General features: G+C 38.9%; 1 protein-coding gene across 2 annotated transcripts; it reads left to right on the top strand.

The window, feature by feature from the left end:
- Window positions 1-8788: 8788 nt before the first annotated feature.
- Window positions 8789-115656, top strand: KCNK2 (potassium two pore domain channel subfamily K member 2). 2 transcript variants are annotated; one of them, XM_066546428.1, is made up of 7 exons: window positions 8789-8868; window positions 40538-40848; window positions 54267-54384; window positions 87952-88112; window positions 90509-90695; window positions 99005-99144; window positions 113274-115656. In XM_066546428.1, exons 1-7 carry the CDS (start codon window positions 8835-8837, stop codon window positions 113589-113591), a joined length of 1269 nt encoding a protein of 422 aa, XP_066402525.1. In that variant the 5' UTR covers window positions 8789-8834; the 3' UTR covers window positions 113592-115656. The 2 variants fall into 2 exon arrangements, with proteins under 2 accessions (XP_066402525.1, XP_066402526.1); XM_066546429.1 differs by lacking the exon at window positions 8789-8868 and adding an exon at window positions 38710-38810.
- Window positions 115657-130209: the final 14553 nt, after the last annotated feature.

Raw genomic sequence — 130209 nt, 5'->3', positions numbered from 1 at the left:
TGGGACAGTTGAAACCACCTTATCTTAGAAAGGATTTGGGAGGAACAAAAGGCGTGAAAGCTTCTGCAGTTTCCCTGTTCCTGTCTTTGACTTGCTTTTCCAAGTTGCTATAGTCCACACAGCAGAGATGGAGTCCTCTCCTGTATTCATCCTAGCCTGTATTTTTTCCCCCATCTAGTATGATTGTTGCTGGCCTTGAAATGTAAATTTATTTGTCACAGGGATGGGAGAACACCTCTGTACCTCTGTAGGATTTTTTCTTGACTGTGGAACTAATGCTACAGGAGGAAGTAGGAACAGGATCCATTTTTGGTATGACTCTTCCCTCACCTGGTGAACAGGCAAAGAGTAAATTCCCTTCCTCAAGCACACCAGTTAGCAGCACGTCCCTGTACTGCTGTAGGAGGAAATGCATGCTTTCAGCTATCTATTTATAGAACCCAAATATCTGTAAGTCCATGGAAGAACAATACAGTTTCTTGTTATGGAGTACAGCAACTTTGGAGTCCCCTGTCCTTTGGAATAGTTTGGGTACAGATTTAAACTGATTCACTTTTTAGCTGTGATTCTCTATACTTTCTATAGAAATGGCTGGAAATGTTTCTATTTACTCCTTTTGCCAGCTGATCAGGAGATTATATTATGTTTCAGATCATGACCTGAAAATATCTAATGCACTTTGTTTCAGTGCAATGGAGAACACTTTGATTTTCATGGATGCTAGTTTGGATTTAGCAGCTCAGTATTTATTCATCTTTCAGACCATTAAATCTGACATATGTACTCCATGGGAAATAGAAATCATTTTGTTCCTCGTGGTTATGAAATCATTAGAAAGGATGAGGTACATCTGTAATGGATGTCCATTAATATAATTATTGTATTTAATAGGCAACCTGCAGGCTTGGATTTTCTTAGCGCTGTTACTGAGAGAATTACTAATACTGACCTTTTCAAAGGACCATGGAGCTTTTGTCATCCTTCAGATGAAGGCAAAGGGAGATGTTCACAGCACCCCCACCATCTGGAATACACTGCCCAGCAGCACTGAAAGAGAAATATAGCTATTAGACAGGCTCTTGGTTCAACCCATTTATGTGTTGATGTTTCTCGGTAAGATTTTTCACCTCTCTACTATAGCAATGTAGATTTGAGACTTATACCAGAAGTTCTGAGTGGGTGGTGGGGATGTGAACAACTTAGGAAGCCAGTCTTGCTCCAGAGATGCTACTTGGATGGCAGTCAGACTCATCAGAAGGGCTCATTACAATTTCCTAATGTCACATTGCCATCATCCAACACAACAGCTTAATTGAATGCAAATGACATGTGTGAAATGTTTGACTGTCTGGCATCACCTATTTTATGTATAAATATTTAAATATTATCTTATGGGGTATTGTTTTTCTAACATGGAGCTCTGTTTTTCTAAGACAGAGCAGCCATCCATCTGCCTCAAATATACAAAAGCACCCATTTTTTCTATAACTGAAATCTACTCTTGTATAATTGAAATAAAGTTTTAGTCAGTTTCTGAAAAGCGACAGTAAATAACTCCATTTTCATGCTAGGGATATGGATTTATGCTGTCTCTTTCGAGTGATACAGTCTCACAGTCTTCAAATTAATCCTGGCTCCACAGATCTGTTGGGCATAGCAAGTTACTGCAGATCTAGCAGCAGACAGCATCCATCTGATTCTGTTCATCCAGCAGGAACAGAATCCAGCTTTCAAAATCCATCCTTGGCTGGGCTGAAATTGGGAGTTCGGGAGCATGTATGAAGAGATCATCTGCCTCAGGAAAGGCTGTTTCTCTCTTCTTTGGAGGAGGATGATCTTACAAGAAAAAAAGAATGCAGTAAATAGTTGAAAGCTGTGCCAGATTAAAACAGGACAGAATTGGATTGTTGGTTACCCAGATTTCTTTTTTTGTACTCCATTTTCTCCTCCAAATTGGCAGCCTTTTCATGAGCACTCATTCCTTCTCCCAACTGTTGGCTGAGGCCATATCTAAGGCTGCTGCAATATCATTCATGATGAGAGTGCTTTTCTTAGAAACAGAAGTTGTCATACTCCTATCCTTCCCCCTAAAAGCCAAATACATTCTCATGCCACACTGTTCTATCTAAAATGGCTGAAATAGTTCATTTTTCCTTCCCAGACTTTAATGGCCAAAGCATAAATATTAATTTACCAGCAATCTGGTGACTGCTATTAACTTACCTCACGGGTACATAAATTTTTTCCATGGAGACATGGGGTGTCTTATTCTTGGGGGGAACTCCAGCTTAGTAAGGTGAGTAGGATGATGTTAATTGTACAGTTTTCCTTATTTTGTTAGATTTCAACCTTTCTGAGTCATCTGTTGTTTCCTTTTTCCCTTGTGGAGTAATGAGTCTGTATTTTCCTTTGTTTTTCACTGAATTTTGAAGTATTAATTGAACCTCCCCTTGGTTGCTTTTTTTTTTTTTCTATCAATCGTTGCTTTTATAACTTAGTTTGCTTCTTAGTTTTTTTGATTCTGTTATTGTATTCGAATGCTATTTCCTCATATTCATTCTTGTGCTTTATTTTTCCATATCCATCTTTTGACCTGTATCTTTCTTACATGTTTTGCATGATTTATAACCTTAAATATTAATACATAGTTAAATTAGGAAAGAGAAATTTTATTAAGATGATATTAATTTCTTCTGCACCTTTCATGACAAGTATGTAATTCTGGATCTACTTCTACATAAAAAATAATCACAAAAATACTTGCAGACATTTGGATCTTTTAAATTATTGTCACACTGAGTGAAAAGAAATTTCTCTTTAGTTTTGGGTTCATCACCTTTTACTTTCACTGCAGCTGTGGTTTTGTGTCAGTATAATGTGTAATATGAAAACACAAAAAATTCCTATTGTTTAATAATACTTTTTTGTGCCAACAGGTGCATATAGATGTCTATGCCTTTAAAAATATGATTTTGCATCTAAAATTCACAATTTGGTTCCTGTGGATCTGTTCCTTATTCCTTAGATGAAAACAAAATCATCATTGCACATAGTTTAATTATACCCAAAATAAATGGTGCTGGTACTACAGTTTTACCTGGGGTGCTACTGAAGGTGCATAGGTTCAAACACTTATCTTCCAACAGTTTCAGTAGATCAGAATTTTGTAGACATTGTATGACTTTTCTGTAATTGCAGTGTAATTGAGGGACTGAAGAATTGTGCAGGAGCAGTTTTTAACCTTAATTCTTCCAGGTCTGGCGCAGTCAAAGTACCTTATTTTGTCCAATGATTTGTATTTCTACAGTAGAATATAATCAATATTGCCTCAGTAAAATGAGATTGTATACAGAAGCATTATTAGAGAACCTGTATATAGAGGACTGGTTATTTAGGGTCCATATGTCTTTGGCAGAGGACAAATTTTTATTTAGAAAATTAATTTACATTTCTAACTCTAAAGAGTTGTATGTGGGAATTTTCTAAAATGCTCTTTGTCATTGATTTCTAAAGGAATTCAATTCATCTGATAAGATTTAATGAGAAAAATACTTGCTTTGAATATTTTATTCATGACATAATAATGTCACTCTTTCACTGGTGCAGTTTATCCCTATAAATGGCTTATTTGGTATGAATATATAAAACAATACACTTTTAGGAAAGTTGTATCTTCACAGGGCTGATGTCTTCATTTAAATAAGGAAAGCATTTGTCATTTCAATGAAGACAGTCACAGATTCAATAAAAGAGTGCACTCCTGGTTTATTTACCCACTCTTATTTAGGGCTTGCTTTCTGAAATGCTAAACTTGCACATTTCAAGGGTTAGCAGGTTTACAGCCTACCTGTGGGACAATTTTCAGGCATTGTGGCTGATGTGAGAAGTAATAGCTAGAAGCTAAGAGGCAGCAAACAACAGCTCACTAAAAGCTGATTACTGTAAGGCAGTATATGAGTCACACAAACAGTGAGTTTGGTTAAAATCAACACCTGCAAGTCCTGAAACTCAGCTGGTTTTGGTCAAGAAGAAAGGACATAACTTCAGGTACCAGAGAGAGAGGAAGATGTTGATGTTTAGGAAGATGTTGAGGTCTGATTATTGGGTTTTCATCCCCTTGACAAGGACTAAATGTGCTTATGGGATGAAACTTTGAGGGAGCAACTTTCCTGTGTGCTCAGGTGTCTCTGTGCACTGGCTTTGATTCTGGGCTATGTTTGGAATTGGCTCATTTTCTCAGATACTAGGTACTGAGGCCGGTTACTCCAGATGATGAAGTGGATATCTTTAGCTTAGTACTTTTAGTTACTGGATGGTGTGAATTCAACATTCAAGTGTTTCCTCTGTCTTTTTTGATAAGTTTTCCATATCTTAGGTGTGAGGAAAGCATCTGAACTTTGCTGAACTTTGTCAGCAGTAAAGTCTTTTACTACCTTCTTCAGAGAAGAGCAATTTGAGCAATTGGTTTTATTTGTTACAATACATCAACAGGTTAATACATCATGGTAGAAGGCAGAAACTTTGAATGCTTTCTGTCTTCTATTAGCTGATACAGCACAGTAAAAATTTCTCTGGAACATCAGAGAAAATGGTTGTGAGGTCAATTCCAAGGTTGGGTGTAGGCACACAGTTTGTGGTCATTGGGAGTGGGACTGCAGCTGAACCTCTTTCCTGATGGGCTACAGCTGTGAGAAGCAGGTGAACAGCATTGAAAGCAATGAGACCGGGAGTGCCCAGATGTGCTGACTAACCACCAAAAGGAACAGAGGGCACACAGGTGTAATGCATGAGCATGAGGGGTGTAAAAGGCTAGGCTAAAGAACAAAGAGAGTGGATGCTTACAGCCTTCTGGTGTGGTATGATTTTGTAGGAAGGTGAAAAATTTTGTAATGTAGGGGTCTGAGGCCCTATATCATGTTGCAAACTATAGGCTGGATAGAACAGTGCAGTGGGGAAGAAGGTAAGGGAGTAGAAGTCTATTTTTAGGCCGATAGGGATTTTGAAGTTTATAATGAATTTTTATTCTCAGAAGGTGAGGCTTTCTGTTCCAGAATGGATGTAGATTGCTATTGGGATTAGGCTGATTAAGAAGGAGGTTGTGACTGTGTTTGTGTTGGGGGTGTTCTTAAGGTTGTTGGATAGAAGTGGAAATAGGATGGAGATGGAGAGGGTTACTAGGGTTAAGAGTATGAATGCGTTTAGGACTAGTGAGAGGTCCATTACTTTCACTTGGACTCTGTATGGGTTGCTGCTTTCTGAAATTGTATGGTGATGCTGTGTGTTATTGCAGCTGCCTTGACTGTGACATACGCTGTGACAGTTAGGTGTACTCTGCTGCTGTGCTCCAAAGCCTAGATTGCTGCATGTATGCACTGTGTGTGGTTGTGGTCCACCAGTCAAAACTGTGTGTTTTCATGTGCTGAAATTCTGCCAAGAGGAACTTAGAATTCATTCATGGAGTTTTTGATGGAAAAAGAGAGATAGGTAAAGTGATTTTTGAGGGGTTAAGAATGTTCTTGAACTCTACTGAAATGCATAATTTGGACTGTAGGGGGAATATATTCACAGCTGCAAATTGCAATTTCCACTGGAAAAAAATATAGATAAATGTACAAAATTACAGAACAAATACCAAAAAAAAGGCAAAAGCTTTTTTATAAAGCAGATAAACTTATGGAACTAATTTTTGTGTGTTTTCTAAACCTAATTTTCTCTGTCTGAGGTGAAAATCTTCTGGACCATCTAAGTGTATTCCACAGATGAGATTAAAGAGATCCTGAAAAGATGTTTTTGGTGACAGGGTTGGAGAGAAAAGAGTAGGGAAAAGAAAGGGAGGAAATAGACTGTAAGGACAAGATTGAAATAGTATAATATATAATAATATGTATAATATATATTATTTTATATATATTAATAATAATATATATAATAATATATATAACTAATATATAGTAATAGGATATATTACTATATATTACTAGCTGTAATATTTTTTTCTGTTTCTAGAAAATGCAAAGTACCAAAATTGAAGATCATGAAGAGACTTGATATCAGTCATGGCTGCATAGTCTTAGACTATGAATGAGATTTGCAATATTTAATCAAAGAAAGGATAATTTCATCTGCCCTAATTCTCAGTGGAAAACACAGCAGAGATCCCATTCCCTTAGGAATTCCAAGGATACTCATCAATTAGTCTCTTATTCATGGACTCTAACTCTTCTCCTACTCTGGATTTACATGTGAAGATTTTCATTAACTGTCTCATATGAAGTGAATGTAATTCATACTTTCCTAATTATTGTCAGTCCCCAAGTGCAGGTACACAAGATTTACAGGGAGTTGAGGCAGTTGCTCACAGAACTGAGATACACAATTTAGCAGAAATGACACCAGGCAATTTGTGTGCTTCTGTAATAACCAAATGATCAAAAATAGCTTCAGTAAAGAGAATCGATCATCTGAAAGCATTTTCATAAGCCTGCACCCCAGACAAATGAGTTTGCCTGTAGAAAAAAAAAGGCAAGCAATCAAAACAGAATCAGAGCAGAAACACATGTTATTTGGAAAATCTCTAATCATCATTTATGCTTTTAGGCTTGCTTTGACTGCCTTTAGTGGTTCTTGCAGTTCTAAGAATTTTGCATTTGTTTTTTTACCCAAAATTCCTTGGACTTGGTTTTCTGTGGTATTGATTTTGGTTGGTTCTTAGGTGGTAGCAGATACAGGTTTATTTTCACAGAGAGACTGAAGGGTGGATCAAAAGATCTGTATCGCTTCAAATTAAATAGGAGCAGAGGAGCATTGTCTATCAGAACAGTTGAGTTACTTACAGAGCAACTGGGACCCTATACTATAAATGCATAAAAGCAGAAAATATTCTCTAATTTAAAGTTCTTACCCTAGTGGTTAGTAACAACACACAGGTAAGTCTTGCTGCAAGGCAGATTTTCCTTGAATTTGCATGTCCACCTCCATAGCTATCTGGCTCTTGGTAAGAACAAAGTTTCAAAGTCAATAAAAAATACCACTGTGTTCCTGTTTTGTTTGGTCTTTGTCAACTACAACTCATACTTCCAACATTTAACTGCAAAAAAGATACAACAAAGAACAACCAAAGATAAAAAACAAAACTCTGGTGGTCTACAATGTTTGCCTGACTTCAGGGCTTTAAGCAAAATATTAGAGCTCCTAATAGGTGGAAAGTTGTAAAATTTAGGTGTGTGAAATGATTGCAGTATCTATCATGGGGACTCACACATGGTGCTTCTCCCCTATTAAGAAGTTCTATGAAAACCTTAAGGAATGACATCATATGACTGTGCATGAGCACAGTGTTTTAATTCTATTGCTTGTAGTTCTGTTTCTGGAGTCTGGGTCCAGATTAGCAACCAGTGGAATTTATGAGAAAAAGTTCATTTTTCATTGAATAGGAGTGGGAATGAGTTCTTTGTGATGCAGCCTTCAGAAACAGGTGCTGTTTTTTTCTAAATGTATTGAGTTCATCTCTTGGGCAAAAAGACTTGGATATTAAAAAGTGGCTTGAAAATGAAGCATGCATAGTTGTTTGGCTGCATTTTAGAATCCCTGAGGTCAAGCTAGACTTTCTTTTGCTGATGAAGATATTCCTTTGCTTGTGCCTGCATATACTTACAAATGGATTATGTGCAATATTTAAGAGAGAGAGGGAAAGGTGATTACAGTCATTTTCTTAATCCCTCATGACATCTTCAAGTATTTAAAATAATGTGTGAGAAGCTTAAGAATAAGGCTATATGAGTGCCGTATTATCATATTACTTAAAATGCTATTATTTGTCTACTTTGTTACGTGACTCTAGTGGCAATTATATTTTCACAAATATTGTGACTAACAGACCAGATTTTCTATGTAAGATTGCTCTGCGATATGATTTTCTAGAATATGGAATAATTGCAACACATTATTTTCTTTTAGGGAATTCAATGAAAATATAAGAAATATGCCTGAAATTAATGACATCTGAACTTGGCAAGTCTGTGGACAACTGAAGGTAAGGGCCTAAATGAATCAGGATCCTTTTTTAAAATGTGTCTCTGACATATTCATAATATTGCAGCGCATGGGAGGGGATGGAGAAGACAAATTTAAAAAAAAAAAAAGAAAACCAAATTCTAAAGATTATTATTCCCTCTTTAAAACCACTAACTCATCATCTGTGTCCTGATCAGTAACTATTGATACAGTTGAGAAAAGATGCTTAACAGCCTATTTCATGACTGCTCCTTAGGAAAATCATAAATAAGAAAAGGAATTGTAGCAATGTCCATCTTCCTTCAATAAACGATGAAACAAATTTTCTACTTGGAGCCACACCTGACATCCTGGGGACCTTTAGCAACAGTTAGACTGAATGCTGCATATGGTTCGTGTGAATGATGTTTAAGAAAGTAAGAATTATTGGGAATGCTAGTTTTCATTTACAAATTTAAAGAAGGTATGTTCTTTCAAACCTTCTGGAACATTTCAGGTACAATTATTCAATTGTTTGAGACCCAAGTAATTTTGGTTCAGGTCTGTAGGCACTTCCATCATCAGTGACCATCTGTAAAGTACTGTGAAAATTTACAACATTATATAAATGCCATGTGTCCTAATTACTAACTTACCACTTTACCTTTATTTGTACATTTACTGTTTTGGACAGGAAATAGAGAGAGAGGAAATAACTGTGCTTCAAAAGAGAATATGTTATGAAGAGATGACTTTTTTAGAAGACTTCTTAAACACAGCAATAAGGAAAATGCTTTATCTTAGAACAAAAGCATGGTGACTCCAGAATATTGCATCACCAAATGAGGAACCCACAAGCAAGACATAACTTTTACTGTAAGTACTGCTACTGAAGACAAATACATTATTTAGTTAGCTTTAACAGTTTTAATCAGTCTCCATTACAGATTTTCTGGACACTTCACCTTCATTTTTTTAATGACCATACATTCTTTTTGGAGTGTTTTTGTTCAACTCTGACCTTGATTTCAAGATTTCATTCTCTTACCTGAAAGGAAGAATTTCCTTTCAGGAAAGGGAATGAAATCCAGCAATTTCAATGAGAAAATGGGGATCAATTAGGCAAGCTTTGGTCCGTATTCCTTCACTTCAAGTCATCCCAGTTTGGGGATTTTCCAGTTTATCTGTCCTATCAGTTTTTTTCTTTTTTTTTTTTTTTTGAAGCTTCAATTCTTCTGTTTAACATCTGTCTTGTTGTTTCCATTCCTTCCCAGATTTTAGGGATTTCTCTTTGAGTGGTTTTGACAAGTTTTGGTCCTTCTCACTTCACCAAATTTAATCTCAGTACCCTTAGTTGTAGTCACACCATTTCAATTTTCAGGGTGTTTCAATTTTATTTTTGAATGACCATATCACTTTTCTGAAGTGCTTATTCAACTCTGTCTTCTGATTTCAAGATTTCATTCCCTGAAAAGGAAACAAAATTCTTCCTTCCAGAAAAGGGAATGAAATCTTGTGATTTCAATGAGGATCAATTGGGCAAGCTTTGGTCCATACTTCTGCCTTTTAGGTCATCCCATTGGCTTTTCCTGTTTTTATGCCCTCTAAGCTTTCATTCTCTTTTTTATTTTCAAGTTTCAATTCTTCTGTTTTCTCTTCTTTCTCTTTATTTCCCTTTCTTCCCAGATTTTAGGGATTTCAATGGGAATAATTTTAGCAAATTTTGGTCTTTCTCACTTCACCACATTTCCTCTCAGTACCATTGGTTGTAGTCACTCCATGTAAAATTTTCAGGATTTTTCAATTTCATTTTTGAATGACCATATCTCTTTTCTGGAGTGTTTGTTCAACCCTGTCTTTTGATTTCAAGATTTCATTCCCTGAAAAGGAAAGGAGAGGAAGAATTTTCTTTCAGGGGAGGGAATGAAATCTTGAAATTTCAATGAGGATCAATTGGGCAAACTTTGGTCCGTATTCCTACACTTCAGGTCTTCCCATTGGCTTTTTCCGTTTATCTGTCTTATCGTTTTTTGCTGTTTTTTTTTTTTTTTAATTTCATTTTTTTTGTTTCACATCTGTCTCTTTGTTTCCCTTTTTTCCCAGAGTTTAGGGATTTCAGCTGGATTAATTTTGGCAAGTTTTGGTCCTCACTTCACCACATTTCATCTCAATACCATTGGAATTTCATTTTTGAATGACCATATCTTCTTTGGGGAGGGTTTGTTCAACTCTGTCTTTTGCTTTCAGGATTTCCTTCCCTTTCCTGGAAGGAAGGATATCCTTTCAGGGGAGGGAATGAAATCTTGAAATTTAAATGAAGATCAATTCGGCAAGCTTTGGTCCATATTCCTGCACTTCAGGTCATCCCATTGGCTTTTGCTGTTTATCTGTCCTACTGTCCTATCATTTTTTGGTTTTTGTGGTTTTTTTTGTTTGTTTGGTTTTTTTTAAATTTCAATTCTTTTGTTTCGCATCTGTCTCTGTTTCCCTTTCTTTCCAGAATTTAGGGATTTCAGTTGGATTAATTTTGGCAAGTTTTGGTCCTTCTCACTGCACCACATTTCATCCTTGAACCATTGGGTGTAGTCACTCAGTTTCAAATTTTCTGTATTTTTCAGTTTCCTTTTTGAATGATGCTATGTCCTTTTTGGAGTGTTTGTTCAACTCTGTCCTCTGATTTCAACGCGGATGAATTGGTCAAGCTTTGGTACATATTCTTGGCCTTCATGTCATCCCTTTGGCTTTTCTTATTTTCATGTCGTTTCTGTTTGATTTTTTAAAATATTTCAGTTCTTCTGTTGCCCTTCTGTCTCTTTCTTTGCTTTTCTTCCCTGATTTTAAGGATTTCAAATGGAAGAATTTTGGCATGTTTTTGGCTATTTCCCTGCACCCAATTTCATCTCAGTAATTGTTGAGTAGGTGTTGAACCATCTTTACATGGTGAGCTAGAATACAGAACTAGATAATTGATTAAGAATTAAATTTTAGGAAATGCTGGAATAACATACATAGCCATTTTAAATAGGTATGTCCTATTTTTGTTGATGTGTTTCCTTCAAAATGTCAATTTTGTGGGAAGGTCTCTTTTGTCACAACCCTTGTGTATTTATTTTATGTTTCCTATATCTGCATGGTATTTTGGAAAAGTAGACCAGTTATCCAGTATATTGTTCTTGAGAATGCTTATTTGGGAAGCTGGAGAGATCTGTAACTTCACCCTGATCACAAATATCACTTTTATACTGTGCATATGTTACATGTAGCAGATTAATTTGAAGCTTGGAAATTAAGAAACTGATGAATAGAGTGATCTTTTTCTAGAAAAATGACACTTTAAACCATGCTTTCATTTAAACGCCTTAACATTGAATAGTTACTATCGCAGTCAGATGTTGGAAGTCTGTGTTTTTATGTAGGAATAATCAGCAGGTATGTAAGTTTGGACTGCAAAGTTTTCTCAGGCCCTGAGGACATCACAGTTGAAATCTTAGAAAGAAAAAATTATTGCTTCAGTGTTTAGACCACATGAAACAGGAAAACCTGTTTGCAGATTTGTCAGATAAGGGACAGTAATTTGTACTGTAGTTTCTGAATTGGAGATGAGTCTTATGAATTACTAGAAGAAGGAGGTGGGTTCAGAGTATTTCCCTTTTCTGAGGATTTTTTTGGTCTTTTTTTTCCTCCCCAGAAATTTAGAAAATGCTTCTTCCACTGTTATGTATGTAGTTTTTGTTTTTAAGCAGGAATTTTCTCCTGCTTGTCTTCAGTCCTCACATAAGGGTAAAGACCATCTTGAGTAACAAATAATCTTGGATTGGGCATGAAGAGCTTAGTACCTTCACAGTGGAACCTTTAGCGCTGTGCAACAGAACTCTATTCTCTGATGCAGTTCTGTTGATTGCAGAGTTTTGTGTCTTCTTTTGCATCACTGTAAAAATTTTTTGCATCACTGCTGTTCAAAATTTCTGCAAGTGAACTAGAATTTTTCTTTCTTTTGGATGTTTAATCATGCTGAAGTGATGCCTTCCAAAATACTTAACCCTCTTAACTGAAGGGTCACTTTTCCTTGAAATAATAGAACTGTAACCTTAGACTAATTTTACTGCGTTAATGTGTGTACCATAGAGATGGATGTTCAGTTTGGAGTTACTGATTAAAAGGTCCCAGCCTGCTGGTGATTTCTCCTTATTATACTTCCTTTCCTCCTCTGTTGTCTCTGAGTTATCAGTGATTATGTACTTTTCTTTAGATTTAGTTTAACCCTGCTTTCTCAAGCAATGTCAGAGGCTTAAGATAACTCGTCAATCATGAACATTAAAGCTGAAGAATGAGCAGTTTTACTTCCTTAGGAAGATAATGCACTCAGTCATTCATTTTTAAATACTGGAAACAGTTGTTTTCTATCAGGTTTTTTTCTATGATCAGTTTTATTTTTTCCCATGGTTCTAGAAAGTATGGAAAACAGCTGAGGTAAGGTATACTAAAGTAATAGATTGCTGTAGCATGCAAGTGTAGCTGTTCCACTGCTTGAGGCACCACTATAAAATCATGACAAATGAAGAATACATTTGCAAAGTCTAAAGGAGACCTCAGGCAGGTTGAATGTAATTATGTAGCTAGAATTCAAGTAAGGCCCCAGGACCACCTGCGAAGGAATGTGTTGCTCACTGTTAGTAGGGTGCCAGGCAGGAATTATGTTTATTTACTAGATAGAGTAACCTACAGTGCAGCCATAATTTAGAATGATAGAGTACTAAAGAGAAAAACATACTGTGTGAGTAATTTTCAACCTATAAAGCATAATGGAATAGAGCCATCATGCTGTATTATGCAATCTGCATTTTATAGAATGTGAGAATATAAATTCACCTATTAGGAGAAATTGCACCAACTTAATGTTCAAAACCAAAAAGTATTTTTCAAAAGTAAAAGGAAGAAAGTAGCACCTCTGTCTTCTCTGAAATGGGAGTTTCATATAGGAGCTTGGATTAGTGGAACATAAGCCTTTTCTTTATCTTATCTTTGGCACTAAATCTATTGGAAAATATTGGAATATATCTCAAAAGAAAGTTGCTGCACCATAGGAATGTGGGGGTAAATACCATAAAACCCTTTAAATATGAAAAAGAAAGCATAATGCAAACAAGCCAACAGAATCAGATAGATTTGAAGGTTGTGTGTAATGAACATTTAATATGTACATCCTTAGGGTTATTGATGCTATTTTAGTATTTACATGATAGTTGTTTCCAGAAAAGACATATTCTAAAATGAGAAAGGTGAACCAAGAATAGAAATAAGGAAAAATCATAAACAGTCTAATAGCACAAAATGCAACTCAACATCTTTCTCTGAGGATGTTGGGGAAGCTGAGGTAAAAGTCTTTTATGAGAATGGAAGGAAAAAATATTTCTGGTACTTCTGAATGCCTTAGAAATAGGTATTATGTTGGAAAGTGAAGGAGAAAGAGTAAAAGACTGCGCCAGAACTGGCAGTCATTCTAATTTTTCACCTTGCAAATATTTTTTAGAACAACCTAGGTCATGCTCCAGCCAAATGAATAATGTTTTATTCCTGTAGCCTCTGTTTCATTGGCCTTCAGCCCTTCTAGTTTTCTAGATTAGTTTAGGAGCTGCATCAATACATACAGCCATGCATTTGTCAGCCACCTACAGCTGTACTTAGTTTTCAAAGATTATTTAAATTTATGTATGCTTACTATGTGTGTTTGATGTTTCTCCTGGACCTTGGTGAGAATTCCACTTGGTCAAGATCTTGAATTTGGAAGTATACCAAGTGTAGGAACAAGGGAAAGTTGAAAAATGTCTGGAAGAAGATAATGTGTCAGAGTTTGGAAAAGATTGAGCAAAAAAACAGATGGAAATTAATTCCCAATACTTGTCAAGGATAAAGTCAAAAAGATCTGCGCTACTGACAAAGCATGTTTGAAGATTTGAGAGGCATCATGTTGAGATTAAGCAGACTTTTCATACTTTTATTTTAATATGATTGATTGACATAGACAAAATAGATGGTAGTTTAACTTTCTTGTTTGTATAACCACTTCCCATCTAAACTAATCTGCAATTAAAAGAGTGGATTTACTTCCTATACCCCTTTTGGAAGAGAAAGGAACCACTCTCTGCTGGCAGGCAAATTGACATAACATTCAACACAGTATAATGCTGAAGTCTTGTATGATGTGGTAAGCCACAAAATAACATGAAGACAAATACCCTTTTAGCTTCCTTCCACTGTTTTATTTATTACATCCTTTATTTTTCACTGGTGGAGAGGAAAAAGAAGTACATGATTTAAAGTAGTTATGATCACTTTTAAGCAGTTTCAAGTTTTGAGACAATACTTTCTACATGTAAATGCATAGAGTTGTCCATCTATAATTTTCTGACTTACTCAAAGAGAGCCTGTCTTTCTAAAGGGAGGTCAGAGTGAGGTGGGAGAGGGATATTTTTATTGCTGCAGTATTTCCTGTAAAGATAAAATGCATGTTCAGGATGCAATATAGTAAACTCCACAGCACAATTTTGCTTGTTTTTTTTTTCTGCTTCCTCTTTCATAGTCTCAAGAGTTTAGGCCAAGAGCTAGAACTTTTCCTAACTGTTGTGTTGGCTCATGTTGGCTAATAAAACCAAAAAGTTTGGGAAGGATCTGTTTCCTGTTGATATAAACAATCCAAAATCTTTGGGCAAAATTGTCCAATGTGATTTTTCAGAATAAGTACTGAGTAAAAATTGCCTGTAACTTTTGAATTTTGACCTTCAAAAGCATTGCTGCATTAGCACTCTCCTAAACCAAAATCAGTGGTAACAGTTGTGGGACACCAGCCTACCTTCAGTGCTCAGCTTCAGATCCAGTGCTTTGGAAGGAGATGGAGTTTGGCTTTATTTGGTCACTGTTTATTGTTTGAAATGGCATGAGCAGGACTGAGTGGACTAAGTGGATGCTCTATTCTCCATAAATGACTGTAACTGAGATAGACAAAGTGCTGCCGTGCAGGTGTGTGAGGATACAGTGAAAAGCAAGGGGTTCTGGTGGTGGGAACAAGGTGTCCCAATGCACCAGCAGTGGCTGTGATGTTCCTTATAAATTCTCATCAGGCTGAACAAAAACATTGGATCACATGTCTGGGAGCTCTTGTATTTTGTTGTGCAGTCGCCATAACTCCAGCACCCTGCCCATGTGTAGACACCAAAGCTGTTGGTTCACTAGCTCTTAAATTCTACAGTAGACTTCCACAAGCCCTTGGATTTTGTACAGTACATTTCAATGAGCTCTCAAGTCCTACAGCAGCCTTCTCGAGGTCCTGGCTCACAAGCCACAACACACTGCCACAATCTCCCTACTCCCACAATGAATTTCAGTTTGGAGCATGGGGTAGATCGTGACAGCCGTGTGTGGCCCAGGCAAACCAAAGGAGGAGAGAAAAAAAGACAGAAAAGGGAGAAAGAACAAAGAATATCAGCAGTGCTTAGCTCTGATGTTGATCCTGCCATGTGAATGGTCCAGAGCTGGGGGTGTGAGGCAGAAGTGAAAGAGAGCAAGGGGGCCTAATCCCCTTTCTTTTGCACACCTCGTATGCAGACCAGATAATTCATGCATTTTATTCACCCGTACAAAGCCAGCCCTTAGAGCCCTCCTCCAGGAAGTGAGTTGAGGGGGTTGGACTGAGCAAGGGTCTCAAGATGAGCAGTCTCAGGGCAGGGCTACACCACCTCTGTGGGACCCCCTCCTCCCATTACATCTTTCCTGCCATAACAGTCAGAAGGTTTGACCCAAAACACACTTATTTCTGGTTCTTTTCACAAGGTGAGTGGCCCAGACCAGCGGTGACAAGGCTGTGACATTTAGTGCTCAGTCTGTATGGTCTGGGGAAAAAGAGAGAAGAATGGAGTACTTATCTAGGCAAACTAATCTGTGTTGTCAAAAAGAGACAGAGCTTTCTGCAGGGAGCTCTTCAACTCCTGCCTCTGTCAAACTACACCAAACTGACATTTGTACAACTCTCTAACTTTTGACACCTGTATACTTTCTGTGCTTAAAGTAAAGCAATCCCACTTCAGTAAAATAGGAGAAAATTCTGGCAGGAAAAGTCTGGATTTTTTACTTTAATATTTTTCTGGAGTTTTACTTTAATCTTTTTTGCTGAAATGCTGATAATTTACAGAGCATTGTTAACAGTAAGCTTTTTTTCTTTATTAAGGTTTAGTGAAACCAGCATTCCAAAAGGAAAACTGTATTTTAATTCTTGAAATAAATCCATTGCATTGCAGGGACACTGCAATCTAAGTAATCAATGGTTTTTATTTTATTTTTTTAAAAAAGACTCGTGTTCTATGTAACACTGAAAGAGGTTTTAATAATTGCAGTCTAAAATATGCTTTAACACACATCCTGCCAGAATCTGGACTCAGAACAATAAAGACAGACTGTTCATACACATAAAAGCAAAATTCCTTTGCCAGTCAATAATGTTTCAAGCAGAAATCCATTTTCATGACTACATTTACTTTAGAAAAAATATGAAATCAAAAAGAGCACTCAAGATGCATGAAACAGAAAAAAACATTAAATTGCCAACTAGTGAGCTAGAAACATCAAATTTTGCAGATTTTAAGTTAAAATAAGTTTTAAAAAATCCCCGATATGTTTTTTAAAAGAAAAAGAACATCACTCCTTAGCTCCACAATGTCTAAAATGCTTTAACTAATGTTAAAGTTAAAAGGAAGATGTTTTTACCCCTACCTAGCATACATAATAAATACCAAGGTACATGGAGAACCTTTTTTTTCTTTGAATTAAAGCTAAGACTGCAGAGCTCCTTTATTTTCCTGAAAGAATAGACCTTTTGTAGCAGACAACTTCATATTTTGTGGCCAGGGGCCACAAAGTTGAATTTCCAGGCAGCTTTCTTGTTTTAAGTATGGAGTCACATCTTCAATTCTGGCTTAGGAAATGGATTTACAAACAAGTGACAATGGCAGAAGTCTGCTTTGAAGTCTGCTTCCAGCAGGCAGGAAACTGTGTTCTGGAAATGTGTTCTCTGTGTAGGGCTGTGCTCTAGAAGTGTATTGTCTGTGTAGGGCTGTGTTCAAACGTGAGGCCACAGGGCTGGTAAATCTCTAGTGCCAGAGAGTGTTAACAGCAAAATGTGTCCATGTAAAGTTGGTTCATATGCTCTGCCTCTTTTCAGTAAAAAATAGGATATTTTAAGTTTTGATTTAAAAAAAAAAATTATTTAATGCATTTATAGACCCACAAACATCACTTTCCAGCTAATGGAAACTCCTTTGAAATGTGTTAAAATTTGTCACAAAGAATCAAAGGTTGGTTTCATTGCTACAGGGAATTTGTTCTTTGAAACAATACCCAAAATAATTCTGATGCCTAGAAATTAGATATATGTTAATAAAATGTTATCAAAACCTGGAGGTTTGGGGTCAAATAAAATTATTATAATCATTTGGAATGTCCTTGATAAAGGGATTTTCTGGGAGATCAGTAGATCCCACACAACTTGTTTAAACATTAACCTGACTCTGTTAGATGAAGAATGCCTATTGCTGGTTACATGTAACAAACCCCCATAATTTCCATTTAATTTTGAGCATGGCAATGAAGCAATTTAAAAGCCCCAAATATATCCTAACATCTCTTTGCATCTTGATTAAGTTTTTGTCCTAATCTTGGAATCTTCACAAGTTAAAACAGTCACTTATTTAAAAGCTTGATGGCTAAACTAGGAAAGTATTTTATTTACTTTGGAATCAGAATTCAGATTAAAATATAATGTTTTTTACTGATGGCATGCGGTGAGAAGAGAAGCCCAGAGAAGAACAACATTTTTTCCACAAAATAAATTGGTAGTTTTAGTTGTTGTTGTTGTACTGGGACAATGTATTGGACACAAATAGATCAACTGCAAAACAATTTAGGGAAGCTCATATGTTAATTTTGTATGTTTATACTAAAAAAAAATGGTATGTGTAGGTTATTAAAGAGAAATATTATTTTGTCTCATTCTCTCCCTCACAGATTTGGAGTAATATATGCTGTATCATATTATAAACTGTCTGTTAATACCGGAAAAAAAATTTTTTTTTTAATCATTTGAATAATGGAGTGTTGCTAGCTAAACTGATCATTTGAAAATTCATTGAGTTGCACAGTAACCATCGAATCTCCAGTTTTATTATCCTTTATGTCACTGAAAAATGCTTGTTGTTGTGTTGTTCTCTTTTCATTTTCATGGTGTTCCAAACCAGAAATGTATCGCTGTCTAAAAGGTTGTTGGAAGGTAATAGAGAAAGGCAAGTGAGAGGTCAAATCTCTTGCAAACTGGTAAAATGAATAACTTAAATTTAAATAGAAACCACATTGCATGACCAGAGGTATAGACTATATGGGTTGTAGTATGATTTATAAAATTAAGAATGTTATCATTAAGGGTTCTTGGAACTATAGCATTCATGAATAAGGCAAAGTTCGCACTGACTTGCCTTTAGATGTGTGCTGGATTCTTGGTTGGTTGAGTTAAGGACGTCTGCTTGGATTTCCTCTGCTCTATCTAATATTTCCTTCATTTGTTCCCACTCTGAACAAAAATACATGCACAAAACAAAAACTCACTGGGAAACGTGCCTAATAAAGATTTTGTCTTGCTAATGTTGCCATTATTCCCTCAAATAGATCTTTCAATTTTCCCACCTCCCATTTGCTTTATATTTGTTCACAAAACAATCATATTGTGAGCACTCAGGTACACGAGGGAAAGTTGGTAGAATGGTGAAGCAAGTGTTGGCACCACATTTTGTTTCCTCAGGCTTGTAACTCTACCTCTAAAGAACTCTCTGGAGGCTGCTGCACGATCCCTTCAAAATCTTGTTCTGTTCCCATTCCTTGGTTGACAAGGATACATTCAGGGAACGTAGAACCACCCCTGAAGTGGCAGGAGGGATGGAGGGGACTGTACCAGAGGTTGTGCAGGTTGATCTTTGTCACACAGAAGACAAGAGCTCAGATCATATCCCCAGCCATAAACACATGGCTTGAGGTTGTGCAGCCTCAATAGCTCTGAGGGTTGAATCTTCACCCCCTTTGGGAGAGCTCTCACGGTGTGAGACAATGAGGCAGTGGCAGCTGCTTGTTGTACCTGTGAACCCATCCACGGGGCAGAACAGATCTGCCTTCGCTCCAGTGTTCCTCTCATGTGAACAAGGCAGAGCCCTGAACTCGTGGTCACATATTTGTATGAGATTATATTTGGTTATTACAACACCACAGCTGCCCAAACTGCCTCTGGCCAGATCTCCAGAAGAAAGGCAGGCAGATCAGCAGGGTCCATCTGTAACATGCATGTTACTGGCTGAACCTTGTGTACGTAGTCTGATCTCTCCCAGAATAAGTATTTGCTTCTGACAAGGTCTAGGCAGGCAGAAATGAAACACTGGAGCTGAGTGCAGTATTTTGAAAATCACAATTAACTTATATTACAAAATTTTTGTAAAGATGTACTTCCACAGTAACTTTGGCTATTGCAAAGAACAAAATAGAATTTGCAGATTTAGAGAGGTGATTCTGGCCTTCTACTATTCTCAGCTGAGACCCCACCTGGAGTGTTACACCCAGCTCTGGGGTCCTCAGCACAGGAAGGACATGGACTTGTTGGAGCAATTCCAGAGGCAGTCACCAAGGTGATAGGAGGGATGGGGCACCTGTCCTGCAAGGAAAGTCTGAGAGAACTTGGTTTTTTCATCCTGGAAAAGGCTTTGGAGTGGCCTGATTACAACCTGCACCTGAAGGGAACCCAAAAGAAAGATGGACAGAGAATTTTTACAGCCGTATGTAGAGACATGGCTTCAAACAGAGAGAATAGGTTTAGATTAGATGATAGGAAGAAATTCTTTACTATGAGGGTGGTGAGGCACTGGAACAGGTTGACCAGAGAAGCTGTGGATGTCCCATCCCAGGAAGTGTTCAAGGCCAGGCTGGATGGAGCTCTCCGCAGCCTGGTCTAGTGGAAGGCGTCCTGCACACGGCAGGGGGGATGGAACTATGTGGTCTTTAAGGTCCCTTCCAATGCAAACCATTCTATGAATCTATGAAGTGATATCTACTACTACTAAACTTTTCCTGAGGCCTTTTGTAGGATGCTCTGGTGCTTCAGATAAGACATTGACTACTTTCAAATGTCACTGTAATATTTTTAAGGAATTTTGAAAACCATCAGTCATGAAGAGTATAAAACCCCCACAACTGCATATGTAATCTGAAGTGCAAAGGTGTACATACAGAAATAATGTGGTGAAAAATGATAAGCATTCTCACACTTTTGCCACAATTGGGTATCTTCAAGGCACATCAGCAAACAAGGGTGAGACACTCAGGACATATCACATGCTACTGCTTCCCTTGTTCTTTGTATGTGCTGCTTGTGGTTGAGTCCTTTTTGAGCCTGTGAAGTTGCTACCTGAAGGGAAAGCTGTGGCTTTACAGTGGTTCTGTGAGTTACTGAGAAAGGGCCACTCTCAGCCTGTGAAAGAAGGGCCACAAAACCAAAGGAGAAAGTGACAATATATATCCTTTTCAAGGTGGGGCAGAATTATTGCCTTTGCCAAAGTGTATGATACAATAGTAAAATTAATTGTAAAACTCAATTGAGATCAGTGCTGAAGCTTAGTGAAACCAGTATTTCCCTGCAGATGTTTAACAAGACAGTCCTGGGCTCTGCACATGAACTGTGCTGCCATTTGCCTGTACAGCAAGTGTTCTGGGAATCTTGCTTACAACTACTGCAAGAGCATCGGTCCTTTTGCTGAATGAATACAGCCTGATATTAAAAATCCAAAAGAATGCGATATATAACCTCTGCCTTTCTGCCAAAGGTAATAAAGGATTAATTTAAGGAAAAAGGAATTTGTAGCAATTGGTATATTTCTGATATTCATCAACAATACATAACATATAAAAAAAATGCATCTGAAAATCCTTTATATGAATAAGAAGAAAAAACTGTTTTAGCATAAGTAAAATCCTCAGTGAGAAGAAACCATTTGTTACCCTCTTTGCAAAATACACATCTTTGGTCTTTTATGTGCTTCATTCCATTAATCTTGCCTTTATGCAGCCTGTAAGGAGGCTGGGATACTTGTATTCAAAAATCTAATTCAGGTTTCTATTCAACTGAGATGAGTATCCAGCTGAAGGGGACAGCCCCATTAAAAGATCACCCAGACTGCTATTGTGTGGTAAAAAGAAGGCACACAGATGAGGAATGAAGTCCTGTATAGAAGTCTTCTATAAGTTACAGATGCCACTGCTTCCATAGAAAGCTGAACCCTTGTGCAAGGATGAGAACATCCTCTTCACAAGTCTAAAGGCATGGAGTAGGGTGGCTTAAAAGATTGTATTTAAAACAGGTGGATGTGAAATGTCTCTCAATAGAGATATAGTGACAGGAAAGGAAAATGCTTCTATATATGGGAAATATTCTTATCAACAAGCTTTGCTAAAGTATTTGGGATTCCTAGTAAAAACTCTCCAGAAATCCTGGGTTGAGGTGTGGGTGGAGAACAGCTTCTCCACAAAAACTCAAGTGTATTCAAAGGTATAGGCAGACAGAACTGTGGATGCCTCCAGCTGTATGACTGGAGAGTGTTGTAAAGCAGCCTCTATGACAGATCTCTAGGCAAAAAATCACGAGCTCTTCAGTAGAGAAGAGCTTAACCTTCCTTGCACAGGTTAAGAATGGGGGAAAAGTCTATTGCTTTCTTTGCTTAACTCTCAAATATTCTTTCAAAATACTACATCTAGGTAGGCTTTTATCTGGAAACCTCTGTTTTGTTTTCTCAAAAATGTATTTACTGATCTATTGGGTACTACTCATCTATTGGGCACTGTGTACTTTTAAGGTAACATTAAAATGGGCATCAGAAATCTGTTTCCTAAAATCTGTGGGAAAAACGATGGGATGGGAACTTTGCTTTTACTGAGCTTATTCAACCTTTCAGAGAGCCTTAGCCATGCACAGTTTCTCTGCATGGATGTAATTATGCACTGTACTTTAGCTATGGATGTCTATTTGCATCTCTGCAGAGAGAGCACCTAGGGATTTAAAACATGCATGGAAGACCAATGCCCTCATCCAGGCTGGTGGCAGACAGAGTAAGGCATCAGGAATGCACATCTGGCAGACTGAGAACTAGGCTCTGCTTCTATTCTTTGCTGCCTTGATTTGGAGATGGTGAGAAGTTTTTTTGAGGTGTATTAAAATATCTTTGATGACAGAAGCCAGTTCTTCAAGGAAACAAACTTTGCTCACAGAAAAGCACTGGTCTAATTGAAGCTTCCCATGGGATCCTACATTTCAGCTCCACCTTGGAGATAATAGGGCAATGACTTGATACTGCCAGGCTAGCTAAGGTGCTGGATCAAGCAGAGTAAAACTGTCTCCTGACTGCTCAATATTCCAAGTGAGGGCCCTGACCTGCAGTAATCCATCTTCTGACTACCTGATTACCTGTGCAGTCAGTACACACACTTCCTTCTTATTTTAGTGCCAGCAGTTGCCTTCCTTTTTTTCCCCTCTTCATCAGCATTGGCCGCTGATGCCCTTTGATGAAAGAAGAAAAGGGTATTATTTATCCAAAGTGAGAAAAATAACTCTTAACAGCCAAGAAAATGGAGATGGAAAAGTCCTGAAAAGAAAATATTTAGATAACCAAGCAACTTGCAGTCAGCCCATACCCACTTTCCTGATTCATTTTCCTTGCTCTGTCCATAAACATCTATTTTGTTCCCTGTGGCTGCCCCAGAAAGGGTTTTCCTTCTATTCCCAATGATTTTTTTTTTCCATTTTCACATAGGACAAAGCACAACCTCTTCTGTAGTTTACAAGCACATACTATAAACAGAAATATATTGTAGCAGAAAGTAACCTTGCTAACATATGCAAATAGCAGAGAAGAATGTGAGGATTAGATTAGAAAGGGTAAAAATTGTTTAGTAATATGAAGAAGTAGCAAAAGCAGAAAAAGGGTGTTCCCACTGCTTTTTAAATCTGTCTTTAAATTATTTACTTGGCACTTTGACAGCTCACAATTTAAATTATTTCATTCATCTTAATATTTAATCACAGTTTTTAATTATACTAGTAACTTGAGGCTACTTTTTAATTCAGCAATAGCTTCATCTTCTATTAATAAATGGCACATACCCTTGGCCTTGACACTTACTTGCTGTGAGTGTTTCAGCTTTGGTAGAACATGCAGTTCAGGACACTGTTATTGCATCTTAAAGCTCAAATCTTCTTAAATTATCAGTACAGCATTTAACCCTGATGATAATAATTTAGCATAAAAATGTTCAGTCTTCACTGTAGTTCTTAATGCTACTGTTGCTAAAATTGCAGAAGATCAGAGAACAAGTACTTATAAGAAAATCTTACTCTGAAAAATATTCTTCCAGATGATTTTTCTTCTCAGTCTGGAGAAGAGACTGTCTGGTACCTGTGAGCTGTGGGCTGGAAGAATGTTACGTGTCTATGTGTGGCTGGCAGGGTTTGGGATGAAGGACTTGGGTTTTTTTTGAGCTGCATGCCAGATGAACTCCCTTGCTGGGGTTGCAGCTCTTGTGTGACACTGGGCTGCATTGGTTTGGAGGCTGCTGGGAAACAGGGGCCATCCAGCCCAAACCCACCAGGGAACACTAAAAGATCTGGGGCTTGCTGAGCTATGTCTCCCCCCACAGCTCTCTGACGTCTGTGTGGTTCTGTGATGACTAGGGAATGTGATTTATGGGTTCAAGAAAGTTGACCATCTTTCCCCCGAGCCTCTGAGACCAAACTCCTGTTTTTGCAGGCAGCACGTCAGATAAATATTTTTCCTATAAATTGGCCACCCTCTATTTTACAATGTTAAATTTTTGTTCTAATCCTCCTTATTGAGAGATTGCTCCAAAAGTTGGCTCTTCTCTTGCTTTTTTGTGATTCCCAGCCAAAATTTATTCACAGAATAAATTCCAGTTTTGTTGCCAACATGGTTCCTTAGCTCAAAAAAGACTCTTTGATTGATCTATGCACAGCAATCAAAGCCTTCTTAGTGTTCATTTTGCCAGACTAACTGAGCTGAGCTCTTCCAGTTTCTTTTGACATGATTCATCTAGAAACCTTTACTGTTCCTCTTTGGATTAATTTTTGTGGATCACAAATGATTAGAATTAAGTGCATTTTCCCTCTGACACTTCACCAGGGTTGGCACACAGAACTCTGATAGCACTTGCTGGCCAAACCTCACCTCCTATGTACTGTTGATACTAACAGAAATAATCAGTATGAGCAAAATGGTGGATTTAACAGAACCTCTAATAAATTTGGTTAAATCAGATGACAAGGGCTGAGATTATTATGTGGCATATCTTTGTATTTATACAGTGACAACATGAGGATCAGGAACCAGGACACAGTGGCCCACATGGGCAGTGCTATTTGTAGGTCATCTGAAAGGATCAGTATCGCAAATGTGTGATGTTTGGTGGCTTTTTGCTCAAGAAGCTGGCCACTTTGGGTTCTATTCACAATGTACTGAGTCTCCCCATCCACTTATTGGAGACTTACTGCGTGTAAAAATATCTTTCCTGTCACATGTGGCCACAAAGATTATCTTAGACTCAGGCTGAAGCAAGAATTTAAGCTCAGCTAGACCCTGAATAGTCTAAGTCAGAAGTGTAACATTCCCTGTGCAATGTGTTGTTTTGAACCAGAACAGATCAACACCAAGAGGAAGAAGAGAAATATCAGCTTCCATTTCTTCCAAGCTTGAGTGTTAAATATCCTGCTAAATATTTGTTGGTTTACCTGTTAACCACTAGAAAGATTCATCAGGGTTATAAGATCCAACCCAGGCACTTGCAGTAATTACCACTAAGAGCACTCTATGGCATCTGAAGAAGAAGCAGGAAAAATAACATACACTTGGTGTCAGAACAGCAAAAGAACAGCAAAAGAAAATGTGAGGGATGAAGGAATTGGAATAGCAGGTAACGACTATAGCTATTGCCTCTGGGTTTCTTATGAAATTGATCAGACAGTGGTTTTTGCCCTTCAAAAAGAAAAGTTTCTAAAGAGTGAGGTGGGAAAAAGCTAGCTACTCTTCTTTTTCCATTAACCTCAGGGCAGAGGCAGTGGATCTAATTTAATAACCTACAATTAAAGAAAAGCAGTCTAATTACCAGTTTGTGATAAAAAAACATGTCAGGAGAATCAGACTCTTTGAAAGAATGAAACTCTGAGAGGATTAATTGCAAGTGAAATACCCCAAAGAGAAATTTATTTAATATTGCAAAAAAAACCCCTGAATTTTGCTGTTTATGGGATCCTAATTTTGAGATCAGATTGTAGTAGAAAGATCAAAATGGAGAGAGAAATATGGAATGAGATTCTGACTCACATTTAGAAGCAGCTGTGTTAGTATGCCAGTCTGGAGAACACTTTTCCATGAGAATGCAAGTTTTGGAAAGAAAACAGGTGATGCTACAGAAGATTGGGCTGACAAATCTTAGTAAAAAAAAAAGGGCTGACAAAATAATTAAAAACCTCTTCAACGATTAACTTCTCATATGGAGCAAATTTCTAAGAAGTAATGTGAAAGTTTCAACTTGTCAGAACAAATGGGAACAAAGCAATGCCCAGCCTTTGATTGAGCTACTATTTTGCAAGAAACAAAGCTATCTATGGGAAGCTGTACCTAAAAGGAAAATAAGTAAAAGTATTCTGCACAGCAAAGAAACTTTTCCCATGGAGATTGCTTAGACTGAGCTCTATATGAGATGACTGAAATGTGCCCTTTAACATGAGTGGTATTGTTGCTTACAAACTGGATATTGATACTCAGATCAATATGAAACTTTAAATCAATTTGGATACAGAGAAAAAAGCCCAGGTTGTACAGTGACAAAGTCAGTTCAATAACAGCTGTATACAAACTAAATGTAATTTTAAGGCTATGAAAACAGAGTTTTACTTATTATTGAGAAAGATAGAAGCTGAAATATGTGTGGTGCTTCTTCTCCTAGGGAGAATTTATAAGCTAGAAAGCCAGAAGAATCTGGAGATAGAAAGAAAAACAGATTAGAAAACTCTAAAATAAATTACGATATAGGCAGCAAAGGAAAAATTAGGAGGGAAATTTCACATACACACACACAAAAAAGGAAATTAAAATTGTCATTATGGTTGCAAAAGAACACTGAGAAAAAATGTAGAATGGAAATTGTAAATATTTAAAGATGTACATGATGAAAGAAATTTTCTATCCATGATCATGATATCCTTTATATATTTTGGAGATATTAGAAACGAATGTCTGTTACAAAGGAAAAAAATGCCTCAGTTCTCTCAGAGAACTGAAATGAGAGAACATTTACCACACAAAGAGATAAACCCCAACCTGTCAAAAGAAATTCCTTATATAGTGTTCTCAAGTCACTGTTTTCTAGATCCCCTTGATAAAAATGGACTTTTTCATCTCAAAAAATTACTGAAACAGAGAGCACTTCATAATGTTTAGCATATATATGCTATTGTAATGAGGCCAGTGCATACATCTTACTACCTAAACTTAGTAGTCTGTACTAGGGAGAAAAGTTATGGTAAGGAATAAATTAATAACTCACTTTGAATAATTGGCATTCTAAGTTAATATGTGACTGTGTTTTGGCTTGATTCATACGCTGATTTTAAATATGAAGGGTAAGTGGTTTCTGTTGTAGTTCTGCTTTATCCAAACTCAAGATGCATACACTTTTTTCAGGCACAGTTTATATTAGTGTTTGCTTTTTGTGCTTTCCAGCAGTGAGTATTTTCTAAGACCTGTGCTCTGCTGAACACCCATGGAAACTTCTTCAGTGGGCAGGATACTCCTGTGCCATGTTGTGTACGAGTGCTTCCCATTTCCTGGTGCTCAAAAGCAGGTGCAGGCAGACTGTACTGGGGCAAGACCCAGGTGTGCACAATCCTTTGTCCCTGAATCCTGCAGACCCAGCTCCCATGGCAAGGGAAGCCCAGGCCCAGCTGGAAGATGAGCCACAGCACGCTGCAGCTGGGCGTTGGTCTGCAGGATCCGTGCAGCAGGACCCTGGGGCGTGCCAAGGCATGCAGGGCAGCGTAAGCACAGACTCTGACACTCAGAATGTGAGAAACCACTGCTCCAAGTTTCCAGGCTTCCTTTGAAGTTGATGGGAACTTGCCTGAGTAAGGTACACATGAAAATGGAATAGAAGTGTATGGTTTTGACCTGTTAGGACATGGGTGTCAATAGAAAATGCTTCATTGCTGAAATCATAAGCAGCTTGCTAAATATCTGGGGCTTAAGAATACTCCACCCAATGGCTTGCTGATTAGAATGTTCACAGGGAGGTAGAAGATGTGAGCGTAGATCTCCTCTCCTGTCTCCTGAGTGGATGTTTCAGCCACTGACTTGCACTAAGTGGTGTCTTTGTTCTCTCCCTTTTTCCTCCATTTCTTTCCATTTTTTACTCTATCCCTGTTAAGCACTTAAAAAAGCCCACCAAAATAACACCTGGAATCTGAAGTGTGGACGCTTCCTTAAATCCCAGAGCCTGACAGGATTTAGTGCATTTCCTTTCCTTGGTGTTGCTCGGTGCCTAGCTGCTAGCAGTTCCTGGAAGACCACTGTGAGTTCCTCTCGTGGGTGACTGACTTTCCCCACACAGGGAACACAGGAACTCAGGAACTTTGGTCTGCATCTGGTGCGTTTAACTAAAACTAAATGCATCAGTGCAGAGCATGGTGACTCTTAAATTACTGTGTTGACTATGCCCGAAGCCCAGAAGAGCTGAAGTGAAATCACAAGAGATAATGACCATAAGAGAGAGATAATGATGGCTGATTTTATTTTAGTGATGTAAATAAAATGTGCTGCATCAATACACAGTAACTGATGAGATGTGAGTCTGGACTGGAAGAAAGACAGGGTCAGTTACCCTTGTCCTCCCTTATTGAAGGCAACTAGACCATGTAATTCCTTTCACAAGCTGGTGACCCTCCAGCCTGGCATTCTACATTCTCTATAAGTAATAACTAGAGCTTATAGCTCGGGTGTAAGTGCAGTTACATGTAGATAAATATGTAGGTAAAAGAGATGTCTTGTATGTGCAAGTGGTATATTGAGCATGCATTGCAGTTAAGACATCAGTAATTGTTACATGCAGCTTCAGTGTTACTTTGAGAGAAACATGGCTGGCTGGGACTCTTGAAGTCTAAATTGTGTTTTTCCATATATAGCTTCCTGTTAAATATTCTACACAGCAGCCACTATGCTTAGGTTCTTCCCTAAGTGGTCATTTTGAATGGCAAGCGGCTCAGCACTTATTGACAGGTTGCTTTCTTGTTTAAAAATAGAAGAATGTGTGGATCCTTGTACACAGCAGGTAGCCAAGCAATAACGAAAGTGATTGATGATAAAAAGCTTGCTTTCTACTCTCCTGTCATTAACAACCTATTGGGATCAAGAGAACACTAGGATAGAAATTAATCTTCCTTGAGTTATTCTAAACAGTCAACTGATAGGAGATTTCTTTGATCTCATTCAATTGAAATTGATTAATTCTGTTAATTACTCTGTTTGAACTGAGTTAGCAGGAATTTTCTGCATGTTGCAGCGTCCTTGATGGTTTGCCTTCTTGCATGCCAAACAAGAAAACTTGGTAAAGACTGTGAAAGCAGATGATGTCAACCTAGTGTTTGCTGACTTAGACTGATAATGACTCGCAGTGATAAATATCTGTAGAAATGATCAGATGTAATTTGTTTCTGTACTTTGATTTTTTTACTGAAACTGTCATTGTTTAAAAAATATAAACAATCCTTGGGGCAGGAACTCATGAATTCTTCTGCCAAGGAAAGGCATAATCACTAAGGTTGGAATATTTTCTCTCTTTCCCCCTCTGTCCATTTCGTACCTCATGAATCTTTAATCCTATAGGAAGAACTAGGATTATATTAGAGTTCTTTAACACCTGCTGGACTATGGGATTGTTGTAAACCTAGGATGTTCCCCCAGGTTTTATGCCGTCTCCTTATTCCTGATACCTGCTGGGAAGATTCAGATAACATTAATAGTGCAGGACTAACCTCCTACCTGGAATATTTTTTTTTTCTGGTTAGCAAACTGAATCTTATGAGCTAGAGGAGATATTTGGAGTGCTTGGAAATGTACAAATAGACTGATATACACTGAAGGATTTGCCACATACCGAGGACACGGCTGCTTCAGGTTTGTCAGCCATCCTGACATCTGTCTTTGCTTTATCTAGCCTTCAGTCAAAAAGAAAACTAATTTATTGTGCTAAAATGTTATTATTAAAAAAATTATCGGTGAGTATTTCTGGAGAGTGGTATGAGAAATGAAACAATAAAATATTTTGTAGGTACATCTTATTCTAGCTAAGCTTCAAAGTGGTTTGTCTTTCCCATGTAGCTAGTAGGGACTTGAGCCAAAATAATTTCCAAAATACTTGCCACAGTTCTCTGGTGCTGGGATCCAGTTCTCTTGCATCCTGCCTGATACAGGTTAGTCTCTGCTCTATAAAGATGCCTTTGGATTGCCTTTCTGTGACACTGTAGCTCAGCTGGAAGTCAGCAGCTATTTGACTCTGAAGAAACCCTTTATAAAATAGGAAGGCAAAACATCCTGACAAGCTCAGTACTTGCTCTGGGGGTAAACAGGTAATTTACCTGTTTTCAGGAAAATTCTTTCTGCTGATTGCAAGGGAGGTGAAACTTGCAAAGCACCCATGTGAGTGTATTGGTATTTATAAAACTCAAGTGTAAAACCTCTTGTGCACAAAAATATAAGTGAGAACAACAAATATAGCTCAGTAATATTTCCTAGAGATCAGATTTTTATCTGATCAGGGCAGTGCCCTGGAGTCCAATAAAGTGCTAGGATCAGTGATCTCTGAGTCTGACTTGCTTGAATTGGACTTACTTGAACACTGGAATGATAGGCTCTGTCCAGGAAGGTTAAAGATGTGGATTTAAATGCCTTTATGCAAAAGAAATAATCAGAGTTCTTTTTGCTTATCCTGAGAAAGTCTTGCAATCACTGCACTATTATGTAAAATCTGGAGACTTTTTTTCTGTTTATGTTTTCAAAGAAAGCAGTAACCATATCTACTGTTTGCATAAAGTTTGTTCTGCTTGCCTTCCAAACAAGCCAAGTGAAGGGCTATTTTCTGGATCAGTTGGGCATAAGAATTGGGCATAATGCTGAGCAGCATGGTGGGAAGTGTGTTTGTGTCCAGAAGCAGAAAGCTTGTTCAAGAACACCAGTGGTGAAAACTGAGCCACACAGAAATCAAAATAAATTGCTTTCTTCGGGGATCGCTATTTTGCTTCTAGACACCTCTGTCCATGTCAGATGTTACATCTTTCACCTGCAAAATGACATAAAACTTCCCAAAGTAGCTGACAAATAGGTAACTCCAGAGCTGGAGGCAACACTTACATGACATGGAAATACCATAATTAAGGGAGCTTTACCATGCTGAGGGGTCAGGGTTCCCAGTTTGAGTGTGCTGCTGGGAAGATCATTCCTGCCCTGCCTTCAGAAGCTGGAAATACTTTTTTTGTTATGCTGCACAATTCTTTCCATGCAGCAACTGCCTCTGAATTCCCACACAGCTCCTTGTGTGGGGTTCTGCTCTGATGTACAGCAGATATATCTGAAATCCATCACTTCTGGATTGTATGTATTTTTGTGGATTTGCTAGCAGGATGAAGGACCCGCTCCCTGTGACCCTGCAAGTTAGGAATAAGGGATGGGTTTTTTTCCCCACAAATCTACTTTACTAGCTATAATATTGTGATCAGAGCTCACTTTTTAAAATATTCTACGCAATTTTTATGAGTTAGTAAAATCACCAGATCTTCTCTCTAAAATAAAGAAATTGCCAATAAGTCCCCTAAAATAAAGAAATTGCCAATAAGACCCCAAGAATCTGGTGCAAATATTCAGCCTGAGGCTTCTTTACTCACTGCCTTTGTTGTATGTCTTTCATTGAGATACTCTTACTGGATAAAGCCTTAGGAAAATTTTTTGAGTCATAATCCCCTTAATATCCGAAGCTGTTATGAGAGAGAACATGAAAAGCTAAGAAAGCAATAATTTCAGAAATTGGTTTCTTTATGGATTTTCTATTAACTTTTTCCTGGCAATCATGCTCATTAATTTGGTATACTCCCCTTTTTAACACACAACACACACAAAATCACAGAAAGTTTACATAAATTGTTATAGGGGGTCACTTACGCTGTGTTTGTTGCCAATATAAATAATTTAGAAAAATAATTATTTTTACTGAAGAGTACCTTTTACACTAACTTAATGATTTTTTACAATTTTACTCACCATTTTTTGTGATGAGGCAATTAATCTTTTTGGGCAAATGATTACAAAAATATTAATCTGCTGAGAATTTTAGAAATAGAATGGCTTTTATGTCCAGGCTGCTAAAATGTAATGGAAATTTCATAATATTAATTTTAGCTGTTTTATGTGAAGGGATCATACAAAATAACTTTCTCACCAGTCACAGCCCTAAGCGCATCTGGTTCTGTTTGGTGCCTGGGGTATTACATCTGGGGTATATTTATATTTGCTGTGCAAAGAGGAAAATACAGGCCAATCTCGCCCTGTATTTTCTACCTATATTTTCCTTGGAGCCGGAGTCCAGCTTTTAATGTTCCCTCTACCAAGAGAAAATAAAACATAAGACTGTACAAGCCCATGGCTCAGTTTCCTTGCATGCTTAACATCAGTGGCAGGACACAACAGAAACACCTTTCTTCCGGCAAAAGTATGTGGATTAGAAGCCACTTCAAAGCTGAAGAGGTGAGCATGAGTAGCCTGTTCTCCTGCCAACACAGTCCATAACTGCCAGTCAAAGATTAAACCACTAAGCCCTCAATTTCAAGATCACACTTTAAAGAAAATAGAAGGAAGTGCCTTCAAGGATGGAAGTGCTGAGCAATGCCAATGCATGATGCATCTGAATGGCAGGAATTTATGTTTCTTACTGCTGAAATACCTTATGAAAACTGGGCTCTGCTCACCCAGCTTTCTGCCTGTATGGTGTTAGTGACATCTTTGTCACAGCAGAAATAAAAGCACTAGAACAATCTACTGAATTAAAAAAAAAAATACTACCAAAGGTTATCTTTCTTTAAAAAACCTGTAGCATCCTTTCCAGACATACCTCTATGTAGCTGAACATAGAGTTTGCCAAAAAATAGTCTCTTGTGCATATTTGAAAATAATTCATTGATTTCATTACACTTCTATGCTTTTAGGGCTAAAGCCAGATAGAGTAGAGTCTGGTGGTTTTAAAACATAGATACCTAATGTTCTCCTTTTTCATCACCTCATTTGTATTCTTTATTTCTGCTAGCAAGTTCTTTCATTAGCCCTGCATGATACTTATTTAGTATTGCCAGGGCTATTTTCTCTTGTTTGCTCTTTTTCTGTTTTGTTTTGTTTCTTCCAAATTTGATTTGTGGATTACTCAAAAAGAAAAGCACTAATGCTATTTTAGGTGATTTCCAGTGTCCCTTGTCTGTATTTTATTTTATTTTCAGATTGCTGTGTCATAGGTCTGTGACACTAATTCCAGAGTTCCCTAAAATGTGGATATAGAACTTTACAAATACAAAAAGTCCTCAGCTCCTCAAGGCATGATTTAAAAGTAAGCTTACTGACTCAAGGAAAATCCCCTTTAGAGTCAGCACAAACTTTGGCAATTCTCATCAGGCCTGAGGTGTGCAGTCATACATGTTTTTTTCTTTCAAAATATTCCCTGCTCTTTTCCAGTCTGCAAAGACAATATGGAGATTAGGTTTCCATCTCATCTCATCCAGTAGCACCATGAAAATCAGTTGCATGGTTGGTACTATTGGGTGTGGACAGACAGATATGAAATCTAGATATTCCCATTGTCAGCCTCCTTATTTGTAGAGACCACAATGGCAAAAATGGAAAACAAATTACAAACCAGCAATTCTGCAGAACATTTTGGTGATTACAGAAAAGCATTTCGTAATCATCCCAAAGCACTACTAGCTGTCCATCAAGGACATCAGTAATTCAAAGCAGTTGTAAGATTTTCTGTGCATAAATAATCCATAATAATGGTGACATACAGCAATTCACATTTATCATTGATGAAAATGGCACTGAAAGTTAGTTATAATCATTGCTTCTGAAGCACTCCAAGCATAATAGATTTGTGGAAACAAATATGAAAAAAACAGTGGCAGAACATGTGATAAATAAATCCCATTAGGTCTGATAATACAACACAGGCAGGGAGGAAACCCACTGGGAGATTTGCAAGTCAGTAAAGAAAAATACACATTCCCAATATTAATTAGAACAGTCAGTGCTTTACAGGTTCTAAAACGACTTCCCTCTTGCCGCAAGTGGATAGATAGATAAGGCTTGCTAGCAATGGAAAGAATTAGAACATAATTAAGACTGACAACTAAGCTGTATAAAAATAGATGAGCACATGTAAGCATTTTTTTCTAGTAATTGATGAGGTGAGAAACAATGGCTTTTCTGCTGAATAAATAATTTTTCACACTGTAGGACAGACGCTCCTGGTAGGTGTAATAACTTGCTAGTGAGGTAGAACTCATTAATATTGCGTGGTGCAGTCGACATGCTGGAGGGAAGGGCTGCCATCCAGAGGGACCCTGACATGCTTGGGAGGTGTCACTCAACATGAGCTGGCAATGTGCACTCACAGCCCAGAAAGTCAACCAAATCCTGGGCTGCATCCAAGGGAACATGGCCAGCAGGTCAAAGGAGGTGATTCTCCTCTGCTCCCCTCTGCTCTGCTCTGCTCTGGCGAGTCCTCACCTGCAGTGCTGCATCCGGATCTGGGGACCCCAACATAAGAAGGACCTGGAACTGTTGGAGCAAGTCCAGAGAGGTAATGAAGTTGATAACAGGACTGGAGAACCTGCCCTGCAAAGACAGGCTGAAAAATTCGGGGCTGTTCAGCTCAGAGAAGTGAAGGCTGAATGGAGAGCTCATAGCAACCTTCCAGTATCTGAAGGGGCCCTACAGGGAAGCAATAGAGAGATTCTGTCAGGAACTGCAGTGATAGGACAAGAGGGAATGGGTATAACTTAGAAAGAGGGGAATTTTAATTTAGATATTAGGAAGAAATCCTTTACTTTGGGGGTGGTGAGGCACTGGAACAGGTGGCCCAGAGAGGTTGTGGATGCCAAACCCTGGCAGTGTCCAAGGCCAGGTTGGATACAGCTTTGAGCAACCTGGTCTAGTAGGAGGTGTCCCTGCTCATGGCAGGTGGGTTGGGACCAGATGGTCTTTAGGGTCGCTGCCAAGCCTTAACATTCTATGATTCTGTGATTCTGCAGTACATTTTCTAGTTGCCCTATGTATGCTTAACTAATTTCAAAATGTGAATTAGATGAGATCACATATTTTTCAATGTGTCTGTTTTAGGGCTTTACCATTTTCAGAGGCAGAGGAGGGCTGAGTACCACTCAGCTGCAAGTGTCTTCTGCCTATTGCCTTCTCCCCAGTGCTGGGAGGGTGTGTTTTCAGCATAGTCACTCAAAGCAGTCTGGCATGCTTGCTGCCTGTGAAGAACACGGTCTGCCTTCTCCTTTGCTCCACAGAGAAGCAGGCTGTGTGCCATTAGTCCCTCATTTAGTTTAAATTCCCATAGTAGGATACAACTCATGGTTTATGGTGAAATACAGTGGCATGGCATGGCCTTAATGTCATAATTATCCATAAAGAACTGACAGAGATCTTTTAATGTCTCCAAAGAAGTCAAGAGACAAGTAATTTGTAAGATATGCTGAATAAGTAAAATGAACCTTAAAATTAACTTCCTATGTAAGTCCAGTAATGTTTCTGCAAAGCTTTCTGGTAATAAAACCTAGCAGTAGCAGAGGTTTATCCTTGACTTTAACTGAGTATACAGTTTGGCCAAATTCTGAAGGGAGGCAGAAGTTTCCTGCTATCATGTGACGAGGAAAAGGGGATGCTGTGTTCAGGAGGTGCCAAAGCCTATAGCAATACACTGTTTGATCAGGCACAGGTTTCCTATGGTCAATCAAACGGGTGCCCACATGAATACGCTGCTGTTGAAGTCAGCCAGACAAATGCCCTCACTGGAACCCTTCTCATAGCAGTCCCTTGGGAGCGTAGAAATTCTCAGCATTGAGAATTAAATAAGATTGAGGAAGGCTGGAACCTCTGGTGCCTCCCATTACACAGCTGCTTAAAGGAGAAGAGCATTTATTGCTCACAGAAGTGGGGGCTTAGCAGAAGCCTCTTGTTCTGGGTACAAAGCAAGTGTTCTTCATGACCTCCCAGGGAGGGGATGGCTCCTGAATTAGGAAGAGGAAAAGAAAGTGTTACTGACAGGTAAGAGTACCTTTTACTTGAGACTTTCAAATTGGTCTTTATAGGGTAATACTTCTCTGGAATAACTATTTCTCTGCAAGTGACCTTGTGTCCTATCAAAGCTATGTTTAGGTCATCTGCAGCTGTTATTTCCATGAATATGGGATTGCTGTGTTTATCATGCAACTTCAACTTCCTCTGCATGCTGCATGCCTGTCTCTCTTGGCTGAGCCTACTTTTAACATTTCAAAGAGTTGAGCAGCTTCCAGCACCCACCGTCTGTGAGTATTGTGGTCATCCCAAACTCATGCCAGTACATTTTTAGACAGCATTTGACAGTCCTGTACGTTGTGAGTTTTTCTCATGTTAGCACGAAATACATAAACCTGCTTATACTTAATCTGAGAAAATTTTTTCCCAGTTTGTTCAGATAAATGTCCTTGGCTCAGCAGCAAATCCATTTGCTTACAAGGCTGGAGCTCTGTGTTTTAGCCTCTTTTATTACTTAATTTTGTCTGTGTTGTTTAGTGGGAAATTTTGTCAGCACTGCATTTAAGTGTGTTTGTTTAGCAAAGCTCAGGCCTGATGCGTCAAGCTGGTCGAATGTCAGTTCCAAATTTGAGGGCAAAGTGGTCACACACAATATTCAAACAATGCGTGGTGTACATTGCAAAAAAAAATATTGGTGGGCACGACTCCATAGAGTAAAGGCTAGTGCTGTAAAAGGCCTCCAGAAAATAGGAGTTGATGTACATAATGGTCTTTATTGTAGACTACAAAAAGAATTACTGGTTTTCTTGCTGAATTTGAAGATCAATGCTGTATGTGGAGTGTTTATATCCCTGCTAGAAATGAGAATGCACAGCTCAAGTCCACACAAAGTAAGTGGTAAGATGAGGATCCAACTGAGGATTGCATCTGGGATCACAATAGGTGGAAAATATCAGCCCACTGAAAGTAGACATTGGAGATGTTTACTAGGTAATTAATGGAAATAACTGCTTCCCCAGAGATAGCCCTTCAGGTCTTAAGGTTAAGGCACCAATGCAGTCATTCCTGAAGCAGATCTCAAAATGGTTTCTTCCCATTGGGTGGAATCACTAAATTTAAGGCCTGCTCCAAACCCTCCTGAAGCTATTGGAAGGCTTCCCATGGATTTCAATTTGTAGGCAATAAATATGAACCTTTTAAAGCTTTTAATAATAACTCCTTCACTCAAAGAAAAACAAAATCTCATTCCAAATATTTAGATTGCTAAAGAAAGGCATGTAGTTTTTCCACAGTATTTTACGGAGACACAGATCAGCATGGAGGAAAATGTTCACGCCTGTTTTTCCATAGGATGTTCAAAGAAATCCTGCGAAATTAATCTTTTCCATGAGATAGGAACAGCCAGTGTTTACATAGGCTAATGATTAAGAAATCTGCGGGAAAGAAAGGAGAAAATATTATATTTTGGGGGGGGGGACAGTATTTTATATTAAAAATATTCAGGTGTGAGAATCTTACATCTTTGAGAATTCCTTGAATGAGGGAGTATCAGCAATCAGAAGCAGACATTTCTCTTGTATTTGAGTATTAGGTCTGTGTTGATGAAGCCAACCCTCTGACCAAAGATCTGCTTGCAAGGGGTTGTTGGACTGGGCCCAGAGGCTCTCAGTACTCGACAAGTGCTCTGCTGGCTCCCAGGGATGGGCAGCAATGAACTACAGCTCACTCTGAAATAGCAGGGGCAGCTTCCTGCCCTGTGCTGCATCTTCTGGAGACTTGTGGACATGCAGGGTGAGAGTGGTGTGATTGATGTTGCTGAAATTGGAGTCCTGAGGAACTCAATATTACACTCATTTGTATTATGTCACACTGATATGGAGAAGCGTTAAAATAAGTGACTTCTAAAGTGTTTGCTGATGGTGCTGCTGATTTAAGTGGGATTATAGCCCATTAAACACCCGATGTATGACTGTCTTTGGCCATTTTACAGATACAGCCTCTGGCTTTAGATGCTTGAGACTTATACCCATTTGTTATGGTGAGTAATTTTTTAGACTTTTTAGAGAGTCGCTGTGGGAGCAGTTTTTGGTTTCTCTTGGTAAATCCTCTTCTAGGATTTGTCTTCATGCTCTTCACCTCAGTGTGAACAACTGACCCATGGATAGTGTCACAGGTGACAGATAACTGGGAAATAGGGGAGTTAGCCCACGGCAAAGATAGCAAGGATAATTTCAGGCTTTTTATTGGCAGAAAGCACAGTTGAAGCAGCATTTCTGATGTATCTATCAGACAGAAATGGAAGAAGGCGGTGCGCAGGCGGCGCGTGCGATAGGAGAGCAGCTAGCATCCCTGCCTCCCAGATCCCACCTAGTTAACTCCTTGCAGCAGCACACCGGGGCTGCCGAGCACCGGGTTAAAATCAGGCCGAGCCGGGAAGGACGGAACCGCCTGGCCCTTCAGCCCCGCGCCGTTCTCCGGCGAGGGCCGAGGTGTCCCCGCTTGTCCCCCCCTCTCCTGCTAATTCGGTGACATTTCGGACAGTTCAAAAGTTCACGGGGAGTCACGGGCGAGGCAACCGTGTTGTGGGGCCGGAGCGGGGACCGCCGGCAGGTCCAGCCTCGCCGGCGGGGTTGGCCGGTGCCTTCTCCTCCTCCCTTTCTCCGTCCTCTCTCCTCGCTTGTTTCCAGGCGAGACCTTGCCCTCCGCAGGTACCGCTCTGCCTCCACCCGGCTCCCCTTCCATCTTCCCCGGGCGCCCCAGCAGCGTCTGCCCAGGCGGGCAGCGGGCGCGGAGGGGCGCGCAGCCCCGGCGGGCCGGGAGCGGCGCGGAGCGGCCGCCCCCCCGCCGGCGGGGGGCGCGGAAGGGGGCGCGGAAGGGCGGGGGGGCGAGCAGCGGTGCGGCTGCTCGCCGCCCCACAAAAGGCACCGCCGGGCTCGGGCTGCTCCGCACGCCCGGCGCACCGGAGCGCGCACGGACACGCACACACACACACACACACACACACACACACACACGGGCGCTCAGGCACACACGGACACACTCGCCCGCACTCACACACGCGGAGCGCCGCGATGTGCGATGCGCGATGCGCGACGTGAGGCACCTCGCACGCCGCGGGGCCGGGGAGAGCCGGCGGGATCCGCGTTGCCAGCCCGCCCGCCCCTGCCGCTCCCTCTCCTCCAGACCCATCCATCAGCCTCTTCCTATCGGTCTGCTCCTGCCTTTCTTTTATTTTCCTTTTTTTTTTTGAATTTTTTTTTTTTTTGAATTTGCTCTAACTGTATCTATCCAAGCATAGAAAAAATGCCTGCCCGTGGAGCGAGGAGAGGGCACCGGGTCGGTAAATAAGAAGTGAGTACGAGCACAATGGCGTGCCTCCCCGCTCCCAGCCCTGCGGATGCTGCATGCGCCCCTGCTTCCCCCGCACCGGACACCGGGATGCTCCCCGCGGCGGCCCGGGGCTCCTTTGTACCTTGCCTGGCTCCTTTCCCCTCCCTTCCCGGCCCCGCTCCCGCCGCGCCCCGGCTCCGCCGCCGGCCGCCTCGCCCCCGCGCCGCTCCCCGCGGCGGAGCATCCCAGCTGGCGGCAGCTCCCCGGGGGCTACCGGGGCTGCACCCCGCGGGGGCGGTGGCGGCCCCCCGCGCATTGCACCGGCCGCGGGGAGGGGGCGGCGGAGCGGCGGTGCCCGGTGCCCGCTCCTTTGTTCGCCGCCGGCGGCCGCGGCGGGTCGGCGCTGCTCCGGGCGGGCTCGGCGGCCCCGGCCGCGCCGAGAGCGCTCCCCGGCACCGGCCCTGGGGGATCGGGAGGGCTCGGGGGCTGCCGCAGGAGAGAAGGCGGCGGCGGGAAAGGGGCTCCCCCGGCAAGGTGCGGGACGGGGGGGCCGTGCCCGAGCCGCCGGTGCCCGTGGGGCGGGGGCCGGAGCTGTGGGAGGCGTGACCACGGCGCGCCTGGAGCGCCCGGCGCCCACCCCGCGGGATGCCAGGGGTGCCCCGGGTCCCCGCCCGGCCCGGCCCGGGGCTGCCACTCTGCCCCCGGCCCCTTCTCCCGGAGCAGCGGTGTGTGCTGGAGCCCGGCGGGTCCCCAGGCGGTGACTCTGCCAAGTACCACCGCCTTCCCTGCAGGGACGAATCCCATCTCCGCCGTCCTGTGGGAGACTTTCCTCTAGATTTAGATCTCAGCTTTTCCCACCAGCGGCTGGAAGACCTGTCGTGGCCATTTAGAACGTACTGGTCATTGAAAACAATTGAAATATAGCTCGTGTGGTTACTGCCGTGACCATCTTCCTGCGGGAGACCTTTATCTGGACTTGATGTGGAGGATTTTTTTTTAGTGCCCATGTAGTTACTGGTAGTCACATGAGTTATCCAAGTACTTGATTAACACACTCAGCCACTCTTTTCCTAACCTGATGGGTTTTTTGAAGCTGTAAATAGAAGTACCTGCTGTAACAAATGCATGACTCTTCCAGTAAGCACACATGTGTTGTGCCACTGTTTTCTGAAAGGTGTAATCAATAAACAATTAGCCCGTTAAGACCAGTATGATGAGCAATGTCTTATTTTTATGATTGTGTCTGGGGAGTTTAGAAATGATCACACGGCCGTTCTCCGAGAGCATTTGTTGGAGCATAGGACAAAATAGCTGAAAGAGATGAGGTTTTGTATTTTCCTGATACTTCTGTAATGCTCAGGTAGAGCACAGCTGGAAGGCTGCTCAGCAGTGCTTGAGAGAACAGCGGGCATAAAAAATCTCTGCAGCAAAATACTACCTTAGAGTAATTTGATGAAATGCAAGGATGTAGGGGAAGTATGCTTTTGGAAATGATTCCATATCATATAGGGACAGACATAGAAAATGTTCCAAATGTGCTTATACATGTAAGATAGACACTACTACTCCGAGCAACAGATCTGAGTAAGATCTGAGTTGTAAGGTGTTATGGGATTAAGAGAAATATTAAACAGCTTAAGAGTTCCATTTAGAAGCAACAGAATTTGTGTAATCTCTTGGCAAGAAGTTTAGTTAGTGAAATCTGAGTGGCACTGTAAACATTAACTTTCTTTTTCTATTTTTGCCAGTGGCGGCACCTGACTTGCTGGATCCCAAATCGGCCACTCAGAACTCCAAACCAAGATTATCATTTTCCACCAAGCCTACCGTGCTCGCTTCACGGGAGGAAAACGATTCAGCCATTAATGTTATGAAATGGAAGACAGTCTCAACAATTTTTCTGGTGGTAGTCGTGTATTTAATAATTGGAGCAACAGTATTTAAAGCCCTGGAGCAGCCTCATGAGACCTCCCAGAGAACCACCATTGTGATTCAGAAGCAGACGTTTGTATCTCAGCATTCCTGTGTGAATGCAACAGAGCTTGATGAACTGATTCAGGTAATCCATACCAAACCTCTCATCGCCTTGTCTTAGAGGAACAAATTATACATGGCAGTACTGCAGTGATAAGGGGCAAAACCTTTATAGGCAGAGCTCTGTGTTGGCCAAGCGATGTAACAAGTGTTAGACCAGAAGCTGATCATTTGCATTTTCATGCAAAGTGTCATGGTTGAAAAGCTATTGCTATTTTTAAGTCCAGTATGCTTGGTAGAGGGCCTTTTCACTGAAGTCTCCCATTATGCTAATTAAATGATTATTCATCAGCAATATATATAATTAATAGTTCACAAAGGAATTGGTATATTGATTGTGCTTTACAAGTTCTGTCAATATTTGAAGTGCCTAATTCTGAGGAAGAAGCTACACCATCCATTGCCTTAAAGGACTCCTAATTTACTGTGATTTTATCAAGCTAGTGTTTCTTCCAGCTGTATGTTTCTTTATATTGATTTTGTTTTAAGTACAGGAAAGCACTGTGGACTTCCTACTTTGATCTTAAATCTCAATTTTCTCTGCTTCTTAAAGGCACATCCACAAATGATGTACATTGCTGTGTTCCTATTAACATGACTTTACCCTTGCAGGTCACCTGTCTCAGAACCATGGGAGATACTTATTTGCAGTAGCACAGAACTAGATCTGGAGCCTTATAAATCCCCTTCCAACTTAACTCCCATGTTCTTATGAATATCCAGTGGCACTGGAGGGAATAGCAGAGGGCTGCCAAATCACATCAGTTCTGGGCATGGGACAATGAAATGGGAGACTCGAGTGAACAGTCAAGAGTTGGCAAGGATTGACTCCTTCCTTAGCAGTGTCCATGGGGCTATCTGAGTCTACAGAGCCCAAGATGGGACAGGGAAAGCAGGAGAGGGTGTTGGGCACCCAGACTATGGCGAGCAGGAACTCTGGAGCATGCCAGATGCATGGGCAGAAAAAATTCTGGAAGTGTTGTTTGTCAGCAGGTATGGCTAGGAGTTTAGAAGCTGGTTTTACCTCTCTAGACCAATCTGCATTGAGCATCAGCATGGACATGTTTTCTTTTTTCAGTTTTAAATATAGAGTTCTGATGTGCTGAGTTATTTTTATGGTACACTACTTCTGAATTTTAAAGGTAAGATGGGAAAATGTCTTGTATTTTGTGATTTCTCCCCTGCTTTTTTGCTAAAATATATTCCAAAACCGCTACCCTTAAAATGCCTGTAAGACAGTTCCTCTCTCCACGAGTCCAGCCAGGCATGCCTGAGGAGATGCTGCTGATAGTGATTTAGATGCTGTGTAATAACTGTGTTCCAGTGGTTTGACCAGCAGAATGTGAGACAATCTTTCAGAGAAATACACAAGCACATTCTGATGAAAAATAACTCTTGTAGCTACTATAAATATCCTCCTATGAAATTTTTAGGTCAGATACTGCACTTGTGAAGATAAAAAAAGAAATTTTGAAGCAATATTATCTTACATCATCTATGAGATGGACCTTAAGGCAAAAACTGTTGAAGTTTGCTCTGGAGTACTTAGATATTTTAGCATTTATGATTCTCTGCCCAGAAGCATAGATTGATAATAAAAAAGCACTTCATCAGCATTCAATGCCCATTTGAAGTTCTGTGTAAAATAAATGAGTTTCGGTACAACCATCAGAGAAGATAACCATATCAGCATCAGCTTCCATCTCCACTAATGATCTTGCCACAACCAGAAAAACACAGGCGTGTGGAGCATGGGCAAGTGACACAGACTCCCACAGCACATGGATGAGAGAGAATTGTGGAAAGAGTTTGCTCTGCTTGCTGTTGGGGTAAATGGAAAACTTAATTTGCCCTTGATCCCCTCTGCTTCTCTGTAAAGAGCACCATGATGTGTAGGTAGGAATGTGCTGGTCCACTCCTTTCACAGGAGCAGAGCTGGGGCACAGGGAGCCTCTTTGGGTGCCTTGCTTTATGCAGAGTAAGTGTTAGTCAATGGCATCAAGTCAGTGACATTAAGGGTTGGGAAATTCTGCTTTCCCAAAGTAAAATGGAAAAACAATGGTAAAAGAGAGTCTCTAATTCATTTTTCCAGATCTAGGCTACTATCTTTCTCACTGGGGTTATATTTCTTCCCTGGTTGCCACTTTGCCACAAAAACTAAATTAGTGAAATACATTTTTTCTCCCTGGGATTATGTCTGACTGCTATTACAATATAATGCAGTGTTTCTCCAGTTTTTGTTAGATGTCTGTAAGAATAAAAATAAATAGTGCGTGCAAGGAAAAAGTAAATGTTATTTAAGAATTCACTGAAAGCTATAAAACCGAAAATTATTATGTACTAGAGTAGAAGGGAGCTGGAATGATTAGTTTGTGTGAAGAAAATTACAGAGCTTACAGACTGTAATGTCTTCTTTAATCAAGTATTTACCTTGAGTCAAACTATAATGAAATTCATTGCAACTTTTCTTTTTGAACTTTGTGTTCTGGGAATCCAGATACTGTTTTGGTTCTTTCATTCTAGTCATTGCTGAAGGTGCTTGTCATACCAGGCTTTTTCAATCTTCACAAACTTCTGCTCTGGAGTTTAATCCCTACTCTGAAGCAGGCTTGACTACCCAAAGACTGCCCACAGGCAGTGCAATATGTGGTAGCTTATTCAGGTGAGCACATCAGAGACACTCATTAGAGACAACAAATTCAGCTAAAAAAAAAAAAAAGCACAAGTGGAATGACAGTCCAGTTTCCAGCACCCAGGAGCTGTGGAGTTTCCAGGACCTTGGCTAAAATCTTCCTTTTGTTACAAAGCTGTTTAAAACAGTGTTGTGTGTTTCTATATATACATACAGGATAGGGATTTTTCCCTTCCTGTTTACCCATCCTTATTTTATCTCACCAATCCCCAGAACCTGTCCTGCTACAACAATATATACTGTTGCCAACTCTTCAGCAGGCACAGGTTTATTCTCTGGGCTTTGAATTCCTGAAACTTTGTATTGTCACATTGATTGTGTGGCTCCTCTGGGTGTACTAGGTGAGAATTATACTTTTACAGACATCATATATTTTATATAGATGTAAAATATGGGGCAACAGAGAGCTGCTATGCAGCCTAGAAAATGTGCAAAGGTATTGGAATAGAGTGCTTTGAGGATGGCAGTGAGGTAAATTCAGCTGCCTCAGAAAAAGGACCTGTGTTTTCCTCATAACTTTTCAACCCCATCCAGCAGCTTTATTCCTGTGCTGACAAAAAAAAAAAAAAAAACAAAACAAAAAAAAACAAAACAAAACAAAAAAACAAACAACTTCCATGGTCCAGCATTGCAAATCTTTCAGTCTAAAGCACTTCAGTTGTTGCCTCACTGTCACGGAAAATACCTGAAATAAACAACAGCAATGCATGACCTTGAGAGGTATATCCAGGTACATAATTTGATATTTTGTGAGCACTTCCATTTAGTACCATATTAAAAATGTGCACAAGTCATGCAGAGCATATCTGTACACCCAAGAGACCAGTTTTTCCAGGCAATTCCAGCTCCTTTGGCTGTAGCCTGAAGCCAGCATTAAGTGGATCACTGGACGCTGTCCACAGTGGTGCTGAGGTGGGCAGTGCACAGCACTCAGTGGTGGTATATCTAAATTTACAACTAGAGAAATACCCCAGGAGGGAGGCCTGTAAAAGTACAAACACTACCTGGGTGAGTAATGAGAATACAACAGAGCACAGAGCAGCAAGCTGTGCATGGTCTGATGTTAAACTCCATTTTTAAAAAGGTTCATTTGGAATGTCTTGCAAGGATCTCATTTGGTAACAGAGGAGAAAACATTGATTTGGTTATTTGTGATATCTAATACATTCTAAAACTGCAGAAAGGAATGTGGCCAGGTTCTTTCCTACTTTTTCTTCTTTTGGAGAAGAGTTCTCTACAATTCATCATAAATGGTGGTTTGGTTTCTCTGCCTTGTGCCTGCTCTCAACTTGGCCCTGCCATGCAATGCAAAGTGACAGGTGACAGAATAAAAGAGTAAATGTAGTTTAGACTGTGTGGATTTAATGAATGTATGACAAAGTATATAAACCCGATCTTCATTTACACTAAGAATTTTTTATGTCTCGTGTCCAACAATTTTTCTCTCTCCACTGGCCTTTTTGTTGATAGAAGCTGATAGAAACCTGGGAGTAATCCAGCTATACACACAAATAACAATAAGCATTAAAGAATGAAATAATTCTCTAGCTGGAGCTCTTGTATCTAATTATTTCAATCTAATTCTAATTTTCTTTTAGTTTGTTGACTGTTTCCTATAGCAAGCTTGCCACTAAGCATTTAAAATGTTAGAGACATCCTCCAAACTCAGATGCACAAAATGTAATGCCAATAACTTTGAAAAAATTCCTGCTATGTTTATGCACCTGTGAATGGTAGCAAATGTAAAGGCACCTTAGGTTACACTGCTGATGTTCTGGTGGCACTCATGTCCTCATGCAGTGCTGTGAAGCCATGAGACCCTTGTATCCTCCTTCATGGCATCTCCTGGGGTTGTCTCTGGGAACAGGTGAGCCTGACTGAATTTGATATTCAGCAATGTCATAAAATTGTCATTACTGTCATTTCATACATCTTGTTCCCTCTAGAGGATCCCAAAGATCCTATGGAGGAAATAAGGTGCATGAAAAAACAGTCAGTTTGCTTTCTCCTTGCCCAGAACTCAAGTTGTTCCTAGGACGTAGGGATGTGGCCAGTATTTTGTGTTGTGGGATGTCTTGGCAACTAGAAGCAACTGTTTGTCCCCATGCCAAAGAAAAAGATTATTAGGAAAAAAAAAAGGAGAAGAACTTTTATGTAAATACCACCTAATTATATATTGCTCAGTAGTTATGTGTTCACATTGACCTTTTTAAACCAAAATGGAAAAAGAAAATCCTTTTAATATCCAAGCAAGTTGTTTAATGCATTATTTGTGCATACAAAAAATAGAAATAAGAAAAATTTTAGTTTTATTATTTTATATATCTAAAATGTCCCAGCAAGCTGGTGTGAATTATTATAATTATTTTAGTGAGTTAATTCTGAAAATTAATAAAGTGTTTTCAAGTAAAGGTACAATGGAACATAAGTTAATAATAGAACATAGTTAATTTCCTGTTCCTTTAGCAGAAAAATCCTTCAAATATATTTATTCTGAAACCCTAACAAGTGGAAAAAAATAGTCGTACACTAAAAAGCACAATCTTTTAACGTGTTCCAAGTGCTATGTATGGTAATTCTTGTCTTATAAAACCTTCATTTTGAAATCTGAACAAGTTTGCAGGATTCTGCACCAAGCTCTCAGCAGTAATACTTTTGTAGAGTTTTAAATCCAGCCCCTTTCAGAGCATGTGGCTTCTTCTGAAAACTGAATGCCCACAAAAATGTGCTTGCATTTAAAATAAACAAACAAACCAAAAGAATTAGTGAGCCACCAGGATTAGCTGAACAAACATGGATCCCACAAGTTGATCTCCTTGGGTTCTGTGCAGGCTTGTGTCTAACATAGGGAGCAGATCTCTGTGCAGGGATTCAGAGTTGTGTGCCATTCCTGTTTTCATCTCACATTTGTGTCAGCTGCATTGCCTCTTTTCTTTCCATTCATGTCTTAGATTATGAATGAGACCAAGATGGGGATTTTTTTTTTAATCTCCCTTGAGGACAAATGCTTTTTTTTTTTTCCCTCTTTATCTCTCTCGAGGGAAGCCTGACATAATTATGAATGACATGGGAGCAGTGTTTCTTTCTTCAAACTGGCATCACCAGAAAGCCATCATGGCTTCTTCTGGGATTAATTTATTGTAAAAATATTTTACTTTAAAGTATGCATTTGCTGTAGTTCCATTTTTATAGTTGAATGTAGGCAACTACATTAAGTTGCATGTCCATCAGTAACTGATTTTGTCTCTTTCACAGGCTTCTTTACAATTTGCAATGTAGCCACAAGAAAATTATATTTGCCTGAAAATTCAGGTATATATTTAATTTCAATTAGATAAGCTATTTGAGCCCTAATTATGTAGAGAACTGTTAAAATACAGTGTAAAGACTTTCTCTCCAAGAGATTATAAGGTATTTGAGTATGCTGTATAATTTTTTAAGATAGGAAAACACAGAGATGCAAAGATCTCGTTTTCAGAAAAAATACTGCATTTATTTAGACAAGATTAAAATTTATTAACTAAACCTATTAAGCTTGAAACAAATTTTATAATTCTTTGAATCACAGCATTTGTAGACGTTTTCAGTCCTGTGAGCTGTAGCTTACAGGTACTCTAAGCAGGAACTCTTTGAGATAATTTGAATGTATCAGTTTAAAACCTAAATATTCTTAGTCTCTCCTTTTGCAGTTCCTTCTAGACTCTCCAAAAGAAAGCAGAAACTATCCCCTGTCATGATCCTAGCCTGGAAGCAGCACTTATGCTCTGTAAAAACTTAAAGCCTTGAAAAGACTGATAGAGCAGCATAGAAGAAATTGAGGCTGCATTCTATTTTATTTATTTATCTGAGGATCCAAAATAAGATTGCATCAGTTTTTTTAATGTGCCATCTGCATTTCAGTTATGAAGCTTATCACAAATTGCAAATACCAGTAGCAGAGCTGCCTGTTGGTGTTTTCAAAGCAATGAAAGAAGAAATGAAGGACTTCCAAAGCAGTTAAAACACGGGCACAGGAGCTGTAGTTTGGGTTGTTGGCCCTGCATGTGTCTGTCCTTGGTAAGATGTCTGCTCATCAGAGCACTTGGGCTTTATGTACTCTGAGTGTCCTGGCAGTCCTAACTTGTACAGTAACATCCCGTGTCTCTTTTTCTCTTGCTGTGTCTGTGTCTCCTTTCTGTTTCACTCTGTCAGAAATAAACGTTCAGATGTAGTTGTCTCCTTCCACAACCCCTCCCCTCCCAGTTCTACCTGAATCCCCAGATCAGAGAAATATTTATTAAAGATTTCTGTGAAAGACCTTTGACTACACCGTTACCCAGACCTGTGCTTCACACAGACACCCACCTGCTGTTGTTGGGTGTGGATGGGTTGCAGCAGCCCCTGGATTGTGTGCAGTCCTTGCTTAGGCTCCTGCTGTTCTCCCTCTTCTGGCTCTGTACTCAGCTCCTGGAAGGATGGATTGTTTTTTTTGCCAAACTTTCTTTTACCTGGGAGCATTTTCTCCAGGGACAGGACAGCTCCCTAAGCCAAAAGGATTTTTTAAGCAGTTTTTATCCTTCACAAGCATTATTTGGGGGGAGAATAACAAATAAATTCTAACTGCCCTTGTCATTTTGTTCATGCAGATTGGTCTCAAACTTTTATTGCTGCTTCCGGTGTTGCGACCCGTAAAGATTACATTTCCTTCAGATGAACAGTTTTATGGACCTAGAACTTAGCTTAGCCTGATTGCATCTGAATGCCAGCTTTTGTCTTAGAAAGGGTGGCAGATATGACTCATTAGTAAGTCAGTTCTGCAGAACAGCTGTTTGCATAATTCTTCCAGTCTGTAATATCTAGGAGCAAAGAAAAGCCTTCTTCCCTGAACGTGCATGTGTATGTACATGTATATATATGTGTATGTACACACAGAGAATTTATACACATAGAAACCCATGGGGTTTGCAATGCATATTTAAAATAGAAATGTTGTTCATTATGTTTCTGCATGTTTTTAGTTTAAGTAGCTGTGAAAGAGGGTGAAAATAATCCTTCAGTTCTTCAGTATGTGGGGTACTAGTCTGCAGTGTAGAACACACTCATATGTTATACAAACTGAAAAGAAAAACAAGGAGTCACAGAATTATAATACAAATATTATTTCAATCTCTTCAACATCAAGGCCCAAACCCATGTGTTTTGAGGCTGAAGAGTTGTTTGTTAAGTGTTAAAAGCATCCTGGTGTGCCTTTGAACTGAGAACTAGGATTTCCATGCCTTGTAAACCAAAGCTGAAATAAAAACACAGGACTTGGGCAGTAGCTGGGCCATATGAGGTGAATCTTTACACTATAAAGGGAGAGTGCCCTTGTCAAAAGGCAGCAGAACTATAGCAGTGGAGGAAGAAATCCAGGCTGAGAAATGGTTTTCAGAAACTTTGAGGCACATCTGACTTTTTTGACACCACTTGTCAAATGACTGCCAGGAAGCACAAGCTAACCCCTGACAAGCTGGGTAACGAAAGAAAGCACACTCTGGATCTTATCAGAAGCATAATTTGAGGTGATTCTATTTTAATCTTAAGTAGGAGAGCTAAGAGTAATGAACTGTTGTGTTACATCATTTCATAGAAGTGAAGTGACTGGAAGATGGTACAAAAACATGTATTCAGAGCCTGGTGTGGAACAAGGAGATGAGCACTGGAGTGACTGGTTTGACACATACTTATTTCTGCCTGATTTCCATGTGAGACAACAGTTGACTACCAGAGGCCAGCCTTCATACTTTATAAACTCTCCCTATTTTCCTGTGTCTCTGCATCCACTTAGTGGATGTGGCTCTCTGGCCAGCAGGCTGCCTTTTCTCAGTCAATGCCATTGACTCCTTGCAGGGTCAGAGCACCAGAAGATGAAATCCCTGACCTAGAATTGTCTTATTTTCTCAGAAAATTACTGTGCTGTTCAAAAGACTGCTTTATCTCCTGTTTTGACAGAAGAAAAGTCACAGTATTCTATGTCTTAATCTGCAAAGTAAAGTTCAGCATGGCCTCTACAGAGAGATGCCTGCATGACCACAGGAATAACACAAAACTGCACAATGTATTTATTAGAAAGTGTTTCTAAATTATATAGGAAATGAAATACTGACATTCAATTAAAATGTGATTTGTGTTCTCATGCTCCTTTTCCCTGAGTTCTGATTTCACGCAAAAAATGTGTGGTGTGAAAGCAATGCTTATGTGCTTTTGGAGCTCTGCTCATGCCTGGCCTGTCCACTCTGGGCTCAATCATCTCTACCTCTTTTCTCTGATACTCTGCTAAAGCTTGTTCCCAAATGTGGCTGCAAAGCCAACTAGCTGGGATGTGTAGGTGTAGTGCAAGTGAGGACTTGATCTCAGACACACTTCATGCCTATCCTAAGATACAGTACAGGGGAAGCCTAAGAATTCACCTAACTCAAAAATAGGAATTTTCTAAAATTTTAAAATATGTCAAAATTTTATCTCAATTCTCTTCATTAACAAAAAAAGGCCTGATTTTTTCACCATTATAAAGATAATTAAAGAAGAAAAGCATATTACTGTATATAATTTTAAAAATCATTGTGCATAGAGGCCTTGATTGGGTGCCATGTGCTGGGTGACCCACCCTCTGCTCAGTCCTCACTCACCTCATATGAAACAAGTACTAGACAAAGACTCTGGAAGAAGGTGAGGCAAGTGAAATAGTCTGCATAATTTAAGAATTTAATCTGTCCACATTCCTGTTCTAATGCTGACCAATTCCATAGTGTTGAAACAAAACTGATTTTTATAACAATTTATTTTGTATATGGAAAAAAAATACTAGAAAAATTGCCACTGAGGAGGTCAGTTAACTTTAATAATGGAAAATAATTTTTAGAAGTCAAGAAGTTCCCATGTTAAAATCACACAAAGTGTTTAAAGGTTGCAGCATATCATGACTGTACAGATTATAGAGTTTCCATGATTCTGCTTTTAGATTCAAAATGCACAGAGTTACTGTCACTAGTGTTTCAGTTAGGAGAAACCAAAGGTCTCAAGAAATTAGGGACAGAGGGAGAGAAAGAAAAGGAAGGCAGGAAGGCAGGAAGGCAGGAAGGAAGGAAGGAAGGAAGGAAGGAAGTCAAATTCATGACAAGTGAAGTTTGCAGTAGTAGTAAGACATCAATCAAAAAATAGGCTGAAAGACCATGAGTTAAGGTGGCAGACAGCTCTGACAGTGAATAACAAGCCTGTTATTTGAAGGCTAAGGCTGAGATCCTGTCCCTTAGTGAAGCTAGTGGAGCCCAGGTTTTCATTCAGGGCTAGAGAAGTGTTAATATCCAGTGCCCCGGGTAAGTTTGTGTGGTGGACATGTCACAAAGATGCTGCCCTGAAATTCTTGCCCTGAAATGCGCATGTGTTAGGAGTTATGCAATATATTACTTTCTTCTTAAATTTTTCTTGGTAATAGTCTTAGATGATGATCTTCTTATGATTGCTGACCAGACTAAGAAAAGTCATCCTCTGATCCAAAGAACTGCAAATGCAGCCATCCTTCCTGAAGAAGCTGCAGGCAACATTCAAGACTTTATGAGACAGCAGTGTTGACCTCAGTACACCAGTAACCTTACCCACCTGTTGCCCCTGTTAGTCAGGAACACTCTCACAGATGACTCTGAAGGCATGAAATGCAGCAGCTTTGTTGGTATCCAGTCTAGCTTCTCCCAAACACGGTCACATCCCAGAAGAAAGCATAACATTGTGTGTTTGGAAACAACAGCCCAGTGATGATGAAGGCATCATCTGGCCCTTTATGACTAAAACTATGCTGAAAACAATCGACAAATTTACAAATGTGAATCAGTAAATGTACAAAGAAAGTCAATGAGAAATACTGGCAGTAAAAAAAAAACTTTTTAAAAAAACTTATATATATTATTTTCTTCTTAAATTATATATGATGTACAACAGGTTTGTTTAAATAGGTGAATATAGTATTTAATAATAAAGAGTTTTCAGTTTTGAAAGAAAGAGGAAGCTGAGTGGTCTGTAAGATCATTAATTTCTTGAAGGAGACAAATCAGAAATGGCTTTTCAAGTGTTCCTCATAACATAAGAACTTAAAAAATTATTTTGAAATACATACAAACTCTCAAAAGGGAAATATGCTTTAAATGATCCACAAGTAATTTGAAGATCTTACTGCCACAGAACGACTTGACTTCCAAAAAACAAGTGAGCTCCAAAAGTAATTAGATAAATAAATGGCAAAGCAATTCACCCAAGCCAATCTGAACACCACGATGCAGATGCAGCCTCCTACTCAGAAAGTCCCTAAAAGTGTGCATAGTCAGAACTTAGGAGGCTGTATGAAAAGGAAGCATCTCTGAAAGCAGCCCTGATTATTTTTCTGATTAGCAGTTGGATAAAATCAGAGACATAATAATAGTGGCTAATTGTCTTTTGTAGCCATCTGTTGTGCCTTGGGCAGTTTTGGGTTAAGCTGTATTTTTTTTTTTCCAGGAAAAATGTAGGTGTGGTAGATGAAGTCAGGAAATGCATAGCTGTAGTGGGCTGTTGAGCAGTTTAGATTGGAACACCTTTCATATAAAAGGCCTTGAGGTACATAGGGCTTCAAAAATGTACAGTGATGGTAAAAGCCCTGAATTTTACAAATCCATTTTATATCTGGATTTGTATAAAACTTGATCTTGCTGGACTGTCTGAACAATCTGAATTTTACAAATCCATTTTATATCTGGATTTGTATAAAACTTGGTCTTGCTGGACTGTCTGAACAGGTGCATTGCTCTGGGAGCACCTTCATCCAGTACAAGAAATTGTAATGAAACAAGAATGGTTCCAAAAATTGCATTGATCCAGTGCTATATCATAGAATGTCCCCACTGGAGTGTGGTCCCATGTGCAGATACCAGGATTTGTGATGGCAGCTCTTAGTGCCCTGAAATGTAACAGCACTTGGTGAGCCCTGTATAACACAGCACGCTGATTCCCACTTCCTTGTAAATTAAAGGAATATCTGTGTTGTGTAAATTATAAAATCAATTCAACTGGTGGTTTTCACATGCCTCTTAGTCTGGTGTGTCCCTTCCTACACAGATGGAAACACCTGTCAGTATCAGTGCTGCTGTATTTGCTCCTGCCAAGATGGACATCATGTATAATGTAGAAGATTTATCCTTCCAGAAGAAAGGAAAATTAAACTCTCATTCCCCTCACTTTCCCCATCCTTACTCCTTCCTCAGTAAGACTGAAAATTCCACTTCTTTGGTGTCTGTCTCTGTGTTATTTAAAAAAGAAAAGTTTAAAAAAATAAGTTAAAAGTTTGTCTAAAGATACCCCAGCTGGTTTTCTTTTGACAACCCTGGATGGTGGAAATGGTTTAGGTTTGGCAGGAAGATCCTGTGGCTGCAGAGGTGCAGCAGTGGGATCAGAATGGTTCCTTTTGTGCATCTGAGCTTTGAAAGTGGCAGACTGGAAATGTTGGATTTAAGCTGGATTTCATGTTGGATTTAAGTTCCATAATAAAAATAGATGTCCTGGTTAATCCCACATTGTTACTTCATAATCTCTGTCCAGACCAAGTGACTTCTGTGGGGACAGTTGAGTAGCAGAAATATTTTAATTTCCAAATAATCAATGTATTTTGGAACTGAAAAAAATTCTTGCTACTGTACAACACTTTTCCTCTGCAACAGACTGCCTAAAGGGAAGATGGCTCTGGTCTTTCCTATCACTGAATATATTTATGTACCTAATTATTGTTGTAAATCTTGCCAAGCAGGAACTACTAGTCGGTTGAAATGCTCATTTTCACTTTGTGGTATTGCTTCCTCTGTTTTTCTTTTGTTAGACACCAATTATCACAAGTATCATAATTAGAAATAAATCCTGTTTTAAAGTTTGAGAATTAAATGAAAACTTATACTTTTAAAAATATTGATCACAAGTTTAAAAATACTTTTTCTTTAACTCAAATACCAGTATATATCTGCAATTGTGATATAACAAAACAGGAATACATTTTGTAATAAGAATTCACAGTAGCTGATACTGCTGAAAGAAGAAAAGTCCAATTTCTTGAGACTATGAAGATGTCACTTGTGGCAAGCTTGTTGATTTTATTTGCTAGGACTGAATTTTTCAAGAACAACATTTCTGAAATATATAGTTGTATAGAGATACATGTTTGATATTTGACTGAATTTTTGCTGCTATAGTGAAAGTTTTATAATTGTATATGTAATTGCTTTAATTATTGAAATGTCTGTTTTATAAGAGTGTTTCGTTCTTTGGAATTAATTTGATACAGAACAATGCATGGGCATTTTTTTCTTGGTGTTTTAAAATGACTGTTTTTAAGAAGTCCATTTGCTTGCCTAACACAACACAGGAACATTGTGGGAAACTCTCATCATAAATTTTGTCTAATGCATGTTTTTCTTCACCAAATAGTTACAGCAGTAAAAATAATTGTGTTTGTCTTCTAACTAAGATATAAATATCACAGATTTTGCATTCTCCCCAATGGTCTGGACTTTACAGCTCTTCTGAATTGCCTGAGGTGGTTGTTGAAGAATAAATTGTAGCCTGACGGAGTGAAAAAAGCTCAAGTAAAGCAACACAGATCCTTTTCTGATTTAGTGCTTGCATCAAATAAATTATTTAATCAATTTATTGTATAATATATGTATACATATGAATACAATTGTTTCATCAATATTGACAAAATCTTTTTAAACTTGCAGCAAGTAGTGGCAGCAATAAATGCAGGAATCATACCTTTAGGAAACACATCTGCTCAGAACAGTCACTGGGACTTGGGAAGTTCCTTCTTCTTTGCTGGCACTGTTATTACCACCATAGGTAGGACATAGCTTTTTATCTTTTTATATTCAATGAGCTGAAACTCTTGATTTCCAGTGTGTGCATGTATCTGTTAATGGTAAATCTTCCAAATCTTCTGTTTTAAGTAGAGAGTTATTTTCTAGCTGCAGGGGCAGAAATAATAGCTGTCTGTAAAGGAGCCCTAGCTGAGTGATTTTTCTGTAGAAAAAAAAAATGTTGCTGTACATTTCTCTCAAATAACTGAGAGAGGTTGTGGAAATATTTTCTGGGGAAAATTTGGTCAACTGTACAGTCACAAGTGTTAAATAGGGCATGATTTAAAGCACATGTGCATTAAACCATGACTGAGATGGATGGAATTAAAAGCCTGTGTTCTCCCATTTGATGTTTTTATTTTATCTAAATTCTGAAAGAGTCACTGTCCCTCTGAGCAGGTGTAAAAAAAACAGTGTTTGGTATCTCAGTTTCTTCCCTTTGATTATTGTTCACATGGTATGGAGTTAAAAAAATTAATGTAGCTCATAGCTCACAAAAGGGTATTCACAAAGGTAGATGGAAATTTGGAGATGAAATAATGAGAAAAAAATCGAGAGTAATATATAAGGAATTGTAGCATCTTCACAATAATTATCACTACATAATATTTATATGCATATTGTGGTGGAAGAGGATGTTCTTTTCAAGTGTTGTCTGGACCTTTTTTCTTTCTTTATTTAGAAGTGCATCAATACCATATTTTTTGTGTGTTTGAGTATAAACATCATGTCTACATTTATTTGTATGAATATTGTGCCTATGTGATATTTTTCCACATCTAGAGTAACTGAAACACAGGTTTAGTGAAACCAGAGAAATTCTTACATCCTTGATTTGCAGCAAATTTACTGATTTTACAGTAGTACCTCCTCATGGTGATAAAAACCATCAAGTACTGAAAAATCTAATTAAAATTAAAGGATGTAACCAAAAAGAATAAGAACTTTAAAAGGATAGGTTTATGATCAGTCTTATGTTATCCTCTTTGGGCACTAAACTTTATGTTTAACTTATGTGAACATCCCTGGTCCTATAGAAAATGCAGAGTAGTTGTTTTACTTCCTAATTAGGATAAAATTTAACATATGAAAGGTGTTCAAGGAATTAAAAGTTCAAAAATGATTTTAAAGCAGTGGAACATTTTGTCTCACCATCTTTTTTTCTAAGTAAAACTAAGGCTTCTCTAAATCAAAATGTTTTCTGATTTAATTTACTGACCTGATTCTACCAAGCCATGTGTAAGTCCAGCTTGGAAGAGAGCAGAGATCTGCAAAGGCATCCAGGCCTGTGATCCACTGTTCCCAAGAGAAAAGATAACCCAATAGGAAATACATTTGAAAATTAATATTTCAGGTCGTTTCTGCAGACCAGAGTTGTCAGAAGCAGGTCAAACTGGGCAACAGTAAATACTTGTTTCAAGTTTTGTGATAGCAGCCTGAGAAAAAAAAATGGGGGGAAAAAGTCTCCCATCAAATATTTTGGCTTTGGAGTGGCTGGGTTTCTTTCATCAGGAACCCTTTCTGGTGGGAAGCTCCCAGCCAGTTGCACTTTTGAGCTTTTCTCGGGATCCAAGGGAAGCAAGATTATATGGAATCTGTAGTGTATTGGTGTTGTCTGAATGCTGTGACCCACCTCACCCTGGCTCACAGGGCTTGTGGCGTGACAGAAGGTGGTGCTTGGGTGAAAAGCGCTTGGACAAGTGAATTACCTGGGAAAAGGGTGGTGAGCAGAGCAGCTGGGTGTGCTTTCCCTTAATCTTTGGATTATTATGTGCCAGCAAGTGATTTTGTGTTCAGAACAGTACCTTTGAGTATGTGAGTAACTTTTTGAAAATGAAGGCATTCCTTCCAGCTAGAGGGCATATGGTAATAGTAACTTGATTTCTCAAGAGAGTCAAAACATGGTTTATGAGCATCTCCAGAGAGCTGCCATAGGTTTCAGATAAACACTACAGATATTCTCTGTGGACAAAGACAGGTCTTTGTAAATTCATAGAATTTACATAGAATAACTTTACAGAAATAATTTGTAAAAGACATTTGATAAATATGAATAAAATGTGTAAATATTACATCCTTTTGTCTGTATACCTTAAGAAGTACTTGCAGATGAGAAAAATGATTACTAGCATTTAGAGACAATGATGGCTTTCCAGCAGGTTCTGTTGCAGCAGATTTTGCAGCTTTCCACACCACGTATTACTATTAATTTTACCATATCACTTAGCCCACACTCTTCCTGGTGATATGTAAGAATGTAAGACATTCAAATGGAACCAGTAGTCTATGAATAGAATTTCTCAAACCTTCCTTTAATGAAAGCAAAGCCTTTTCTTACTGGCAGTAGCACTTGCATCCCACAAATATTTGGTTTCTGAGGAGAGGATAATAAATAAAGCCTTTAGCATCTGCCTAAGCAATAAATAACTGCTTTGCAGTTACTGTTCTTGTTGTATCCCTGTAGTGAACACTGACATGAAAAATATTGGCTATCTGTGGCTGCTGGAGCAGACTAGAACCATCTTCTGGATCTGCTGTATGTTTCTGAAAGGTTCCATTATGTCTCTAGAGTTCCAAAGCCAACTCACACAAACAGAGCAACACTTCAGAAAACGTGGCTTAATATTTATGTAGCATTTTTTGAAATCTATTATAATCCTTCATGTAACTCAATAAATGTTACAGTGCCTAATATAAAATTAGCAAAATCAGGTTGAATAGAATAGGATGTGATACTGCTACTAGATCTCTTCTAAAAAGTGGATTTAGTTAAGAATCATAATCAAACAGTTTCACAAGGCTTTCTTTAGAACAGGTCCTTGGTTTTAGCTTTGCATTTACTGCTGTGATACAGCACAGAACTTGTTTCGGGAAGGGTTGTAGCTTTGGCTGGCTTAGTAAGGTGTTTTTGCTTGTGAATATGTTTCCAGAGCAAATATACCTCATCTCAACAAAGAGATGTGAAATTGCATGATTATTAGTCTGTGCATATGGAATGGTTTCAGACAGTCTCTTAGAGGGAAAAGGGTAACAGAGGTAAATAGGAATATGAAATTATCTATGAAAAATATTGTTGCATTGTTCCCTGGGATACTGTGCATGCTGCAAAGTACAAAAGAACCTCTTTTTGTCTACCTGAAAATGTCATTACCCAGTCAGTCCTTCTCCAAGACCACATGACCAAAGAAAAGAAAAAAGAGGGCTGGGGAGAAAAGCAAGAAAAATGGTAACTTAATCATAAAGCTGGAGATAGTGCTGAGGAGGAAGGGAAAATAACCTGTATGCTTTTTTTTTTTTTTGCCTGTCTTTTCAGTCTGAGTTCATTGCTGGTACTGTGCATGGTTTGTAACCTCTGGTTCATTTCCTTCAATAGGTAGCTGAACTTAGAGATGGGCATACAGACACAAACTGTACACACCCCAATTTCCCCCAGATTTATGTTTTGGTGCCGGGGAAAGTTTTATATTGGTAGCAGGGTAAAAAAGCAGACCTGTCATTTTGAAGCTTGAGACCTGTGTCCAGTACAATGAAAAAACAAAGAAGACATGCCAAGGCCTTGAGCTCAGAAAGTTGTTTTCCCAAATGTCTGGTGTCTCAGCACATGAAAAATGCAGTGTCCTCTGTAATACAAGAAACTACATGGCGAAACCTCTGCTAGCCTGCTATGGATCTTCAACTAAAAGAGCTGCGTTATTTCCACTCTTATTCCAGACAACCTTATTCCAGTCATGATTTTTTCAAGCACTGCAAGGTAGGCATATGGGAAGAGTGTTCATTCAGGCTCCTGGAAGATGGAGTGCCTTGGATGGCAGTTGAGAGCACGGTGGCAGTGCCAGCAGCCTCGCTGGCAGCTGTGGTTTGCCAGAGTGCATCCTTCCAAACAGAGCTCCGTTAGTGCCTTGCTGGAGTGCATCTTTCAAACAGAGCCTTAGCACTCAAGGATGCATCACAGCTCCATGGATGTCCAAATCCAACAGTTGCCAAAAACTGGGTCCAACAAATCCAAAAAGGAAGAACACATCATTTCTTCTTGTCCTTTTCAAATGTCCTGGCAACTTTCGCTGCCACCAGTCCTTGACTTTGAACCCAACATCTCATGTTCACTGAACATGAAAACTGAAGAAACTGAACCTCTTGAGAAGTTTACTAATGACTAATGTCTTTAATTTAGGTTCATGAATTTAGCTATGGGAATATGGGGTTTTGGGGTCCAAAAGTGTAACAACACTTTTGTGTGCGAAAGAATGTGAATACAAAAAAAAACCCCAAAAAGCAAAACCAAAAAAAAACCCAAAAAACCCCCACCAAACCCAAAAACAAACAAACCAAAAGAAACCACAAAAAGAAATAGAAAAAGAAAATAAATTTGTAAATATTTACATTTTAGGGAACCGATGTGAATAGCAAGCAGCTAAGATACTGAAAAATAGATTTATGTTTTTGACTAGAAATTTCAACCTGATTTGTCATTTTTAAAGCTGCAATTAGTTATGTAGCTTCAAATGCAATTTCACTTTAAGGAACCATTCCTTCTGTCATTTTCCCACTGGCTGGACAAAAGATTTGCTTGTGAAGGCAGGGTATTTTAGAAAGTCGTATTACATTGCTTTTTGATTTGAAACAATAATAAAATCCTGCTGCTAAACTGTCCCTTCTGGCACCATTCCACTGCATTTTTGAAATACAAGGTAACAGAATAATGTTCTGACAACTAAAATATACAAAACACTTTTGACGTTACAAAAAGACAAATATTGTTCATAATGAGATGTGTTACCTATTATGTCAGATAATCAGAAAGCTAAAAATGTGCAAATGACATTGAAAAATTTGTTCTCCTAGTTCAGAAAAATAAGAAACATCACATGCTTATCTTAGAACATGTTACTTTTTTTATTTGTTTGTGCCACCAAAGAAGAAACAAGGATTTTGAGGATGAGCATAAAAGCTTCATTTTACAAGATTGCAGCTTATCAGAATGTAAATACTTGAATTTCTGTTAATGTAATTGTAAGGGAAGAGAGAAGAAGCAAGCAAAAGAAAGTGAAGTGCAAATGCTGAGGTAATTGAGGAGGGGGTTGGAGAAAAACTCCTGAAATTAAAAAACATAAATACATTTGCCTGAAAAATATTCCTATATGTGACTTTTCTCCATCTTATCAGCAATTAAATCTGCATTTGTGTCCATTACTTAAATAAACTTAACTCTTGGTGGACATTTGAGTATAGGGCTTCCAAGGCCTGATACTTTCCGGGCTCCTCTACTAGAAATAATCTTCATCAAGGCAAGAGCAAGGATCTCAGCCTCTACTGATAGCCTGGCTGCACAGGTCAAGGCTTCATAGAGCTTCTTGCAGGAGTTTGTGTGTGGCAAGGCTGAGTATAACCAGCTGATAAGACCAACTGCAGAGCAGTGCAGAAAAAAAAGTGGTTAAAATTTATGGTCTGTGAAAATGCAGTAGTAAGAGACATGCTACAGAGGTCACTGGGGAATGAAGTGGAAATGCTCCTTCCCTCTCTTGCTCTGCAGAGGACTCCATTGAAAACTCCTGCTGCTCTCCTGAGAGCCACATTGACTCTCAAAGTGTGTTAAACATGTATATCTCATCTGATAAGATGTCAACAGAAAGAATTTTTAGGTTTAAAAAAATCCCCCTGAGATCTCTTCAGAGCTCATTCTTTCCTCCAGGTTAGTGTTGTGCTTACCTTCCCGTCCCGGTGCTGCTGTCCTTAATAGTTGTTGGAACTAAATTAGGGTTTTAGTCTCTCTTTGCTCCATTCTAATTTATTTCCTTTGCTTCTTTTGTTGCACTTTTGAAGAAGTGTCTGAATTTGACCCAGTTATTGGCTGTTGACAAATAGTGCTTCAATTGTGCTCTGGAGAGACCTGTTAGGATTTGGGAATACAATCCTCCAAATATTTCATCTGAACTGAGCATACTCTCTCCCAGGGCAGTAGTGACTAAACAAGATTTCCTCTGTAATTATTTCTCCCAGGAAGAGTGAGTTGAAAGTGTATTACCACTATGCCCTCAATTTTCTCCTGCATTTGCTCAGGCAGTGGGAAAGAGGGCTTATCTGACTTGAATGCCAAAGAAATAATACGTTGGCTGTACAAGATACAGGAGCAATAATTAGGATAAGACTGCTGAGAGCTAGGGAACCTGGGACAGTGGTGGAGAAAGGATGATGTTGAAGAGCTGAAAGGAAATTATATTAGATGAAGAGCTCAGTTAGAGACATTGAGGGCTTGTATATCAGAAAAATTGAATTAAATTGAATGAGCAAATCACAGAAAACAAATTGAGCCTCACTGACCAAAATGACTGGGACTAAGAAAATACTCAAAATCGCCAAGGGTAGCTCTGAAATTGACAAAGTGCAAGTTTATGGAATGACACACAGCTTTAATTATACAGAGAAGTGATTCCCCCCCCCCCCCCAGCTCTGTTTTGATACATAGGAATCTGATGTGCAGGCATATGGTAAATTGCAAGCACTTGCATGCTCTGTGGGCCATATTCAGGGTCTGATATTTCTGGTGATATTGTTACTTTAAGTTATCAGCTACATTAGAACAGGTTAGGGTGATGTAGCCTTTTAGTTGTGAATGTACAAGGGAGGTTTTTTTATCTGCTAAGTAATGAATTCAGGACAAGAAATTTGGCAATGGATTGTATGAAGGGGTGCTGTCTTTAGGGAAGGTGGTTGCATCAGTGATATTTCATTTATTTGTTGACCTGATCTTTCTCTTTACAAATTTTTATTCCTTCAGAATTTAGATTCAGAGCTCTGCTAACTACTTTCTTTGCTTGTAACACTGAGTTTCTGACTACATTTTTGTTCTGGAATATTTTTTCTGACCACCTGGAATGTTCTTCTACACTGTTGTGACTTCATTAAAATAAGTTTTTCATAAAAAGCCTTTTAAATGTCTTTGATAAGCTTCCTGCTAGGCAGCACTGACAGTTTTGTTTTGGTGTGGTGTCTATTTATTGCTGGATCTTGCCAAGCAAGAAGGCAGACATACCATTTTTGCAGTTTGATGTACTTGCACTTTTTGAGCTTTTATCTTCTTTTTTTTTCCCTCAAAACCTGAAAATACTTGTGTTAAAATAAATTTCCAGGTTTGCAGCTTTCCATCGCTCCATAGCCTTTGGTAATTTCCTAAACAGCAGGCTATGCTTAAAGCAGTTCTGCTTAGAACTTCAAGTTGTGGAGTGAAAATGTCAATTTGTCAGTTGTGACAATCCTCAGTTCACACTGCAAATGAGCAGTGAAGTTTTCACAGCTTGCTCTGTTAATTCCAGTGTGCTAATGAAATTGAATTTTGTTTCCTTTATTCAGATTTCTCATCACTGGCTGATTAGAAAAGGGTTTCTGAGCCTCCTGATCATGTCCATTTCCATTCCCAGGCTACAAAAGCTTGTTGCTATCAATGAAGGAAAGGATGCAAGGAAGATTTGCCAAGTAGGGTTACACTGTGTGCAGAATGCTAGGATGAATGGCATTATTTCCTGCTCCCTTTTTGTTTCTTTTTGTAATTGTATAAGGAGTGGTGCAACTGACCATGAGAATCTCAAATCCTATAAGCAAACAGTGGCACAGGATTTTGGAAAACACTGAAAAAGCCAGAATGTTTTGTGCTTTGACTCTACATCAGGGTCACTGAGTGGGTAAGGTTTAGAGGCCAAAATAAAAGCACCTGTTCACAGTGTGTATCCCCTGCAGGATGGTCTATTGGTAAGTTTTGACCATGTTAAGATGTTTATCTTTATGTGCTGCTTCATTCTCAGCTGTTTCCAGTTTGTGTAGTTGAGCTGCTAAGCAGAAGTGGCTTTTAAAGAGGGAAAGGCAGATGTAATCCATCACAGATTTGTTAGTTTTTTTTTGGTTTGTTGGTTTTTTTGTTGTTGGGGGTTTTTTTTTTTGGGTGGGAAGTCACGATAAAAGACTAGCATGGGGGTATGTAAGTTGTCCTGAAAGCAAAGTTCAGTATCAGCTGGAATTTCTGCCTACTGATCACCATAGAAAGTAGACACTTTTTAGGTACTTCTAGCATGGTTCTGACTGTTGAGCAATTTTTGCAGATGTGGCTGAATTGCATGTGCATTTTATACTGGGTGAGTACCTGCCTAATATAAATCATACTCTGTTTGTCTATTGTGTTAATCTGAGTGTAGGATGAGGTGGTTTATCTCCCTGGGAATTAAGATCTGAAGAAGGTTGCTTGTGTTGTGTTGAGGCTTTGGTTGATGTACACATCACCTGTGCAATTCCCAAGTGCCAGGAATGTGCCTTGGCATTCTGGCTGGTCACAGCAGGGTAGGTACTGGTGCTCATGGGGCATAGCTGGGCCTGGATATTCCAGTGGTGTGCTGAATTGAAGAGCTAAGATGTGCTTAAGGAAGGGCTAGGTAGACCCTTTAACCCATATTCACCCAAATGTTTTCATGCAAACTTGGCTGTACCATTCCCAACAGGTGGTCAGCGTTACCAGCTGATTCTATTTCAATGATTCAGAAAGATAATCTTTTTTCCCCCCCTCCTAAGAATATAGAAAGGATGTAGTACTGATAGTGTAAAAGACCTTAAAGATTTCTTGAACTGCCACTAGTATAAAATCTGCTGCCTTGTGCCAACAGCATTATGGAGTAAAATATCATTCAAGTATCACTACAGCAAATGGGAATATCCATTAGCATTTCATGAAAGTGTTTCCTTTTTATACAATGAGAGCTCTCTATACTTTATAGATTTCTCATTACTGCCAGCAGCTTGATTCCATTAAAAAAACCCCGTGAAAACAAGAAGGGAAGCTGGGCAGAAATACAGGCAAAGGGAAAATTAACAAAACCCATTAACATTTTTTAAGTGATTTTTGTCTGTGTTGAATTCTCTTGTGCTTTGGAGAATCTCCCCCTCTGGTGTGATCTTTTTGCAAGAGCTGTATGAGTTGGTATGACTGCAAGCAAAGTTGTAGTTTGCATCTCAGTGTGTGTTAAAAATCCATATTTTTCAAGAGTAAAAGTTGATTTCTACAGCAACGAGCATTGTATATGTAGATATATCAGAAGATCAAGAGGATAAAAATTGATACATTTTGATTTATCTGATTTGAACTGCTAGTGCAAATATAATTGTTCAGTATAACATTACAGTCTGATGACTCCAATTTTTCATTTGGCAGAAGCAGATGGTTACAGAAGGCATGTTAATTGCAAATTAAAAGTAAGCTAGGTAGCAAGGAAGACTTGAGGGATGCATAATTTAGGTGATGGTGTAGAAAAGTCCTGTATGTGCTTACATACCTTCTGGTCATGCTGAGTTTTACCAATGTATAGATGCTGTTCCAGGTGTGAAAAAATGCGGTGTAAGCTAGAGGGAGGATAATTGTCTACTCCATACCAGCTAAAAGCAAATAAATTGTGTGGTAGTACAGCTATTAGACTGTAAAACATATGATGAGTTATTCTCTTGCTCAAGGTGTTCTTATATTGAGTATTACTGGTTAAAATTTTAGTCTGGGCTTGCACAGCAGGATTGGGGAGAACAACATCTTTGTCCTTCTAGATAATGTACTTTGTGAAAATCATCCTCTTCTAGGTGAGACAGTTTCTGAGGTGTTTTTTAAATTTGTTTTTGTTTGGTTGGGTTTTTTTAAAATGCAGTTAGAAATGCTTTGTAAGAAATTAGTAGCTTAAATGTTTCGATTTTTGGTTCTGTGGGGACAAATCTGCAGATTGTTGCTCCTTCATGGCTTCACTGGAGGTGTGATTTCCTCCCTTTCCTGCGCTTGTGTGGGATTCTGATGAGTTTTGCTGAACCAGTAACCAGAGCAGGGAGAAAGTCAAGTGAATTAAAGACAAAGCACTACTTCATTTGGACATCTTTGCTGTGGTTGCTTCATAGCAACAACACAAACTGTGTAAGTTCAAGTCTCCCTGGACAGAAATTTGTTCATGTTTTCAGTTAGCCTACCTTACCTGCAGGGATCCTTACTCAAAACCATTTGTCTATCTGAAATCAGTAATTAAATATGCTCAGATGCCGTGGGTATGGGAGTATCACTAATATTTAGAGGGATAATAATGAAAGTATTTAGCAGGAAAAAGAACTGCAATCTTGAAAAATTAAATGCTTTACAAAATCCAGCTATGCTGAGGTAAAATTTAATGCTTTGAATGTAAGCATTGTTTCCATTCCACAGACCTTGGTATTCTTTACAAATTGTGTGTTTTAAGTTCTAGTATCCAGTTTTAAACCTGTTATCTGATTAAAGATGATCTGATTGGAAAACACTGGTGGTGTTTTGTACCTGCTAGAATGTTGTGAGGATTTCTGAGGTTGTAACCAAAAAGAATAACTCAATATGTTGGCTCATCTCTTCCTTGGTTCTGATAGCCAGGCTCCAACTGTGACTTCTGAATAATTGCTTCCTTGCTGTCATCCCATGTTGCTGTACAGATTTTACATCTCATTTCCTTCCTCCAGGCTTATAATCTGAATTAAATACCTCTCCAGAATCGATAGACAGCACTTGCTACTTGTGGGCCTAACAAATAAAATCATCTGTCACTGGCATTAGTTGTGGAGTTTATTTTAGTTCAGGAAGGATTTTTCTTTTTGGTAAAGATAGATACTTGAAGGATCATGTTGGTTTTAGTATTTGTTAGCATTTTGTCAACCTGAGAAAACTTCTGCCTGAAGAGGCTGCATAGGAAGGAAATTCTCCTCTTTTCTACTTTTCCAAATTCAGAATATTTTAGTTGTCTTTTTAAACTTCTCAACCACCCTCATTAGCCATAGTTAGGATTATTCATTCACCTGTGAATTTTGCAGACTTTGATTCTGAAATCATGTTATTGGATCATGTGTCAGTGAGGACTTGATCAGGTTAGCTGAATTCTTTGGAGAGTGTGGCACCAAACTCTTCTAGGGAAATCATGGATGGATGGATGACTTTGGCTCGCAGGTCCTTGAGGTTTTCTTGCTGTGTGATGCATGGTGCTTGCCATCTGCTGTGCTGGTCTCTGTGCTGTTGTTTTCTGTCTTGCCTATTTTGATAACAAACTCTTGGAAGCAATTATTTTGGGTCATAAAGGTAACAACAGAGCCAAGCATCCCAAGTGTCTGTATTGCTTAGTTTAACTGATGACATGTTAGAGAGGTATCTTGGATTTTACAGTTACAACTGCTAATTTTTATCTCCTAGCTCTACAAAAAAGTAGTTTGGCATCAAAATTTTCTCAGATCAAGGAGCTATACTACTTTTAATTTACATAATCTATTTTTGTGATATTTGAATACTATTTTAAAAAATCCACAACAAACTAACTTAAAAAGACTGGAAATTTTTTTCTAATGTAGTGGCAAATCTTTCATTCTTACACTATAATCTTTTAGTTAAATAAGATAAAGTAATGTCAGGGGCTATTAAAGCTTCTCATTTCAATTTTCAAGTAGGTAACATCCTCTATAGGCAAGAATTCCATTTATTTTAATTGCTTAAAAAGGTCTTTGATTATACATTTTTGGCACCGACTCTAAAGTTCTGTTGGCAGTCTGAATATAGTCTTAGGTTTGGACATAAATATAGAATCATATAATTATAGAGCAGTTAAGGTTGGAAGAAATGTAGTTCAACTGTTAACCAACTAAACCATGTCCTCAAGTGCCACATTTATGTGTTTTTTAAACACTTCCAGGGACAGTAATTCCCCTGGGTAGCCTGTTCCAGTTCTTGACTGGAATATGCTGAAATCATTCAATGCTGATATCATCAAATGCTTTTAGAAATCTGCCAGCATCATTGCTGGTTTAAACTGTTTCTTCTCTTCAGACTGGCCTGCAGATACCAATTCATGCATTTATTGCACCACAGATTGATAAATTGCCTCTGGTCAGAAAAGCACAGATTACTTGCAAAAAGCCCAGCATTTCAGCTTGTTGAACAGCCATGGTTGCTGCTTGGAGAAATGGGTGCATGAAAATACATCTCCTGGAGTCTGGCATGTGTTAGGCACTAAGAGTTGTGGCAGTGAGCCTTGTGAAGGCCAAGAAACTTTTTTCTCTCTGTCTTGCTCTGGTTTTTCCCTGTTGGAAGAAAAGATGGTAGATATGAAGAACATGTACTGGGGACTGTCAACTTTGCTCCATGCTTTGAACAGCACAATTGGAAAGTGAAATTCAACAGCCTGAGAAAGAACTTCTCTGACCATATATCTGTCTACTGTCTAGTTAAAAACTGGCCAGAAAAAAATGTTCTTACCAGAACAGGAATCCATTATCTGATTCACTGCTCCATTATAGATCATCCAGACTGAGAAATTTTTAATTTTTGTCTCCTTATGGGATTTATTGAGCTTCATCTGAGTCCTGAAGTGATGTTTTCTTAGGCTACATAAAAATGTAATTTAGGTTTGCACTTGCCTAAAATGCCTTATTTTGCTATGAGATGGTTTGTAGATCATCTGTGTGAAGAGCCTTCTATAAATTTGTAATGACTTCTGATGAATATATTTTTCACTTTAGTCAATAGCTTTCAAATCTGTACTTGAGAGCATTTCATGCTCTTGTCTGAACTTTTGACTGCTAATTAGTCATTGTTAAATTGTTCAGAATTTTCACATATACAGACAAATATGAACAGTAGATTTGATTGTTCAGCTAAACCCATAGACCCTTTGTCCACTCTAGGTCAGTGAAGACTTGGAGAGGTTATTATTTGGTACTTTTTGGTCTGTGGTTTTATCTTACAATTTTCAAGCTGTGCTGTAGCTATGACTAGGGTAAGGAGCAGTAGCCAGTGTGGTTCTGCAGCAGTAATTAGAGAAGAAATGAGTCAGTGCTATCAGAAGTGCACACATGTTATAACTGAGCAATTGCTGCAAGTAGAATATTAAGATCAAGATAATTGTCAAATGGGAGGGAAGATACAGAAATGCAAGAATTAAAGATTTTATTGCTAGTGTCTTGTTAAACACATGGATTTGCAGGTAACTCTGAAGTTGCAGAGTGGTTTTGGTAGGTCTCAGGAAAAAAATGCTGGCATCCCTGCTGGTTTTGGGTTAGTGTACAGGGTAAGATATCAACTTTTTCTTCTTTATTTTACTTTTCTTTGAATTATTTTAGGAGGGAGCAATGTTTGCATAGAGTACCCCACTGCTATGGTGAGAAAGCTGAATTGCTTTTATGTCCAAGTGCACACTGTCAGTTTCTCTGGAGCTTGGTGCAGAAGAGGTTTTTTTTTTTTTTGTCTAAAAGATCATCAGTATGCTGCAGAAACCAAGGATTGTGCTCTGTATTTTATGTTGTATTCTGCCACCCTTCAGGTTAACCAGCCCTGGCAGTTGCCCCAGTGGTAGTGAGCTTGATGAACTTGCATGATAATTTAATATGGAGAATATTCAATCCTATACAGAGAGATTTACAGAGATTAAAACACCTTTGGAGATCAATGGCAACAATGTGAAGGAGAGATGGGCAGGAAAGAAATTGGTAATTTAAAACATTAATTTAAAATTAATTTTTTATATTATCTATAAAATTAAAAGACTTCTCAGACGAGTCCAGTGGAGGTAGTTCATAAGTGTGGGAATGGTTGCATGCAGGAGTAGATTGCAGTAGGGTAAGATCACTATTACTCTGTGATGTATTAAGAGTTTGGAAGAATGTGTTTTTTAGGGATTTGTTCTTTTATGAGCAAGTCTTGCTACATACTGATAAAAACCATAGCAAATTATGATTGAGAAAAATGGCTGTAATATGACTTGAATTCACTAACAGGTGATTATTTTGTCAGAAGAGGTATGATTTGTAGAAAAGGACTATCTTTTACTACAGCCACTCAAAACAGCTGGAAGAAAAGTAAGCTTTTTGGGCTTGGCTGAGGAAGGCCTAATTTATACAAAATACTGTTGTTTTTCTAATTGTATCCAATGTTCTACTCAAAGACACTTTGCTCTCCTATCATTTTACCCCACTTATGTTCTTCTACCATCCTGATAATAAGAGGACTCCCTAAGAATTATTTTAACTATCTTGCAGGTATTGAGAGGCTTATGCTTCCACTCTTACAACAAAACATTTTAAAAGATGTATTGTTCTCACTTAATTTTTAAAATCAGATTTCCATAATGACATGCTACTGCATCATCATAAAAATAGCAAGTACAGAACTGACAGTGGAACTGTAAAGACCCATCTGTGCTACTCATTTTTTTCTCCCACCATGTTTATATTTAATATTTAGAGCACCTCAAACTTATATATTAATTGTCTAATACTTCTCTGAATGGTTACTCATGGACACTAATTAAAAGCAATCATCCTTTCTGTAATTTGCTGAAAAGAAGAGACCAGATTAAGAATAAATTAATTTGGAGATATGATGGGTAATGAAGCATTCATAATTACTTGTCAGTCAAGAACATATTTTGTAGTACTTTGGCTTCATTTGAGAGATATCCCCTGTCCAGGCTCCATCTGGCTGAACAAGTCCTGTCTCGTGCTCTGCAGCCTTGAGAGAGCAATAGAGGTGGGAATCAAAGAAATGCAGAGACATTCCCCTAGAACTAGAAATTAGATGTCGATGGCAGGATGAGAGCCATATTCAGCTCTCATTAGCATTGAGAAATTTTGTATCTGACTTTTAGAGAAACCAACCCCTCATGAGTTGGTGGGAGTGGGAGGCTTTACACTGTGGTGCTCTGTAAACCCTACGTTTGACAGACATCCGAATGCATGTGCATGGATATGGATATAAAAAGATATCCACCATGGAAATGGCCTGTCAGTCCCAGGCATGGTGTGCTCCCTGCCAGCAGAGGTGCTTGCAGCAGTGAGCAGCATGTGTCTGCTGAGGACATGTGCTGTGCTGTGTTTCAGAAAAGTGACAAATATGTCGTAGCATCTGTCTCTCACAACTCCTGCAGTTGTAAGATGGTTCATTCACTGGAAGCAAAGATTGAACTGCTTCATTCTCCCCTTCCAGTGAGTTCAAGGTTTTCCAAAAGATAATTTTTTGTGATCTACTTAAAGCACCTGTTTAATGATGGGCCAGAGGAAGGAAGTACTGAAAGCTGTTGGAAGACGTGAAAGATTGCCAGATGCCCACTAGAACAGCGTGTTGCTAAGTAGTCACACAGAGAGATGATGGAAACTTCAACTGCAGCCCTCCCTGAAATGCTCCCACAGAGATCTGCTTATTAACTAACACCAAAAATTCATAACAAGGGAAGCCGAGAAAGCAGCTGGGATGGTGAATGCTTCATTGACAAGGGACCATTGGACACAGAGTAGTGCAAAGTGAGTTCTGTCTCTGGGGGTGCTGTGCCTCTGTCTGGCATACGGCTTCTGGAAAAATTGTAAAGGGGGTACACGTACAAAAGTGGGATGTTCCTCTGAGTTATCTGGAAGCCCAAATGGGTGTTCATCATCCTTTGTTGGCTGCTTATCCCAGCCTCTTTCCTCCTCTTCCCATCTTTTGATAACATCATTTTTGTGTTGGTTCAGCTACACCCACCTTGTCTCCTTTTCCATCTGCCCCCCCTCTGAGCTTACCTGGACAAATGACCACAGAAGTAACAGAACCACCTTACCAGGGAAGGCTGCATCAGCCTACATCTGAATGAGGAGGGAACCTGGAGACAGCAGGGCCACCATCTGGGGATGCTTCATTTTATCACTTTTATCACCTACTTTTTGGGCTGGTCCAGTGGTAAGCGCCTCGTAGTAAATCTGTCACATAATACATTGAATTGGCACTATCATTAAATATAGCTAGATATTAAATCACAAAGAAATTTCTAGAGGAATTTTAATCTAAACATTCCAGAGAGAAGAGCAAATTTAACATCTGACAGTATTGATACCTGCAGCTAGTAAATCTAAACATGAGTCAGATAGAATCATAGCCAACCATGAAAATTTAAAAATAATGCCTGTGTGACATGTGGTGTAGTTAAAATTCTGGGTCCTGAGCCTACAAACATCTGTGTGTATGCCTGGTTTGAGAGGCATGAGGGAGTTCTCTGTGAGTCACAGCCTTGAAGGACTCCTGTGGAAAAGGGATGATTTTGAGGCTAGAAGACAACATATGCATGGAAATATACCTGGATTCAGTATTTATGAGTTCAGTGATGCCTAACCCCAGAGTTTTTCACTCTCCTGTTTTGATCTGTGGTAAAGACATATGCTTCTCAAGGCTTTCTGTAGTCATGACATTTTGTTCTTGCTGTGAGGCACTCTGGGAATATTAATACAAATTAATTCAAATAGGCTGGAAAAAATAGTATCATTTTTTTCCTTCAATCTGGGGAATACCACCAGGGTCGAGAGTAAATGTACTTTTACTGAAACTACTTCTTGGTATCTTGGCTATATATATTCTTAATTTCTTCAAATCAATGCCATTCTAGCTTTCTGTTGTTTATACTTTAGATTTTCATTATTTTATTTTGATGCTGCTAAAGTATTCTCTGACAATCTGTCCTTTCACGTAGAAAGATTTCAAGTCCAATGCAATGTCTCTGAGGGATTTTTCAAATCCAACCAAAAGCTTCCTCAGAGCTAATGAGGAATTGGAACAACTTAAATGGAACAGTGAAAGACCTTCAGAAAATGTCTTTGTATGTAAGAATATGAAGACTTCTGGTATCTGGCTACAATATGGCTCAGTTCTGCCATAGGGAGAACAGTAGGATGCAATCTGTGTACAACAAAATTCTTTATTTCCTGATGGCACAAATAATGTATATTTAAAGGTACAAACATATATTTATACATATGTGTTTGCATTAAGGTATTTTAAATATATGTATATCTTGGCATCTCTCCAAGAAATATATGGCTTTATCTTTTAATGGTCACTTACTGTAGCCACCTCCAGACAAATAAGTGTATGTTAACAGCTTCTGTTCAAACAGAAATTTCTCTTCAAAATGGTTGCTCTCCTGCAAACAGGAGAGAGGCTGAACAGTTGTGAAAAATCAGAGCACTCTTACATGCATTTTGTGCCTAAGATCATGTTCTGGATGACGTTTTATGTGTTAGTTTACATGCACTTGATACACCTTGGTAGTTGCTGTATAAAGTCTCTTGAATGTATTTGTCTCTGGGATGTAAAGACAAAAATTATCCCCTCAGCTGGTGTATATATAAGTAGAGACTGATTTGAAATCCCTGATACCTGAAGTTCCAGTCTGAACTGGGGTGACAGATGATTTCACAGCCAAATGGCTGCACCAATACTGACCTGTTACTTGCAGTGTTGATGTGGTGACATTTTGGTCTTCTCTTTACCCTGCTATTTCCCTGAGTGGTGGGAGGGTGAAAGCACTTCATGCTCTGCAGTTTTGTCTGTAGCTCCTGGCTGACAGGTGAGCTTGAGTTTCTGATTTGTAGTTTGAGTGATAGCACGGTGATCTTGACTGGATGTCATCAGTCCCTTTGAGAACAGTGAAGTGTTATGCAACGTCTCTGAGGGATTTTTCAAGCTTCTTGGGAGGCCTAGCCAGGATCTAGTTTATGCAGGTCTTATCTCTGGTAGAAAAACTAAATATATTCATCTTCTAGAATAGAATGTCTTAGCAACTTTGCTGAGGTGGTCAATGCCTTTGGCTGCCTTGGCTGAGCCCTGGATCCTGGCCTTGGTTTTGGTCAGAGAGGTTTTTTGGAGCTAAATTCTGTGGGGTTCAAGAGTTTGTCAGACTTCTCTGCAGGGGGTGTTATGAAAGAAGTGTGGGAGAAAGGAAAGAAAATTAAATCGGCAACTGTAGGTGAAAAAAAGTTTACTGACTTTTTTTCCTGCTCTTCATGTTCTGAGGTTTCAAGGCTCTTCAGCTGGGACATCTCATGTCACTTCTATAAAAGATGCAATTCCTCATCCATTTTATAGAAGATAACAAGCAGCACAGGGGTAGCTGGTAGCTGATGCCAAAAACAGTTGTGGGGAGTAACATCAGAGGATAGTGAGCGAGCAGATGTAGCCTTTGTACCAGCTGAGAAATGCAGTGGGGCAGAAGGACATCACTCGTGGCTTCCCCGAGAAAGAGAAATCGAGTTAGCAACATGTCTGGCTTACTTTTTGTCACAAAGAACCTGGAGAAATATTGAATAGCTGATTTTGTTCATCAGGGAGCTCTTACAGGAAGAAGTTGTGTTATAATTTATATTCTTAATTTTACATGACAATCCAAAGGCCAGGGTATACATTCAGTTTCAAGGTCTGTATTTTTCATATGCATGACATTAACTTTGCAGGGTGATATTTGTTCATGAATCAGCTTGAGAGTGGTAGGATTTTAAAATGAGTGATAGTAAAAGGAAAACATGAGCTGCCTAAAGAAGTGTGTAGCTTTTAGTTCCATCCTAAAAAATTGATTTGAAGTTCCTTGTCTCTAAAGCTGTTTGAGAGCAAAGTTTCTCCTAGTCTTACACCATTGTTACAGGCAAGCCTGCATCTACGAATATTGATGCCAAGTAAGAAATTAATTTTTTGTTGGCTAAATGCTGCCATGTGCAAAGATTAGATACTGAATAGAGGAAACTTTGGGTTTGGGGATATTTTTATGTGGAAACCTGCATTTCCTAATCTAAATTGTGTGGTAATTTGTAGATTCTCAGTTGACCAAAATGATGGTTAACAATGGGAAGCAGTAGGGAAGACTGGCAGTGCCCTGGATGTTTATTAGGACTCTGTAGTGTGTACCAAGGCTTTATGAGCAGAGGGCTGAGCCATGCAGCTGAGGCACACCATGGAGTTTTCAGCTGAAGAGTGCTCCATGGAAAGCTCAATTCCGGCCTCAGTATTTCTCCACTGCAGACATCACAGCATCACAGTTATGATATATATTTTTTTCCCTCCAGTTGTACTGATATATGAAAATGAGCATCTGGAGGCTATTGTTCAGGATAGAGGAGGTAGCATCAAGTGGCTTAGTCATATCCAGTAGCCTTTTTAAAGATGTGCAGGGAAATAATTTTGGTATATAGAGCCAGTTACTCCCTCTCTAGAATTGCATACACTTATTTTCAGGCCACTGTGTTCTTTGCTTGAATTGGAAGAAGCATTGCCTATTTAGAAAGAAATAAATATATAATTTAATTTTTTTTTCTTTTTTTTTGTCAATACTTACCAGAAAATATATTTAACCTCAAAGGCAGATTACTTTTTTAGAGATATTTGAAAATGGTTATATTATTCTGGTAGCTGATTTACATTTTAATTGGCAAAAGTCTTCTCAAGATAAGGAAGGTGGTTTGTGTTTCATCATCAACATATTGTGATGTCCAAGTTCTGAGGCATCTCATCAGCACAGGCAACCTGAAATTTCACTTTCAGAACAGTGTCCAGTACATGTTAGTGGTTTTTTGAAGGGTTTTATATACCATTGAAGATTCTGATCTTTAAATTTTATTCCTTTTTTTCAGTACAGATAGGAGACTGACTCTTTTTATGAAGACTCATGATTTGGTCTGTTTTCATTATAGTGTGCATGTATTTGTAACCTGTATAAGTGAATACAGAGGGCAAGAGTGCTCAAAGTCTTAGTGTCTTTTTGGAAGGAAATTCTTGTTTGCTTCAATAAATGCAGCAATATGAATTCATAAGAGCTACAGTTACTGTATTTCTGGAACACTTTGATTTAGCTTGAGCTAATTTCTGGAGCAATTTTCTTGACACAAGTAACAAGGAGAGGCACATCTGTTGCACCTAATTAATTTTTGTGTGTGGATGCTACATTAGTATAATTGAAGACATGAAAAGAATATGATACTATTATGTAGAATCTTTTTATGTCCTCTCTGTTTCCTGAGTGTGGTTGTATGCCAGTCCTATGTCTACTTGTTCTCATAATGGATATTTCAATTAGAGGCAGCTTTGGATCATTCAGCTTTACCTGCGTGCCTTCCTCTAGAAGGCATCCTTACCCATTTTATTCTCCCGAAGGATGAATTTGAGAATAGTATTTCTTTTGATAATAGGTTCCATCTGTAGGTATTTCATTAAGAATCTATTTAGGTTCCAAACTTTTTATCTATATTGATCCTTCTAAATCATAGAACTATGTATAAGTTAAAGTAGAATTGTTTAGAAAAAATATTTCTAGTCTGATTGTTCATAATTTTAATGTATGTAGTGCTCTAGGGTTCAGGTATCAAGGAACCCAAATTACCAGCAGTCCCTTCTGGAAGAAATGTTATGGCCATTCATGCATTTATAATTCTTACAGTGTGGGATGTTATCCTCTTTGTTTTCTTTCTTTTGTTATGATCTGAATACAAAAACACTACTTTAGAATGATTTTAGAAACTACAGGTTTTTGGAAAACCTTTAGGTCCCAGGGATTCATCCTTTTGACTGGGGCTAGCATATGTTGGACCACAGATACAGAGGACAGTAGTTTTGCGGTTTTATTTTGGGGAGAAAATTTTGTTAAATTCTTAAATGCTTAAATTATTCTAACTTAAATACCTAGGATGCAGTAGGGGTTTGATTAATGTCTTGGTAGCCAGCTGAGAAGCTCAAGATATTTTGATTTTGGTGTGGCAAAATTTAAAATGTGAGATGATAAACACCATAATGTTTGTACGTGATCACTTAAAGAAAGGAGTCAGAAGATTTACACTGTTGAATCCCACTTTGGAAATATGAATAGACATGTAATTTATAGACTCATAGAATGGCCTGGGTTGGAAAGGACCTTAAAGATCATCTGATTCCTTCTGATACCACCACCATGGGCAGGGACACGTTCCACTATCCCAGGTTGCTCATAGCCCCATCCACCCTGGCCTTGAACATTCCAAGGATGGGTATCCACAGCTTCTCTGGACAACCTGTTCCAGTGCCTCACCACCCTCACAGCAAAAATCATCTTCCTAATATCCAATCTAAACCTGCCCTCTGTTAGCTTAAGCCCATCCTCCCTTGTCCCATTCCTGCAAGCCCTTGTAAAAAGTCCCTCTCAGCTTTCTTGTAGCCCCCTTTAGGTTCCAGAAGGTGCTGTAAGGTCTCCTCAGGCCCTCTCTTCTCCAGGCTGAACACTCCTAGTTCTCTCAGCCTGTTTACATGTTTGAGGTGCTCCAGCCCTCTGATCATGGCCTCCTTAGTCTTGCACCAGCACTTTCACATCCCCCTTTTGGAGACCCCTGAGCTGGATGCAGCACTCTAGGTGAGGTCTCACCAGAGCAGAGTAGAGCAGGAGGATCACTCTGGTGCTGGTCACACTTCTTTTGATGCAGCCCAGGATACGGTTGGCTTTCTGGGCTGCCAGCACATATTGCTTGGTCATTTAGCTTCCATCTGTTGGTGTGTAAGCATAAATAATTCATTTGATGGCTCTTTTCCTGCCAAGAGTCACAGAGCCATACTGAAAAAGCAAAATGGCAACAAACATCCCTCCCACCCCGCCCCGCCCCGTTTTTGTGTTAACAGATTACGCTGCAAGATATACCTAACTAACTGACAAAATGCTTTCTCAAATATTTCTGGTCCCTCAAAAAAGTCCTGGTTAAAGTGAGCTGGAAATTTTTAGGCTTCAGTTTGATATCTTAATTCATCGCTGGAAAATTAATTCTTATAATCTGAGGATTATGGTATTCTCTTGATGAATACTCTCTAGTAGAATCAGACAACTGCAGCATAAACAAATTAATGTAGGCATTGGGTGGGATATTTTTAAAGCAGTAACTCTTTTCCCAGTTATACCAGTTAGGTGCCATTCTGGCTGCTTGAGGAAAATGAGATCCCATAAGCAAAAACAGCTGGAGTCGCAAAATGTTTTGAGTAATATCTTTCCATTTTAATTCTATTTAGGAGTCATATTTAAAATAGGAGACAATTTTGTTCTCGTATTTGGACACTAGATAGTAACTCCAACTTCATTGTTCAAGATGAGTATAAAGCAAGTAATATTGGGGAAGTATATATTGTATTGTTTTCTCTGTTTGCAGTTGTTAAGCAGGCTTCTGCAAAATCAACTGTTGCTATTTGCCAAAAAAAATGAAGAAACTAATTTGCAGCATTTGACTTCTTAGAAACCCTTTAGGATAGATTCTTGCTTACATTGGTTTAATTTTCAGGATCACATATTCCTAAATAATGGGAATATTTAGAGGGAGAAAATGACATCTATTTTTTTTTTCTGGCAAATAGCTTCTGAGGGAAAATACAAATGCATTTAAAGAAAATGAGTGCAGATTTCTTTCTCTATATAGGTCTTTTTCTCTGAAATATATATTGGGAAATGTTAAATTCTATGCATTTTCTTTTCCAAACTGACCCTATATGGAATTCACAGTAGCTAAAATGTTGATTAAGCTTCCCCAATAATTAAGGATGAGCCTGATCTACTATTTGCTTATTCTGGTAGTAATGGAGTAGTAGTGACCTTCAGTGGGTCTAATTGGCAGATGTTATTTTCTGAAACACATATCAGAGTATGATAATAACAATAGAAAAATTAATATCGATATATACTATCTGCTGAAAATGCTATTAATGCTCTTCTTATTAGAATATATATAAATGTTACTGTTCTTACCTCCCTTTTAAAATCCACCTTAAAAGACTGAAAAAGAGCACAGGGTATGCTTTAATTAATGTGTCTTCTCAGTGCAGGGACGATTCTATTTAAAAGTCATTAAGATTTATTGTCCTTAGCTTGAATAATTGCTGTGCTGTCTGTATCTCCATATGTACTTTCATGTTTTAGGGGAAGAGAAACAATATTATTTTATATTCAGGAAAATGTTTAACTTGTTTTTCAGTTCAAAGAGATATTGTGCTTTTGATGAAAAGGGAGCTGTGGCTTTCAGAACATGTACTGACACTTAAGGAGAGACAGAGGAAAAAAGTAAATGGAGGCTTTTGTGATTTCAAATTGGCAGAACTATTTATTCAAAGTAGGAGCTAGATCAAACCCTCATCCATTAAACTTAAAACTTTTATACTGAACGACACCAATATGTACTCCTCAAAGGCCATTCCTTCTCCTTTTCTGCCTTCATTTTACTGACTGGCAGTGGTGCTGCAATCCAGGACTTCATTAGCTTCTGGTGTCTTCCCTGGGTCATCATTTGCTCTCAGGTGTCCTCTCAGACTCTGCACAAAATGCCCTCAAGGAATTTAATTTAGATTTAAATAGGACAGAAGGCTGATAGTGGGATCTAAAGCTGGGGTTGGGGGAATACCTGGGGGTCTTTTGGGAAGACCAGGGAAGAGGTAGCTTGTACCTTGTGCCTCACAGCCATGAGGGTGAGAATCATTAAATATAAGAGCTGGTGATCTGAGGTCAGATGCTCCAGTTGTTTTCCTTTTGATTTTCCCTTTGCTTGATATTTATTTTTATTTTTTTTTACTCTAGGTTGGTGTGATTGGTCTGAGACCATATTCCACACTGGTCTAGAGGAGGGTGAATACATATCCCATAGTCCAAACAAGCCCCAAAGCTGTGTTTGTAGAGGCAGATGGCTCAGTCCACTCTAGCTTAGCTATTTATATTCCAGCTGAGGGCTTTGGAGGGTAGGAAAAGAAGTGGAATGATGCTTGAGAAGTATCTTTACATGTAGACAACTTTTATATATTTTTGTTTTAGTGTTTCTTTCCTTCATAAACTGGAATACAAGATTTTATAAATATGAGATCTTTAGCTGAAAGCCTTCTTCTCTGTCTCATGGAGCATTCTATCCCCATTTGAACTACTTTCATATATGCAGGTGAGGTGATTAGAGACTTCTAAAAGATTCCACTTGCTTTGTAAAAGAAAAATCACAGCCTATATACTTAAAAAAAAGGTATGAAGGTAATAATTGCTCACAATTTTGCTATGTGCTGAAATTCCTGTAAATCTACTGTAAATCATACTGGCTTTTTTCAAAAGCAAGCAGGGAATATAAACAAAATACTTCAGTGTACTAAAAGCAAAAACATTTGGAATTTATTTTGCACTGCCTGACAATAATAATTTAAATGGCTTCACAACATGCACAGAGAAAATTTTATGTTCAATTGCTTCTCTGTTAGGAACTTCTGTTTAGAATCATAAACTTTATTAAGAAACTTCTTTTCTGTAGATCCCTGTCTTTAGACTGCTCTCTTTGCCAAAGAATCAGTGAGAATGTCTAGAGTGGCAGCTCACTAAGTGTCTTGCACGGAGGCATGGAAGAGGCATGGCAAGACCCTTCTCTCAGTGAAAAAGGCAGTGCTAGGTGCTGGTGAGGCACAGAGGGCTCATCCTCCACTGCCTTTTGCAGCACTCTCACTGCAGAGGAAAATCCCACACACCTGCATCGTTTAAAGTCACTGAAAACTGAAAGCTCTGGAAGCAGAAATTAATTCTTGTTCTTTGGAATATTTCTGCAGTCTTGTAATTGCACTTTCTTGAATTGCTTGGATAATGACATTTTATCAAAAATCTTTTGTTACATGGTGTGGAATTCTGTGAAATTAAAGAGCTGGTGACAGTGTGATTTCTATCATGGCAGTGTTGAAAAATCAGTTGAAAACTTGCTAAAAATTTCCTTTGACAAACTATGTGCTTGTTCCTCTTTGCAGATGTATATGCTAAAAGAATGAGTATACTCATGCTCAGTTATTGAACCTCAATAGAGATAAATTTAAATATTTTTAAAGTTAAACATGTTACTTGCTTTGCTGAATTAAGCACATAACACAGAAGTAGTTGGAAGTCAAAGGGGAAATTCAGTGGAAGTTACTTATGCGTGGGGCTTCCACTTTTTTCTGTTTCTAATATTCTGTATTAGTCTTAATTCCAAAGATTTTTGGAGGGAAAAAAGAGAATAACAAGGAATAAGAGGCTACTTCCCATCTTCATGCACCTGGTGAACCTCACTGGCAAAATATTAATTTTCTTTTTAAAGAAAATAATAATATGAATAAAAATCTTCAGAGCCTTTTATTTTAGAAACTTGGTAGTATTCCTTCTTTTTTAACCTTAACCTTTTTTGTTTTATAATATGCTGGTAGGACTGCATGAAGTAATGCACTTATTTACTAGTAGTAATAAAATACTCAGCTATTTGACATTATGCACAAAATAATATGTGTATATTTTCTCTTGAAGACATATTTTCTTTCTTATTATTTATCTTATAAATATTAAGCAATATATTTGCACATATATTAAATATGTGCAAATGAGGAATTTTTCCATCCTGGTATAGCTACCTCTATAGGTATTTCTATCATTGCTGCCTATCTGCCCTGGACTGCTGTTTTTGCTAGGATTTCTCTGGATAAATGGGCTGTATATGTGTAGCTTACAAGGAAGGATAGATACAGGAAGAAAAAAAACTGATGAGGCAAAATAATTGCATTTTTGAACACTGACCTGAGGAAAGGCCTCTTGAAGTGAAACAGGGTGTGTGAAAAGTTTAAAACCAGAAAGAGGATTGTAGTTTACCTAACAGGTCAAGGTACCTGCAGTCATTTTGACCACTTGTATCAGCTTGCCATGGTCTGATCCAAGGCTGCTGAGTGAAGGATTATGGGATTTGCAGTTCTTGTTTTAAACCTGTGACTTCACTGACCCCAAGGCGTGTTTACAGTTTGTTGCTCTATGTCTGGCAAAGCTTAATTTGTGAGTGCTTCTACCACATTTTATTTTTTGTAGGGAAGATAGAAACATGTGCAGGCAGGGTGGTTTTCTGTTCTGCAGGAAAGCATATGGATTGCCTTGTCCCTAGGATGGAGAGGCCAGCAAGAGCCTGTTTTACCCAACACCCACTGAGAATTGATTTATTTGTAAACAAAAATGCAAACTTGTTTCTAGGAAATAAAATGATTGTAAGAAAACCATCAAACACTAGAAAAAAAGTTATTTCAGATTTCCATTAATGTTGTAGCATCAGGTTGTTTTTGTCACTACATGTAAAATTCACTATTTTTAGTTTTTTTGTGGATCACCTGGAACAATGTATTTTATCTGCACATCAGTATATTGCTAATGAATTTTTTTTGCAGAATGAATGTTGCTGTGTCATATTTGATATGTGTTTACACTTGATAAGCATATGTGGCTAGTTAAAGTTCCATGCAAGGGTGGAATATAAACTTTTCACTTTAAAGTGCATCATGTTTTTGCTAGCTGTGTTAGCCTGGCATCTTGCTCCCATGAAGCTATCTCACTCAGAGGAAATAAGCAAGTGGGAATTTCTGGTTTTTGGAGCCAATTCAATTTTGTTAGAATAAGAATTAGAGGTAAAAATTAATGCAAACAATAACAACAACAAAAAGGAAATAATTGAAAAAGGCACAGAAGTTCTACTACTGATGAGATGTAGATACTGTTTACTGGGCAAAGTGACAGCTGAATGAAATGCAGAATCTGTGCTGGGAGGCAGAGCCATCTGAGTTGATGTTTAAGCTTCTAAGAATATTTTAATAATCATTACCCGGTTCCTTTAGAAATTGCCTTAGCAACTCAGTGTGAGCTATTGAATACTGCCAAATCCATACAGAGACCTTTCTTGGAATACTCCTTCACCTCTCCAGTACAGCATTTTGACTTGAAGGAAACTTACTTTCTATGAATATTTATAGCTTGTTCTTTTACAAGAAGTTTTATTGATTTGATTAGTGCTCCCACAGAACACAGATGAAAAGAAACCTCTGAAAGGAGATCAACCTCTGTCTTGTCAGTTCTTGAATACTGCACACTTTATTAACGTCAGTCTAGGCTTTCCTGTTATTATTCCTAGTTATAAGAGAAGTATTGGTAATGTCTTTTTTTCAGACAGATTAAAAATCAGGTTTTTTCTGTATTTTATTTTTAAGACACAACATCAAAACCTTCTAAATAATCTATTTGCAGTTTTGTGACACAGAATTATGAGCTAGTGCTAAAAATCAGAATCTTGTAGTTTAGGATCCAGAGAATACCAAACACTCAATAAACAGCAGGAATTTGTGACAACATGGTTCCCAAATCCCTGACTAAAACTGTGAGAATTGGCTTCTAGAAGCTGGAGTGGGTGAGTGAAGTGGTTGAGTCACCAACCCTGGAGGCATATAAATGATGTGTAGAAGTGGCACCTAGGGACATGGTTTAATGGTGGACTTGGTGGTGTTAGGGTAATGGTTGGACTCAATCTTTAAAGTCTTTCCCACCCTAAACAATTCTATGAAGAAATTACACCAAACTTCTGTAAAGCAAAGATAATTGGTTTCTTAGCAGACCATGGTCTAAAATAGAGAGAACTTCATCTCTGTTATTGCACAGGGCTCTTCCATCAGGAGGATTCATGCAGGAATTTCTTAAATTGAAAAGTTAAATTATTTTCTGTACATGCAATTGATGAATTAACTTGAAGGAGGAGCATATCTGCATATTCATGATGGGATTCCACAGGCAGCAGCTTGTGAGCAAGGGCTGTAGCACACAGTATGTGCATAAGTGAAAAAATTCATGTGTATATATAGCTCAGAAATGTACTTGCGAAGCAAAAGTATTTGTATTCAATTCATTTGAGGTTTAGATTTTAAAGTAATCCTTGTACTTGTTCAGCCTTCAGATTCTCTTGTTCTGTGTTCAGGAATGTATGTGCATGCACATGTGTTGGCCCTGACAGGAGGGGAGCCCAGAGCTTTTAGATATTGGCAGCACCTATCCCTGTGTATCTCTAGCTTGAGCAATCCTGAGGGTCTTTGAGGGCTTCAGATGACAAACTTTCACTAATTAATGGTCAGTATAATGCATAGAACTCAGCCACTTGTTTGGTGTGAGTTATCGACCTAAATGATAGAGAGAATTTTGGACTTTCCTTCCTTCTGTGCTTCAGTTACCTACCTGTAAAAAGGAGAATAGGAATTTTCTACCTACTTTGCAATGTTGGCAGGGAAGTCACACGGAGAACTGGAAAAGCCCTTGTACTTGTAGTATCCAAAGCCATAAAACCTCATGGAATGTGTGTTTATAGATATGCAAATATATAGAACAGGCATACACAAGCATGTCAAACTGGAAGTGTAGGAAAGAGTCAAGAGAAGGAAAGGAAAAGGGATTAGTGTAAAAATGGGGATTGTTTTCCACACAATGAGTACAAGTTTTGCTATTTCTGCAGTGTATGGAGGGATTTCCCCATAGTCAGTATGGGTACAAACATTGCCTTTTTGTTTAATGATTATGTCTAGACCATTATTTATGCTAAAAGGAATATCTTATTCATCTGTGATTAAGTGCATATCTCTGCTTTGACACTGTTGGGCAGGGATATATTTAATCCTAATCTCCTGAGCCCAAGTGCTGATCTAAAGGGAAAAATGCATTTTATCTTCTAGAAATTCAATGAGGTACCTTTTATAAAGATTTTTCCAGATAGCTCCTTAGGGCCTGGAAAAAGCATCCTTTGATCTCTTAAAATCAATTTGACATTCAGTATCAAAACCCACGTGTGCCCTTTGAGAAGGGCAGTCACTGTAATTGAGTGGGGTGGTCAGGGTGGATGTGAACCACGGAAACGCCACTGACAGTGGCACACAGAGTTTGGTGGCTGAGGCCAAGGCCATGGCAGCTGCTTCCCCTGGCTCCAGCCTCCTGCGAGTCCGCAGCCAGGAGCTCTGCCTTTTCTCTGACTCTATGAAATCTCAGTATCAACTTTCTGTAATCCACTTTTGTGTAATTAAGAGTGTGCCTGTTCACCAAACCATTTATCCTCAGTATTGAGCTCTTCCATCAATGGACTGCATATCCAAACCTACTGCTGAGAGTAGTTTCTCATACCTTAAAATATACAGCATTAACTTGAGATAATTTAAACTTTATTTCTTTTTGATATCTCACGAATGATGCCTTGTTTAATCTGAGGTTTGTCATAAACATGGAGAAAACATTTGCTCGTACTTAAATTTACATTTCCTTGTATAGAAAGAAAATGTTTCATAACTTCGCCAGAACTTTCAATTCTACCTGAGGTACTTGAAATAAATGAATCATAGGTGGTAGCACTCTCTTCCAGTCAATTTAGCAAATAAAATCTAGTCTTAGAACTATCAAAAACACCTATAATCTCTCACATGGGAAAATACTTAATTGCAGCTAGGTAGTTTCAGTAGATGCCCTGCTTTGTCTAGGAATTTTATGTAAAAAACATGCTCATTTTGGAGTCTCTATATTTTTAACTCCACTTTGAAAATGTGTATCCACAAGAGTTTTCTGAAGATATTGATTAACTAGAAAGCAAAGGAATTGCTCTCTCTAATTAAAACACAAAAAAAATTTAAATTAGTTTTCAGCCTTCCTTTTTATGAAGGTTTGAATACAAGGATGCTTGCCATCTAAACAAAAGTATCATGTCAATTGTATGAGAATTCATAGCATTTCAAGCTTTTTCATATTTGCAATATAATCTATTGTTTGTCATGGGGGAAGACTCAACTAGAATTTGAAACTTCAAACATTGTTTTGCTCAAAAGCAGTAATATATAGTTATTAAAGTTACTTATATCTGCTTAACAGCGAATCTGCTTCTCATGGGAAAGTTACAGATGCTTTCGTTCTCCCAGAAATTTATCAAAAAGACTATATGAAAGTGAAGAATCCTATAAAATATTTCTTTCTTTGGGGTTTTTTGGTGTTTTTTTGGTTTTTTAAAATCCTTTTCATTTTGCATACCCCTGCTTCCACCTCTATAGCTGACCAAAGGGATACAGATTTCCTTTGAACGTGATTTGAATCTCGGGGACTCCTAGGAGTTTGGAGCTGAAACCCTGGAATATGTTACTTTTTTGAGTGGAGCAATTAGTTACAATCTACTTACAATAGGCTTTTATTCTTAATTCACACAATCAAAGAATCAGAATTCACTCAAGGGTTACTGGAAGCTCCTTGTAAAATGCATTTCTTGTCCACAGTTGCTTGTCAGAGACAAGTCCTTTGTTCATTAAAAGCATACTGAGAATTTAGCAGAACATGAAAGGGATTTGGTGAAATTAGGAGGCAAATCATCCTCCTGGTTATGAAAGCGAAGTGGGGAGGGTGCATTGGGGAAGGACAGTCTGAAATGATGCTGACAGTATTTTGGATGAAACAGATTCCATTTAGCAAGTTAAATTTTGTACTCTGTACTGCTCATGGCAGATAGCATTGATTAAAAGCTTTGAGAGAAGATTTCCGATGAATTTAGTAGTTTAAATCAAGCAACTTGTAAATTTCCACAATCAAACCCAAGTATATTGGGTTGAAGTGGGGAATGGACCAGTTCTAGGAATTTCCCCCTCAGAAACAGGGGAAGGTTTGAGCAGCACAGGACTGAAAATGTGAAGAATAAGCAGGGCACTGAGGCTGCCTGTGCAGTTGCAGTGAGCACATCCTGTCCCCATCCCATCCAAGCAAGGAGCTCTGAGGCAGGGAAGAGCCAGCAGACTGTGTTGTCATGTGGCTGATTCCCCAAGGTTTGTCTGCGAGCAAGGCAGCCTTTATGCTGCCTCTTGAGTGGAAAGGGGAACTCTGAAGTGAAAATATACCAGGGAGCTACTGCATTGCTACTGGGGCCAGATGTTCCTGCCCTCCACATGCAGGAGCTCTGTGGCACACAGGGATATGCAGCAGAATTCCTATGGCCATGTTCTTTTCTCCCAGCCAAAATTAAAGTTTCCTTGGTTTTTACCTAGCAACAGAATTCCTCTTTTTTTGTCTTTATTATAATTATTTAAAGAAAGAAATAATACTTTTCTGACATAAACCTCTTGGGAATTACATCAACCATATGAAATATAAATACATTTTCTCTCCCGTTGTATAAATAATGGATTAGGTTTTCACTGGAGCAGTTGAGAGTAGGATTTAAGGACAACTTGTGTAACTCTCAAAGTAGGCTGTGGTGTACAGCAGCAGACTGTTATAAAACATGACACACAGTAGGAAATGTGATTAATGTGTGATGGAAACCCCTTGGTAGATCAGGTCACTAAAGTATGTACCCTACCCATGGTTTGTGTAATGTTCAGTGAGCATCTGGACAGAAATGAACTGCTACCTGGTGGAGTGCTATTTTATCCAGTAATGTGTGATTGAATCATACAATTATCACAAAGTACCTTTTCTGTGTTTATGGAAGAAAAGCATTTGGCAGTTTTTAGGATAAAAACCAAGAATTTGAGTGCAAAAATGAACTACCACCCTTTCTTCAAGGAAGACATAAGTCTGATTTCGGGAGAACACCCAGAGCTGAATGTGAACTTGGTGTCCTCATACCAATTAGCAGCAGATGAGAAGCATGCTGCAGAGCAACAGCCACTGTAAGAGCTCTGGGATGCTCACAGAGTGCCTGCTTGTGTTATGGGGCCAGCCAAGCAAAACTGCCTGCTTGGCATGTGCTCCACTGGGCTGGTGTTTAGTCACCATTGCAAGACATTGCTTTTGTAGAGAAGTAAATAAAATGTGACTGCCAAATCCCCTAGCATGAGTTTTCTAAATCTGGTGTAGCCAGACCCCTGATTCTGAATTGCATTAAGACCTCCCAGGAATTATAACCTGGAACAATTCAAGCTTCTGTTGATCCATGAACAGGCATGCTTATGAAAACAGAGCAGCTTGGATCTGTTTGTCCCTTTTTATTGGTGATGAGCTAATTTTATTTTAAAACTTTACTCCTTGGTGCACGAAGGGACAGAGTGAACTCAGTGGAGCTGAAATTTCCTGAATTATAATTTTAACCCTGACTCTGGTTTAAGGAAGCATATTGGGTTGGTCTAAAGTTGCTGTGACATTTTCCCAGTTTTCTGATGCAGGCTTTCTTTCATATATTAGTGCAGGGAACATTTACAAGATTGTAGGACTCTGCAACCTGTAATTGGTATTTCCTGTGATTTTGTTCCTTTTCTTTTTTTCTTTTTTCTTCCTTTTTTTTGACAAGGTTTATGAGCCAAGATTTAGGGAAAATTTAAATATCAACTTTCTTTTCTCTGACTGAATTCTATCAATATTGCATTTGTTGTTTACAGAAGTGCAGTCTGAAAACTCATTTCAGAGAGGATTCTCTAGGAGCAAAATATATTCCCATTGTCATTTAATTTTATGGTAACGAATCATAAAATGGCCTGGGTTGGAAGGGATCTTAAAATATCATCTAGTTCTTACTTCCCTGCCATGGAAAAGGACACCTTATGCTAAACCACATTGCTCAGAGCTCCATCCAACCTGGCCTTGAACACTTCCAGGGATGGGGCACCCACAGCTTCTCTGAGCAACCCATTCCAAGTTAAGTGAGGGACAGTTTTGTCTTGTGTGTTCTGAAAGGAAAAAGTAGTTTTAGCCACAGATCTTTGGTGTAGCTTACCTACATGAGAGCAGAACCAGAAATTAAGTAAATAGGTTTCATAAAGAAAATCTACATTTTAAACCTTCATGCTCAGAATCTTTAGATACAAATGCTGATAAATAGCTAAGACATTCATTAAATGGACTCTATATTGCAGGAATTTTGTCAGGTTGTGAAAAAATGTTAAGCTACTTTAAAAATAAAATTTCTTGGATTGTTTCTAGAAAAATAGATTTTCTTTGAGAGATTTGTGTGCATATAATGTTTTTCTTATGAAAAATTTAAGACACTAAGACGAATTTCTCAACTACATGCCAAACCACTTTGCTTTTTATTTGCAAGTTATTTTTCAAACAAGAAGGTAATGTTAAAAGAAGCTTTTGTCTGATTTCTAAAGGTAAGTCTTTTAATGACAAGTTTTCCCTTTTGCCTCCTTTGAAGGGCATGTTGTTCTGCTAAAAAGTGAAATAATGTCAGAAATTCTGGGCTGTTACTGCTACTGCTCCCTCAAAACATGACTGATCCTTTGGAGGAGAAAAATGTTTGAATTAAAACCCAGGACTTAAGCTCATGAAACTTTTTTGTAGGGTTCTGCCTGTGTGACCTTGTCCAAATCATTAAATACTGATCCTGGGAGATGTACTGAGGGCATTCCACGGGTGCTGCACCCTGTGCTCTTTGTATTTCACTTTCTCTGTTCTGAGTGGACCAGCAGCAATTGAGCCATCACAGGAATTTGGGCTGCTCTTTTACACAAGCCTGTGAAGACAAAATGATTTCCACTTTCAAATGGACAGAGCCATGAGCTGTATCTCTAAGCTTGGTTTGAAGGAACCAAGGCCTTTAATAATGAAGAATCTAGGCAGTCCCGTTTATGGTAGAAATCCCTGTTTTGCTCATCCAAGTGGTTTGGGCTTTTTTAAAGCCACTTCAGTTTGAAGCTTGGCCCATGTGAAGGAAAATTGTGTTGCTTACAGGTGCTGTGTTGTGTTTACACCTGTGTAATTTACAGGTGCTGCAGCAGACACTGGCAGTCTAAGGCATAGATCAATCAATTGCTATTAACTACATGTAGCAGATGATAAGAGAGTAGCTCAGAGAGGATTGTACAACCTTCATTTTCATTTAATTTCTCTCAATGTTTGCTGTGTCATATGGTTAACCTGGTTAGCCTGTTTTTAACTGTTCTGTTCCCACAGTTCTTTTAAAACTTATAATGTATTATGTGTAACCTATTAAACATCCCAAGTTGTTTGTAATTTAGGCTTTGGAAACATCTCCCCACGCACACAAGGTGGAAAGATATTCTGTATCATCTATGCCTTATTGGGAATTCCTCTGTTTGGTTTTCTGTTGGCTGGTGTTGGAGATCAACTAGGGACAATCTTTGGAAAAGGAATTGCCAAAGTAGAAGATACCTTTGTTGTGAGTATGCTGACTGCCTCATTTTGTTCTTTTGCTGCTTGTTCTGAATCTCACAAGTGAAATGAAAAGCCCTGAAAAACAGGGTATAGTTCATTGTTGCAATCAGATGTACAGGAAAAGGTAGGAAGGACTTGGCACAGTCTGAACTTGCTAATGAACACCTCTGAGAATTGGGTGAAGACATATTCCCTACTATTTTTATGGCTGGGAAGAGGAATAATTCCCAAATAATTTTGGTTTTGCTCTTTCCTTGTTACTTGTAAGCCTGCTGTGATGCTTACCCTTAAAGGTTTTTATCTAGATTGTGATAGGAAATGTATTCACTGAGGTTTTTGAAGCAATGAATGCTTAGTAACCAACTTTTTAGCTGTTTGCATCAGCACTGCAAGTGTTAGGACTGGTTTTCCACACCAAGCCCTACCCTTGCATGCAGGACACCTTTTCTTTATGGAAAAGGTCTGACATGGCTTTGTTTTTGATGCAAAACAAACTGGGCCTGTGCTAAGTAGTCTTATGTAACAGGCAAACACAAGCTTGAAAGCTTTTTAAGAGAAGTCATTTTTGGCTTTGAAACATCAGTTTGTGTCCAGACAAGGTAATAGTGAAGAACATAGATTTCCATTGAGATTTGTCTGAAAAAGTCAAGAACATTCCATAGGAACACTTTATAATTTCTGGATTTTCATAGCTGATTTTTTTTTCTTAAAGGTATAGAAGTTCTGAGATCAATTTCTGCCTCTCTTTTGCTTGTAGAGATAATGGTTTTCCTTTTTTTAATTCTGGGTGTATCCCTACAAGAAGAATGCCCCAAGATAAAAAACAGTATCATCCCCTCTTTTGACAATATCTGAGTGAAAACATTGATCTTGATGTTGCAGTCTGGAACACTCTCTAATTCCGTTTATTAGCTTGCCTAAAGTATTGGGAGATGCTGATGGGTCAGAGCAGGTGTAACAGCTTGTGTTATTTTGCCATAACACAAGCTATTACTCTGTTTTGGGTTACAAAAGCTTGACCTTGGTCATGCTGACTGTAAACACAGTTCCTACTGAAACTTAAAAACAAGAAAACATCCATTGTGAACAACACAATTTCATTTTCAGTTGATTTCTGAGCAAGTTTCTTGTATAATCCCTTCTTTTAGGTTGAACTGACATGCATTCGATGGATGAAAAATGTCAAATTCGCTGGGCATGCAAAATGGAATTTTGCAGGGGTCTGTTCTAGCTGTAGTGCAGTTTAGAAAAATGTTAATAGCATACACCACAGTTAAATGATGTGGTTCATTAAATCTGCAGATGGTCTCAAGCTGGGGAGACAACTAAAACTTGGAGGATCAAAATGATCTTAAAATTTTTGAAAAGCAGTCTGACTAGATAGGATTCAATTTAAGCAGGACAAATTCAAAGTAATGTATGAAGGAATAATAAAATATGCAGCTGCATGTCAGGAAACAGCTGTCTAGGTGCAATTTTATGGAAATGTTCTGTGGACTCTAAAAGTTTACATGCTAACATGGGTTAATGTCATACTGCCATGGAAAATAGGCAAAGCATAAGAAAGGCTCATTCCATTCCATTTTGTGCTATTTTTTTGATATCTACTTTTGAGTACAGTACTTAATGAAACATGGGCTAGTTTGCTGGTGCCAAGGGATTGCAAGAAAAATAGGAAGGGGAGGAAAAGGAAATAAATAAATTTGGTTTAAAGAACATGTAACTGAAAGAGAACACATGTGAAAGTTTGGTGGAAAGAGAAAATTAACAATTTCTGTATTTGTCTTGGATAAGACCATAAACAGTATACCTAAACAGAAGGAGTTGACATGTAGGTTAAGAATTAGGAAAATTATCAGATTACAAGAGTATGATCACAGGTTGCCTGGCCAATGGCTTAGGTGGGTTTATCTTGTCCTTGGACAGGTTTGGGTCTCTTACATCCTTTCCAGCTCTGCTTTGTAGGATATGGTTTAGCTGATTATTTGATTGCAGAGAACTTGATTAAAATTCACCTTATTTAGTTGATTATTTGTGGATGTACCAAATGAGAGAAATTGCAGATGCATGCACTACTTTTAACTCACTCAAATATCTAGACAGCCCTCAAAACTTTTACATCATCAGCTGTTGGTATTACTGAATGCTACACATCCTGCTCACCCATAAAGAATCCAGCCCTGCTCTGCATTTACTGCTGGCAAATGTTTCCTAGGATAGTCATGCTTGCTTTGAAGCCCTTTTCAGAATAAAATCCTGCTTGAGTTTTCCTGTTTGTTTGAGAATTATAATGCAGTCCTCTAAAGCTATGTAGTGCACACCGGGGGGTGATGGGTGCTGATGTGCATGGGTGCAGTTTTATTATCAATGGGTTTCCTCTCTTTCCCCTTTCCTTTCCAGAAATGGAATGTGAGTCAGACAAAGATTCGCATCATTTCAACAATAATATTCATTCTGTTTGGCTGCGTGCTGTTTGTTGCCCTTCCTGCAGTTATATTCAAGCACATAGAAGGCTGGAACACGTTAGATGCAATTTACTTTGTGGTCATCACTTTAACTACCATTGGATTTGGTGACTATGTTGCAGGTAAGATTTTTTTCATAACTCTGTCTTATAATGTTTTGCACAGTGATATTTATTCTGCATTTTTTTTCTTAGTTTTGGGACAGAAGTATCTCTCTTGTGGTATCCCTCTCCCAGTTTTATCCTTCTTCATTCATGTGATGGGGCCTGTCCTTGTTTTGGTTGATGTGAGAGCATAGAGACAGGAGGTGGGACAGTGAAATTCATGGTGCATTTCTCTGCCTACTGTTTTTTTCTGGTCCTATCCTATTAAAAATTAAGTAGAGTATCATTCAGGTAAGGGTTTTGTTTTATTTTACTTACAGGTTACAAAGTGCAAGCACTAACAGAGCATTTTAATCTGAATACATTTTTCAGCTGGACTTGTTTGAAATTCCTCACCCTGTGAAGTGATATAAGTTTTGTGTGCATCCCTTACTTTCAAAATATTCCAGAGCTCTCTTTCTGCCATTGAAATGTCTGTATTCTGTAGGATCTGCTGCATCCTACTCTGTGACTCTTTGTCAGTACACATTCGCCCATGTGTTTTTTGTAATGTCAGGAGAAGTTTTAGCACAACCCATAGATAACGTGTCCAATTCTTATGGTTCCATTAAGCTGAATTAGTTGTAAATAACTTTGATATACTGAGCTAAAAAAATGTCTGGGCCAGTTCTCTGTGTTAACTTCTTTTTTGAAAAGATGTCAGTGGTGTTAGTTCACCTCTTAGATTTGTGTAAGTGTATGCTGTTTGTGCTGAGAAAGCACATTGAACCAAGTCAGTGATGTGTAGAGGTGAGGATGAGGAACTCGGAGCTTTGTGCTCCAAACCTGCGACTTGCTTTCCTTGGCCTGATCTGATGCTTCTGTTGATACAGAACCATCATTTCTCTCATGAAATGCCTCTCTCCCACCTCTGAACTCAGTGCAAGGCAGAGGTGGCTCACAAGGCCTTTTGTGCTGGTCTGCTCTCAGTGAGAGACTCTGCTGGAGGGAATTGTTTTTAGTAGACTCTCCCAGGCTCTGGGCTCCTCCTGTGTCTTGTGTGAGCCCGTGGCTGTTGTGTGAGTCCAAGTGTGCCAAGCCAAGGTTCTTAGGTTGGGTAACTCCTCTTACAGATGTGCCTGAAGTTTTGCCATGATGGCAGAAAAGGGTCTTGTCACTTGCAGAGGTTTTTCAGATTGGTGAGGTCCAAAAAGGACCTCTAAAGTGTTGGAACTGCTTGACAATATTTTTAAATGATGTGGGAAAAATGGGGGTAAAATTAGTTGTTTTTGTAGATACTAAGCTACTCAGGCAACCATCATTTTTAGACTGCTTGCAAATTTGCCAAAGATTCTTTTAAATTATAGAACTGAACTGTAAAATAGCAAATCAAATTTCTTTTGACTTTTACATAGTTATTTGTGATGTTTCCAAATGTCTTTGTATATGTCTTGACTTCTGCCTTTCCATTTTCTTTCCTGTATTCTTTTTCTTATTTTCATTATGTCTTCACAATTTGTGATTCTGGTCAGATAACAACTAGCATGAAATTAAATAAAAAATTTATGCTGTTTCTAAGTCAAGAATCTGGGTGGTTTAGACTTTCATTCCTAAAGGGTATGTGGATGACAGGGAATAAAAATGATAGTGTATAAAGGCCTGGTTATATTTACTGTAAAGCATTATGTGAAATGGCCCACTTGGCTCTAACTAGAACACTGAGTACATTCATCATTACTCCCATTATAAATTTCCATAGATTTTCTATTTGTAGACCATTTGATATCATAATTTTTTTCCTACATTGTCTGCTTTTTAATTCTACCAGGAAACACTTTCTCTTTCTACAGAATGTCCTTGAATTATATTATTCTATAGCTGATGGCCTTTTATGGTTCACTTGAAAGATGTTCTTTATTTAATTTCAAATCCTACTGTATTCATTATTTCAAAGCATAGAAATGTTGTCTAGTTTCTTTGAGCAACATGCATTGGACTTCTATTTGAACTGCAATATGTTATTGACTTAAAGGGGCAATGGGATTAGTACTTGCAGAGACAATGCTCAAGAGAGCAGGGTTAAGTGGCTGTCTCCATCACAACTGGGAGGTTAACATTCCCATGGGACTATATTCTGACAGGGGTGAAGTCAATAATATCTTTGGGTGAGCTAAAATACTCTGGTTTTGGCCAGTGACTTGATGGATTTTTCAAAAATTTGGTTTTTTTGCAGTACATAATCGGCCAGTTAAATAAAAATTTTGAAAAAGAGGGTAAGGTATTAATTGATTGAGCTTTGCATTGTGGAAGTTTTCAGTCATTGCTGTGTATATAAGTACAAAATTATTTGAAGGAAACTGACATTGCAATTCTCAATAGAGCTGATAGAATTTGTCCTGAGAGCTAGGCTTCCTTATTAATTTTGAAGAAGTATGCAGAATTTTTTATACCCCAACAAATTAGTACCTTTTCTTCATGATTTTTTGGTTTGCTTGTTTCTCTTTTATGTAAGTCATAACTACAGAGTGGAGACTAAGGGCCACTGATATTTTTGTGGTAGGCTTTGTCTGGAGAACTCTCCTTGAAGTTTAGGAAAACTGGGTGTCGCAAACAAGGGAGAAACACAAAGAGTTAAGACCTGTAATTCTGTATAAGGCTGTAAAGGAGGTGGTCATGATAGAATATTGTGGTTCTAGAGTGTGCTGATCTTGGTTCTGGTTTGCCATGGTGAGGCAAAAACCAGCAGACAAAATGATGCTTCAATCTGTTTGATGCCTAGATGCAGCACATTTTGAAAAACTCCTCACAATGGCATTAATTTATTAGTTTTTCTGACTTTTTTTCCTTAAACAATACAGTGAAAATTACCTTCTTCCACTTAGCATTATAGTCAAACTTAAAGCATAATGGTGGCAGTGATGGTCTGCTTGGCAATTATATCAGAGTGTACTTCTTGCAATAAAAGTCAAATTGATAATTCTTTTAGTGCTCTGGAGTCCCACATGATAATCCATATATGTGTGTCAGTTTTAGCCCATAAAATTCCCTCAAAACGCTCAAATTCCTACATATTTGAAAACTTTCAAATCTTCTTCTCTGGGAACTGCCATCTCAGAGAAAAAAATCATAATTTTACAAGCCCCACGTAATCCTGCGGTTGTGTTAACATTTGTGTTGGTGTATGGGGAAAAATTTCTGAAATACCCATAATTTTTCACTAACATGAAACTTTCTGCTTTCTGGTGCCACTGCAAGTAAGAGCTGTAAAAAAGCCCTGAAGAACTTTCAGGAGGTAAAGAACAGAGTGTTACTCAACAGCTGTACCAAGAGGGAACCAAGAGCTGAAGACAGGATTCAGGAATGTAATGGTATCATTGACTGTAGTACAGGCTGTCATATTAGAAATTCTTTTAGTTCTCCAGGATTTTTTTTAGAACTTTCTTTTTTGTCCTGCGGACCATGTACTCTACTTGCAGAAACCAGAATGAGGAAATGTTTCCTTTGTTAGTCAGAGTCTAAGGAGTTATTTGGAGCCTGTGGAAACTTCAGCTGGGGTTTCCATCAGCAAGAAAAGCCTTAAGGAAAACATAATAGACTGATCACTCCTGGTATATGCAAGGAAGGAAGAGATGAAAAGCCCTTGCAATTCATGTTCGAGAAAATATATGAACAATATTCCAAAAAAATTGACTGCTTCTCTGTCTTATGAAATTACTTGGTTTTTCAAATTTTTAGAATTGTTTCATTTTTTTGGAGGGAGAGAAATACTTTTTTTTAGCTGAAGAAATATTATTGTAGCTTTTTGCAAAAAAAGAAGAAAAACTGTACTACAGCCTGCACTGCCTTATGAATATCAGGACATAGTCAAACATCCCTTTTCTGGTTTTCAAGAGAAAACATTGACTTTAACATGACAGAAGAAAACCCAACCAAAATTATTAATATCTTGTGAAAGAGAAAAAGAAATCTTCTCATGTTGAATGTGTCATGATTTCAGTACGATGAAATATATTTCTGGGTACTAAGGTTTGCACTGAGGCACATGAATATATCTGTATAAATGGCAATATATTGTTCACATGCACAGATAAATTCTTTAACTTGCAGTGCAGTTTGGAAAGTATATTCAAATATTTCTAATGGCATTAATCTAACATGTTTCAAATCTAAATGAATTGACATGTCCCAAACTTGGCTAAATTAAGTAGAAGGCAAAAATATAAATAACATCAGTAGTCTGTTTCACAGTGGAGCATAATGATATAAGATTGTCCCACCTGGTTTGGTGAAACAGATCACAGAATTCTGAAAATGTTACTTTAAAAATGTATTCCAACTCTTGTTGCTTTTGTGGGAGTGTTGCTTTGGTTTGTTTTTTTTTTTTCCCCTGGCTTATTTTCCATGTTTAAACCCTGATTTTTAACTTACTGCTTTTTCACTGTTTCATTCTGTAATCAACTCTGCTGTATTTCCACTGTGATGCATACACCTGGCTCTGCACTGTGTTTCTTGGCCTGAGACCCAGTTTGTAGAGAAATGAGATATTTCAGTCTCATTTAATGTCACCGAACTGGGGCACTTGACCCAGTGGTCATAGCAGCCCAGTTGATGTGCGGGCACTGTGTGGTACCACGCAGCAGCAGAGAGCTGGTCGTGCTGAGCCAGGGGTGGGGGTGTCCAGCAGCCTGGAGGAGAGCTCTGTGCCCTCCCAGAGACTCCGAGTCCCTTTTTGGCGTTTGGAGGAGCTCTTTGCCCCCTCGGGATGCTGTGTCTGTAATAGGGGCTCTCTGCTGTGAGCTGTGCTTTAAGGTGAAGATGGAGCACTGACTTCTTGATGTCTGTGCAGGACAGCATGTCAGGAGTGTTTTAGAGCTGTGCTTTGTTTTCTGAAGTAGCTCTCCATTTTCCATTGAGTGGCATCAAGTGGCTTCTCTGGCCCACTTGCATTCCATCTCTGACAGTGCAATACTGTCTTGGCCCCAGCCTTCTGCATTTCCACATTGCCACATGAGCTAGTCTTTCTCTGTCCCCACCTTTTTTTTTGCAGTCCTCAGAGGTAATTCCTTTCAAGCTGCGGGGCTGAACCGCCATGTGTCTTTGGAGTGGTACAAATTGCATTTCTGGATTAAACATGTTTGTCAGGTTTGTCACAACAGGCATGGTAGACAGCTACTTGTTATTCTGCAATTAAAACTGGATTATATAATTTTTCTATATACAGAGTAATTTTTTCTGGTGATGAAAAATTATAGACATTTCTTTGTTTGCAGTGCCAACTTTTGAATAACCCAGAAATTTTTTGCTGATATGGAACTAAGATACTCAATATTGACAGCATTTTCTATTCTCTCCTTCTAATTTTGAAGTAAAAATGCAAAGCCAACCAACTTTATAGAAATAATTACATGTTTCTATTTTGAGCTAGTTACTTTAGAAAGAATGGGAAAAATGAGTAGCAACAATGAAGACAATTATTTACTTTCAAAGGGCTTGTTTTACATAAATAAGTAAAAAATATATACTTATAACCCTGATCTCTTACCTGAGAACCAGAATCTGTTTTAAGGCTTGCCTGGGATATTCACTCTGTTTCTTCACTGAAACAGACTTCTTCACCTTTGTAAGGAATATGTTTGGGCCATAGAACAACTTATGTTTTCCAAAGTGTTGAAAATCCCAAATAAAATTTTTTGGCAGATGTGAGAATGATGGCAGCAGCAATACAGTAGCCTGTGATGCTGATGGGTGGGAAAAGTGGTTTTCTCATGATCTTCCAGCAACTTTAGATAAAATCTTTACCAGAAAACACCTTGGCAGTAAACTCTGGCTGCTCTTGGTAACAGATTATGGCAGTGAGACTGCTAGATTTCTTCTTCATTGTGGTTTTAACCTATTTTGGGTAGAGGCTGAAGAAAGCTGGGAAAAGCTTTGTCCCTCAGCCCACAAAACTGGGTTTGCCAAATAAGCAACAAACTTCATCTTCTGCCTTCTCAGCATTTTGCTTCCTAGAGGGCTGCGTGAACCAATTTGCTTTGCAAAAGAAACATGATAGTGTATCATGTTGATGCTTTTTATGATGTTGCCCATAAAATCATTAGATTATCTCATATACTTCAGTAAAAGTACATTTAGCTATGCATACTCATACCCAAATGCATTCATATCCATTTAAGTGAATTTGGTAGTTAATGAATTCCTGTAGTTTAAATTCAGTACAGTTGAGTTGTGATCACATTTCTCTATGAAATCCTGTTTAATGACATTCCCAGGTAACTTCATTATGGCAGTTTGAGCATCACAAGAGACAGTTATGTCAGGACAACCATCCTCAGGTATGTCTCTCTCTCCCTTAAGATTTGATTAAATTGCAAAATCTTCCAAGGAGTCCTTGAAATTCAGAAGTTCAACAGCTAATAAAGGTTCTAGCTCCAAAGTCTTATCCTAGTGTATTTCTTTGGATACCTGTTGTCCCTTCAACTTCAGGAGAGCTGAGCTTCTTTGGGCATGGCTAGACGGAGCCATCTCCTGGCCAGACAGCACAGAAAACTTGGTTGAACAGGAATTTCTCCTAACTCTTGCCCCAATGATTAACTTTGCTGTAAATAAGATAATTATAAACTGTGAAGGAAGTGCTTCCTGCAGACTGGCAGAGTTAGGTTCCAGTTTCAATTTATAAAAATATGCCAAAAATGAAAAACCAGCCATAGGGGTGCTTTCTATGATACTTTCTTATGCATTGTATGAACAGCTGAAGAAGGGGATGAACCACCAAGAGTGACAAATTACTATAGCAAAGACAGTGGTAATCAACCATTTTTTTTGAATTACAACAAATTTTGGGTGAATCATCTCTAAAATACACTTTTACTAGATTGAATTGAGATGGATGTTGTTAACAAATGATTTGGTGTTTTGTTTGTCTTGTGCTGTGACAAACTCAGCCCCTTTGGTGGCTGAACATCTGTTCTAAGCAGAGCCCTGTCTTCTACCTCTGCTTGGGACTACAAAGGCATCAAAGGATATCTACCTTCACAATGTGGATTCATCTCTTGGATAGCTGAGCAAACCATTGCAGCTCGATGCTTTTTTAATTTTTTTTTATGGAAAGGTATAATTGACATGAAAATAAAATTTCTGTCTGGAAGGGGTCCATGCAAAGCTAGCCATCAGTAAAATTCTTTGTTATTTGCATGTAATCTCAGTCATAATAAAGTTAATAAAACCATTATTCTCTGAGAGTCAATCTCAGTACCATGACAAGGCGCTGGATATTCTGGGGGCAATTTTCCTTTGATTTGCTTCAGTATAGGCTGCAGATACATAAAACAAAGTACTATGTACCTGCACAGGCTACTTTAATGTGCCTGAGAAGGTTTTACTGCAAAGTCTCCTCAATTATGGGGAGATACACACATCAAACTTCTTCCAGCAGCCCAAACTAAAGTCTGGTTTTATTTGTTGTAACACAGCTGAATTACAAGTGTATGGCTTCTGTTTTATTGCATGGGGAGATGTGAAATGTGAGTAATTTGGTGTTGTCAGGAGCCCTGGATGAACATAACTTATTTTTGTGTGGAAATAAGACATCTGTTCCTTATAGCTGTATTATACCTGAAAGCTCTATTACAGACACCTTTGAAATTTATACTTTTTTATACTTTAACACTGAAAAGAAGTGACTGGTGCTAATCCCACTGGCAGTGGGATTCAAAAAACTTGCCTTCAGCAGACTTCTTTTATCCAGCCTTTTTTTTTGGGGGGAAAGGGGGGGCAGGGGTGGTATGATCAGTTCAACTCAAGTCCCTGCACTCTGGTTTCCTTCTGCAGAATAGAGAAGATAAATGTTTGCCTACCCACCAGGGACACTTGTTAATGCAGGTGCTGCTCTTTCTTTACTGAGGCTAAAGGTTTTATATAAGTATTGAGATGTTTTAAAGTTCTTGCAAAAACAGATTTCTCAGGATATGAACACATTGCATTCTTTGGAACAATACTTTAAACTCTGGTACAGCATCATTTTTTGGAGCAGGTGGCAAGTCATTTCATTCAAGCTGTCTTCAGTGACCTCTATCTTCAATGACAGTGTTTCAGAAGTTGAATCAGTTTGTGTTCATTCAATAGTTATTATGAATTGTTAACATTTTTTGTCTAAAATTTGCAAACTCTACATGTTACTGTTAAGAATGAGCTAATTTATATAATTTGTTCAAATTTTTAAAAATATTTTGCATGGGTAAAAATACAGAAGATGTAAGAAACTTAACTTTTTTCTAGGAAAATTAATTTAAAAACATCTTTGCATCTATTGCTATTAAGTGTGAATTAATTTTTACTGTATTGTTTTTCAGGGGGTTCAGATATTGAATACCTAGATTTTTACAAACCAGTGGTGTGGTTCTGGATCCTTGTTGGGCTGGCTTACTTTGCAGCTGTCCTCAGCATGATTGGAGATTGGCTAAGGGTCATATCAAAAAAGACAAAGGAAGAGGTAAGAATATTTTGAAAAGGGAAGAAATATTCCCTTTTAAAAACTTTGAATAGAAGCCAGGTGAGCTTATAGTTGCTTTTGCTCTTAGGGTGCATAAGTCAAAGCTGTTTGTTCATGAACTGTAATGCTGCAGCTCAAACTGCAGGAAACTAGGTAGCAGTCAATTTAAACATAGTGTTTTATTTTCATATGTCTGCATAGAAAATGAGATTAAATGTATTATTAAATTAAATGTATATGATTAGTTGCACTTGATTTATGTGGAAAAAAATCCTAAACTACTGTTCCAGGTAGTAGAATGTAGGCCTTAATTTTTCAGGTAAAAACAATTCTGTTTTGTTTCTATAAGTGATGCAGGTATGTAAAGACAGTACTTAAGTGGTTATATTTGAGATACCATGCTCTATAGTGGTAAGAAAATAAATTTTTCATATCATGCAAGGTATTGGAATGAATTGTTTAACTATCCCTGGGTGTATTTTACCATAATACCTTCCACGTAATTATTCAATATCTGTAGTCAATTATATTACTTTCAATTGAAATATGTTTTCACTTGTAAATTTCACTTGTTTTATCTTGTTTTCATTTGTATTTATAATCCCAATGATACAACTTTTTATGTTAAGTTTTGTCATTTAAGAAAATGTCCTTGTTTTGAAAATGTTTGAGTGTAAATAAAATTTCCTTCAATTGTAGCGTGCATAGTTCAGGTTTTACTGGAAGTCTGAGAAATTAATTTTGTTTGAAGTAACATATTATTTCCCTCTAATTTAGCTTGAGTTCTTTTGCACGCTTCAGTTGATTTATGCTACTCAAACATAAAAACTCTGATTTGTTTTTGATGGAATGAATATGTTGGCTACTGTGCAGTGGCCTGCTACTTACATTGTTCTGAATAGTTTTCTTAGCTGCAGGGCATGGCATCAATGCCTGGATGTATTCCTGGCAATCCTGGAGTTCCCAAAGCCTTTGCTCTGAAGGGTGGCTTTCCCCTACTTGCTTTCACTGGCTGCAGTCCCTCAGGGTGCCTGCCACCTTCTGAGCAGGAGCAGGGCAGCAGGCAGGAGGGTGGGAGCTGGGATCTTGCTTTTGTAAGGAATGTGGGGTGGGGAGCCCTTTTCCATTGCCCTTGCTGTGCTCGTGGTTAGAGACAGCACCTTGACAGGTCTGCTCTAAGTGCACTTTGAGCAGGCAATTCATAACCACTTAGCCCTGATGCAGAGGACAATATTTATTCAAACAGTTTCAGTTCAAGAGTGCCATCTTTTGCCACATGCTGTACATTTGAAAGGGTATTTATAACTTCCCTTCCACAATGAGCTCTGCTATCGCCCTCCACATTTGGGGAGCAGCAGGTATCATCGGAGTGTTCTCAACAGCTGACAGGATCACAGCTCTGTTTTCTAGAAAAGCACTGAGGCTGCCTTTAACAGCCAGCCTTACATGGCTGACTCTGGCTGCAGGGAACCAGTGCATCCCCTCAAATGCCTGTAACCTGCATGGTTGTGTTTGGTTATTTTGAAATTCAGAATTAGGTTGGTCTCGCCCGTTTTCCCCTGAGCAATAGGAAGAAGTAGGAGAACACTGGCACAGGCTCCCCAGGGAAGAGGTCACAGCACCAAGCCTGCCAGAGTTCACAAAGCACTTGGATAATGCTCTCAGGCACACCTTGGAATTTTGTGCAGAACCAAGAGTTGGATTTCAATTATCCTTGTGGGTCCCTTTGAACTCAGGATATTCCATGACTCTAAGAGTGCTGTTTCCTCTGGGCAGTCTCCTGGTGTCTAACTCTTGTCAGCTTGGGGCATTTCCTAAGTTGTCTTTAGTTTCCCTGGGTTACTTGTGCCTGGATGTTTTGGAAAAAATGTGATGTGACTGAGACACTGTGACTTCAGACTATGCAAAAATATTCTCCAGGCTTGTTTTTGCTGTATTTTCTCAGACACTGATGACACATTTTAGTTCTTCACACTACTTCCTGGAATTAATCAGATCTTTAACCTCAGTTTTCTCATATTCTTTTCTGTCATCCAGACAGCATCTTACCCAGAGATCTTAGTATCTTGACTATATAGCTGAATATATAACACAAGGAGGCTTTAATCTTATAATGGTATTAATATATTAAGAATGTTTGAAATTTGTAGCTCTTTGTGAAGCTATTTCAATATAGACTAGTTCTGGAAAGGATTTAAAGACACATAAATTGAAGAAACTCAAGAATACCTCTAACACATCAAAAGCATTCCTATTTTTATCAGGGAAACCTCTTTGCCAGGTTATGCAGTGCAGTGCTGAGCTTTCTTTTCTCAGGCACTGGGAATGTGCAACCTAGTCCATCTTTTCATTCTTTCTCACCTTTATAGCCTAAACAAGCATATTCATTTTGTCTACAGCAAGGAAAGCTTCATTCTTCAGATGTATCAGAGTTCTCTTGGCTGAAGCAGGTATTGGGAATTCTCCTGTATACAAGTCTCATGTGTGTGAGGTTAGATTAAAGACAGACATAACATAATTGGTGCCATTTGTTCAATTAATGATATCTCTGATGGTCAGAAATCTCCCTCCCTACTTCTTAAGCCATTGCCCAGGCATGTGTGAGAATTCATAGCAGGAATAAAATGCTTTAGCAGTTTAAAATTCAATAGTTTTAACAATGGCAGAGGCCAGTTTGAGAATTTAATTATTATATACCTTAAGTTGTGGGGTAGTTAGAAAATACAAAAAAATATTCCATCTTCTATCCTGAAGATACTTTGTAGGAAGAAAGTAATATAAATAAATTGCATTTTGTTATAAGATTGGCTATAAGCATTTTACAAATATTCACTTTTATACAGGTTTCATTTTATGATAAAAACTGCTTAGCCCATTCTTGCTATCTTCCTGGGAAAATCCGAGTGAAGATGCTGAAGGAGTTTAGTGGAAATGCCGTTATCAACTCTCTTCTGTGCCAGCAGAAGCCAGATGAGACTGAATGTCTTGTCTTTTTTCCAGTTAAACCTAAATTTACAGTGGGCTGTTCCAGCTTCTATGGATGCAGATTATAGCACAGGAACCTCTCTAGAGTTCCAATATCCATGTGTGCAGTGAAAAAACCTAGTTCAAAGTATGGAGTGTATTTTTAAACTGTCAGTCCTTGGGGAAATAGCCCCTTATACCTAAAAGTAGCCTTTAAAGTGGGAAACAATGCTATATATTAAAACCTATTGAGATAGAGAGTACATGAAAAAATCTACAGAACTGTGATCAGTGCACTCTGAAAGCTGAAGCATTTTAATATATTTCCTAGGAAATAGGATGCTGAAAACTTTCCTGAAAATTATGGGGATTGTTATGGGTATAAACAAATAAACCAGGTTTTGTATAGGACTTATATTCTCTTTCCTAGAAAACAGTAACATGTTTTAGATACAGGAAGGAGCAGATCATTCAGTAGTGATCAATTGTGCTGGTTTCAGCAGTCTAAGTAGCAAAATCTAGAGAATGTTACCTGAGTCCAGAGTGAGACAGAGAGGTTGCAAGTGTTGTTCTTTACTTCCCCCCAACAACCAAAACTAGGTATCATCAGAGGTATATTTCTTTTGGTAGGCAGACCTAATCTCTTTTTTGCCTTTTCCTTTAGTCTAAAGTAAAAAGTATCAATAAATACCAGCATATTTAGGGCATGACGGGAAGTCCTCCTTATTCCAGAGAGGAACCATGCTGTTAATGGATATCACCTAAAATCTTTAGTTCTAGTCATATATTTTAAGGTAGTGGTGTTGTTATTAGAAGCAGTTTACATAAGACTTTGAGGTAATAATGCATTTCACTGTTTCAACAAAATAAAACATCTATATTCTTTTCAGTACACTAGCAGGAAAGTTTGCCATATGCAAGTGGATCTGACACAAAAAAAAAAAATCTGATCAGAACTGCACTAATGCACAAAACTGCTATATTTTGTTATTAAGATCCAGATATCCAGTATGTCAGTCAGTTGCTCTGGTGGCTTTTGTCTCCTGAAACACTCTGGAGAACTTTGAATGCATCAAATGGGGAGGGAAGTGAAAGACAAGTAGAGACAGAAGTGGGAGTTTTAGAAGGATAGATCTGGAAGCAGCTCATATAGTAAGATAGATGAAATGTCAGAAAGTCACTGGAACATGCAGTGAGCTGTAATCTTAAGTAGGCGATCTGTCTCTGAAGTTCAGCCTCAGCTATACTAGCTTGCCTTAAACTCCCTCCTCTTCATTATTCTCTACACTCTGATTACTCAGAGCACTTTTAAAGTCTTCTGATTTTAGTCTCTTTGAAAGGTAAATTTTCAGCAGGATTTTTTCCTTGTCATATTTTTTCTTTTACTTCTGTATGCCAAGCTTCTGAATTCCAGAATTTTCAGCAAAAAATGCCTACCCAACCAACATTCTTAGGCATTTGGGCTATAGATCCTGGAGGAGCCTGTTCCCTTTACTGTGTATCAGGAGTCCAGGTGACAGACTTATGTTAGATATGAGCTCAGGTTGGACAAATGTTTTTTTCATGCTGCCGATCTGTCTTTAGAATTGAGCAACATTGCTCAATTGAGCAACATTGCAGCCAGCTTTAAAGGCCAAGCCTAAAATTTTATGAGAAGTAGAATATTCACTTCTTCTGGAAATTCAAGAGGCAGCTGCTATATTTGATATTTATAAACAAATTCAACAAATTTGACTCATCTGAATCATCATTCAGTTTAATCTTCTTGGCACCAGTGACAGAGCTGTCACTCAAATATGTCAAAACAGAATTAGACTTGTCATGATGATGCTGTGGAGGTTATTGCACTCCCTGTATTATTTCTTGCCTTTTTATTAGCTTTAGGTTGAAGGTGCTCACCCAGCATAAGGGACCCAGCAGAAAGAGAACTTGAGCTCATTTCTCATACCCCCCAAAGAGAGACCCTAGGTGTAGGCTTGTATGAATAAAAAAATGAAAAAAATTAGTGGACTCAAGTGTGAAACAGTTTTGAAGGGTTTTCACCCTCCAGGCAAACAGACTGTCCTCAGATGATGAGTAGTGAGGGTGTATGACCAAAAAGGAGGAAGAAGTTGTTCAGTTGTTCAATGAACTCTTGACCTGGCTCTCCCTATTTCAAGAAACAAAATCTGTTCACTTAGAAATGAAGATGGTAGAGAATAACTCTTTAGTCTGGTGATCAGAGTCACTTGCTGGTCCATTTTACATTGTTTCAAGTGAGATGACTCAGCTTCTGTTGAAGAAAACAACTATTTAGACTTTTCATATATCCACTCCCCCCAATCAACCAACCCTCCCACCTCCTGGCAAAAGAAAACAGACAAACAATCCAAAACATAAAAGAAAAACAGGCAAAACCATAAAAAAACCTCAAAACAAATTCCAACAAAACAAAAACCTAAAACACTTACCAACCAAAACCGAAAAAACCAAACCAAACTGCAGCAGTTTTGCAAATTTTATATCCACAAGTTCACTGAATTGGTCAGGCTGATGTGATGGAAGTCTGTTCCTAGAAAGCACTGAATTGGAAATATTTATGGGAGACAAATACAGTGTCAAAGCTATGGTGTGCAAAGTTATTTTGCAATGCAGTGATTAATGAGGGTAACAATTCTAAGATGTGGAAGCAGGGATTAATCAAGTTTCTTTAGGAAAGTGGTGGTACTGCTGCAAATATTGTTAAAAGGAATATACTGGAAATGGTATACGCTAATATACTGGAAAACAGCCACTAGATTTGTGGTCTAAACTTCAGGAAGAATGCAGAGAGCTACAAAAACAGCAAAGGAAGCATCTGAAGAGAAATCTGTCTTGCATTAAGAGTTTTTTTTTTTTCCAGTACATCCAAGATGTGCAGAAAAGTCTATTTGGGAAGGAACAGCCATGTTTGAAAAGGTGATTGGTTTTAATGATTTCTATGAGATGGGAAGAAATATAAAAGCTTCCTACAGTCAAAACAACGGCATGTCTCTGGTTGAATTTGACTAGCAACAGGACAAAAAATTCAACCAAAACAAACCCAAAATAAAAGGTCGGAGTACAGTCTCTCTGCAGCCCAGAGTCTCAGGGATGTATAAAGAGTGGTTTTGGTGTAAGGAGGAGGTGGAAATGACTGGCCTGGTTCTGAATGAGATTTGTTCTCTTCCTTTCTATGAGTTTAGGTTATCCTGGTGATGTTCCTGAACCTGCCCTAGCAACAGTCTGTAATACTGAGTTCCTATATTGATCAGTCTTTTAAAAGTCTGCTGTGGCAATGTGTGCAATAATGGATAGGAAAGAACATCTTGTTCTGAGAATTCCAGGAAAACTAAATAGCTGATGGCTTTTGACACTTTTTTGAGATCTTTCCTCATAGTTTTGTGTACTTTGGACATGTGATTCTTGCTTCACTTCAGATTCAGCACACACACAGATAACATCTCCACAGTTTTGCTGTGGTTATGTCTATATTTGTATCATGCCTCTTAGCTGGGCATACCAGGCACTTAGAGACTGCTGTTTTGTTACTGCATATTGAGTACCAAGTCCTGCTGGGGTGCTGATTACAGGAGATGTGCTGCCAAGGACACTTCCATGAGGAGCAGCATGGCCCAGGGCATGGGGACACTGTCAGTGTCTCTCATGGCAGCCCCTGTGCCTGGCCATGCTCTCCCACAGTGTTCAGGGAAGAATTACTACAGTGAAGGCTGCAGGCAGCAAGGAAGTAAAGGCAAGAACTATTGAATTTGCAAAAATAAAACTAGAGCAAGAGACTTATACTTCATAATAAGAGAAATTGATTAAAGAGAGATCAGTTATAACAATGGCATTTTTTGGAGTTAATTACCCATGAAGATTCCCAGAATATATACTATGATGATCTACATTGAGAAATCTTAATTTTTGGAGATAAGATGTAATTGATCCTTTGTTACAGCAAAAAATGTATCTGTGGTTTACTTTATTGTGGTGCTGAAAATATTCCAGATTAAATATCACTGATATCTTCATGATTAATATTCCTGAAAACCTTACTTGTTTTTTTTTTTAGGATAATCTCAGTGCTTGGACATTGTTAGGAAAATACTCCAGAACGTTACTAATGCTGAGTGTATGAATCTGATAGCTGTCTTGAGGATGAGTTCCCAGACAAAGCAAGTTCAGCAGAATGCCCTTGCAAGTAGGTGTGGTGACACTGAGGAAAATGCTCTGCAATTGCAGATAAAAGGGACCAAAAAAGCTAAAGAATACTGCCTTTCACAAGGAATAGGTGCAGTTGTAATACTAGTGTTGAACAGCCAAAGTGGAGCTTTAATATTTCACACAAATATCACTCCAGATATTGACACTAGAGAGTTAAGAAATAAACAGCTCTTTCTGGGACTTGACCAACTAGTTAATATAATCATTCCTTATTACCAAGTAGAAATTAAAAGTCCTTTTTTGTGTTTGTTCTTTTTTAGCATATGTTTATAAGCTAAAAAAAGTCCAGTGAATTTATGAAACAATTGTTGTCTCTTTCCTCTGGGAGAAAGTTTAGGCAGTCTTTCAACTGCCTGTGGCTTGGGTTTCATTATTCTTCTAGTACAGTTCTTAAAATGTTTGCTATTTCTGGCTGCAGCCAAGTCGTTGGCTGTATAGCACAGGCAGAGGAGACACACTGTTCCCCTGCACCACCTCAGGCTCAGCTGGTAGAGCTTTATGCAAACCTAAGTAGTTTCTTGTGGCTAATACAGGTGCATGTCATTCACTCTCACCAGGTTGATAGAGGGGTTGGATGGCTCTCTGAGGCAGCTGAAACCACTAAATAGAACTGATTTTTAAAGGAAAATTTCAACTTTTTTTTTTTTAATCTTTATCATTGGAAGTTAATAATAAAGCAGAACAATAGAGAGTGAGATAATCAGGCCCATAACTTGTCTACACTACTGAGACTACACACATGGAGATCTATAAAAAGACATATCTGATGGGCAATATTCAATAATAGCTTTGAGGAAATACCTAGCATAGTAGTCTTCATATTTATGGAAAAAACAAAAGGTGAAACAAAAGAACTGTGGTGACTCTTACTATATCTGCTTCTGTTTTGTAGGCATGATTTTTTAGGCTGTTTTTATTTTGTTGAATCAAACCGTGATAGAGGAAAAGGCCATTTCTTGCATCTGCCATCTGTTACATCTCCATAAAACATATTCCCCCAGCTGCCACCATAAATGTTCCTCCACAAATAAAATAATCAAAATTCATGGGGTCTCTGCATTCCCATTGGAGAATGTGGTTTATTTCATCCAAGACATCAGATGTGTTCATGGAAGTTATGTGGGTGAAACCAAACAATCATTGCTCACCAGAATGAACTCACAATCATTGCTTATTATGGGACTCAACAATCCAGTTTCTATCAGGAGGGTTTTGTTCCCAAAAATTTCTGACCACCATGGCTACAAAAATACAATTGTCTTTGTAATTGCAGCCTTACCCCAGAAGATGACAATTTCACAAAAGAGAGTCTTTTCCCCTCTGATATTTATCTGAAAAACAGAGGGATATGTATACCAGTGAGTGGAACCAAAAAAGGCATCACTTCCTGCTTCATGTGTGCCATTCATCTTGAAGACCTGGTGAAAGAGAGCTGCCTGCCACAGAACTGAGGTCCTGACAGGATGGAGGCATAGAAGAGGGTGGTTCATCATAGAACCCGGTGGACCTGGGAAAGCTCAGCATAGATATCTCATTAATGCCTGTGGTATTTCTTGCTTTTTGTGGCTGTTTACCTTTAAAGACAAGTAGAGCACACTCTTCTCTAAAAACCTCTCCACAGGTATTTTGGGTATGTACTAATTACACTATAATAGCAGAAATACTGAAAGCCAGATCATGAGGTTGGGAATTTTAGGTGGAATATAAATGAGATTCCCTTCATATGCAGCAAATGCATAGGTTTCACTAAAATTTTTTGTGAAGCTTCTCTTTTTCTCTTCTGCACTCTGGTCTTCTCTAGCCTAAAGAAACTGAGGTGGTGAATAGAAATTTGTGTCAAGCAGCAACTTGCATGGGAAAAGGCAGCATATGCCTGCCCAGAACTGCAGAAAAGAGAGATGGTGGGTAGGAAACCCCTCTGATGCACTCAGGGATAAACCCACCCAGCAGCTGAGTTCTTAAACCTATCACCCCTCTCTGTACCCGCATTTTTTAAAGGAGCTTTGTGAACAATTCCTGCAAACACTGGCTGAATTTCCTGAGAGCTAAGATGAAATGTTATGCTCTGTATTCTGCTGCCTGCATAATTTGACATGTAATGCACTTTCTAGTTTTGTCTGAGTAGCATATCATAGAGAGGTTAATTGGATGTGTTATTTTTACGTTGCAGGATAAAGTACACTGGAGAGGAAAAATGAAGCTATGAAAATTTGGAGAATGCATTAGGGAAAAATATGAGAAATTATATACTGGGCAACATCTAGATCATTAAGAATATCTGTAAGGAAGGGCACCTGTTTTTCACCTTAAAATGTAGTCAAATGGGTACCTCCAGCTCATCTACTTGCTTTTTAAATTCAGTTTTTTGGCTTGCACTAACATGCTCATCATAAAATGTATGAGCCCTGTATGCCAAAGGGAAACAACATAATGCTCAGCTATGACAGAAAAAGCTGCACACATTACTTTGAAATATATGTTTTCATTTTCTTGCATGACATATATATAATGCTATTTTTTTCATATTTTCTACTCAGTGGTATACCTCCTCCAGAGTATATCATAGCTTTCATGTCATATATCTGAGCTCCATCCAAGCAGGATATATTTCTTCCCCCTCTGTAAGCAGAAGTAGATTAACTGATTTTGCTGTGATGTTGGGGTTTTTCAAGAATATCCCTGTGACAGAGGAGGGAGCAGAACTAAGGCAAAGTTAAGTTAGGCAAATGCATTTGTCTTGGCTAATTTAAGGATGTCCTTAATTATGCTTTTGATTGTTTGTTTTCCTGCTAGAGCACAGATGTGGCTTAATTCAAAGTACAGATTACTTGTATATGGCTACATGACTTGTGCTTTCCAGACACTTAATAGGATGAGTGGTTTTCCTGAATGGTGGGAAGTTTTGCATGCATTAAGTATTTGGATAATTTTGTGAGTGTCCAGAAAGATTCTCAAACTCTTGACAAGTATAAGGAATTAGAGCAAATGTACTGAAGCATGAAGTAGGTGCTTCAGTATGTTGAAATGTTTTTTTAGTTTCAACAGTAGCATCCCCTTGGACGTTTTTGCTTTCTGGTTTATGCTGTTGGCCTTTATCCAAGTGCAGAGCTCAGCTGGACAGAAAGCTAAAACACAGTAGGAATGAAACTGCATAGGAACTTTTGACCCTACTAGAGATATTAACTGAGAGCCAGTTCTAGGACATTATTAATTTAGATGGATTTTGGCAGGGGTAGGTGGAGTGGTGGCTTAATGTCCATGTTTTCTAGTTCTGTCAAATTCAGTATCTGTCTTGAAGTTATATTGGTGATTATGCAGCCTGGGAACTGTTTGGTCATTCAGGAAGTTCATGCAGTAGTTCACTGATGTCTGCTTGTTTTTCACTACAAAGCCCCCCCAGAAACCCAGTAATGACTTTAACAAGAATGAGTAGAACACTCTCCACAAATGGTTCAGAGGTAGTTTCTCATTATATCCTGAACGAGTAAATGTGACATCTCCACCACAGGTAGACACATAAATTGGCACAGACATTCGGAGGTGTTACTGGAGATGACCTGTGGTATTTGAGATATCCTCATAGGGTTGTTGGATATGGTGCAGATCATATGGGATACCCTGGCAGTGGTAGCTGGAGGCCAGGTGACCTGGGCTGGGCAAGGAATTGGGTCAACACTGTTCATTTGTTGGAAAAGTTGTGGGTGTCGGTTTTTGGGGGTTGTTTTGGTTTTTTGATGTCTTTTTATTTTTAATTTTGTTTTGTTTTGTGGTGAAGTGTGCTGTGTGGAATACTTAGTTGTGTTACTATATACCATAATTCTCAAGAACTTGTTACTGAGACCTGTCTTCCCTGAAATCATAAGGCAGCAGGGTGCTGCTTCCTGCTTCTTAAATACATAATGCAGTTACTTGCTGTTGATGTTCAGCGTAGCTAGGTTGATACTCCTTGTGAAATATGTCTAACACCTTGCAGTCTAATTTGGATTTTGATGCGGAGAAAGTCAATTCAGGAGCTGGGATAGGGACCATGTCGCCATTACTAGTAGCATTTCTCTTCCCTGAAGGTTAAAGTGAGAAGCATCACCAAATTAGTGCTGCTTCTTGTATGGCTGAGTCAGGTGCTATCACTGTGACATGTTTTTCCTATTGCTTCTGAAATATTCTGTGACATTCAGCCTTATGTTAAGTATGCAGTTGTCAATAATTTCTGTGACTAAGAGGCCTTGTCCTCATGTCACACTGCCCCCAACTATGACAGCTGCAGAGTCTACAGAGCTGAGCTGTAATGAGGCAAGAGATCTGGAGAAAAGTAAATTTTTGATACAGTATGTAGGTATGCCAAGAATTTAATTTCTTTTCAGCAGCACAGGCAACTGGCATTTCAGTTGCTCTGCATGAGACATGTTTTGGTTGTCAGAGCCCAGATGAAGAGGAGCTGTAATGCAGTGTGTTAAAATGTCATAACCTAAGGAAAGAAAGAACCTGAACATATTACAGATATGTCCCTATGGATCAAGGAGGGATCAAATTATATAAGCAAGTTACTAATGTGCACTGGTAGTTAAAATGGCACATTTCTTTTCTTATCATCCTTTTCTTCCAACCCCGCTTGAGTCTGAAAGCTATGGAATTAAGAGTTTTATTTCAAAGAGGTAATATTTTTGAATGCATTTCTGTTCACAGGAAAAGGAGGGGCCAAAAGCCCTCCTTTGAGGCATGCATAGCTCAAATGGCACTGAACTCCTGGTTCCTATTGTGTTCCAATTCTCTCTGTTTTTCTACTAATGCATCTTGATTCCACTTAGCAATAGCATTAATAACAGCATGTTTCAATTTGTGTTTTCCTCCTACAATATTAATATAAACCAACATCACACCTTTGGTGTATGGGCAGGTAGAATTGTGTCCACCATGCTAGTGTTCCACACCACCTTAATTGGAATGAGCCCATGTCCAAAGGCGCATTTATTGATGGTCTTCAGCTGGCTGCATAAACTTGATTCCCCAAAGAAATCTCAGATATCCCAACAACTGCAATTTTAAGATTCTCTTGAAAACCTTGAATGCCCAAGAACAGCTTGCCCTTTGCAAGACAGGCCATCGCCAGGAACATTCTGAGCCTATCCTGGAGTTTATCACATAAACTTGCTTTCTTCAGAAGCAAGGCCAGTTGATTTTCTCTCCCGGACAAATATGAAATTACGTGGGGACTTAAAAAGAAAAAAGAAAAAACCTGAAATATTAATTTTAAATCCTGATAGCATCTCTTGAATGTGACCACATGCAATGCCAGATATGTGTGCCTGAGCAAAATACCTGGTCTGTTAAAGGCCTACACAACTGGTGAGGGGTATATATATTTATATATATACAATAAAAAGGAAACCTGTGTTCTGGCTTTTTGCTCCCCTTGACAGAGCCATTCTCCAGGACTAGGGCAACCTGCATTTAGTAAGGCTTAGAAAAAGGAAAAAAATGCCCCAGGATCTGCACTGATAGTATTTATCATTTTTTTATTACTTGTTTGCTACAAGTAAAATATTGGAGCAGCTAAGATGTTTCAGCATTGCAGATTTCATTATTTTCAGATCTGAAGTTTAATGTGTCTGATCCTAGCTGCACAAATTAAATACTAATAATCATTCAGCTAGGTGAGTCCTCTGTGTATTGCAGATAAATACCCTTGTTTTAGAAAACAGACCTTTGTCCACATTTGTCATCTGTGTAATTCACTGAAGTAGAGATGAATGTAATAAAATGACCCTTGGGTAAAGAGATCATCTTGTTTTGTTTCTGGAGGGGGGAAAGTTTTCCTGAAACTCTGTCACTCCTGGATGAGCTTAATAATTTTTACCTTCATCATATTCCTGTTTTCCACTGCACTGCAAAGCATGAATAACCTTGTGGCTTTTTCTCTAATGGTTTGCCCCCTGTATTTCTCTGCGTAAATTATTTTTTCATTTCTGTGTTCACCAAGTCAAAGTTTGCTTGCCAGTGATTCAAATTCTGGACTGGACAGTACCAATTAGACTATTTATGTGGGTTAAAGTCTCCTGGAATGCTTCACTTTTGGAGTTATGAGTAGTCTATATTCCCTGCGCTGTACCTTCCCAATATTAAACTGTTGAGGGAGAAGAGATTTAAAGAGAAACAATCTATTTCCTTTTGAGTTACAATGAGATAATATCAACAAAGGTGCCTCCCTTAGTTACCTATGTAACTTATTTAATGTAACACTGGTTTGACTGAAATACAAGTGCCAAAATATAAATAATAAATAAATGACAGGCCACAGTTTACCTCAGACTAGATCTGCTTAGTCTACCTTATGCCATATCTGAGGACAAATAAGGATGATTTGGGATTCAGGCCGGGAAGCAGACATGCCACTGAGGTGACTTTTAACTGTTGCTGTGTTGGTGCTATCTTTGAGCAAGTACTGGAAAGAGGATGCAAACAGCCAATGGTTTCCTTTGAAAAAGCTTTTCTGCCTAAATTTAGAAAATTCTTTGCTGAGTCTCCCAAGGATCTTTCCAGAGACAGTGAAAGTGCTCATAAATAACCCCTCACCCTAGTAACAATACATAACACAGCCTGGATTGCTGGGATTTCAGCATCCCCTGACCAGCTGGGTATTGTGCAGCTGTCAAGCCTCTGCAGCTTCCCTGTGTTCCTGACTGCCTATGATAACAATAATAATAAAAAAAAAATCAGCAGAGAAGATTTTTGTGGTTTTGGAACTGTTGTTAACTCTTACTAGTGCAACATTTCTTCTTTAGCTGCTGTCAATAAAAGAGTGAGTCTTTGGCATGAGAAATTTGTGCCAGTGGCAGCGACAGCTCTTTGGCAGCCCTGCACTCTCTCCATGCTCCTGAAGATAAACAGTGTCTGAAGTCCTTGGTGCCATAATGCTTCCTTTCTATTGCTGATTTTTGCTGCAGGTTGGGGAGTTCAGAGCCCATGCTGCAGAGTGGACAGCCAACGTCACCGCCGAGTTCAAGGAGACTCGGAGGCGCCTGAGCGTGGAGATCTACGACAAGTTTCAGCGTGCCACCTCCATCAAAAGGAAGCTCTCTGCAGAACTTGCTGTCAACCACAACCAAGACCTGACCCCCTGCAAGAGAACACTGTCAGTGAACCACCTGACCAGCGAGAAGGACCTCTTGCCAGCTCTGACAAAGACGGACAGCATTTACATGAATGGTTTGACGCCGCACTGTGCAGCAGAAGAGATAGCCGTGATCGAGAACATTAAGTAGCCATGACTTTGGATCCCAGCCCTTGGGAAGCTCTTGGCTTAGACTAGCCATACACCTTTTTTTTCCACCCTGTCGATGACCAGTGCTAGCAGCATTTTATATGTGTGCATGAGTTCCACAGAAAAACTCCAGTCCCGAGCTACCATCGCATCTCTTCAGAGACACATAGATGAATGGCACTGCTGTTTCCGAAAGATGCTGGAACAAGCAATGTTTTCTGCCTTTATCTGCCCAGACTGTTTTTCACTTTTAATGTGCCATATGGCCTCACGAATGAATCTCACTTGTTTATGATAACAATGTAGCTTTGAGGGATCAGTCCTTAAAATTTCAGGGTCTACCTTACTGAGCCTAGGAATGGACAATTTCTGGACTACAACACATTTGTAAATGGCAAGAAATTCTTATGCAGCCTTTTACCTAAGAAATTTTGGTCAGTGCCTTATCTTTTGAAGAACCAGAACCTCTACAGTTCCTGTACGACTTTTGTTTGTTTGGGTTTTTTGCATGAGAAGTGTATTTCATTTAAGCCTTTTGTTCTTCTTGAAATGGTGGTGTTTCAAAGGTGTCTGTTGTGAAGATACCAACCAGCATGAATGAATGCCAAAACTCAACAATCATCAATTGATGTTGTTAGCTCCAAATTTAAAGGCACTGCAGTTTCAGAAGTTGCAAACCTGTCCCCCAGAAGCATTTTGTTTTACTCAGGTCCAGCTGATACTCGTTCATGCTGACTTGTAGGATTTGCAGACCCTTTTCAGGTCTTAGTTTTCCAAGGAGTGTTCAGCAGTTTTTCTCTGCATCAGATGTACCAAAAAATCTGCAGCTTATCTATCACTAAATCACTTAGTAGATGACAAGAGCAAGTAAAAATTACTGTTTTGATGAGAGGCAGGGGGAGGCTTTAAATTGCTGTGTTCTAATAATCACATCCAAAAAAACAATGTAGAAGAATACAGCTATTTTTAATAAACATAAACCTTCTGCCAGATATTTGGTATGAAAAGGATTCTTAATTTCCTTTTTAAGCCAAGTCACCCCAGAGGCTCCATGATATTTTACCCAGGAATCCTGGTGGAGTGCTTTCCTGAATGTCACATGGGCTGCCTGTGCCAGAGCTGTGGCTAACGTGGGAATGCAATTGAAACTGGTATCACTGTGACTTTCTACATTTCAAATAGAAATGGCTCTGAATAGCAATGCAGGCATGAAGAAGAGCTGATAAATAGCACAATCTGAATACTGATGATTGTTCAGACAGGATAGGCTGACAAGAAGCAGCTCTAAACCAGACTGTGGGTTTTCTTTATTTGTTTTAAGAAAACACATTAATTTTGTACCTTCTGTTTTGCTTATAGGTTGTACATAAGATTCAGAAGAAATGCAGGATGGAATGGATAATTTTGCATTTTTTTCCTTATGTTTAGTCTATTGTAATCTGGCTGTACATAAAATGAATAGAACAGGCCTTAAAGAAAAATTTAGGCTCTGTAAATTAAATAAGAATGGGACTTTGCTGATTGGGCATGATTCAAGTGGCAAATCTTACAGCATCTCTGACCATTAGATAACATACAAGATATGAATGTTCATGTTTTTTGGATGCTTAGCTTGTTTTCTAATAAATATAAGTTAATATGTACATTCAGTGTAAATATCAGTCAATTAACATTTACAGAGAGTACGCTTTTAAAACTAAGAAAGTTCCATGACACAGCACCGAGCAATGCTCTTATAACAAAGACCCTTGTCTCCCCAGCACAGTGTTCTGAATGTCCACATGGCAAGGGTTCCTTTTGCCATGTATAAACTGTGAATTGTAATGAAAAAATAAAGTTTTTAATTAAAATAAGTTTTCCTGAATCTCCTGCTTGCTACAACTGGAATGCTAAGGAATAATTTGTGAAACTGATTTTTATGCTTTCATTGGTTACAGAGTATAGCAGTTTGCCACCTGCTTTAATTTAAGCTGGTTTAGCAATAAAGGCTTGACTTACCCAGCACAGAAATTACTATTTTTTTTCCTTGATATTAAAAAATATGCTCTTTGGTTGCCATACCTTAAGTTGTGTTTCTTGCTATTTTGTTTCAACAACTCATCAGGATTCCCTTTCTTCCGTCATGTGCTCCAGAGCTTCTGGCAGTTGCTCCATCCTTGCCCTGGGGAAGGTGCAGGGGCTCTGCCCCTCTGTGCTGCTGGCTCTCCTTTGGCTGCTGGTGCCTTTCTGCAGAGGGTGTGAACAAGCACCTCTAAGGACAGCAACCTTTCAACTGCAGCAGTTTTCTCTACAGTCAATATTTTCCAGGGGCCTCTTTAATTAGGTCTTGGCTAAGGGAATGAGAGCCCACACCAGCCTGGTGGTAAGTGAGGAAGATTGGGGTTTTTGTATTGTTTCAATCTGATGTGTGTGGGGTGTGTTTTAATGCCTTTTGGAACTGATTTTTCAGAAAGGGACAGGCAATGTTCAAAGTTTGTCCTTGATTCCCTGAGATATCTTAGGTTAAAGCCTTGTTTCCTATTACCAACCTCTAACCAGCTTGTTTCCAGTTACCAGCCTATGAAGTGCTGGGCTTTGTAGTTTCTTTCATTTTAAAGGGTCTCAGGACCTGCTGAAAAGACCATATGTTTTGGAGGTCCTGTGGCAATGTTTGAGATACAAGCATGGATACTTAAACCCATTCAGGTTTTATTTGCTTTGACTTTTAAATAGATCTCTGGGAAAGGAATCCCTGTTAATTTATATATATTTATTGTTTCACTTTTGTAACAGATCTAAATTATCCTCCCTTATCAAAATTGATTTACCTGTAGGGAGCAAAGCATAAATAAATAAAATCCTTTATTTGGAAGTTTAATAATTGAAGGAGAGAAGATACCACAGTCCAGATGGTATAGGTAGGTAGAGTTATCATGATCCTAACATGTCCAGTGTCATTAAAGTTATTGGAAAATCTTTTCTCTCCACATACAGTGATAGACCACAAAGTCTGAGGATGGCTCAGTTAATTTATAACACTTGATGAACTCAAAGGTTTTTCTCTTTATTCCCATAAGAGCAGATTTTTGTATTAAAAACTCTTCTTTCTTGCCTCAGGAACTTTTGCAAAGCTCATTTTCCCTTCCAAATATGGAGCTACCTAAGCATGAATTAGGATCCATTTGTACCTTCTTTTCTGTCACCCATACACGGAAACATTTCAGACTGCTAATATGCTTGGTACTTAAGCAAGCTTGTGAAAATGGTAAGGGGCTGTTTTCTTTAATACTGAAAAGAACAAATAAAGGCATTGAAAAATACCTTCTGGACGAGAGACAAATTGTGGCACATATGAATCTATAAAGACATGTGCCACCTAACAGCACAATTTATTTCTCAGTATTACAGTAAACACTTCATTAAAAAAACCAATTTGAAATCTCTTGAAGTGGTAGCTAGAGGTGATCTGTATTGTTTACTCTTGGCTGCGGTAATCTTGTAAGTTTTTTTGTGTTTTTTGGTGTGCTGTACCTGATAAAGTGTCTATGTTGATGAAACCCTCAATTTTTGGGTAGCCCTGCATGAGAGCCAGGGAGATCAAGCTGCAGAGAATTTGTGCCATGCCCCATTCTTGCTTGAGTGCCTGGCAAAAACTTTCTTCAGCATCCCCTCTATGTGCTTTGTAGCCCCAAGCTGCCTCTCCCCCTTTTTCTGATATTGTGGGAGCCTTCAGGTGCCACTGTCAGAGCAGTGAAAAGCATGGAAGGATCAAGCCCAGAAGCTTGCAGAATCTCATGAGCATCCCAGCCATGGCTCCCTCTCTCTCTCTCCACCTCTTCCTGATTCCCTGGAAGGGAAGCTTGAGGGTAACAGAAATCCACAGAAAAGCTAAACCTCTAAAGTTCCCACCCTTGACATGAGGTGGACCTACCTTAGGTCACACTCTGAGACCCAGATGGCAGATCTGAACATTTGTTTGGAGTTCTTCCTCCTCCAGCATTATTCCTACACCAATGACCTCTAAAGAGGAGCACAACACACCCTGCAGAAGAACAACAAAGGAGGCTGCTCTATTTTCAAAAGCAAAGTCAAATCTACATGCCCATCAAAAGTGGATGTACATTTATAACTAATTCTTGGGAAGGAGATTTTCCTGACAGGGAAACTACCTGCAGTGTTGAAATACAGCAGAAATGCTTCTAATAAATTCCTGTCATACAGTTCTGTGATAATTAACTTTTCTTTCCTACCCTGCAGTACTGTTTGAAAGGATTTTATACATATGGAGAAATACACATTTTGCATGACTTCCACAGTTAATTATTTCATCACTAATTTTTTTTTAATTTCTGTTGCCCTGCATATTTAAATGAACAACATAACCTTATAGTGAATAAAGTACTCCTTTTGGGGAAAGTAGACAAGATGCTGATTTAGTGTTATTGGAAATAACAAGCTGTTGAGCTACATGGAAATTAAAAATGTCAGCTTTTTCGTTTGAGCAAGCGTTCTCTGCTTTGCCAAATTATTGTTACAATTGTAAAGAGCCTTTGTGAGAATCAATAGGTATAGTTTTATTGCACTTGGAAAACTTGAGTTTTTCAATTTTAGGCCATTGTTTATCATGCTTTTATGAACTTCCAGAGGAATATATTGAATAGGCTTGTAAACAAGTACATTACTTATTGTAGAACAAGAAGTCTCCTTCATGCATAACAACTGATATAGTAGCATATGCAGCTTTATGTTCTGAACCCAGATATATTTGTGCCTTTAATATGTATTGACATTGTTGCATCTTAAATTGTCTAAAAAACCCATTTTGGTATAATGACTATAATTTCATGTAAACTCAGTGATTTGAAAATATAGTTCAATTTTCAGTCAGTATCTTAGAAAATCAATAAACTTCAAAACTTTTTACAAATTATAGCAGTCTATCAGCACTGGTGATATAATGAATAATATCTTATTGATTGCCTGTTTTAGTTATTTCTGAATATTAGCTGTTTTCCTACCACAGTTGCTGGACACAGATAATTATGAAGAAAGCAACTCATCTCCATGGTTTGTGATCAATACACTATGACTGGTCTGCTGGTATGAGAATTCTTAGTGGTTAAAAACTAAGATATTCTGTTCTGCCTGCACTGTTACTAATTATTAGTAGTAGCATTCATTAAATTCTCTGGCTGCACTGATTTTTCTGGGAATGTCACAAGAGTGTTTATACAGACCTCTCTAGTTTGACTTTGGCAAACAAATGTACTTAGTGAGAAACTGCTTTAGAAGACTGTGTTAATTCAATTGTTAATAATAACTAATTCTCAAGACTAATTATATGCAGCCAGATCTTCATCCTCCAGGGAAAGGCATATAACACATGTATAATAGAGATCCTGATGGGAATATACTATTTGTCTTTAGCAATAAATAACAATATTCTTCAGAAGATAATCAACAGCTTGAAATGAGTCCTTAAACAGCAGTTTAGTGTTGGCTCCATTTTTTTTTCTTTCACTATTAATTTGATCCTTCAAATTAAACAGGGTGTTCTGAGAAATTTTGCTGAAGCAATACACTTCCTGTGAAAGATGTATTTTAGTCTTGTTTGGCTCAGGGGATACTGAGACTAACCTTGCTGAGTGACTAGAAAAGTGAACATATATATTGAAAACTTTCTTATGGGAACATGAGAGAATACATCACTCTACTGCTGATTTTGACTTTTATACCAGTGACAGGTCTGCTTCTGTTTTGTGTGGATTTTGCTTTTTCTGCAAAATTACAGAATTCAGTATTCAGGCATTCAAGCATGCAAAGCCCACTAGATCTGGAATGAAATGGGATAAAGAGAGGTTATGCTTTAACTATCCCAGCTGTAGTTAGCATATCCTTCTCTGTAATGTATTGGCATTCAGAACCATTTGTCATCTTGCTTGTTCTGTTACAGAAGAGAAGGAATTTACAGATTTGAAGGCATCATGTTGCACATTTGGACAGCATAATAGTCCAAGAGTTGCAGGCTGGGCCCTTCTGAACTGCAGACTGATAAGTCACAAAGTCTGAATGCTTTTTTAATAGAGAATACCACAGTGGCTTGTAGCAAAAAGAAGCATAAAAAATTAGGCTCTGCTATGAGAAGTGAAAGTGGGAGTAACGTGTCACATACCATTGTACTTCATAAAGTGGAGGTGGTACAGACACAAAGACCTTTTCACTTCTCAGTATCCTCAGGGACTGTCAGCAGAGAGTCAGAGTGCAGCCTGCATTATATCACTGTGCTTTTCCTCTTCCCAAGCTCTGAAGGTGCCCCAGCTGTAGAGGCACTGTACCCACTGTACCTTCCTGAGTCCCTCTTGGCTGGCAGTGGTGGGGTAGCTTCACTTTCTCTTGCTCATGCAGCACAGGTGGAGTAAGAAGAGATGGGTTGGGCTGTTGTAGGAAAAACTTCTTGTCCTTTGGAAAGAGGCAGGACACACCTGAACGCTGGACCAATTTCACTTTCGCTAACATGAAGTCCTTAAAACTGTTTTATCTAGAGAAATGTTTTGGAAAAAATGGATTCCTATTTGCTCTATCAAGATCAGAGCAGAGGCTGCAGTTTTGTTTTATCACTGCAGCTGCATGCTGCTTTTGAGCTTGGCTTGTCTCTAAATGAGCAAGACTAGCACAGCATTAGCACTGGAAGTGGTTTCTGCTTGTGTAGGCAGAAACTACAAGAAAGTCATTCCTTAAGAGTTAGAAATTAAAAAATTCCTCCAAATTCAAGCTGCTGATTGATGATCATGGAATCAGGTTTAGAAAAGAAACTTTTATTGTCAGTATAGAAGGGCTGCATTTGCACATTGCTCCATACTTACTGTCCTTTAACAGAGCTGCCTGCTCCAAGAGTAAAGGACAATGGAGAATATGTAAAGCCTTTAACTACAGAGCACACCATAAACCTTTAATCTTTTCTGTTACAAATCCAAAGACAGTTTCCTGCCCAGAAAAAGGAGAGTGCAGAAACCTACCACTAGCTACAAAGATAAGGCAGACTATTTTCCTTTTATTATTTTACTTGTTGTTTCTGTTTGTCTGTGGGCTAGAGTTAAAAGACTTCATAAATTTTAATGTGGCATCCAGCATATTAAATGTAACTCGTTGAAGCAAATTTCTGTTCTGTTTGCCTCTGGTTTGCACATTTTTGTCCTATTAGAAGTTAAAAAAAATTCTCCAGGGTAGGTGAAAAAGGGCTATTTGTGTGAGAAATGCTTAGGAAGAAATAAGCATCTGACTAGTGTTTTCCCAATTAATGTGGCAGAAATTTTAAAAAAAAAGTATGTTATTGTGGAGACCATGGCATGACATGATCATGTGCAGACCAGCATGGGGCTGCCATGCCCTGCAGTACCTCAGGGAGCTGTTGGAATTGCATGCAACAAGCATAAAGCTGCTCTCCTACCTCTTCCAGCTTGTCTGCCTGTCAGTTTAGTAATTTAGCAGCAAAAAAAACCCCTTTTGAAGCCAGTTAGAAGAAGAGGAAGACAGGGGATGCTAACCTGAACAATGGGGACAGCTGTGGTGATTATATCAAGTTCTCAAGTGTCCTTTTCTCCACCTGAGCTATTTGGGAGCTGTGTGAGAGACATACCTTCACAACTGAAGTGCTGTCTCATCTCTGCAGATATATAGCTTGGGTTTGAAACTGTCTGTAAGCCTCCACTAACTCAGAAATAAAGAAACTAAAATTGATTTCAAAGAAATAATAGGAATTTTTTGGAGACAGTTATTATCTCGGGGGCTTTTGATGGTCTGTCTGTATTTGAGCTATACCTGAGGCAAGGGATTATTACAAACTGGCATGAGAAATCAGGGTACTCTGAAGTCAGGTCCTTTACACCTGACTTTGTAGTCCTTTGACATCCTAGAGATAATGATAAAAATTAGAATTAAAAATCACCAGCCTAAAAATTCCTTACAAAAATCCCTGAACAACAAAACCCAAAACCAAAACAGTCCAACAATGGCAAATTCATTCTTTCCTCAGTATTTTCCAGCAATATCCCTCCATCCTAATGTGACTTTTTCCATCTTTCCCTTTTCCCCATTTTATTTTACACTTTTTGTGTTGTTGAACAGTCAGAGAGGAATTTGAGAGTTAGGTTTGTGTACTCTATTCCAGTTTGAAGCTTACTCAGGGAGCAGAAAGATTGACTTTTTTTAGCATAGGTAACAATTTCATTGGGATATCTCTTTAAAAACAAACAAAAACAAAACAAAAAAACCCCAATAAACCAAACAAAAAACCTAATATGGAAAGCATTCTGGATTTGCTTTTTTGTTTTCTTTTTATTGTTGCAGATTATAGAATGATAGAATATTGTGAGTTTGAAGGGACTCACAAGGACCATCAGGGTCATCTCTTAAGTGGGTGTTCCATCTGGGGATGGAACCCCCTACTGTGTGTGTTATTAGCAGCATGGTCCAACCAACTGAACTGATCTCAGGGTCTGAGTTCCAGCACATTCTTCCCTTTGTGCTTGAGAAAAACTCTCTAGAAGCATTTTATCCCCTTTTCTTCAATCTCTAAAAATTTCCCTTTTACAGTGGTAAAGAGTCCTTTATGGCTGCTGGCATGCCCAGAGCAAATTTGTTGTGGTCACTCATTTTGTTTCTGTTTCTATTTTGCTGAGATATTCCATATTTCTCTGAATCCTTTTCTTGTCCTGGGATTTGGAGACAAGAGTCACCTCTTTGCTCTCTGCTCCACTCTCTGGCCTGCCCAAAGAGGTTCTTTGTTCATGGCTGGTGCATACTGTGGAAATGCAGATTCATGATGTGATCATGCAGCTGTTATCTTTTCATAGATACCAAAGTGTCTCATTTCTCTCTTGTGGCAAGGCAAATGAGTCATCTTGAATACCCTCACCGTGCAGACTCCCAGGAACTTCTCATATTCCCTTGATTCCTTGGTTTATTTATTGCTTTGGACATCTAGTGAAGTGCAGGGTGACTCTTAAAAAAGGAAAATTGTTGCTTATAGAAGAAATCTTTTTGAATGAGAATATTAAAAAAATTGTTGAGTTTTCATGGAATTAGGATGATGCTATAATTATTAACTAATGCAGTTTACTGGGAAAGATTTGTGCCTATGTAATAAATAAATAGTAGTGAGAAGTATGGGGACTACAGATAAGTATGTAAATTTTGTTTGTAAGCTTTATTTGAGAGCACTCTAAACATCTGTCTAGTCATCATGATGACAGGCATGTAAAATTAAAACCAGCACTTGGGGTTTGGACTTTTCCCCTGAAGAGAACTGCTGGCTCACTGCAACTTCCTAGTGTTAGCCTGGAAACCAGCACTCATTAAATATCCTAATTTTTCTTCAGAATAGGCAAACCTTTGAGTACAGACTCCTGAAAAGTGCATGAAGGGGAATAGACTGTGGACCCATGCTTTAGGCTGGAGTAATGGTTACCTCTGTATTCCCTTTCATGGGAGATGACAGCAATTATTAATTTAGTAAAAAGCTGTGCTGCCAAATTTCAGCTAAATGCTGGACATGAATCTACTTTGATACATGAGGTAGCCAGATTGGTGGAGTGCTTCAGGGGTGAAAAATCTGAGTCCATTGGCAGGTACATGAAATAAAAAAAAATGTAAAGAGAAAATATAAAAAGAGAGAAAGAGAGTCTTGCTTTGAGCATTGCCTCCAAGAATCAAAAGCCCAGGAGGCATACTCCTGTTTTTCATGTCAAATAAGCTGTCACTAAAGGCAACATGAGAGTCTTCTCACAGGAGCAATTATTTAAATGGATGTCTTTCCATCTGAGCTGAATATGAGGCCACACTCGCATTTCTATACCTCTGACTAACTCTGTTCCCCAGTCTCCTCCTGGAGTAGGGTAAAACAGGGTGGTTACTACCCACAGGAATGGAAGGATTGGGCAAAAAATAGGAACACAATGATTGTGGAGAGAATTTCAATGCTGTGTGCCTCTCCAGGGTTCTAAAATTTGGACGAAAAGTGTTGTTAAAATGTCTTTCCAACCATTTTCTTTGATCCTGTTTTTGAAATTATGCTATTGTGTAGTTTCTGAATAAGGGCAGTACCAACAAAAGTCTTTTCTTGCAGTTTCTTCTCACTTGTTTGTGCAGTTGAGCCTTGCATATAAATATCACAACTGCTTCTGCTCCAATAACCCACAGAGAGATATTGTCCTCAGAAAAAAAGTGGGAGAGTGAGGACATTGCAGGAAAGGCTTTGCTCTAAACCAACAATAAAGCTTATTAATTGCAAAAGCACAATTTATGCAGTGAGTGGGAGCTTAATACCAGTGCAATTAAGTGTAATGACATCACTAATCTGCCCAAATGTTCATTCAGCTTGGCAATCAAATCTACAAGCCCAAGTCACTTTCAGGTCAGTGGGGGACCTGCAGCCACCTCAGCTCACTGTTCCTGTGGCTGAGTGGCAGAAGGGCCAAAGTGGACAGCATCCCTGTGGTGATGAGGGGCACTGAACTGGAGCTGTCCTAAGCTATGCAACCTCCTTTCCCTTCAGAGCTCTTCTGCTGGCTCTGTACTGGAAAGATGCACCCTGTGTATCACAGTGACAAACATGAATTCAGGCTGGGAGCAGAAGAGTCACCTTCCTGTGGCACCTCCAATCACCTGAGCTTCTGGGAGATTGGCTGGTCCAACTGGCAGATTTCTGAATGAGTGACAGTGAGTGTCCTGAGCTGCCTCAATGTTCTTTTGAGGTTCTTCATCCTGCAGAGCAGCCAAACCACCTAAAGATGCTTTTTCCACCCAAGGGAGTGCTTGTCCTATCTTTGTCACTCTTGGTTTATTGCATATGTAGCAGCATAGATGGGCTGGCAGGTGAGGGTTTTGGTTTTTTTGTTGTTGGTTTGTTTTTTTTTTTAAATAAATTAAGCTAGGAAAAGGAAGTGGATGAAGGGGAGGAACTCAGCTTTATCTTCATCCTTCTCCAATGTCACTCCTCACACAACCTGAAAATGTTGTCAAAGACTTCAGGCCCATAGAGGGAAGGAAAAGGTCATGGTATCACTTGACTAAAAGAAAAAATAAAACACCACCCTGAGAAAACACTTTCTAAAGCAATCTTTATGTATGTAAGACTCATAAAGGAAAGGACACACTATGTCTAAATTTTGCTTTGCAAGTCACATGGAGATGATGAGCACAAGAGATGAGGCTGGAATATCATGTGGTGGGACTGATCTATTTAGTCTTGCCCCATTTTTGAGTGACCTCTGTGCAGCTGAATTCTTACAGTATGTAAGAGCACCTGTCAACTACTGGTTTGGGGTTTTTTGTGGAATAAAATCTACAGTTAATTAGCATGCATTAGAATAATTTTTAGCCCTCACTTTTATTATATTAAAGAACATTTTCATTACAATTCATAAGTCCTCAAGTTTAAAAGATCAAGCTTGACATAAATAAATCTGAAGTGACAGAGACAGAGACCTCTGATCAAATGAGGGAATGCTAAGCTTTTCAGCTAACATGAAAGACTAATTACTGAAGCGAGACTTAATAATTGATGCCTTCATTCAGTATAGCTCTGAGATTTAGGTCCAATAAAGAATTTATGTACCTAAAAATAGTAAATACAGAACCTAATTTTCCATCATTTGGTCCCCAGATAGGGACCCAGAACCCTGTGCATATAATTGAGGCCCTAGAGCAACAAAGCAGTCAAGAAAATGTCTCAGATCATCAGATGGGGGCTAAGCTTGGTGCCCTCAGCCTGCCCACAATCAGCCAGGCTAAACGTGACTGGGTTGATGATGTGTGGGCACGTGGCAGTGAGGGGTGGCTGAGCAGCAACTCAGCTGTCCTGCCTTGGATAAGAAACATCAGGGCTTGCTAAATTGCCATCTTCTTTAGCTCCCCTTTTAATCCTCATGTCTAGAGCTGGTTTAAACAATAGAGATGCCAAAAAAGCAGAAGGAAGCCTTATATTCAAGATGTGTCTGAGGATGCTGGGACATGCTTCTTCACAGTCCTTGAACTAGGGTGTTACTGAGGTTTTTGCCCCCTCAAAGCACTTGATAGGACTTTTTACTGTGCAGCCAAAGAAGGCTGAAGTGGGTTTTGCTACTGTCTCTTTTTACACAATAGCTCTTACCCTGGAGCTCTCTGGGAGATTAGCTGGACTTCATTAGCTGGAGTGGATGATTTACTTCTCCTGCTTGAAACTGAAGTGGAAGATGGCAGAGGATGGAGCTGAGAGGTTGGAGCACCTGCAGCTCTGGTGCAAGGTAGTGAGTCCCTCACAGCTGAGCCCCATTGCTGACTCACTGCCCGTGTAAAGTGAAGTGATGCAGAGTTAACCAGCTCCTGGGACAGAGATTGGCAGAGTCTCCAGCCAGGGAGACATCCCTGGGTACCAGCCTAAAGAGTCAGGCTGCATCTGGAAAACGGCCTAATCCCAAAAATACAGTTCTCCAGGATGGAAAGGATTGAGCCAAGACTTCTGGTAAAATATGGTGGAATTGGGACCTGCAGCAAGACAGCCTCTGCTATGGCAGCTGTGGTGGGGGAGGTGACACCAGCTGGTGCAGGTGTTCATGGTGCTGGAACTGATTGTGGTGGTAGAGGTGATATCCAGGGATGAGGGTGGCTCTGGTGGTCTCTTGGTCACTGGGCTGCATGGAGAGCCTGAGCCTGCACAGAGAAGTGTGAGGATTTGAAATGCCCTTGGATCACCACTGGTGCATCCCAACAAAGTGTGGTGAGTGAGCTAACACTAGAGGGGAGGGTTGTGTGTGGTCACTTGCTCCTGTTTTGAGAGGGGACTGACTTCAGGCTGTGTTGGAGAAAGGGGAAGAAATCTGTCTTGAGTATTGGTGTTTTGCATTGGTTTTCCTGTTTGGTTTTTTTGCTTGCTTGCTTGCTTTTATTTTAAATAGATGGATGAGGGTTTGCTGCTGTTTTGCTTCCCACTAAGACTGCCTATGACTGGAGGGACTGTAGGTTTATGTGGCTGCCAAGTAGAGGGGCCTCTGCAGAGGTGAGCTGTATCCAGGCAGGGAATCAAGGGACGGGTGGTGTGGAGCTACACTGCTCCACAATTCAAGAAACTAATATTTTCTAACACACCATGTTGCTGCTTTTCTCCCAACCTAGAAGTGAGAATTTTGTTAAGTCTGATGTTGCTTTGTACTTGAGCCAAGTTAGTGATGCCTGCTGCAGAAAATATTATGACTGGTGGTGACAAGTTAATATTCTTCCTACAATTATGGCATTCCTGGAGAGCTATAGGAAATGTCCCAAAGATATTAAGTAAACTAGATGGTAGGGAATCCAGCAGCAACCCTGCTGCAGAGAGAGAAATTGAGCAGAAGCAGCACATTAATCAAATGCTTAGGGGAAAAGAAAATGTGCTGTGCAAAATCAGATGAGTTGCCTGTTACAGTTCTTCATGGTTTTTATGTTGATAGCTTGCTGAAAAAAATGCTTTTTCAAGTTTATTGCTGAAGGTTACTTAATGAATGTGGGGTTTTGCCAGATATAATTATAATAAAAAAGTAATTATCAGTGTGTGCTACTGCTTCTCAGAAGAGGAGTCAAGCAAGTCCACATTTTAGTCCATTTTCCTAGAGGAAGAAGTCCGGTGCGAGTTGGCTTTTCTATAAGTTCCCTCTATGGCCCTTTGTTTTCTATTCTCTTTTGTCTTTGGTCCAAATTCATCAATCTGATGCAGTGTGAAGAATGATACCTAAAAATACATCATTATTCCCAGTCTTATTTTTGTGTCTCTGTTTGCATATTTTGGGTTTTCAGGGGAGATTTTTTTTTTTATGGTTTTGTGTGTGTGTTTTCTAAATAAATAAAAACTGTAGGGCTGTCAGGTGAATTTATCAAACTAGGAAAAGCTAAATGTGGTTCTGAAAAAGTGACACTAGGTTTGGGTATACAGAAACAATACTGAGATAATTCAGGGAAAATCACTACAAACAACCAAAATATTAGATGGCTTTGTTGCTCTGGCTCTCAAAAAAACCCACACTGCAAGCCTCCCTTTTTGGGCTGCGGTGGGCTGGCTCTGGCTGGGTGCCCAGTGCCTACCAAATTCACTCCATTGTGCTCCTCCTGAGCTGGAGAGAAAGAATGTTGAAAGCCTTGTGGGTCAAGATAAGGAAGGGCAGGGAGGGATCAGTCTGCAATTACTGTCCTAGACAAAACAGACTCAAGGGAAAATTAATGTCACTTACTGCCAATCAAATTGGAGCAGGATAATGAGAAATAAAAGATAAGTCTTAAAACACTTTCATCCCATGCCTCCCTTCTTACTGGCCTCAACCTTACTCCTGATTTTCTCTACCTTCTCCCCAGCAGGGTCTCTGGGGAATGGGGGTTGTGATCAGTTCATCACCAGTCTCTGTTGCACTCCCACCCTTCCCCTGCTCCACAAACTTCTCCAGCACGTGTCATTCCCACAGGGTACAGTTCTCTGTGAACTGCTCCAGTGTGGATCCCTTCCACAGGGTCCTGTCCTTCAGGAACAGGCTGTACCTCTGTGGGTGTGCCACAGAGTCAGAAGTCCTGCCAGAAAAACTGCTTTAAAACAGGCTTCCTACTGGGTTACAGCCTTCTTTCAGGCATCCACCTGCTCCAGAGTGGGACTTCTGCATGGGCAGGGTAGAGATCTCCTCCTCCATGGCCCTTCATGGGCTCAGGGCCACAGCTGCCTCACTGTGGTCTTCATCACCAGAATCTCTGCTCTGGTGCCTGGAGCACCTCCTCCCCTTCCTTCCCTGACCTCAGCGTTGGCAGGTCTGTTCCTCTCATGTATTCTCACTTCTCTCTCCAGCTGCAGTTGGTGTTGCACAGGTTTTTTCCCCTCCCTTCCTAAACACATAATCTCCAAGGTGCCACTGCCATTCCTGATGGGCTCGGCCTTGGCCAATGGTGTGTCCATCTTGGAGCTGGCTGGCTGTATGGAGTACAAGGCAAACTCTCAGAAACTTCTCACAGAAGCCACTCTGTTACCAAAACCCAGCCTTGAAAACCCAGTACCTGGTTGTAATAAACAAATATTTAGATTTAGTTTTGAAACTTCCCCCCAAACGACTGTTGTTTATCACTTTGTCCTTCTGTGTTGGTCTAATCCCCTGGTTCTCTCCCACATCCCTCTGGGAAAGGCTGTGTTCCCTCCTCACTCAGAGCACTCCAGCTCTCACTTTCATGTTTGCATGAAGGTTCCAGTCCTGGCTTTGAATTGACTGTTTGTTGACACTGATGCTGAGCTATGGCAATAGGACACAGCCATGTGCAGGAGACCAGAGTGTCTGGAATCAAGGGCTTTTGGATGGCCACACGGCAATGTCAGCTGAGATACTGTGGGCAAATAGAGTTAGAAATGTTTTGTTTGCTTTTCCTGCAGAGAAATGGATTAAAAAGCAAACATTGCTAGGTTCTGGTTTGCATCTGCCAGACGCGTGTGCTTGATTATAATATCTTCCTTTTCGCATTCGGCGGGAATAGACACTTCCTCCTCCCTTTATTCTATCCTGCCTCAGCCTGCTTCCACTCTGGTGCTCTCTTTGTACTGACTACACTGTAGTTTGTGGTTGCTTTGGGAGCTGTAAATGCTGTCCCCTGGCCCCAGGCAGATCTCTCCCTGAGAGCCTCCCTTTGTGCATGTGTATGACTGAGCTTAACCACCTTCATCCCTGGCACGAGCAGAGGGAGCCAGGAGTTGTGGGATTGCCCTTGGAGAGTCTGGGAATTTGTTTTCTGTGCGTCACCCACGTTGGGAACTGGCAACTTCACATTTATGTCAACCTGCAAAATATTGCTAGGGTCACAACTCCCTGGTTGTCTGACCATGTTCTAATCTCTGCCTGTAGAGGTTTGTAAGAAATTTTGCATTTTTGCATGAATGAAATAAGAATTGAAGCATGTCTCTGAAAGTGCTGAAAGAGGCATCAGACCAAGGACTAAAAGAATGGCCTGTGCCCATAAAGAAGGATACTGCTGCCAGGTTGCTGTTTCCAAAAGTAAAATTGAGAAATGAGGTTTTTATGTTGTGACTGTGCTGGCAAGACGACAGCACAGATGACTCCTTGGTGAAAGATCCTAACAACAGGAGGCATGTGGCTTTCTTTTCCATGGCAGCTAAACAATAAAACAAGGACTTCCCCACCCTCACTGCCTTGGTTTTTTTTTTCTCCACCTCTGTTTCTTTTTATTTTTTCTTTTTTTTTTCCCCTTTTTTCTTCTTTTTAATTTTTTTTCTTTTTTTATTTTAATTTTTATTCATTTCTATATCCCTCTTTCCCCTAAGCAGGAAAATCTTTGAACAGTAAATTTTGCTGGGTTTTGTGGCATGGTCCTTTCCTCTCATTCCAGAGAGGACCATTCCAGGGCAGATGTAAAATGCTTGACTGCAACACTGAGCCACTGTCAAATGCCAAAATCTCTTCTGCATTTCATCAAAAGCATCTTAAACTAGACTTCTCACCAGAAATATGCAAAAATTTTTAAAATATTTATAAACTTAGCAGGTGTTTATGTGTTTCTCGGATAAATTTTAGAAGATCTGAGGGTTTTTGTTATTGTTGATTTTGGCTAGTTGGTCTTAGTCTACAATACTCCTTCAGACAATTTTCTTG

The sequence above is a fragment of the Molothrus aeneus genome, chromosome 3 (genome assembly GCF_037042795.1).
Source record: "Molothrus aeneus isolate 106 chromosome 3, BPBGC_Maene_1.0, whole genome shotgun sequence".
Lineage (NCBI taxonomy): Eukaryota > Metazoa > Chordata > Aves > Passeriformes > Icteridae > Molothrus > Molothrus aeneus.
Note: the sequence above shows the minus strand (reverse complement) of the source record. Positions and strands in the feature narration are given on the sequence as shown.

Excerpts from the sequence above, each read along its gene's own strand:
- KCNK2 (XM_066546428.1), top strand. The coding sequence starts at position 8,835 with ATGAGGAACCCACAAGCAAGACATAACTTTTACT. Across the intron at positions 40,849-54,266 it reads AGCTTGATGAACTGATTCAG|CAAGTAGTGGCAGCAATAAA; the intron begins GTAATCCATACC and ends TTAAACTTGCAG. Across the intron at positions 88,113-90,508 it reads AAGTAGAAGATACCTTTGTT|AAATGGAATGTGAGTCAGAC; the intron begins GTGAGTATGCTG and ends TTTCCTTTCCAG.